The 105916-nt window shown below is 39.0% G+C and overlaps 2 protein-coding genes and 1 long non-coding RNA gene across 5 annotated transcripts; all 3 read right to left on the bottom strand.

Annotated features, from left to right (window-relative positions):
* Positions 1 to 623: 623 nt before the first annotated feature.
* On the bottom strand, positions 624 to 49134 carry jag2b (jagged canonical Notch ligand 2b). Of its 2 annotated transcripts, XM_082147063.1 has the most exons (26): positions 48916 to 49134; positions 48138 to 48458; positions 32782 to 32836; positions 25155 to 25412; positions 24164 to 24224; positions 20410 to 20540; positions 19766 to 19885; positions 18835 to 18948; positions 16932 to 17045; positions 14975 to 15088; positions 14595 to 14641; positions 14325 to 14501; positions 11807 to 11969; positions 11487 to 11651; positions 10696 to 10809; positions 10499 to 10612; positions 10254 to 10367; positions 9429 to 9545; positions 9228 to 9255; positions 8456 to 8541; positions 7983 to 8096; positions 7110 to 7225; positions 6737 to 6988; positions 5328 to 5459; positions 3631 to 3781; positions 624 to 2706 (listed from the first exon to the last, which is right to left on the bottom strand). In XM_082147063.1, the coding sequence occupies exons 1-26, from the start codon at positions 48982 to 48984 to the stop codon at positions 2189 to 2191; spliced, it is 3765 nt and encodes a 1254-aa protein (XP_082003189.1). In that variant the 5' UTR covers positions 48985 to 49134; the 3' UTR covers positions 624 to 2188. The 2 variants fall into 2 exon arrangements, with proteins under 2 accessions (XP_082003189.1, XP_082003190.1); XM_082147064.1 differs by lacking the exon at positions 14975 to 15088.
* A 7328-nt stretch (positions 49135 to 56462) lies between these two features.
* On the bottom strand, positions 56463 to 57864 carry LOC309481598. Its single transcript, XR_014200067.1, has 4 exons — positions 57798 to 57864; positions 57479 to 57518; positions 57182 to 57343; positions 56463 to 57100 (listed from the first exon to the last, which is right to left on the bottom strand). It is a non-coding gene; the product is annotated as an uncharacterized lncRNA (long non-coding RNA).
* A 4688-nt stretch (positions 57865 to 62552) lies between these two features.
* Positions 62553 to 97494, bottom strand: nudt14 (nudix (nucleoside diphosphate linked moiety X)-type motif 14). Of its 2 annotated transcripts, none has more exons than XM_082146561.1 (5): positions 97142 to 97484; positions 78912 to 78955; positions 74106 to 74170; positions 71222 to 71519; positions 62553 to 64950 (listed from the first exon to the last, which is right to left on the bottom strand). In XM_082146561.1, exons 1-5 carry the CDS (start codon positions 97220 to 97222, stop codon positions 64701 to 64703), a joined length of 738 nt encoding a protein of 245 aa, XP_082002687.1. In that variant the 5' UTR covers positions 97223 to 97484; the 3' UTR covers positions 62553 to 64700. The 2 variants fall into 2 exon arrangements, with proteins under 2 accessions (XP_082002687.1, XP_082002688.1); XM_082146562.1 differs by lacking the exon at positions 62553 to 64950 and adding an exon at positions 68834 to 70650 and having other exon boundaries at positions 97142 to 97494.
* Positions 97495 to 105916: the final 8422 nt, after the last annotated feature.

The raw sequence follows: 105916 nt of genomic DNA, 5'->3' as shown, positions 1-105916 counted from the left end.
TTTTCTTATGGTGTGACAATATTCACTCAAACATATTTGATGGTGTATGAAAGCATTGAATGATATAATTATTAATTATAAATTAGTTTATTTTCTTGAGGCCTAAAACATTTACTGGAACGTCATAGTTAAGGTTCCCAGCAGCACTGGTTTCATTTTCTTCTTTGGTGTTTCCTTATCTCACAAAGTACTATTTCCTAAACTTCCATGACCAAGTTCATAGACACCTAATCCCCAACACTATGGTTTTCTGAGTGATGTGAAACATAACTCCAGCCCTCCGTCCCATTAGAGCCAGTTGCTTATGGGACAAAACTATAACAAACTCACTGCATCATCATAAGCATCCTCATAAAACATTCACACCAGATGAAGCCACAAGAAATCCATCGTCCATTGGCCAGCCAGCAGTCAGCCGAGAACAGGAGAGGCATTACCATTGGCTGATTCCTGACAGTAGCATGAGTTCCAGTATCGATCCGGAGTTGTCCTCACCTCTGGCAAGGGAAGGGGGATTTTATTTTATTTTATTGGTAATACGATATGATGGAAAGACTTACCACAAACTCAGACGTGCGCCTTTAGTAGCCTACTAAACACCAGCAGACAGTGGTTCTCTTGAGCACATTGTTATAAAATGCTTTAATAAATAGTTTGATTTATTTCTAAGAACAAACATAAATTCCACTAAATGAACCAAATAACTTTTTTCAGAGCAATTCTTCTGTACAAAAAAAAAAATACATCTTAAAAAACAAAATAAAACAGAAAATCTGCTCCAGCTCCACCCCGTTTCCCTTCCATAACGGACATTGAGCTTAACTTGCTTAAATATAATTGTTTACTTGCATTTTAACCAATTCAGTGCAGTAAAAGTTTTAAATGTTTGTCATCTTCCCATAACCAAAAAACAAAAGTCTTATATTTAACATCACGATGAAAGAAATCAAATCATAGCCAGCCGTTTTCTCAAGTACAAAGGCTTTACAACATAATTGTTCCCTTCATGAAGTTTCGATCCAAACAAACAAAACGAAAAGAAAAAGCAGGAGAAAACATTTGGACATTATTTTGACATATCAGCATCTTTACAAGCAACAAGCAGCATGGACCAAACAGGCCTTGCCAAAAACCATGATTTTATGATCAGCAAGAGAGGAAAGGTGTGGAAAGGGAATAGGGGTCTTCAAAGAGGCGAACACGCGCCACAATACAGCACACGATCGTATAGGTGTCTACTGAAAACAAAAACCAACAACATAATAGGATGTTCTCTGATTATATTTCTGTTCTGACTGTGGGACGCTGTATACATCTTACAAAACCTGCCACATAAACTGGCATAAATAAAAGGAATGGTGTAAAAAAAACAAAAAAACAATAATAATCATAATATTTAAATCATAATTATAATAAAATAATAATAATAATAATAAAAAAGTGACTTAAGTTACTAAATTCAAATATACACAGCGACTCCTTTATTATATACACGTATGTACAGATCTCTTGTCTTTGTTTAAACAAATACCTTGATGGTGATATGGGAGCTGCTCTTAAGACCAGCCTCTCTGCTTTGTCGTGATCTATCGGGTCAGGAGACCCTAAAACGGAGGGGCTTGTCTGAAGGCACTTGCGACCGACTCAAAATACTGCAATCCGTTTTGTAAAGAGCGTTCAGCCAAGACGACAGAAAGGACAGAAAAACAAGGCCACTTTATAGGCACTGCAGCCCTCCTCACGGACGACGAGCTCGGTAAGGCAGGCGTGGAAGGAGAACAGATGAACGTTTGAAGGGGGATCCCCCGAAGCCAGCGTCCCCCCCCCCCCGCACGTGGTCTGCACCGAAATTGGGCCACTCGAAACAAAACCAAAAGCACAGCCATTTGTAAACAACAACATAAAAGTCTTTATATGGTTTCTCTCTCACGTTCCTTATGAGTTCCTCAGTCCTGCACCTATTCCAGCAGTTTTTTTTCCGAAAACAAAGCGAGGCTTCTCGCCGCCTTCTCATAAAGTAATATAATATGCTTCCTCTGTACATAAAAAAAAAAGGAAAGAAAGAAATTTGCCACTTTATCAGCCTCAAAACATCTCGAAGAAGTCGAAAATAAAAATAACACATGGGGAAAAACTGCAGTCTTTGTTTCTGAGATGGCCTTGGTCTCCTCGTCCTGCTCATCAGAGCTCATACGCAATGTTCTTTGTGCTCTTGGCCGACGGTGGCATTATTGACATTTTTACAGTTGTTATCCTTTGGGCTGAAGCCTGTCCAGTAGGGTGCTTTGAGGGAAGGGCCGCCACTGCCGCTGCTCTGCATGGTGCAGATCAGCCCGTTCTTGGTCCGCGCTTCAGGTTTAGAGTACTTTTGGATGGAACGCTTGCCCCCCTCCATCCCACACCACTCTTCCACCAGCTCCAGCTCTTCTTCCTCCTCTATCTCCTCCTCATCTTCCCCGCTGTTGCAGGTCCGATCCGGGGAGCCCATGAGCTTGGTGCGCTCATACTGGACGTCCCGGTTGTCTTTGTGCTGCTGCCGCGTCACCGGCCTCAGTGGCTCCCACTGGTTGTTGACGCTCTCCTCCACAGGCACACGCTCCCGCCTCTCACGCTCTTTTCGCCGCTTGCGGGTCCACCACACGCAGACAATGACACAGAAGACCCAGAGAACGCACAAGACAACGCACAGCACGGGCACCAGGTAGTCTGTGTGAAAAGAGAGTCAAGTCAGACATGACAATCTGGGATTCATGCCAAGAGGAAAAAAAAAAAAAATTTAACAAAAAGAAGAGATCTATGATAATAGATTATTAATAAATTATATTGGTTATTGACCGATTTATGTCAATTTATCGGCAATGGTTGATAGTGGAGATTTTGATTGGCCACTCATTCAACCAATTTTTTAAATTATTTAATTTATATAATATAATAATATGTCTAATAAAAATATCAATAAACACTAAAATAATTAATAATAATAATAATAATAATAATTGTTCATTCTTATTTTGTTTTAATTAAAGTAGTTAACTCATGTTAACAAATTAACCTTATTGTAAAATGTTACCATAATTTTTAAGATCAAAATCCACTTAAACATTAATGTTCTATTGAAAAAAATATATATATATTTTTTAATTAGACAAAATAGTACATGTTTTTAATTTTTTTTCATTTAGTCACTTTCATGTTATCAGCCAAAAGGTTAAACAGAAATAACTGTTATGGGCCAGAACTTTAAAAAACAGAACCAAATAAGAGGAAAACTATAAGGTTTGTAAAGTTGTTTCAATACCCTTAATTTACAAATACACATTGATATAATTTGTTTCAACCCATTTATAATTGCCTCAACCTAAAAAAAAAAAACTTTTCAGACATCATTAATTTTGTCCCATCATTCTCTTTAATGTATTGCTGAGGTGATGACTGTGGAGGAGTTGAATGACTGTCACACAGGTTTATGGCTTCCTGCCCACAACTGTTGGATCCTCTGAGCCTCTCAGTACCCTTTCCTCCTGTGACTCACAAAGACTGCACTAATTGATGGAGATGGGGAATTGACACTCGGTCGGCAGTTGAAGGCTGGCTTTAGCCTTGAGGCCAGTTGGCCCCTGTTCCACTCACCCACTGGCTGGGACATGACCGGCATCTCCACTTTGACCTCGATGACGGCAAGCATGACGGTGCTGTTGTGCCGCTTGGACAGCATGCTGACTATGGTACTAGCTGCCTCCTGGATCTGACTGTGATTAGGCTGCTCATCCTGCTGGAACGACTGCAGGAGAAATAATGGGGGTTATATGTGTATCCCAAACATGTAGATGAATGTGGACGCACAGATAAAAAAAAAAATTATAAAAAAAAAACCTACAAAGAATATGGAATTATTCACTAAAGTGTGAGGTTTTGGGGCTCTGCTGCGTTGCCACTTAAAATCCTATATATGTTGATCTTCTACATCCAATTTTATGTCTTGTAAACTTGGTTTGGTTTTCTGTGAAGTTTTCACCATTGTTGCTGAAAATTCCGCTGATTTGTCACCAAGAAAATGTTTTCAATATAGCAAACATAGATGAAGTTTTATCAGATTTAAGGAAAATTTCTCTTTTAATAGTGTTGAAAGCATCAGTTAGAATGTTAAACTATAATCCAACCAATAATATTTTGCAACACATGTATAATTTTCCAGAAAATTTAATTTGAGTTTTTTGTAAAACATGCTGCATATGGTCAGAGTTCATATAGTAAAAAATGTCTGTGAATGGATCAGACACTACTTTAGAAGAAATCTCTAGAAGAAAATTGAAAATAAGTAAAAAATCCAAGGAGTATAGAGTATACAACTAATAAAAAGCACACCGATCCATCACGTTTACGTCATTCAAGTATTGCGGTACAGAACCCCCCAAAAAAAAAAAAAAAAAGAGATTTGATATCAACTTATGACGATACGCTCAGCAAAATAACTAAAGTGAGAGCAGTCTTTATTAAAAAAAAGCAGTTGTCGACTCAATCATTTCAACTCCATTCTGTTGTCAACATGCAAAAACCTGCAGCTGTTCAAAGTTCCTGCCTACAGGTTCCATTTTAATGAGTCAGGACACTTAAAAACGGGCCTTCGGTTAGTGACTTGTTACAACACCGCAAGGATTTAGTGTAATCTGACAGAGTATAAAGGATGCATTTGTAGGTAACCACTATTTGTAAGTAACTTCCGTGAGGCAGAATGTTTCATTGAACGCAGGAAATGTGGCTTCAAATTACACAAAACTTGCCTGGCAGCACAAAGATATTCATTTTCATATCATTACTCAAGTATGTAGTTTTTGTTATCTCAAGAGATTATTTCAAGCTTACTTGGTTTTGCAAGCTTTTTTTTTTGGTCTAAAGACAATAGTGTAGATCCTAAGGCTAAGTGTAAGATGTGCTGGAGCCCGGTTCCAGTGCTCTCTGTGTGGGTGGAGGGAATACTGCAATGCAGTACGGCCCGCTGCTGGTCAGTCAACTGAATCTCATTACAATATAATGGGTTGGTTTGAAGAGGGGGCCGGTTGGTATTGCTCTGGGCATCCGGGCATTTCAAGGAACCGCACTCGACTGGGTGAGGAAATCAAATTTGCATCCATTAACAGAACTGTGCAACGAATATCCAGGACCCCTATGGTTTTGACTTTCTATTCCACTGATAATAGATATTAGGGGCCCACACAACACCGCTGTGTGAAGGGTATAGACGTGCAGAGGACTCATGAATATAAAATGTGTGAGTATAGAAAGCGCTCCCTGTGTGCACAAAAAGTGAGTCTTCAAAATGTACTTACGATGGCCACCTCTACTGCATCCTGGTTTTTGTAGGAGAGGTCACAAAGAACCAACAGCGTGTGATCTTTTGCCAGGCTCCGCGTGGCAGGCATATACCTCAGCTCTGAGCAGACATTCTCCACTGTCGTTCCCTAGAAGGTACACGGTGTATTTAGACCAATTCTGGATCATAATGTAATTATGTTAAGAGGACCAAAATACATCATTGACTTGTGAGAGAAAAAGGTATGACATAAAATTACCATTTTATGGACAAAGTGTCCTGGTAATACAATGTTTTTATTGGACATATATCATGGATTTTGTACAGATTACTGGGTCAAGTCAAGACAAGTCATCTTCATTTATATAGCGCTTTTAACAATGTAGATTGTTCCAAAGCGGCTTTGCAGTGATAATAGGAAATTAAAGTAACAGTGATTGTTTTGGATTTATAGCAGCTCTAGAATAATGTTATTGTCCAGCTAAAGTTAGTTTTGATTGATTCACTTCCATCATTAGTTATTAACTTAGGGGCCGCTATCATGACAGCGTTTTAACAGAAAACTCTTAAGTTCTTTCTGCGCAAACTTCAAAAACGTGAACCTGTAAGAACGCTGATGCACATGTGTATTACGAGTTCAGTCTATAGGTATGCGCGTTTGAATATGTGCGCAGGGGTGTAGTCCTTCCCTACAAACCAACCCTCAACAAACTACTTGTCTGGCCTTAAAATTTATAATACAGAATTTGTATTGCTTCCGCGTAGCCACGCAAACCGGAATTATCCCGACAACGCTTTATCTGTAGAGAGTTAAAGGGAGGGGAGGGAGGCCTTCACAGGGGAGAGACTAGTTTCTGGGAATACCAATGTACGAACTATATTACCACCATTGCTTTGTGGACATGGTACCCTAGTAATACCCTGTTTTCTGGATTTTTTTGACTTAGTTTTTGGAAGTAGAGTCTGACAATATTAAAGTACAATGTACTGCTATAGCTGATAGGTACCATGTTTTTCTTGACAAACACTACTGTTCAAAAGTTTAGGGGTTGGTAAGAATTGATGTTTTTGAAAGAAGTCTCTTATGTTCACCAAGGCTGCATTTATTTGATCAAAAATACAGTAAAAATGTTATATTTGGAAATTGTATTAATTTAAAACGACGTTTCTGTTGTATTAAATTTTGAAATGCTATTTATTCCTGTGATGGTAAAGTTGAACTTTCAGAACCAAATTTCAGTGTTGCATAATCCTTCAGACAATGGCACTAACCAAGTATTATTACCAAGTTTTCAGACGTTTTCATCAAATCTCATAGACAATGACAATGCCATGCAACTACCATCTGAAACCATCCCTCTGCCACGGTACCATCATAGGGCTTTTGCGTCAAACAAAAAACCAACTTGCTACGTGAATACTTACTGTGGGTAGTTTGTCCCTGTTGAATATAAGGGTGATGCGAGCACAGCTCTTGTCCAGATAGACTGAGTTGGGCTCACATTTGGTTTGGAGGGTTGGGGTGGCTTCAGGGCTTGAGCAAAACCCCCACTGGTGGCAAGGGGGAGAGAGGCATGTCAGGAAGTTGTGCTCCAGGCATTCACGACCTCCTGGACAGGAATGAAGCTCTCGCCCTGGCGTCCCTGGCAACAGGCAAGGCTGCCGGCCACAGACCACCTGAGAAAGAGGGTCATGAACACATTCATTCATTCATTTATTTATTCATTCATTCATTTATTCATTCATTCATAAAAATAAAAAGAGAAAAAAGAAAAATACTTGTTCTTCAGACACTTACCTTGGTGCACTCCACTTTGCCGTTGACACATTGACAAGTGTTGCATTCTTCCTCCCAGCGGCTGCCATGCGGAAACTGAAGTCCAGCATAGTGACACGTCTTCCCAATGCCAATAACTGCGCCACAACACAAACACAAATACAAACACCGTAAGACTGGGGCCAATTCTAATTTAGGAGCAGATCCCTTTCCTCTCTGGAATGATCCAAGTCACATGATGCCAGGTCAGTGCTCCAACGCAGACACCGCCCGCCTTTCATGTTGTTCACTCCTTAGGAACCATACTCCGCGTTAAGCTTTTTGTTAGCTTTTAGCTCATCTCCACTCTAGTGTACTAGTGTGGCAAATCAGCATCTTAGAATGATTTCTGAAAGATAGTGTGACACTGAAGACTGGAGTAATGGCTGCTGATAATTCAGCTTTGATTTGCTGGGATAAATTACATTTTAAAATAGAAAACCGTTATTTTAAATGGTAATTGTATTTCACAATTTTACTCTTTTACTGTATTTTAGATCAAATAAATGCAGCCTTGGTGAGCAAAAGAGACTTCTTTCAAAAAATATACAAATTCTTACCGACCCCAAACTTTTGAACAGTTGTATATATATTTAACATTTTCCACGAAAATTGACAAAAAATATTGACGACTCACTAGAGAGATTTTTGTCCAATTAAACGCTCTCTAGAGTGAGAATATTCCACCTGCCTCCAATTAACAAATATAAATCATGATCATGGAGCCTTTTTGAGCCTTTCAACATCAATGCAAAAGTCAATCGATTTCTTGGGGTCTTTAAGGTCCATTTCTCAGTATGGACAAGCTGAGAGATAAGAGATTGATTGTTTCAATGATTACAAAATAACTCTTACACTCTTGGCATTGAGGTCCGGTGCGACCGAGTGGGCAGACACATCGGAAGCCATTGATCTCATCCACACAGGTGGCACCGTAGGCGCAGGGTGATGACTGGCACTCATCAATGTCTGGTGAAGCAAAGAAAATATACATTCATCAAAACAGCTACTGACTTGGAAGATGTGGTTGGGAAAACTGCCATTTGAAGTCAATACACATTTATAAAGCACCAGGACCATGGCTGCACCTCAGAAAATGAGGCCGGGAAATGCATGGAATCTTTAAGGAGTATTTTCTATGTCAGAGCCATCAATAGACACAAGGAGAGGAATTTTTTTCCACTGGTTGAATAATTTATCTCCTCTGTCTGTCTGAGAGCCAGGGCTAACCTTTAACCCCAAAAGAGGTCAAAGGGCACTAGATGCTCGGTAATCCTCCAACACCCTCTTTCTATACATCCCCATTCTTTCCTCCGCGAGATACTCACTGATACGGCAGTCGGGGCCAGCGAATCCAGGGGCGCATTCACAGCGGAACCAGTTCACCCCGTCCACACAGATCCCTCCATTGTAGCTGCAAGGAGATGAGAGAACAATGAGGTTATTGGCTGAAAGAGACACCTTCACCCCAGTGATTGACATAATACTTCCAACATACATGCGTGGAAGGGGAAAGGCAGGAAAAACGGGGGAAGAGAAGACATGGACGAAGAGGGATGCGAGAGTGCCTCACTGCGTTTATCAATACTAGCACCTTTCAGATGCAAATCCCCCCAGTGGCTCCTTGCTGGGATCCCCACCCCCTACTCCCGCCCCAACTCCCAAATCCCTTGCTCCCAGGTCAGCGATGAAGAAAGGCAAGAGGACAGAGTGGACTGGGAGAAAAAGAGCCTGTCCATCCCCTCCTCCCCTCACCGCTGGGGGTGCTCTTTTAGGGCCATCGGCTCTATTGTGGTCCCCATTAAAACCAGCCCAGGGTCTCCTGAGATGTCGGATTTAGGGGTGATTTAGGGACATCTTCTCCCGTCTTTACAACCAGCGTCCTCCCTTGAACCCCCCCTCGGTGCATCCGCTCAGAGAATGGGGGTTAGCGGGGCAGGAACAACATGGTGGAATAGGGCAGAAAGCCATGTAAGAAGGGTTATTCCAAGCTGTCTATGTTGTACAGGGAAGGGGAGGGTCGGCACAAACAGGCGGCCCCAGGCAGCATAGAGTAAACAAGAGGGGGAAACAACTGCAGAGCCACATAGGTCTTCTTACCAGGGGTGAGGGTTGCAGTCGTTGATGTCTACAAGGAACCAGAAGAGAGGAAGAAAGAGTCAATGCGAATCATTTGGGCATTAATCGAATGTAATTTAACACTTTTGCTTGTGATGCTTTTGCTTTTGATTGTGATATTTGCTTTCACTGGTATGCAGACATGCACTGGCAGCTGAAATGTGAATGGGGGAATTCACTCACTCTGAGCGCAGGTGGGCCCCTCCCAGCCGTCTTTACAGATGCAGGTGAACGTGTCACCACCACCCACGCACGTTCCTCCGTTCAGGCAGGGGCTGGACGCGCAAGTGCTGTTCTTTGCTGAAGTAGAAAAACGAAATAGAAAGTTACAGGAAGTGAACCTTTCTTCAGACCTTTAGAGCTCAACCTAAGGTGCCCCAGGGGTCTATCGCCAATTTCTAGGGGTCTGCAGAAAAGATCAGAATATGTTTCTAAATTAATTAAATACTAATTTTCTGTATATCCATTTTTTTTTTTTATTAGATTTTTAGATTCTCAACTAAAATTACATTCTTAATTATAAATTATAAATAAATGCATTCATTCTGTTCAAATAAGCAACCAAGATACAATATAAAAACTAAAAATAAGAAAATTCGTAAACAAAAGCTCTTGTTACGAATGCAGGAAGTATTTGGGGACAAACATTTATTTATTTGGAGAAATATTTTGGATTCATTTCTGAATAGGCATTTTCAAAAAAAATATTGAAAACATTAAGCTCTAAACTAAATTAAGAGGTAAAAAAAAAAGACACATGGATGACCAATTATATAAATTAAATCAGCAACCACAATACAATATAACACACAGTTTATAAAGAGTGTTGCAGGATTGCAAAGTTGATTGAGAGTATTAAGAGAGACTGATTTGATTATATAATATGTGAAGGGAGTCTATGAATAGTTTAAGGCTATGAAAGGCATTTTTGGTTCAGAAAGTTGAGAAACCCTGCTGTGCATGAAGCGAGTATAAAAACTGCACTCTGATTCACAGAGGTGTCCTCACCTGTGTTGCATGTACTCCCTCCCCATCCAGAAAGGCAGGCGCAGCGGAAAGTGTCTACGTGGTCATAGCAGGTCCCTCCATTACTGCATGTGGTGGCATCACATTGACTTTCACCTAAAAAGAGACAAAATAACTCCAAATATTACCAGTCAGTTCAACAGTCACATTGTATAGCTTAACATATGCAGTTAAGCTATACAATAGGAAAAAAGTACTTTGACATAAAACAGGGAGATGTAACTTACGTGAATGACAGGTCTTTCCTTTCCAGCCATTGGCACATTCACAGTAGAAGTCGTTGACCAGGTCCACACAGTGGCCGCCATTCTTACAAGGGCTCCGACTGCACTCGTTCACATCTGAGTGCAGAAATGCAAGTACAAAAGGTAAGACTCTGAATGTAAAGGTCAAGATGAACAGGAAGATGAAGAAAGACACTCACTGAGGTTACAGAGGTCACCCTCCCAGCCATCCGAACAGAAACACTGGAAAGAGCTGATCCCGTCGATACAGGTGCCTCCGTTTCGACACGGGTTGCTCACACAGTCATTTATATCTGGGTAGTCGATATATTCATGAACATCAAGATTTTAGGATAAAATAAAATGGTGCTCAAAAGACTACACTAAACATCAGGAGTTCAAAATGTAATTTAAACATTGAAATAAAGCATTTTAGGGTTTAAACTAAATTAAATGAAACCTTATGATGTAAAATAAATAAGAAACATTTATGATTCTGATGATCTGATATTTATGATCTGATGATCATCATCCGGTTAGACAAACATCTTAAGAGCTGCTGTCATTACAGCAAATGGGTGACAAACCAAATACTAATACATTCTCAAATTAATGTACATTTTTCAGTTACATTTTCATTTAGATATGCTGATAATATAATTTGGAACAAACTAACGTTTTAAAATAAAAAAGTATTTTCACAAGTGATTTTTGATACTCACTATAAGTCTCACAATTGTCTCAATTTCTTTTTTAAGCATTTTTTTAATAACACTTAATTTTTGTATAATATTTATTATATTATTTATGACATTATATTAATACTTAATTGGCCCAGAAGTACCTATGACAAATTACTAATATGAGCTTAATTATATTACCCATCTGCCATCTACTATGTAAGGATAAACTAAATTGATGAAGTGAACATACGAGGAGGAATGGATTATGGTTCAAAAGTGAAAACGATGAAACTGTACGGATGACTCACTCTCGTGGCAGTAGGCTCCTGTAAAGCCGAGCTCACAGGTGCAGGTGAAGTTGCCGCCTGGCAGGCTGATACAACGGCCACGAGGACCACACACATTAGAGTTGATGTGTCTCACACCCACATCTGAGCTGTTACTCGCCACAGCAATCGTACAGCTGTCAATCACTGAGAATGAAAAAACAAAAAACAAGCGGGAATAAGATCACACTGAACACATGAACTATTGCGCACTATTTTTCAATTGATGATCAATATACACATGCAGATAGACATCTTTGGCAGTTGTATCTTGGTTAGCAGGAGAACAGGACGGGCAGTACCTTGGCAAGGAGTTGTCTTGCAGTGGTCCTTGCGGTTTTCACAGGTCTTGCCCTCATAGTCTTCAGGACAGGCACAGTAGAAGTCACCCGGCAGGCTGTAGCACGAAGCCTTATTCTCACAAGGGTTCGACTCACAGGGGTTTGAGTGAGACAGACTCTCCACCTTCAAACGAGATAGGGAGATTGAGTTAGTGAATGAGTTAGGCCTAAGCTTTTTAAGTCCAGTCCTCTTAAACTAGAGATAAACAGTCAGGTAAGCTATGGAAGGCTCCCATAAGCCTAAAGCTAGCAAGACAGCACCATTACAATCACACAAGAGACCAATCAAAACAAACTGTGCAGCTAAATTTAGACATCCTTCCGTTCTTACAGAGCATATTCAACTGGGACGAGGAACACTTTTGCACATCTAGTTCTCCTACCTCGACATGGCCTTGTTCTGGTAAATAGTCTCAGAAAGGAATCTTTCCCACAGAAACTCATAATACTTACTATATTCTATTGATATGTTCATATTTAATATAAACTGCACAAATGGATTTCCAAATATACCATGTAATTAATTAATATGAACTTAATTATACAATTACTAAAATAATCTTTACTATAAATAAAATAAACAATTACAACTTCACACTCATATAAATTGTTTTATAATTTGAAGTAATAATAATTGCTTTAATCATTTATAATTAAGCTAATAAGACAAAAAGTGGCTTTAGAAATGGCTTTTTTTTTTTTCATAAGTCTACCACTGGCCTACAGTCCACAGCAATCCATCATTTTGCAACGGAGTTTGTCAATCAGTCTGAGGTAGACTTGACACGTTCACATGTTCTGCGCTATTTGTTAACTACAGTCTAGGATGACATGCAGACGGACGTCTCTGCCCATTGCATCATGTCTCTTGCCATGAGTGCCACATTTTTAGAATGCTGTGTCAAATTCTCTATGGGCCAAGGGGCAAGATTAAATGCATTGTTTGTTTGTTTTAATGTTCTAAATTAATGTATTACAGTGTATAATATAATATAATATAATATACTATAATATACTATACTCAACTACAAACTGTTCCCATAATGTTTACTAATTAATGTATGTTTCTGCAGCTTTCCAAAACCTTCTCAATGTCCCCACCATTTTTTCTCAAAAAAGCCTTTCCTAGAGATGATCCTCAGGGGAATTTTAACAACCTTTCTTAAGTACACATCATGCCAGCCGCCATGTAAGGTGTTAGTTCAGACTATAATGCTGTTCTCCAAGTCTGCTGAATTTATTTTAGTAGGGATATACATTGTATATACTGGAAGCCGAAGGCCTGCACAGAGCCCTTTTTCACAGGCAGCGATGTAAGAGGAATGTCTGCAAACGAGACTATCAAACAGAGCTTCATAAAACTGCTAGAGCAAACAGATATAAGAGATAATCATCCATCTGTACTGGATCTGAAGAACAACCCAGTTGGACACGTTTCAAACAGTTGTATGTTGGCGGGCAAAATTGGTTGACACATAATAAAAAAAAGATATATATATGTAGGCGAATATCCCAAGCAAACAGGTCTCAGAACATTTTGGATAGTGGTTTGCGTATTTAACTACATATAAATGTAGTAAATCACAGCTTTATTGTAATGACTTTTAGTTCAGTTAAATGGATTTGATCCCATACTAAAACATGTCTGATTCTGTGTCAATACTGGACCAAGGCTTTATATGTAGCCTCATGTGCACCTGCATGGAAAACAGTCCCACCAGATCAAAACCTTTTCCTAGTATAGGCTTGCTTCTCCAACAGACTGCAGACGGTATGGTCTAATGTAAGCGCATGGCACGCTAGGCATGAATATAACGTAAAAATCAAGGCCTTCTCTTTCCCGGGCTGATTGTGGGCAGGCGGCCAGGAGGCCAAGAGAAGAGTTGCCTCATTCACTACAGCTTAATTTTAGTGTACAGGGTAAGATGAGACTGGCTCAGGACCAGCTTCCAGCAACTCTATGGAAGTCCGTCTTTAGCCTGCCACTAGACTAACACTGGCTCCAAAACAGCAATGATGGCCACATGAAAAAATACTCCCGCCCTCCACCCAAACCCTGCTCTAGTTACCCTGGCGCACCTGTGGCCAAATAGCAGGCTTGATCTGCCTTACACCAAGGCTTTAATAACACACATGCAATGGTGGGCAAAGTATGAATGGAGAAGTGACACCATCTGCATTACTAAATGTCATCAATTAATCAAGACCAAGCCCCACAATTTCCATTTACTGATCATTGAAAGAGATATGATGAAGATCTTATAAACCTACCCCAAACCTGACTAAAATTGTTCTCATTTCCTATCTTGCTAATCTACTATATGTAATATAAATAAAAAAAATGGCAAAATGGCCAAAAATCAGAGCACAAAACAAATATATCAGCATAAAATAAAATCCATCATGATGAAAAACACTGACAAAAAGCTTACTGTAAAAAACTCTTTAACACTATAAACAGTAATATAAAGATTCTTACCTCACAGAGCGTCCCTGCATAGTTTGAAGGGCATTCACAAACAAAGCTGTCCAGAATGACATGGCAGCGGCCACCGTTTTGACACGGACCACTGGCACATTTGTTTCTTGAGACTTCACAGTGCAAGCCCACAAAGCCTGAAGGGCACTGACAGTGGTAACCTCCACGAACCAGCTCCTGCACAGACACAAAAAGGACACTTAATAATGAATACAATTAACTGAGATGCTAAAGTAAACCAGGAATTGTTTTGAATCTTAAAGGTTATACCTTGCAAGTTGCTCCATTCTGGCACTGTCCGTGGCATCCATTGAGATCTAGAGTCATGGGCAAAGTAAATTAAGCAATTAATCAATGGCTAAATGGAGGAAATCAGGACAGCAGTTAGGAAAGGCTGAAGACATGCAATTAACTTGAATTAGATGAGCTCTGTAAGTGTGCTGAAGATGGAAATGTTAGTTCAATCAACACAACGTGAGGTAAAGCCAATGACCCAGCATGCAACAGTAGGTGAAGCCTAAGACAAAATATACAGTGTGCAGAACCCCAAAGGGCATCAAGTGTCCGAAGAGGAAAGCCTGGCCGCCACCATAGAGTACGTGTTCAAAGATTAGGGAAAGGACAGGAGAGGAGCATTAGGAGATACTGACTGATGTCACAGTTCTGTCCGGCCCATCCTTGAAAGCAGTCACAGTGATATCCACCAATCATGTTTTTGCAAGAGTGAGCATTTACACAAGGCTTCCCCATACACTCATTTGCATCTGAAAAATTGAGGGACAGAAATAGTTGGGAGATTTTTGTAGACAATTGGTAGATTGAAGAGGAGATGGGAAGTGTAGAGTAGCAAGAGAGAGGCAGAGAAATCTGAGATCTTATCGTGTAACCCCACCACCATTAAGCCCATTGAAAAGTCTGTTGGCTTGAAACTCTAACAGTCACAACGATGCCAGCCTACTTGACTTCCTGATCAATGACCATTACACAGCAAAAAAACAAAAAAACAAAAAACACAACACCTTTATTCAGTATATTTAGATTGTGTTCTATTAAAAATATCAAAACACTCTTAAAAAACACATTTTACTTGAAAAGCACAAATAGACATTATGACTTAAATTACCTTAATTATAGCATATATACAATATTTAAGAATGATATACTTATTTAAAAGTTCTCACACAAACAAAGCTGCATTTATTTGATCAAAAATACAGTAAAAGCAGTAATACTATATTATTACAATTTAAAATAACTTTTCTATTTTTACACTGCATTTTAATATTAAAATATAATTCATTCCTGTGATGGCGAAGCTGAATTTTCAGCATCATTACTCTAGTCTTCAGTGTCACATGATCCGTCAGAAATAAGTCTAATATGCTGATTTGCATTTCTTATTATCAATGTTGGAAAACTGTTGTTCTGCTCAATGTTTTTGTGGAAACCATATATTTTTTTATTCTTTGATACATAGAAAGTTCAAAAGAACAGCATTTATCTGAAAAAAATATATATATTTAACATTATACATTTCTTTTCTGTCACTTTTAATCAATTTAATGTGTCCTTGCTGAATAAAATTTATATTTTCTTTAAAAAAAATCTGACTGACCCCAGACCTTTAAAACATTCTATGAAAGCAATTCTAGGTATTTTCACCACTTTTACTCTTTACTCTAAAACACATACATACATTATATTATATTATATTATATTATATATATATATATATATATATATATATATATATATATATATATATATATATATATATATATATATATATATATACACACACACACACACGTATATATACATACATATTATACAATCAACCCTCCTTCTGCTCGTCTCTCCCCAATTAGCCTACAGCAGGTGACCAGCCGGTTCAAGGGGCTATGACTCTTTTGACTTTGCCATGAAAAAACTAGTGCTTATTAGGTGTTTAAATATTCATCAGGGGCCCCTAGTGAGGTACGCTCCACTCCCCTGCGCACCTGTCCTCTGAGAAACACGACTCCCCACTGTGCTCAGGCCTGGCTCTTGTGAGAGAAACCCAAGCTGGAGGCTAAGGTTCGAAGCGTAAGACGAGCAGACCAACTCCTGTTCCCACCCCACGCTTGTTTACAGGTCACAATCCACTTCCTTTCACATTCATCACTTCCCCTGACAAGAGCTGCACACTATTGTGAGCAGAAGGATGATGGAAAATCCTGTGGCGCCTGCGATATCGGCAATGGGCCATCTGATCTAGCCTTAGATCCAGGTCTAAGGCTGGCCCTCCTTGTAACATATGCATATATAGCTGTCTTACAAGCAACAAGGATCAGGTTGCCGCTATTACCAGTTTCTCATGTAGACTAATCAAATCACTTGTCTTGTTTTGCCTAAAAAACATGCAGGCTTGTATAAAGTGCATGCAATTTAGATCTGACACACCATATTCAACCATTCGGATGCAAAATGGATAGATTTTTAACGAATGGCAAATAAAAAAAAGAATAATATGGCGTGAGTGGAGGGTCCAATGAATAGTATATTAAAAACGTGCATGAATGCTATAGTTCAAAACACGCTTGCAATAAAGGGGGATCTCAATCTTACCGATTTTACAGGTCTTCCCAACCCACTGAGGAGGGCAGACACACTCAAAGCCATTTTCCAGGTCGATACATGTTCCGCCATGCGCACACGGGCTGGAGGCACATTCATCCATGTCTGCAACATCAACACAAAATCATGTTACATTCTGCAGATATGAAAAATTCTCAAATGAAACTGTGCTTTAAAAAAGCTTCTTAAGATCATACTGAGATATTATAGGATATGCATCACATAATATTATGGGATGTTTTCAGTTTTATCCATATAAACATTCAAAATGGGCAATTTTACACCCAGCATGGGTGTGTGGGTTATTCAATGGCCACTACACACACACACACACACACACACACACACACACACACACACACACACACACACACACACACACACACACACACACACACACGATCAGTGCTTCTGTGTCAATCTGTCTTAATTGTTAAAATATCGCAGCATTTTCACAGCAAAAACATTTATTTAAAAATTTAAAAATTCCAACAGCAAGCTAAAAACTATATTATGCACTCCAAAGTGAATATAATGTGAACAATGTTTATGATTCCTATGTCACCAAGGTGTAACTGTAGATCCTAATTCAACTGACGTACAGTCACATGAGTTTAAGTGTGTTTTACAATCGCTTCACACATACACAGTCATATTTTTCATATATTATTGTTTTTTAAGACTTATGTTGCTGTGCGTAATGTGAAGCTGTGTTTGCAGACTTTGCACTGATACTAGACATAATTATTTTGTTATTATTAATGTTATCTTCTGGTTTGCATCCATCAAATATTATATTATATTATATTATATTATATTATATTATATTATATTATATTATATTATATTATATTATATTATATTATATTATATTATAGTGATGGTAGAGTTGGAGAAAAGGCGGGAGAGAGTGTCAGTCCGTTCATCAGAGAGAGCTTTTCTTTATGCAAGACAGTAAAGCGATTATAGCTTGATATAATCCAGATCGCCAGATTAGCTGCTATTAGAGCCCAAATCATTACAGTTTTAATACGTGCACAAAAGGCACAAAGAACCGAGCAGCAGCTATTTGAAATTTGGAAGAAAATGGGAGGAAACAAAAACAAGAGAAATTCCTCCCTCCTTTCTTCTCCCTTTAGCCTTATACATATATTGTGGTGAATGGGGTGGAGCGGGGTGTGTAAAAGGGTCAGACAGGCAAGTGAAGAGGGAAAGGTGGGGGAAAAATCTTTATGGGTGAAATGGTGTGGTGTGGTGGGTGGTGTGGGGGGGTTGCCCAAATTCCAGCAGGGACCCTGCTGTTGCTATGACGATGGAAACACAGCCCCATATGTGCGATGGAGGAAACAGAGGAGGTAGAATGTGGAGGGAGTGATGAAGAGTGTGAGAAATACCAATAATTAAAACACTGGGCATCCTAGAAGTGAGAAACACATTTGCAACTGATCAAATTTGAGCTCTGTGGCGCTAAAAGAGGGATGCTTTGAGGAGCCGGAGGGGTGGAGAATGAAGGGAAGACCATGACACACTGCATTCACAATTTGTGAAGCCAAATGCTGGTTCAAAGTGAAGACAGATTATGCAAATCCCCCCCTGTCTCAGTGATGGGTATCACCAGGCTCTAATCCGGGACCAGTAAGAGCTCAAGCTCCGCTCGCCATGCAAAGGGACCCCGCTGTGCTGCCAAGATCCAGGACCGGCTTCCCCTGCCATATACCTGACACATCCCAGCATGACAAGCAGCCAAGCGGCACACTGGCCACAGCATCTGGACACATGTTGGGGAGGGGACGGGTGTCTGTGCTCTTGTCTAGGTCTATAACTAGGTCTCCAGACAGAACAGATCGGGCCATGGAGAAAGTCAGAGAGGAAAGTGCACGGAAGATTTACATACCTTTAGCACAAGTGGGTCCCTCCCAGCCTGGTGGACACTGGCATTCAAATCCAGTTGGGACTTCGTGACACGTGCCTCCGTTCGCACAGGGGTTGGATACACAAGCATGTTCGGCTGCAAAAACACAATGGTATGTGTCATTAATATAGACTGATATATCTCATATACGGCACACCAACTGGCACAGCTTCAATCATCCAGCCTTGGGTGAGAAATATTATCTATCCATTCATCTATTTATGCATCCACTTATACACCCATCCATCCATGCATCTATCTATGGATCCATCCATTCATTTATTTATCCATCCATCCATCCATCCATCCCTCTATTTACCAATCCATTAATTCATCCATCCATGTATTCCATTTATCCATACATTGATAAATGTATGGATACATACTGTACATACATACATACCTTCTTTTATGCATCTATTCATTCTTTTATCCATCCATCCATTCTTTTATCCATCCATCCACCCATCCATTCATCCCTTCTTTTACCCATCCACCTATCCATCCATACCTTCTTTTACCCATCCATCCATCCCTTCTTTTACCCATCCATCCATACTTTTATCCATCCAGAAAGCCCTTATTTTATTCATCCATCAATTCATCTATCCCTTATATCAATCAGTCCATTATTTTATCCATCCATCCAATCAACCCCTTTTTATCCATCCAGCCAGCCCTTCTTTTATTCATCCATCAATTCATCCATCCCTTCTATCAATCCATCCAACCCTTCTTTTATCCATCCATCCAATCAACCCCTTTTTATCCATTCAGCCATTCCTTCTTTTATCAATCCACCCACCCATCCATCCCTCATTTTATCAATCCATCCATCCACCCTCCCATCCCATCCATCCATCCAGCCAGCACTTTCATATACCAAATTCCCCATCCATCTGTAAAGACTTACCAATTTCACAGTTCTTGCCAGAGTATCCTTCAGGACAGGCACAGTTATATTCATCCGGTTCAGAGTTCATGCAAGTCCCGCCATTGACACAGGGATGGTGTGTGCCGCAGTAGTTCAGATCTTCAAGGACACATAAAAACAATGAACTAGGGTACTTCTTGAGACTATGGGGGAAGGAATACTAACAATGAATTCTGATTTTTTTTTAAGCCTGCTAACATTTGCTCTTTGAATGACTACAGTTGGCAAACTTTTGCTGGACTCCCAGCAGACCTTGTAAGGCGAGGCTATGCACATAAAAGCTGGTAAATAAATAAAGAGAACTGTAGGCACATCTCAGCTGCTTCTCATTCCTAACAACCTTCCAGGACGCACGCTGACCAACAGATCAGATATCCGAGCGCCACTCCAATCACAACCACAATATCGAAAGTGTGTGTTTGTGCGTGCATTGTCACATGATGCACAGCCTGTGCTGACATTGCAGCCAACAAACCAGCTCAGTGTAAGATGATGTAGTTCCAAATTCATTCTGATCTACTGCTGACCATTTTATGGGTCAATTCCAGGTTGACCTCAATTTCTCAAAACTAACTAGGCCAAATCATCAGCATCAGCGTGTGTGATGCATTTAGGACCCTTACCTTTATCGCACAGAAGGCCGCCCCAGTTCTTGTCGCAAGTGCACTGCCAGGGTCTAACACAGGTCCCGTGCAAGCAGCCAGGGTAAGGCAGACACTCATCACAGAACTGGCCCTGCCAGCCGTAGCTGCACCTGAAAACCACATAAGCGTGTTAACACTTATAACGCCACTGAGGTTGAAATATCTTAATGACAGACAAGAAACAAACATACAGATGCACATCACTGCCCTGACACCTAATCTTAGGATAAGGCGACATTCCGGGTGACAAAGGTTAAGAAAACTTTCACAACTGCGCACAGACGCGCACTCCCCCACCCCTCGGGCGGTTTGGTCGTAGCCTGGGGTACAGAGGGAAATGCTGCAGAGGGGTTAACAAATTATTGGTTTACAGCAACACTCCGCTATTCCAAGGCCTGTAGTGCACTCTCTTCGTCCCCACCACACCCCTCACCCAGCTGTCTTGTCATTTCTGAGCAGGCTATTTTAAGACAGCTCCCCTGCAGAAGAGGTATGGACTAACTCCAGCTGCCGAGTGGAGAGACGCTGTCTGCATATCTCAACCACAGAGCTAACGCTTACTAGCCTTACAAAGTAGTACTGTTGTGGTACCATGGTACAGTGATGGGTTCAGATGGAAACAAATAGGCCGCATCTGAATTTACCATGGGATTGACATAGTACTCCTAATAATACCAACAACAACATGTTTATCTATTAACATGTTAACATTTTCATGGTTAAATGCTGTAATAATTGAATCTAGGTTAAATGATAAATATACTGCAATTAAATGTGGTGATAATGCATTCATAAATAGAATTCAGGCCCACAATTGGGATCACATCAGCTTACAATAACAGGCAAATGTGCTCTTCGAAGAGGTACACACCTGGCACATTCTCTGCGTGGAGGCCTTGATCCAAATCCACTTATAACATCTCCAGTGAGGTCTCTGAAATAGCCCCCTAGATCTGTGCCCAAGGGGCAGGCCAGAGGCTGGATTACTTACACCAGAGCATACACAGCCTCGCACTGCCCAGTAACAACCTTAGTATTGTATGAAAGAGCATGTAGGCAGCAGAGTGTGTGGGGTGAGTGTGAACCCTGCCTGTGCACGGGGGCGTTCAGCTCTGCTGAGCACTGCCAAACATAAGCTTGCTAACTAACTCACTCCAAAGAGAAAGTTGCATTACATTTACTTTGTGTGTCAGGACATGTCCACTACAGCTATAAAAAAAATAAAAAAAATAAAATAAAAAAAACTCAAACTTAAATCATAAATGCATTTTTGTCTTTCGCATTTGATTTGCAGAAAGGGTTTGCAGTGCCTCCAAAATGTGTTTGGACAATTAAAGGGAGAGTTCACCCAAAAAATATTGATCGAAACCTATAGAGCGGTGCAGGGATGACATATTTTTGAAGGCCAATTCCATTGTCCTGAAGTCATTAGGGTTTTTGGTTAAATGCTTGTCTGTGGTGAGCACAAGCTCAATATATTCCCCCCTTTTATCCTACAATATAAAACACATCAGTAATACCCTCTTGTGATTTTTAAGCTTTTGCTTATCTTGTAAAATGCTAATAAGTGGCTAAATAGGACTACAACGGTTGGCAGGGACATTAAATGCCATCAGCCGAACAGGTAAACTCATCTACTCACTAGTCTGTTTTCACAGCCTCGTTGTGTTTTTAAATGCGCAATTGCAAACTAGTATAACTCAAACTTTCAGGGAAAATCTTTTTAAACAAAGACTGAAAGAGTTATCAGAAGCTTAGTGATGGTGACGTTAAAGTCATGCGACCGTGGTGTAGTTCTTTTTTTTTTCCTTTGTTCATTTTTTGGATGAACCATCCCTTTAATCACAAAACAAAACTTACTGGACGTAATGAAATGACACAATTTTAAGTGTGGCAAAAATGTGTGGCCCACTACTGCATCTACTGGTTAATTAAAATGTCTGTGGCAAACTTAGTCCTCTAGTCTCCACCTTCTTCCTTCCCAGGACTATCAAGCTAGTGACCGCAGGGAAGCGAGTCACCATATCCTGCAAGAACTCACAGAACTTCCCAAATATTCAAACTCTAAAATAACAAATTGGCCTCTGTTTCCTCGCCCGGTTCCAGAAGCTCTTTCGTCCAGGCCATCGAGAAGCTTGGTACATGATGTCCCAAAGCATGTTTTTGGCCCCCCATGTCCCTTGAGGCGCCACACTTGGCCTTTATGATGCCAGAGGCAGAAAATAGCCTTGTCCCTTTTAAACTGCTCAAGTCTAGTAGCAGGTAAAGGAGAGCAGCAGAATGAGGGCAGGTATACGTGCTTAGTAGTAGTGAGGACAGGAAAATTGAAGCGTGAGATGTTTTTAAATGAGAATGTCTGAATGATTTGTTGCCAAAAGATTCTAGTATGTCATCATCGTCTAGAGTGACTTCCTGGTTTAGACACCTCTGGATCTACTCATTCCCTGCCCTTAGACAGAGTGAGGTTGAAGGTGGAATGGACAAAAAAAAGGCTTTTCTCATGCCAAGGACTAAGAGCTTTTCCTGTGGCAAAGGAAGAGGGCAGAGCTAAGCTACAGGAAGAGAACTAAAGGAGAACATGATGTGGGACAGTGAGGTGGATTTCACGCTGAGTTCCACAGGAAGCGTCAGAGTTTCCTGTGACAGTAAGAGCAAAATACCACCATTTGACTTAATTATCATTTGATGATAACCTCCAAAACACAAGGAATCTGGGGACACTGATTTTGGTAACTTTCCAAAAAGTCCAATTGCCACTAGATTTTTATGGTTTATAAAAGTTCTTTCAGTTTGCCCACGAACAACTAAGGTGTTCTGACCCTTTTTAAGAGCGCTGCTAAGTGGTTGCTACAGTGTTCTGGGTGGCTTAAAGGTCCCAACTCAAAAGACCCCAATCTGAAGGTCCCTTGAAATGACTCAGGCGAAAGTTGTACATTAACAGATTAGTGTAACAGGTGTTACGTCAAAGAGTAAAGGGTTTTAAAACCCTTAAGGGTTAGTTCACCCAAAAATTACAATTCTGTCATCAATTACTCACTCTCATGTCATCTTAAACGGCTTTCTTTTATCTTCAAAAGACAAATATTTGTAATAAAACCCGAGAGATTTCTGCCCCTCCATTGAAAGTCCATGTAACATGTTAAAGAGAAGAGATGAACAGATTGAATTTGTTTACATACAAACACTGATCAACACATATACATAGAGGTCATCAAATATGGCAAACAGAAGCTCAACCGCACTTGTGTGACATGCGAAAACAAACCTCAATGGTTCTTGCGGAAGCTCAGATATGCTTGTTTGTTTTGTGTGAATGTACTTTCAATGGAGGAAACAACTCAGCTTCATTAATATCTTCATTCGTGTTTCAAAGATGAACGAAAGTATTATGGTTTTGAGGCAACATGGGCGAGAGTAAATTACAATTTTCCTTTTTGGGTGAACTATCCCGTAAAATATAAGCAAAAGTAATAGTGACTCCCTAAAGTATTTCAACCCATCAAATAATAATCGATCACAACTTTTAAACACACTTGAGAAAGTATAGCGTGATTAAAAAAAGCATATTAAACAACAACAGCTTGCACAAACAATGGCTTCACTGCACTAATTAATTAATGGTAAGGTAAACAAATGAAAAGACCTTATCAGCATGAGCACATATGGCCCTGCTGAAATTAAGGAGCCAGATTAGCCCGAGCAACCGAGCATGAAATGATGCTCAAACACTTACTTGCATTCTCCAGGCACCATACAGCCTCCGTGAATCAGATTACAACCCTGCTTGCAGATCGCTGAGAGAGGAGAGGGAGAGAGGGAGGGAGGGAGGAGAGTCAGTCTTGCTTGTTTGTGTTGCCTTACAAGTGCGACAAGATAAATTCATCACACAGAAGACAACTTTATGGCCTGAACACACACATACGTTTGCCCTTATCCACCCCCATTACAGCCACCTACTCGTACCCCATGCTCATTAGGACAGTGCCTGGTGATTTACTGCCTTTCTTTAGTGCAATATATACACACACACGCACTCACAGCTTTGGAACAGAGGTGTTTAGGTTGTCTGCAGTGGTGGGTTAAAGACATCAAAAACCCCAGCATCACCCAAATTAATTGAGCTAATGGAAAGTGTGACTCCAGGGCTGCAGAGGTGTTGTTTACAACACAATCTCACCTCCAGGCAAAGTCAAAGATCGCAGGGCTGTGAAAACACTGATAGCAGCAGGTCTCTTTACAGGGTTGTAAAGGGCCAGATTTAACAGGGTTCCTCTCTATATGCTTCAAGACACCAGTCAGTGCTAGTTCATCCTTTATCAAGGGCAATGTGGCTAATAATACTTGGCTACATATTGGGGATGCATGACATATTGTTACAGTTAAATTTTACCTTTATAAAAAAAAAAAGTGTTTTATATAGTGTATGTTGTGATGCCTATATTGCAGCTTTTAAAACAATTAAGTTTAGTGCAGTATTGTAATTGTTAACTAAAACTAATGGAATTGACAAAAGCACATTACAAAACTATAATTTTTTTTATTAAAATCTAAATTTTGATTATAAATAATATACTGTAATAGTGTAACATCATACTAAAATAACACTTTTATGTCTATTTTTTAAATCCAAAATAGTATAATAGAATTTTAATATTGGCCATTTATTGGTCATGATATTAAACTGAAATGCTAAGTACAAAATACAGATGGTCAACAGCACTAACCCGTCCGGCAGTCCACTCCCATCCAGCCATCTAGACATACAATATTTCCCGATGGATCGCAGCGGTAGTGGCCGAAGTAGTCGTCGCGGGGCCGGCACTGCTTGTTGCACTTACTCCCGTAGTAGTTCTCGTCACACCTGACCCGGAGTCGGTACTCGATGTGGGCCGTGGTGCCGGGGTGCCGGATGGACTGCCAGTGGTCGCCGGGATTCACCATGCTAGCGTGTGTGTGGCGTTCAATCAAATTCTCCTCACCAGCTAAAAAAAGAAAAGTAGAAACAGAGATCATGTGCTTTGTTAATAATCAGAATTAAAAACAATATTATACAGTAACACTGTTACTAGGGATTTACTTAAAGGCCTATATTAATAACTTATAAGGCCTATATTTTTTAGTCAGCTAATTTGTAATGTATTATATAATAATAAATAATATGTTTTATATAATAAATAATATAACAATATAATACTTATTAAATAATATTTCATGACCAAATTAAATTAAATAAAAATCTAATTTCTAAAATACAACTTATTCATTCCAATAATTCACATGGAATGGAAGATGGAGCTAAAACATATTCACACAACCAGTACAATGTGATAATGAACGGGCATGTAGATCAGCTGCAAGTCAACAGACAGGACAGACCCTGATTTAAAGCTATAAACTCGCTAGTGACTCAGACTATCCTGTCCCTGCCAACTTCCTGCCTCACAAATCCATTCAGACAAATCACTGCACAACAAAGACACTCACACATGAATGACACCATTGCAAAAACAAAGGGTTTTGAATTGGCTCTCAGTTAACAATCCCAAATCAAGTACTTTATTGGTGATTGTTACCGCTCATATTTATTCGAACACATCCCTTAACTCTAAGTGTTCTTTGTACCATGGACATGATAACTCAAAATGCGGCTTATGCGACGAGAGGTGTGATCAGACTTATGATTTTTAGTGAGCAGACAATAAAAATAGCCGAGTCATATCTAGGGACCAGAATTTTATATAAACTTAGGGTTGGACGAGTAACTACCAAGCAAACATCCAGAAAACTCTAGCAACACCATCAAAATCCCCTAAAAACCACTCTAAACACTGCAGCAACTGCATAAACACGCCTTAGCATCATGGCAGCGACTCGTTCATTTGTTCAATCGTTCACATTTCAAGTGAGTTTTAGTTAAAACCTAGTTCTTCTAATGAAAATGTTGATGTCTGGCCGGAGGGAGGGGAGTGAGTTTGACTGCTGTTACCAGGGAGATCTGGGCAAGAGCGGCAGGCAGAGAAAGCCACTGGTGTCCATAGCCGGCGACTTTCAGCTCTTAGCCCTGGCCGTCCTTGAAGGACCTGGATCCCACCCTAATCCTAATCAATCAATCACATCGTCCAGGTCCACCAGGACACGGACCCTCAATACGAATCCCTCCTCCTTGCGAGAGTGGTTAGCAGCACTCACATTAAGAGCTCCATTTTCCCAAGCTTTCCCAGCCTCTCTGCAAAGAAAGCAATCTTTATCGCAGTGGGATCGGAGACGGCAAACAATCACGGTGGAAACGGGGGGCCTGCGATTTCCTCTGTCCCGACGCGCTGAGCGCGTCCACGTCTTTCTCCTCTTGCAAACACACATACGGGGCGCACATACACATGCCTTCCTCTCCGTCCTCTGACAATGTCGACCGAATTAAGCAACAAAAACAGAAATAGCCCTGGCGCTTCCAGATAAAGAACAATGGAGCGAGCTTTTGCCGGCCCGTTCTGCCCAACGTCTAAACACTGGGCAGTCCAGAGCCCTTCCTGCAGAGTAAACACAATGCTACAGAACTTTTCCTGAGGCCTGTAGGGCCCTACGATGCACACGTACACATTACGAACAGTTCTGACAGATGTAACAGAATTATTTAAAGCATCTATGAAAAATGCATGTTGGCTAATTCCGTCAGTTCGACTAGAACAACGTCCCACCGTCCCTGGAAAGTCCTGAGATGACATGACGCATTGTGCAGGCTAAACTTTATTCACCCGAGCGAAAGAGTGAGAGACACATTTTTACCCTTGGGTTTCTGACAGACAGACGAGGAGGCGTTAGGACGTGTCCGGTTTAAGAAAAGAGGTGCGGCAGCTCTGAGTGTTCACACTGCATACTAAACGAGTAGTATCAAACGGCACTGGAGAGAGGAGGATGCACTGCCGCTTTTGTTGCCAAGCCTTGCGTGAGTACAGACTGCAGATAGTCACATCAGACAGACCTTGGCAGCGTTCTCTCTCTATGACAAGATCATTAATGTCTGGCACGCCTCTCTACTATGGGCTTGTGTGATAAATGAAGCCACTGTCTCAAACAGAGCCCTGCCAAGTCATTGAGTGTGCTCCAGATCATCAAAGAGAGCAGGTCAATCTCAAGTATTTCTAATCAATGGTCACTAGAGCTTACAGGTGTTCTGGTGAACACTTCTTTAACTCTGAAGCTAATTCCATAGTTAGCATTTACCCTAAATAAATAATTATATAATATTTTATAAAAATGTATTAAGATTCTGCTATCATCAAGTTTTTTGCACACATCACATGTCTCATATTTAATTTCAAACTCTTTACACTGCTGTTGTAAACAAGCACAATAACATCTGGAAAAAATTGTTCTGTAATGGAAATGATGGGACGGCTGTGAAAGCATATTGAAATGGTCTATGCATATTTCAATCTTTCTTTAGATTAGCTTTAAAAGTAATATTGCATATTTTATGATGGGTTTTATAGTTTAAGTTAAATTATGGCTCTGGTATAAGGGTAAAACGAAAAAAATCTATACTTAAAGCTGCAGTCCGTAACTTTTGGCGCTCTAGCGGTAAATAAACCAAACTGCATGCGTGTTGTGGAAGAACATTGTAGCCGGAGCTACTTTTCTCTGTTTATGTCTATGACGAGTCACGTAGGTACTGGGCTACTCCGCAGTGGTACGACCCGACCAGTCTAAAAAAATATAAAAGAATATAAACACTTATTATTGGTGTATCGTAGTGATTCAGGATAAGAAAAAACACGGTTTGGAAAATGTATATTCATGACGTACTCACTTATTATATACATTTTAAACGAATAAGGTTATAGACTGCAGCTTTAAAATTCAATTGAAAAGCAGGAAAAAAGTTAATTATGTAGGCAGTTTTTGTGAGACTACCAGGGTTGGGGAGTAACGGAATACATGTAACGGCGTTATGTAATCAGGATACAAAAATCCAGTAACTGTAATCCGTTACTAGGGGTGCACCGAAATTTCGGCCGCCGAAAATGTTTGGCCGAAAATGGCATTATCGGTTTCGGGCCGAAATAAAAAAAACAGCCGAAAACGTAAACCGAAAATGAATGTCACCCGCCCCTCCCATCCGTGCGCAAGCGCTTAGGTTTCACTCACGGTCGAGCTGTTACCACGCGTCTGCCTATCAAAGATTAAGCATGTCAGAGGGCTGTCACTTATTGCACAATCGATCGGACCAACCAACACAAGTTTCGAAAACGAAAATAGGGGATCGATTTTAACGGCCTTCTCTCGGAGCGCGTCCAGCTCGTCACGATACGCCCGCAGCGAACGCGCGTCACACAGCAACTGCAGGTTCTGACACACACACACACAGCCTATTTCTGCATAATATAGTGCATAATATATAGCCTTCAGTAATGTTTTTCATTGATGTTATGGCAGTCCACATTGCTGACTTGTGCGCGTCTCAAGCGCCCTCTTTACGTTCGTCCTAATGCCTGTTTTGTTGTCCGTGGATTTGCCTATATTTGGCGTTGAAAACGGATCAACGCCAAATATAGGCAATTTACTAACGATTCAATGAACACTTAAGTCTCAAAAATCGAACAGGATTTTTTTCACAAAAGTGACAGCCCTATACGAGAGGACACTAAAGTTGCAATATTTAACATTTGTTCTGCAAAAATCTCCAAAATTGTGGATTTTTTTTTGCACAACTTTTAAAAAACTATTTTATTTGACGGAACATAAAACTTGAAGAATAATATTATTTGGTATTATTATTTATATTTATTGTAAAAAATATTTTGTTTTGTTATGTAACTGTTAATAAAAGTTGTATTATTATATTGTGATTTTTCATTTCATATCCATTAAATTCAAGCAATTTAAATTTAAATATATATAGAGAGTATACGTTTTTAAAAGAAGCCATTTTCGGCTTCAGTTTCGGTTTTCGGCCAAATGCATCCTAAATTTTCGGTTTCATTTCGGTGCATCACTATCCGTTACAGTTACGTCAAAAAACGTAGTCATCAGATTATAGTTACATTTTGAAAAAAGGGGGAATACTTTCAGGATTACAATGGTTTCATTTAAAACTAAATAAATCAGTATTTTGGCATAATAACACTATATTAAGCGCTGCTTGATTATACAGTAGTTCCTGGTTCTGTTGCCAGTAATGACTCACGTGTGCCACGCGCTGGTGCATGTGCAAATAACAGCTTTCTACAATCTCCTCAGACGCAGATTGAATCACTGCTGCTAGTAGAAACGATGCTGCCTGCGGGTAAAATCGCTTTTAATTCATGGAAATTCCGCTGCTATTTTGTAGGAGAGTAGCTTTTTTAGTACCCAAAATGTCCTTTCTAATCTTTTCTCACGTAACGGGATGTTCGCTGTCTAGGTGACGTAGGGGAACTCCCACTGCCAACGCCCCAAGTTCAATCAGGCAAATTAAGAAAGATCACGGCTTTAGTCAACATGTAGGCCTATTTTAAAATAAACTAATATGTAGATTGTGTACAAATTTTAAATGTTCTGTTTTTATTTTTTAGTAAAAAATTTGTTAAAAATAAAACTAAATAATCTGTAATACCATACATTAGCCACTAGATGTCTGTATAGCCTTTACATAAATATATATTCAGGCCTGTGTGTATATTTTGCAAATATTGTACACTGGACCAAATTCTTAATAAATAAAAGTTTTTTTAAAGTATTTTTTAATAATATTTCTTCTTGCTTGACTTTATTTATATACGTGACCTTGAAGTAATCCAAAAGTAAGTTACATTACTTTCATATTATAGTACTTGGATTACGTTACTGAATACTTTTTTTATGAAGTAATTTGTAACTGTAACGGAATACATTTTCAAAGTAACCCTCTCAAGCCTGGAGACTACTATACAAAAAAAAAAATTCAAACACTACAACGTGCATATGCAATGCTTTTATCACTTGTTTCTGCTCCTTTTTTGCCTGCGTTTTGAACCGGAGACTCACTACTCTTTCAGAAGTTGCGTAATAGCGCCCCCTTCCATATCACAGTGAAAACACGGAAAGCCGGAAAATACCGTCCATGGCAGGGAAGGAGTTAAACAAAAACATGACCTGCACTCTGTCTCTTTAAAGTCACGCTCAACGTACTCCTGTCCTAGGGCACCAGCTGTGCGTAAGTTACAACTTAGCCTAGTTTTGACGTAAAAGGGCACTAAGACACAACTTACACACTACTAAATATTTTTGCAAGTACAGGGTTAGTTACAAACTAGCTAGTAGTTACTAAGCCTCTAGTGTGGACTTTACGTTCCAATTTAAGAAAGAACTTACGAACGGCTGGTGCAACCCTACCCTGATGGACAAACTCCATGGAGAAGAGGCTTACAAGATGCCTTGACTCATTGCAGTGAGTCAAACAAGTTTCCTCTGGACCATTGTTTCAGGCTGAAGTGCTTGCAAAGATGAAAATGAAAAACAGGACGTAATGACTTCAAGCAGAGGGAGAGGCGCGTGTTTGATTTTAGAGTTTTACAGACGCTGGGATATACAGTGATTCTACAGATCACATCCGCAGATCAAAGCCATGCCCCCCTATGTTTCTCCCATTTTACCAGCGTTCACCTTTCTTTCGCATACGTCGAATTCCTCCGCCTGACCCTTCCCTACCGACAATTCCTTAAGCCAGACAAAAGGCGGCGGGAGAAAACAGGATACAGCTGTGGAATTATGGTGCCCATGTTGATTCCCCAAGATCCATACATGTTAGAATTAGGGATGGGCATTTTCCAAAATTATTGTTTTAGAATATTTGGGCTCATAAAACATTTATTTTAATATTTATTTATGTAAATGAAGTTTGTCACATTTTTGTCAGCATTTCTGAACAAGCTTATGGTTATATTAAACAATGTGTGTAAACAAAAAAATATATACAGAACAAAAGCATGAAGCATGAAGCTGAAGCAGAGCGAACTGAAAAAACGCTAATAAAGCAGACTGACTCCTCAGTTTGATAACAAGGTCGGGTGCAGAGAAAACGCGTTCCGCCGACATTTTAGGGACACAGCTAGTGGTGTGCTAAGCAAAGTTTCTTACAGCGCTTTGTGTTTTCTGTTCTTAAACCGGTCTCCCTCGACGAAACTTGAAGTATATGCCTCGAGATAATTTTGCGATCAAATCATTTCTTCTTTTCGCCTCACTTGGGGGTACAGCTGCGATTACCTGCAGTCATGAATGAAGTGATGGACAGCTGTCTTTCCTCATTTGACTGGTGTTTGGATTTCATGTGATTTCATGGTGGTGATATTTGATAGCTCAGTTTCACCCGACAATGAATCATAAACATTTTGATCAAAGTAATTCCAAACTTTGCTCCGCCTAGAGGCAAACGACGACATTCTGTGATCAAATACAATCTACTTGTTAACAGGCTCCACAGCGCCAGCCAGTGCATTTAATTATAATTGTGAGTTTGAGTTCGCGTGCTTAGGATTTTACGACATTTGCGCCCAGCAAAGCAACATATGAAGCAAAATTCTAATCATATTTTTGTTTTTTGAATAGTATTACAGATCAAATATTTGACTATTCATGTACAACCCTGACTGGAAGCCCCGAAGAACAAGGCTTGGGGGGGATTACAACCCAAGATCTCACATTCAATTGAGATTATTATTCAAGCATGAAAACAAACACGTTGTTGCTGCAACTTATGTGTACGTGTATGACTCAATATCCTCAGGAGATTTCACTCAGCGGTAACAGTTAACAGAGGTCTTCAGGTGATCAGGTTCATCGGAAAATCTTAGTGGACTTGCGTGCACTACTAAAGCATGTGTGGACGATGCAAGATTGTGCTTGTTTGAGTCTTTAACTACACATTTGTGTGAGGTTCCCTGCTTTCGAAGCTCAGGTAATAGTTCTTGTGTAAGCAACACATCCCATCCATATATCTGTCAAAAATTATGAGCCTCTCCTTAGTGCGGTTAAGAATATCAAACTCAATGCATACCTCCAACCCCCTATATCAGTGCCTACATGCAAAATGGACAACTTTCACAAATAATGCACACCACGAAGTCCTTAAATAACCCCATTCGTGCCCTATAAAATCCTGACACGACCCAACGAATTCCCCCACGCTAACATTACAACACATCAGCGGGGTAGCTTTAACACTTTCATCTCACCATCAAGGATCAAGACTCAATCTCCACAAATGAAGTCATCCCTTACAGCGCCAAACTACAGACTAACAATGCTCTACGGCCATTATGAGCAACAAACCCAACCCAGAGAGGCTTCGGCAGCCTGCAGCAGTGAATCATATTGGGATTACAGAGGAATACTCACTGTTTTGAGTAGAGTTATCCCAGTCCCAGGCTTCCAGGATGAGTGTGTAGGATCGCTGAGGGAGAAAGAGAGAGAATATCATTATGGGATGAAATATTAAAATGCTATTGAAGAAGAAACAAGAAGAAACAACCAGAAACGAGTAGATTTTTACATTTTCTTAGTAAAATATCAGTGGTGCAAAAGTAGCTGCACTTATATATGGTAGGTATAGAAAGTATCTGATGCCACTATGCTGATAAAAAAAATATAGGAGATGAGCATACACAATGAAATATCCAATTTCAACTGATACTACAAGTCAGGGATTCACCAACTTTTTTGTCAGCCAAACCCTTTTGACCTAAAATATTTAGTTGAAGATTTTAACTTAATATTTTGAATTTAATAACACATTCACATTTGATTGCATTTATAATTATTTATTTCAATTGGATATTTTTATGATTAATGACTTATTGGCTTTTCAGCAACTCGCAAAGCCCCTGCAGGTCCCTCATGAGCCCCAGTTGGGGAAACTCTGCCATAGCTCTGCAATTGCCTGATAACCAATGGTACCGACATTTATTAAATATCTATGATGGGTGTTATGGACGGATACAAGTTTGTGTCTAAGTGTTTCCAATTGATGTAGTGCATTGTTATGTGGTTTATAGGGTATTTTAGGTGTTTGCTAAATGACCCAGGTCAAAAGATATGGGTCAGGTACCTTTTCCAAATATAAATGACCTGTTTTATATCCTCCAGGTGAAAATCAAAAAAGAAATAGCACAACTCTAAGCAAACAGAAAAATCGGAGTTAGTAGAAACAGTGCCAGATGATTTACATAGTTTTAATGCGCACTAGATTAAAAGCGTCTGCTAAATGTAAATGTAATACTGAGGGTTAGAGGTTTATTCAAATCTCTAACCACAAGTATGAGCAATAGAAACAGTGATGTTTGCCTTAGCAAGCAGTGCTAATAAAACAACATAGATACTAAAGCTCCATTACAGTCCTCTCTCATGACAGGAGGCAGCATTTATAAGAGTTGAGTTAGGTTACACATGAGATGGAGGGAGGGAGAGAGAGATTTTCAGCCACACCTTGGAGGTTCAAACTAAAATTGGAATATTCTTGATGCTTCTCTGATCTCTGAGAGTCCATCTACTAGAATGTCATCTATAGTCCCTTCCTGACCAGGCCATCATTTTCAGCTTTCATGAAATCAAAACAGGACACTGAAGAAACATTTGATGCGTTTCTTTCAGCGACAAGTTTATTTACACCTTGTTCTCATTCCTGATTCAAGATGACACCACTTTCAGCACTTTTATATCTTCACTGATTTTCTTAAAAAGGTATCTTTTCGTACTCCAATTCTCTAGGTCACAGCATTCGAAATACTGCAAACATAACACCGTGTCCTAACCAGACGCGGTGTGATGAGATTCCAGCGACCAATTTGCCTGTCCACACCAGATGCGACGAGACTACGGGATGCATCAAAATCAATCAAAACCCACAACCAATCAGAACACCGTGTGGGCGGGCTCTCGCGGCAGGTGCACAGCACCAGCTATTAATCTTGACGGCACTCGCAAGAACATGGATAAGTACATAATCAAATTCACAAATATTACACCATTTAAATATTATTAAAAATACATACAGGAGTTACTAAAACAATCTTTGTCAATAATACACTTGTTTGTTCACAGTTTGAAAGTTAATTTCAAGATCTGAGGTGAATAATCCATTGTTGTTTTTACGGCTACAAAGCTGGGAGCACTAAATGAAATTCAAAGTCACATTGCACGGTTTTAACATTAAATAAAGCACATAAACAGTCCCTGAGATTATCATTGCCACACTTTGTGTTTGTTGTACCAGCCTCGACATTGCAGAAAAATAGAAACCGTTTCTAAAATAGAATCGCCGCGGCTTGTTAGGACAACAGATTAACATGGAAAAGATACATTTTATCGTGCGTCGCGCCGTCGTGTGTAGTTAGGACACGGTGTAAGTCTCATGGTCATGCATAAAAACAAGAGATAAGGTGCTGGAGATCTGTTTTAAGAGATGAGCCAAAGGTTTAAAATGCCACTATGGTTCTCTATTGCTAATAAACTGAACGCTTGCGCGCCACGTGCATGAACAAAAACAACCTCAATGATGAGCAAAATACTATGCTGAAAGTGTTTTTGGTCAATTATATCATTTATATTGAAATGTTGGAAAATTATACAAAATGATGGAAAGAGTCATGTGCCAACCAATCTCCAGTCATAAACTTTTAGCAGTGTGAATACTGAAAAGTGTTATTCTCTTAAAGTTAGAACAAATACGCTATAGTTGTCATCCTTTATATGAACACTATTAGAATCAACCCAGTGTATTGAAATATTTCCTAACTAGTAATTCCCAGAATGCACTAAAAAGAGCGTGCATTGGCTGTTCATTGTATTCACTTCATTGACTTTTAACAGCTACAACAAAGATACACGTTCAAAACTACAAAGTTGTTGAAAAATACCAGCAAGGTTGAATTGATAGTCCAGTTATGTGCATACATGCTGGACGAAGCCAAGCAACTAGGGGATTAAACGACTGCAGATTTTTTAAGTTGACAATTATGTGATTAAAGTAGAGTCGACATCAACTTAGCTTAGAAACTGAAAAGTTCTTGCAAATATCAGCGATTTTATTGATAAATCACAGAACAGTTTGGACAAAACATTTCTGCGCTACTGAATGTTTCTGTGCACGCGTTCTGAACGTGTGCGAGCTACTGTGTGTGTTACAATGCAGCAGCACATTAGTTTAGAGCGGCCATTAACTTACGTGTACAATAAGCTGTTTAAAACGTGCATTCACCTGATACATTTTAAGCGTCCAGATGGTATAATAAAACATATCTTGAGGAGCGATCTCGGAGTATGCATTTATTTGTCATTTTAACTGTTGGAAACAAGAGCGTAAAAGTGGACTTCAAAGATTTATTATCCTGTTGCGCCCTCTATAGGCCATGATCAGCAACTAGTCGACATCAAGCTTAAAGCGTCATGGCTGAGCATTCAAGTCGACTAATCGACTAGTCTGTGCAACCCCTTACAAGCTACATCACAATATCTAGGTCTGTTAGTCCAACTTCACAAAAACCATGTCATTTTAAAAAGACTGACTGCTGCTTTAGTCCGACTGAAATCAGACTTTAAAATTGCACGGAAACACACAGAGCGATGCAAACTGCTAGATTTAGACACGCATCTCGTTCGTCTCCAGAGGTGGAGTGAGAGGGGCGGAGCCAGATGGTGTGGATGTGTGTGTTGGAGAGGTTGGGGGCTGTGGGCCGGTCTGGTGGATGCAGTCAGGGATTAGCAGCAGCACCAGGTCTGTCTGGATGGGCTGAAGTGGGTGGGCCACATAACCATGCAGACGTACAACAGATGCGTCTTAAAAAGATGGATTATTTGACATGAACGTGGATCATCCCACGACATGCTGCAGGGCTTCTGACCCCTCCTCCCATCCCCCAACACAGGGGGCGGCCAGCGTGAGAGAGCGTATTAGTGGGGTCTCGTGGTAGCAAGCATCTGCGTGGACACGAAATGCGCATGTTTGTGTGCGCACTCTTATCTGTAAATGTGGATTTGCTCCAAAGCTCCATCAGTAAATGAATATGCTGGATTGATCTGGTTGGCCACGCACATGCGGTCATGCGTACTACAGCATGGTATGCGCGTACCCAAGGAGAAAGGTCAGAATGTCAGGGTGTGTGTGCGCGTGTGTGTGAGAGAGAGACACGGTAACACGGGGACGGCCCTGTTCCCACACACTTGGTCTCTGATTAGCTGGATTATGTGACAGCTGCCCAAAGGGCTAGATGCGGATAAAGACTAGTGGGGGAGGTGACCAGTGAACAAAGACCTCCATCTAAAACCCATCACTGCAAGACACCATCAACCTGAGTCTCGTGACACTCCGAGAACATTCCTCTGGCCACACACACACACACCCTCCGACCCCTAGAAGTGGTCCAACACACAACGGTGGCACAAGCGCACCCAAACAAGCTCCCTTGGAGATGCATGTTGTCGTTTCACTACAAGTAATTCTTCCCTCCTTATCGTGGACTACTTTCACTGATAGTGAGGATATTTATAGCAGGCTGTGAACAAGCTAATGCAGAACGCCTGGCATGGACATACTTGGGCCGTTAGGCATCACAAGCAAACCTTTGGCCGATCGCATACTTGCAGTCTTGTTGGGACTTTAAGCCTGTAAACACCCTGAGTGTTTGTGTGTGTGTAAAGTAGGTGGGTGGCTAATGGCGTGGTGGTGGAGGGAGCCACAGGTGCAGGTTCCCACAGTCGGTGGATGGGGCAGTTTAAAGAGGGGCAGGGCTGAAATTAGAGGGGGCTGAAGTGAGAGAGGCTAAGAATGACCCTGGAGACCTTTCATCAGGCTTCTCATCAGCTTCAAAAGGCTCCCACGCCACAGTTTCAATTGGTAGCAGCACACACACAATCGGCTGCAGCGCTTCTCACACACACACAAGGTCCTACTGAGTGCAAGCCATATGATTTTTACATTAAAAAAATGTTACGTTTTAATCATCTGATGATCACATGACAAGATGATATCGGGATCTAGCTTAGAGGGTAAAGTGTTTTCCACCGGCAGTCACGAACAAGTGACGTCCAGCTGACAGAGTGCAAGGCGAGGCAGTCTGAGAGCTTTCACACGCCTTATCTAAAGTACCAAAGCCTTCAGTGCTGCTGAATATCCTGCAAAGAGAGTGAACGAAAGAAGAAAGAATTAGACAACTTAGTCTAGACTGTGGAGGAGATACTGAAAGAGTCCAAAAGAGATCAACACAGAAACCTTGAAAAATTTGGGTCTCTGTTCCTTTGTGACCTCAGTGAGATAACGAGTTCTTCATTTCCTCATCTGCTTTTGGAAGAGGAACTGCCAAGAGAGGCAAACTTCCCTTGTCTGACCTGGCAGGAAGATACAATCCCCACCCTCTCTGCCGAGTGCCGACTGACACGTTACTAGGTTCACAGCAGTTTAAAACCAAATATTTAACTTATGGATATCATTTTTTTTTTTTTTTTTTTTTTTAAATGTTTAATTTTTACTTATTTATTAGATTGCGATTAGCTGTAATTAGCATTAGCAAAACTGCAACTTTTGCTACATCCATTCACATTCAGCAGGACATCTTTAGCCACTGCTTTAGCCACTGTCCCATGTTTTTGTTTTTTTTGTGTCCGTTTTGTTTTTGTAATAGTCCAACTTTTAAAGCACATATAGAGATTCATACATCTTGTTCATTTGGGCTCCATCGAACGGTTTACTTGTCGTATTTGCGTTCAAAAACAGTTAGATGGAGCCCATTGATGATGTAATATATATTATGTAAATGCCCCGAGAAACGCAGAGATCAAGGTCAGATTAACTCGAAACTAACAACACAGGGTTATTTAACTGAACAAGTTACCCACAACTAGTCATTTTTTAAAACGTCAAGTTAAAACAATATATTTAATACGCTGTATTCAGCTACACGTTCGCAAACAAACAAAACCCTCCACCTAAAGTCTAAGCGGCAGTCGCAGCAGTTCCAGACTTTGATTGATTGTCCTCAAGGGACCCGCAGGTCATTTATTCATTCCACGGCAAACGACTGCAGCATATAATCTCCATTAATCTGGGATGTCAATCCCATCTTTTTAGCTGAACTGTTGACTGACACAGAGATTTGGGCCAAACTGAGGGTGGAGAGGCAGTGGATAATACTGACCACAACCTTCAATTACCACAAAATGTAAGACACAACCAAGCCAATTAAAGGCCACAAAAGGCTTCTTTTTTTTTTTTGGTATCATCAGGCTAACAAGAGGCGACTGTTTCCTGTCTGTTAGTTTTAGAGCAGAACGTGTCCTCAGGATTTTTTTGACGCAATAAGGAAATTCTCATTCCAGTTTGGAAAATGACTGATTGAATTAGCTAAACATAAATTCTAAATATTTAATCCGAAATGCATTTCATTTTCTAATCACAATATGGGCCATATGGCAATGATAGATCAATAATAAAAAATTAATTCACTGGTAACAGCTGATATTGTATATTAAATTGTGCATGTTCATTGCCCCTATTTTTACACTAAAATTGCCTTTGTCATCATCTAACGCTCACTAAAAAGTTAATATAAACACCATTAAATGTTGTGATGCCTAGATTAACTTGTAGCATTTAAATTATTGATTTAATTTTTGTTTTATTTGTAATTTATTTAGAGAAAACTTTTTCTAAGAAACTTCAGGTCCTTTTAATCAATTTCCTAGAATTGTAGGAAAGTATACAATTGAAGAAGCAGGCCACCTAAATAAGCATAAACTCTGAAACCAGTGTTAATCAGTGCAGACCCCAATGAGTATTGTATTGTGAGGTAGCTGGTGTTGGAAGCATAATGTTGGACATAAAACCTAAATTCAGCACATTAGAGCCCAAGAAAGCCCATCCTCTTTGGGAAGTACAGTGCAATTCCACAGTATAGATCAATTTATTAAGGTAGTGTCGATTCGAGTTCATCCCCAGGGTCCTGCAGCATAGATTTGATCACAAACGAGGGTACTTTGTTCTCACCAGCCCTCTAGAGCAGGCGATGAGCGATGCGATGGCTGTTACCCACCCCAGCATGACAAGGTCATGTTTGTGTCAACCAAGTCTAGACTTGGTCTGGGAGTGTAAGGGGGTGTAAGGGAGGTCCAGTCACCTCACAGGGTCCACATCACGCCCTCAACGGTGGGAAGTGGAAGTTGAAAAGCCAGCTCTGTAATCAATCACCCACAAGAGAAAGGTGTCCCCTACTCCATCACCAATACACAGGGGTCTCGGCCACACTGCCGATAGGGGGTGACCAGGTCGTTTCATTTGTGCTCTTTTTCCTCGCCCTCTCCTTGTCTGTCAACCTTTTATCGATCATGCATCCATCTTAAAATTCCAAACCCACACAAACCCATTTACTTGTTGCAAGTATCCAGCTTTTTCACAAGACCAGCCACAACAACTCTCTGAGGAAAACAACGTTGAGCTTGCAGTCTAATTAAACTAAAGGAAACAGCTCCTTGGATCTGGGTAATGACAGGAGAGCAGGGTGGGGAGGGGACGGGATCAAAGAAACTGGCTAGCAGAAATTGCTGGGGAAGAACCTGGAGGAACCTGTAGCTCAAGAGGGATTCTGGGTGGCTTTGATGGTCTCTCATTCCGAGAACAATGTGGAAAATATTTCCCATCCACCCTCGTCGGACAAAAAGCTGAAAAGGGATTTCTAGGTGGCTTTGTTGGTCCCTCTTCCAGAGACCAATGTGAAAGGTCTTTCTACCCATCCTCCCCAACATCCCAACCTTGTATAAGCAATCCCTGGCAATTCCAACCCAGAAATCCCTCTTCCACTGCAGCAGTGACCTCTCCACACAACAACGTCCATATGACACGACTTGTTTCGACTCAGTCAATTGTCATTTTCCGCCAGGCGTCCAGAGCACAAAAGCAGACAACAGCTTTGTTTAAGTGGTATTATGGCCCTGGGAGGACAGGAAGATGCAGCCCGACGTGCACTGTGGGCCCTGAAGCCAGTAAATGATATTCTGCGTTCGGTAACCTCCCCTCTTTCAGCAAACTCCCACACAGGGGTTGAGTTCCTACAGACACAATAATAAAACACCATCATCTACTACAATGCGTTTAGTTAACCTTGCATACCCATGAGATGCTGTCATCAATAAAGAGAGTTGGACAGTGAGTCTGAAAGGCAGGAGCATTAAGGGAGATGCAGATTTATGCTTGCATGGACTTGGCCAACGCAGTGGACTTGGCCAACGCAGGGCACGCTCTGGGTGAGTGTGTACACACACGACCCATTTAGCATTCCGCTGCTATGCCAACAAGATCATTAGCAATGACAATACAACAAACCCCTCCCCTCTGGGTGCTAATTAAGCAGAAAGGGACGGCAGAGGCCACGAACACACACACACACACACACACACACAGAGTTACAGTACAGTAACACAAGCAAAGGTTTGCATGGGTTATCACACTCATCCTGATAACAAGGTTTCCTACCAGATGTAGCTACTACATAAATGAGCAAATTATTCAAATTATTACATTATGAAATTTGTATATAAAATATTTATATGAAATATAAAATATAAGATCATATGCAAAAGTATTTTAAAAACATGTTACCTGTAAAGTACTAATTAAAAGAAGTGGTTGACATTACAGCTTAAATAAAAATTTAAGGAGATTCAGAGATTGTTTTGCACATCCTAGAAAAATGTAGATTAATAATAAGAAATTAAGAAATAATAAAGTAAATTAAAAATATAAAATTATAAATGAATCTATATTAGGGATGTGACGTGTTGCGGCTGAGCAGTGAACACCGGTAACACAGACTATCGCAGCAAACCTAATCTATATACTGTACAATATAAACAAATATTATAAATTAATATACTTCATATTAATGAATTAATACAATTTAAGCTCTACTTCCTAAATTATTCAGAGAAGTTCTTTTTTATAGTCTCCCTGGCTGAGCTAAAATCACTTAACCACAAAGATATGCATAACTGACTGTTTAAAATGTACAATTTGTCACACCTTGTAGTAGCTCCTGATAGGGATGTCCCGATCAAGTTTTTTTGTGCCTGCAAAGACATTGTAAACATCTGCTACAATAGTAGAGACAATAAACAGATTATGAACAATTATCAATGGTCAAGCTTGAACAAGCATGTGTGACCCCGCTAGAACAGACTTCACTGGTTCTCACACGTGACGCGTTTCGAGCACATTCAAGCTTCTTCTTTTCCTTTTAAAAGTTCCTTTTTAAACACACTTGAAGGTGCATTTTCCGCCATCTACTGCACGACACCTGTGTGACAGCTGACATAAAATAAAGGATCAGGCTTAGGATCACAGATACAGAACAGTTAAAAAAAATGCTTAATCAGCCCAATACCGATCTATGAGGTCAACTCAGGACATCCCTATTTTTCTAGTGTTATCTAAGAGCAAGCCAATCATTTAGACTAACCAGATAATATTCAAAACTTTGGATAAAAAGATTTAAGCAAGGAATTTCAATATACTCTTATAATGTACTTGTACAGTGTAAAAATATATATTTTAAGATGTGTAGTACAGTACAGTACACTACAGCATAGCATAGTATAGTTATACAAAAAAGGCAAGTTACATCAATCACCAATATGCACAGCAGTGACCATTCAAATCTTCTCAATTTCAGATTTGGTTTAACTGCAGCATTTGTAGAAACTGAGACTAGCATGGCTGCTTGGCAGCAACAGAAACAGGCTGTGAGGTTGGAAGCTGCCATATCCCAGTGGGCACAGCTCACAGATTTCCCAAAGACGCCGGCCTGGATCAATTCTCACAGCTCTCAGTCCTTCCAAAACGTGTATTACACAGTGGGCCCAGCCATACTAATCTAAAGCAAGCTTCCAAAAAATGAATCTAAACATCAACCACATCTGTGAAACTATTGCACCTGATAGCTGCTCTTACACTAGTGTTATGAGCCCAATATGGAATAACACTACACCATATCAAACTGCACATGGGCATCCACCCATTTGGCAAGCAGTCCCTCAGTTACTACAGTGAGGCGGCCATTTGACACCCTAGACTGCTAGCTCATCATCAAACCATCTGACAAGCCAGTTGTCTCTCTGTCTGTCTTGTCCAGTTACTGTACCTCCTATTACTCCATGGCAAGGCCATTGCTAAGTAGCTTCAGGTCTCAGTGAAAAGACCTAGTTGCTGTATAGCAAGCTAGTATGGCGCCGGTCTCTCCAGCGAGGTTACGGCCACATGAGCTCCCACTCCATTACAATCATTATCATTTTGAATAAGGTCAGGGGTCAAGCGGGAATTAAACTTGCTGTGTGGTAATGCACTTTAATCACTGCAGCACACCTGCTCGCAATTCATTAGCCCACTGGCTCTCTCAGGAAGGTGCGCATGCATTAGTCAGACACAATCGCACATGCACCACATCCACGTACACCAACATGGCTAAAACCATCAGGCTCTTCCTGAACAAATCCATACAGGCAGAAATAATAAACACACACTTCATGTAGTTGCAAGTCAATCACACTGTGAATTGTGAAACTGTGCTGAAGCAAAGGAGGAACCCAGTACAAGGGAGGTAGAGCATCATGGGTAGTTGAAAACAATTAGTTGAGCACCAGGAGCTAACAATAGAAACACACACAAGCTAGCTTCCAGTGTTATTGGAAAGGGACATCAGGGTTAAGCTCGCTAACTCCCACCTCTTCCAGCTGAAAGGACCCCATGTTTTCTATGACCCTTCTCAGGGGAGACAGAAAGTCCATTATAATTGCACTGCCTAATACAATCATGTCCACCACTGGTGGCTTGGTACATTCAACCTAATGGAAGCTCTTCTGTTGGGAACCTGTTTATCTTGCACTTCTTCATGAGGGCGACGCTCAAGATCTCAGCATAGACTAAAAGCAGCACCCACATGCTTTCTTGGGTACTCAGCTGAAGTACTGCAGAAAAGAAGAGTGCTTTTTCTTCAGCTCTCCCTCCCGAAGGCTTGTTCACACCAAGAACGATATGATAACCATGTCATCTCCCACCTTAAATGCTCAAGCTTTTTAAAGTTGTGTGGATTCTAATTTGCGGTCACTGTTTTATTAATGCATCAGCTGGAACCAAATCGTTCTAAATGCAATTCCAATTATGTAATTTCTCACCATTATTGAAACTTTTTTGTCATAGGTATCGGTATATATATCAACCTCAGTGTGAATGGGCCTTAACCCTCGTCAGAACCCAACCATTGTAGTCATGTTAACATGGTGTATTTCCAGTTCAACCATTTAATTCATTAATGGATTTAGCAACATTTTGGCAGAGGCACTTCTGCAATCTCTATTCCAAGTAGACTGTTTTTATGGTTTTTAAGAAGTCCATCGTGTAGGAGTGATGGAGTAGGAAGTGCCTGTATGCCTCACAAAGATGTTCTCTCTTTATATGCTTTATCACAAATTAAACGCCTGGTCAAAACTAGGCAGAAAAACTGTCTGTGTTCACAGACTGCAAAATATCCTAAGACAAACTCTTCCAAACAACGTTGTACCATAAAAGTCACCTCAGGCACATCGCCTCTTAATTGGTCCGGTCTCTCTGCTGCTAAAAATACCTCTACCATGACTGCTACATTCAACAGAGGGAAAATGCAGCCTTTCCCTTCATTTAATGGGAAGACATTGGTACAAAAAGCCCTGCTCTGCCCCAGGTCACAAGAAAGAAAATGTTTATTGTTGTGGCAGAACAAAAAGCTATTTCAGGGTCAGGAAGAGAGAGGGGAAGAGAGAGAGAGAGAAAGAGCATCTCACATCCAGCTAGAGATTCCTCATGATCTGAAACTTCCTGGTGAATCACCACAGCGGGTCTCCATGGAGAGAGAGGAATCAATACTGGCTCTTCCTGTAACATCACAACCACTGCAGATGACTGCGAATACTGCAGCCCGTTAAAACAATAGCTACTCAGCCTTGACCCATTTATTCGAGCTAGGGATGTGTCACAGCGGTCAACCAGTCATCCCATAACTGACTAGTCTTCTAGTGAGGGTTTATATGTTTTAGGTAACTGTTGTAGCATTTATTAATTAGATTAATGTTTTGTTTATTGTCCATGATAGCCATCATATTAACCAATGTTATTGTATAGAACCTTATTGTAAAGTGTTGTCATAGTTTTGATCTTTGTGATGCATTAATTAGCATGCTAATAGCTAACAAAATTCTCATAAAAGTTGGGTGTTTAAATTCAACCCTTTAAGGGGGACCACTACAACATCCAACAATCAGACAAATATCTTTGGCTACTGTATAGCTTTTTGTACTGTTTTTGTGTCCCACCACAAGCATTATGTTTAAGAAGCTATCAAGTTTAAAACACAATAGTAACTTCAGTCACACTCTTTCTAGCTGTTTTTGAACTTATTTCATGCAAATGCTCCCTAAAAAAAACATCCAACTGCATACATCTAATTTATACCGATCATTCCCTTCTTTATTTATTACTAATTTGGCACCGCTTTAACAATGCACTGCAGCATGTGAAAACACAACACCCACAACTTTACTGGCTTCTGGTCAACCCCAATAAAAGACAACAACAACAACAAAAGATGGACATTGCTTACTTGGACATTTTGAGGCCTTGGGGGAGCAGCGATCTATAATCAGTCCCAATCAGCAGCCACCTGCTCTAATGCTGAACTGGACAATTACTGCTTTTGTTGACCAGACACGCAGCCAGCTGTGACTGGCTAATTACACAGTCAATAGTGTAATCAGTTGTGAGGCTCTAGCACTTCTTTCCCAGGTGAGATGAGAACGAGTGGCTCCACTGAAAGATCAGTTAAGGGGGAAGGGAACTCGGAGGGCAATAGATAATTGTTTACTAAAGGCCCATGTAACAGTCTCCTAGCAACTGCCCAGCAAGCTCCCAATCAGGTATGGCTGACGCTGCCGTTTAGCCTTGAAGCGTAGTGGTCCTCCACTCTGACGGACGGATACAGCTGCCGTCTCTATCGTAGGTACCGTCTCTCACACTCTTGCGCTGTGGAGTTACACAGCCATTAAAATTGAAAAACAAATCTATGTTACACAACTGCAAGGGACTAGAACTGACAGGTGAGGATCTTACTAACCTACTAGATTAATCCCAATCTACATTAGAACAATCTTGATAAGGATTTCATTAATCTTGATAAGGATATGCAAGTGTTTCCTGCATCACCGCCACTGAATCTCCAACCACGCAGTAAAAGAAAGTATTTTACCCTTAGTTTGCAGTCAGAATTAAATGCAATATGGTAAAAAAAGCCAAGTACAACAACATAATGGCATCTAGTGCAGTCTGATTCAAACAACAAATTATTATTTTGAATGGGACCTTCTAATGAATCATTCAACAAGACTTTTCATTCTTTTTCACAAGAGTTTAAACTTAATTGTGATTTTATAATAATTTTAGATATTGTTATAAAAAAGATTTACACAAGAAATGCAATTTTAAGTTTACTTTAATTCGATATGAAGTAACAAATAGAATCAAAAACTTTTTATCAAATCAAATCGGGAAATCTGTATTGATACAGTATCTCAGACATCAGCAAACAAACAAGAAAAAAAAAAAAAGAAAAAAACACCACTAATAGAAAACCCCCCTAATAATTACACCGAAAGGTGGCGGACTCCATCTCCAAGACTCTGGATGAGGTGCTAGATACCTTGATACAATGCACCCTAGATAATGTTACACTGAGCACATCAAACAGATGTCCGGATGCAGAGGCATTCAGGAACACATTCCTCTAGCAATTTCATTAGCTTCCATGGGACACTAAGAAACTGCAAACACATGGCATTGGAAATTCAAACTCAATCACAGGCTTTCAGACGCGAGTCTAGAGCCAAAGATCATGTGATCAGAGTTATATAGGGACATATCTAGTTGAAATTTCAAGCCGGGTCAGAAGAGAAGCAGGTGCAGCATCAAAGCCGGCCCCAAAAGGGTCAGTTTGATAGCATGTTACACATTAACTTAAACGGTTGAGTGTTTGAGTATTGTTGTTGGGGGGGGGGGGACTGTAGCTTTCATGCCTACAGAGGAGCAGGTTTGCCATCAAGCACCGGTGAGTGTGGCTGCCGTCCAAAGTTGACAGACAATACTATGCAACATCTCTTTTTTTGTTATTTGCGGGTGTGACACTGAACTGCATAAAACATTGCAGCGATTTGCCACCTGATATCAGCATCAGTAATGTACCTGCGTGTCTGGAAAGACACTTGATAAGTTTTTCACATATTAAGACAAGGGAGACAACCAGTACACAATTACCCTTACAACTAATTTCTGTGGTAAGTTAACTATACTTTTCCACTAAAAATCCCACAGTTAGTGTTGCTTAACTACTATAAAAGTGTGATATTAGCCAACACCAAAAAAAAAAAAAAAAAAAAAAAGATTTAAATAAATAAATAAATATTATATATATATATATATATATATATATATATATATATATATATATATATATATATATAAAGAAGCTTCTAACACTGTTTAAAGGAGATTCCATATTCATGTGTTAGCGTTGTACAGTTGGGGCAGAGCAAGGGGCGTCTGGGAAGGTTGTAACATTGTCAGTTTAACCAAAGTCTAAATTGTCTCTGGTTTAACCTATTAAAATAATGGCGTTTGTTTTTACATAATTATGTAATTTCACGACTGAATTTGTGATCATTTATTATTAATAAACGTTTCAACTAAGTTAGCATTAACTGAAAATACAAAGTTTGAGACAAAATCAACGCGTCGGACGTTGAATGGTGTTACAACACTCACTCTTAACCCCCAACAATAAGTAACTATGGTATTTTAACGGAAACGTTTGTTACCGTGGTAAATTTTTGTAGTGGTAGCTGCTAAAGAGCGATTTAACAAAATCACGCAAACCAGTAACGACACTGTCGCTGCTGGTTTGTGCGTCATATTTGAATAACAAGTAGCCTACCTACACTGGAAGCTTTGGTAAAGATTACCATCAGTCGCAATGAAAAGCCAACTGAAACCAACGCACAAGCTGTGTCAGTTCTATAGTGAGCTGCCTACCAAGATCGTGATGCACGCGCCTATGATAACCAGAATTTATGTCTAGCCTATAGGCAGCTCACAATGTTTGAGACACAGCCAGATGTTCTCTCATGTTGTTTCAGAACTTATTGACTTTCTTCCGTTAGGCAGAATGACATAGGCTACTCAGTCACCATTAACTCACATTGAATCTTTTTTCCATTCAATGTAAGCGAATGGTGACTGTCTAACATCTCTTGCTCACGTAAGAAAAAAAAAGGCATACAAGGCTTAAAACAATCCGATGAGGGTGAGCACATAACAGAACGCTCTTTTAAGAGTGAGCGATCTATTTAGCCAAAGTAGTGTGAATGTGTGTTTCACCTTAAAGAAGCCAGTTTCAAGCACGCACAGCAAAGTGAATGTAGCCTAGGCTACTACAGATGAGCGTTCTTAATCATTGTAACAAATAGGCTAACCTTTTTTTTCTAAACAATAAAAATCGTTAAGACACAGCAACCATGATTTTTTTTAAAAAGAGACCCTGTCATCACCGTAACAATATAGGTGCACTCAACTTCCGAGCAGTGACAGCTCACCGCGGCGCATTATTATTAGTATAGCTCATGAAAAGACGCGCACTTACCGGCCAAGCAAAGTGAAAAGGGATGATGATCTTTCCCACCTCGCTCGTTTTGCTGGGGTTGTTCTTTGCAGTCTTTAAAGAAAATATATTTCCACCGAGAACGTCAGTAGATCCAGAGCCAAAGGTGCAGGGGCCAGTGGTGGTGACTTCAGACTGGTACTCCTTCAGACACACTTTAAAGTAAGTATCGCACTCGTCCCGGACGCAGCGCTGGTCTTGGGAGTTCCGCGTGCCGTCGCAACATTCCCCGTCCCACAACTCACCGTTTACATTTTCTACAGCAATCAGCTGCAGCTCAAAATAGCCAGAGGAATGGGACACCTAAAAATAACATTTGAATCAAAATAAATAAATAAACATAGGAGCCATAATGCTTTGTTGTTTATTAGCAAAATGCAGATCGTGCTTGCAAAACTGAGGGAATATTATTTGAGGGAATGTGTAGCGTGTGCTTGTGCATTCAAGTCTCCAGAGAATAAGTCTACAATTTTGCTAACCTGTTAGTGCGTATCAGAGAGCAATCTATATTTTTAAATACCCTCTAACTGATCCACCCTTCCTTTTATCGTTAATGACGGGGAATCGTGGTGCAAGTTAACATTTCTTACATCATGACATTTCCAATTGCATGAGCACATGTGGCTGCGTAATTCAAATATCGATTACATTGAGCAGAATTCATTGAAATCATCAGCCCACACCCATCAACTTTTGCCTGCTGATCACTGCTATAGCAATTAAATCGATCTGCAAGACTAGAAACAATCAGCGCTCTCACCTTCGTCCATATCGTTAACAGCAGGCACGCGATTGGGAGCCAATTCTTAATCCTGATACAATTCCACATGCCGCTGATTTATGCGTTATGAATACAAGATGGAAAACGGCCGTTGACCGGCGACAGGATCCTCCGTTCCTGACATGCAAAAATACACAAGCGTGGTGTGTTTGCGCGGTGATGGTCTAGGCTGATCTTTCTCCCTCGGTCTGATCACTTCACACAGCAAATGATATGTTTCACAGCTACCACACGCCTGAGGAGATCTCGCGTGATTGACAGCTGGCTGAACCAATCACAAAGCCTCCTGCTGATTCGCTTGGCCAACCGCCACTCGAGGGCGGAGCATTGCCAAAACTTACGCTGTCGATTCCCCTGTTTCACAACGAGCAATAAAACGCACATTCTTTTTTCCATCAATAATTTGGACATTTTTGTTATTCTTAAAATGCAGAATTTGAAATGCATTACTTGAATGCTTCCTAAATAAATTTAGTGACAATCACACCTCAAATGTAACAGAGTGCGAACACATGATACAAATGTATCCTATTTAACCATGGCTATTCGATTTAACTACTGTGCTATATTTGTACAATTAAATTGACGTGGTAGCTTTATTTTATATTTGCAAGATCATAGTCATTAACATTACTTGCACTTTATTTTATTATCGCTTTATTATTGTGTGTAGCCTATTGATTTGGCAATGTTATAAACCAAATAATCAAGCCAATAAAGTGCTTTAAAACTGAACTTAAATTCACAATTCAATTTAGTATGCGAAAACCACAAAACCACGTAGAGTAGTCGGATCCTCAGTAAAGCTGTATCTCCTCGCTGCAGTTTGATGCGTGCTCAGCCTGCTAGTGTGAGTTGACACGGGTGAGAGCGCCCTCTACTGTTCATGTGTGCTTTAACCTGAAAAGAGTGACTCCAAAAAGAGAGAAGACAAACGTTACAAAAAAAAACATTTTAATCTGAACATTAGAAAATCTAGTTTATAAGTGGGTAATCTAAAAGTCAAATTACCTTAAAGGCAGAGGTTATCAGTCCTCCTTGCTGGAAAGAAAGATTAAAAACCTTTTTAAACCAGCCTAAGCTGGTTTTAGAGGAGTTATAGACACTTTTCAGCTGGTTTAACCGGCAGAATACCAGCTTGGCCAGGCTGGTAGACCAGCCTGGTCCTGGATGGTACCCCTACACATATTTTATGTGTCTCCCCTATATATCACCACCCTGATTTATATAATCAGCTCATTAATAAAGGTTCCAAGACCTGAATTGTGTGTGTCAGATAAAGGAGATGTACAATTCAGCAGTGCTGAGGTCCTCCATCATTTCAATTATGCTATATCAGATCCTGATTTGTGTGTCTGCAGCCTATTAGATGCTTTTGTGAGTGTGCGGAGTAACACAGACAGACAGTGGGGCGAAAGGCTCAGGTTTCTTTACATTGCCATGACACAAGATACGCTGTAAATATATGTTTATTTAAGCAACAACCTCACTTGATATTTCACACGCTGTCAGGAGGAGGAGGAGGAGGAGGAGGAAGGTATGGCTGGGTAATAACAGTTTTGTGGTGGATATGGTGGGGGAAGGGGGAGTGTCAGACTGACGGACAGAGATGCTGGCGGTATGGTGGTGCTGGTAGGCGTGTTTTGGTGGCTCCCCTCATCCATATTTCATGACTTTGCCTTTGAGGCCTTGCACACAAACCTATAGTCAATGCATTGATTCCCTTTTATCTCAAATCATGGCCTTGACCCACTTTAATAGCGTTCATGATTGTTAGTTGCTCATTTCCTCCCAAAAAGCAGCTGCGACTGGTATATCGGAAAATAATGAATCCCTTGTTGCAGTTCTGACAAGACAAAACCATATGTTAAAGTGGCAGCATGATTCAGCCATGCAGGGGGAAAAACAGGGCATCAAATAGCAATGTTTGCTGACAGGTTATAAATCAATTGTGGGATCCTTTTGCTTTTTGAATTGCTGTGCTCAATTCTCATATTTGATGCATGACCTTATTACTGAAGCTTGTTTCCATAGTGATAGGCTTACAATTTAACTGTAAAGCAAGCACAGGAAATTAAATGTGATATAAGGAGATTTCCCAAAGGTGAGAAATTATTGATAGGAAAATCACAGATTTATGGCTGCTAGACGCTGCACATCTTACTGTTTTTCTTTTATTTTGATTTTTTTTGCGGAATTGATCTTCATAAAATATGATGGATGCCTACTCCGGCTACTAGTTTATTTCTGCCTTAGTTTGAGGTTAAACATCTTCTTATGTCTACACATAGTCATAAGATTATGCAAAAACAAGCACTGTCACAAGAGTGCATCAAAATAGCATGATTGTCAGATTATATTTTCATTAGGTCTGAAGAAGAAAAGAAAAACGTGTTTCTAATTTTTGTCATCCATACAACCGTTTTCCCATATAAAAGTGAAGTAACGCCGCTCAGCAATTGAATTATAATTGCTCGTTGAAAGGTTCTTCAATAGTTATGAGATCCAGTGAGTAATATATTTGCACTTTTGAATTTGATTGCATTTGTAAAGCAATATTATAGACACCCGAATATGTTAATATTTTAATTAAAATAAAAAAGATAAAGTTTATGCCACCAATGTTTGCTTTACATTTAAGCAAAAAAAGAAAAAAAGAAAAAAAAAGTACAGGTTATGGTACAGGTTTCCATTTTTGTGGGGGGGGGGAAAGATAAGTACAGGTTATGCTTCTATTTTTTGTTTTACCTTTGTTCATACCTGGCCGATTACCTGAGGCAACTCATTTTCACCCCAACATAATCCTTACAAAGCATGACTCATATATAATTTCATGCAAATCTTCCTAGCCATGACATTATCTATGTCATCAATGGAGTTGTGACAACCAGCATGAGGCTGGTCATTGAGTTTTCAGTTGAGTTTATTTTAGCCCATGTCCACAATAACAGACACTGTTGTCTAAATAACGTCCTAATTGAGCACAGATGGCCTTCAATAGGGCGTTACAGCGGAAAGGTAGAAAAAGGGGGGGGGGGGGGGGGGGGGCTGGGGGGGACAAGTCATATTTGGCTATTAACACATCTGAAAAAAACAACGTATCCTTCCATAACTTAAAGAAGCAAACAGAAGAATGAGGAAATGGCATTGGTTGTTCTCCGTGGAATCTCACTCTTCACGTTCCAGAAACGATTCTCCAACCAAAGCCTCATTCATGAAGACATGATAGACAACTCTGAAGTGTGACACCTTACATAATGAGAATGGCTCCTTGTAATAAAATCTTTAAATGTTTTAAAGTATTTTTCTCATTTTGTTATTGGTAAATAACATTCATCTTAGCATTTTTCTGAATTACAATGTTGGCTGAGAAATAAATCATATGCACTGAATTACAGCTTGTGTGTTCAAAAGTAAATTGTAAAATAATATCTATTTTCAGGGGTCACATCCCTGTCAAGCACTCTGTGACCTCTTGCATGGTAAAAGTGGTGTGCATATTTGCAGTGGTGCAGAACATGAGGGCATCCGACACCTGACAGAGCTGCAACTCCCAACACCCTGATCACTGATCCCTGCTTAGTCTTCTTATCTCTGAGGAAGCGTCGCTTCCTTCTGCCCTGTAACCTCAACACGAGCGAGGGATACGTCTTAGGATAGAGCTCATCTTTTCTGCCAGTGTTTGCTTGTGTACCGTGAAGACCTACTTCTTGGTGACTACTCCTGAAACAACAAAACAGTAGGCTACAGTAAGTGAAATATTGACTGTAAAAAAAAAAAAAAAAAAAAAAAAATTACATATTAGGCGGTGGGAATTTGATAGACTACTCAGTGCTCAAATTAAAATGAAGTTATAAACAAAAAGACTGCTTTAGAAATGTCTCATGATGATGGAACAAATAGGTTATCCAGAAAAACGGGTTGTCTTTAATGTTCAGAGAATGAGCGTGATAAGTTGCAGTAAGCTTCTTGTGTCTGCCCTTGAGAATGACCTGACACACCCCCGACTGATTCCCTCTTTTCGAGCAGGTGCAGGTTGCTCTGCTCAATAATCTTTACAATTAGACCTTATACAATGGGCCCAATCAACCTTGATACTCTGTGCCGGGGAAAGAGAGCTCCTGGATTCACTGCAGAATTCAAAGATCTAACTGGATAGATAGATAGATAGATAGATAGATAGATAGATAGATAGATAGATAGATAGATAGATAGATAGATAGATAGATAGATAGATAGATAGATAGATAGATAGATAGATAGATAGATAGATAGATAGATAGATAGAAAATAGAAATATATGCATAACCAAATATATAATCTGCATTACTCTATCTATCTATCTATCTATCTATCTATCTATCTATCTATCTATCTATCTATCTATCTATCTATCTATCTATCTATCTATCTATCTATCTATCTATCTATCTATCTATCTATCTATCTATCTATCTATCTATCTATCTATCTGTTAATCTGTTAATCTATCTATCTAATATATATCTACAGTATATAGAATATTGTTTATCAGTATATTGTGCATAATGTAGCTACACATTTGTTTGAAAACATGAGGATCAGCAGCAATTGTTGATAATTTATGTTAACAATATATAATTAGACCCCACTTGAGAATGTTGATGAGTTGTGCGTAATCAAGAGACTCTTCACCCTCGTTTCATGTGGGTCTCTGAAGAGGGCCGAGTGCAGGGACATGCCTATGCTATTTGTGTCATTAAAGACATAATACATCTGCGCAGAGGGTTGAGCGAGGATTCTTTTGTTGTCAAATTAATTCAAGGGGGACACGTATCTGTTTATTATCAACATCCTCCATTTGAATATCCCATTCTCAACCCATATTTACCACTTGCATTCATTTTCCTTTTCTATATAATATAATTTTGTATGTATTATATCATATCATTTTTATCTATATTTCAGCTGTGCTACAACAGAATTCCAAACAATATATTTCTGAGGTTGTTATGCTATTATTATCACATCTGGAACTTATGTCATGTCTCATCGTAATCATTTCAGGGTCATTTCAGTCTTGTACTAAAACGTAATATCAACCTCCACTTGAGAAGGGTATTTTTTCCATATGTGAAATGGTTATATTTGGGCTAGAAAAGACCAGGATGTCCGTCCTGTTCATGACATCACACACTGGCCTAGAGTGGCTCCTGAATCTCATGAGAGCTGAGAATATTGAACTCTACATGCTTTGGCTGCCCTAAAACAGCAGCGACATGCACTCATCCAGGATATCCTACAACAGAGTCGGAATGGTGACTCCCCTGTTTGCTTGTTTTTTATTCTGCTCCATTCCAAGCACCACATCCGTCCAATGGTTCAAAGAGGGTTCACTGGGTGTAAGAGTACACAGTGAAGCCTGTAGAATCAAAACTGCTCTCTTGACTATCTCCACAGAAAACATCAGAGAGAGAAAGAAGCAGATTTTGCAGGAGACAGCGCATCAGGGGAGTGTAGTCGGTGAAGCCTCATAAATATCTGCAATGTCTACAGATAAGCAGAGGACCTTGTGTTCTCACAGCTGGTACTCAGCCTCACTTTAAATCACCCTAAACACAGTGAAGAATGACCCCTTCATGAACTACAATGAACATGACTGTATCTGAGTTGTAAAATGATGAGACAATGAAAATGTTATGCATTAGAGGCTATAGCTATATACGTGTGTGTGTGTGTGTGTGTGTGTGTGTGTGTGTGTGTGTGTGTGTGTGTGTGTGTGTGTGTGTGTGTGTGTGTGTGTGTGTTTACATACAGTATAATTGCTGTAATAATATAACTTTGATATGTAATACTTTTTTAGTTAAAAATAATTTAATTTATTTTTAAAAATCCTATTAAACCTTAACAATCAGAATGGAAATAATGAGCATAAAAAAAAGAAAGAAAGAAACTTCTTTCAAGAATATATATATTTTTCACATTCTATATTTTGTACATATTACGTAAGATTTTTTTTTATATGTGAGATTTGTAATGATTTTGAAAGGCTGCATTTATTTGATCAAAAATATTAATAAATATTATTCGAATGTATAATAATATTAAAATATTATTATTATAAAAAAATTTTTTATAAAAAATTTAAAAATAATTTATATACCAGTAATAATACTAGGCTATATTTAATTTATTCCAAAGCTGGATTTTCAGCGTCATTACTCCTGTCTTCAGTGTCACAGGATCCTTCAGAAATATTTCTAATATTCTGATTTGGAAGAAACATTTCTTATTATTATCAATAAAACAGTGCTGCTTAATATTTTTGTGGCAACTGTGATACATTTTATTTAGGATTCTGAAATCGAATAATGAACATTTATTTGATAAATGTTTATTTGTTTTTAATGTACCGGTATATACAATTTATGTCTGGTGAGTGCACATTTAAGCATTTTTCGTAAGTATTCATAAATATATTTTTATGATGAAAAATAGATGCACCTAAATGGTAAAAAAAATTAAATTGCAGGAAACTAGTGTATTATGATTCCACCATCCATGAGATTCCTCTACAGGGATCTGCTTGAATTTTTCGTTCAGGGCCTGAAAAACCAAAAATACGACACCTGAAGACCAGTCATGTTTGGTGACCAGCATTTCCAAGCCAAAAGGCTCTCAGGACATGGAGTGGGCAGCCATATCCAGTTTCTCTGTCCCCCGTGTGCACACCATTTCTCATTAGCATACAGATGGACAGTGTGCTGGAATCATATAGTGTGTCGTCCTGCTCTTTGTTTGCCAGTCATAACTCCAGAGGTGGGCACAATGCTCCCTGCTCTTCAAAGGGCCGGTCACACCTGGGAGTGTTCTGAGAAAGGGAGTAGGCACCCATAGCCGGCTGCACAGATGGCCTCTCACGCTAAAGCACAATGGGCGAGCTGTAAGAGGTCCATGTGTCGGGTTACATATGAAAGTGCTCACAAAACTCTGGGCAAATTTGGGAGCTATGACGCGTAAGAGAAGCTCATTACTATTTCATCATCATAGTGACATAGTGGAAACATCATGTTGTGATGGGCTTGTGTGGTGCATTGTAGGGTTACACATTACCTGCAAACATTACTTTACACGAACTAATGCACTCTTTAAGGCTTTCTCAAAAATTAGGGTCAATGTCATATAAGACTGTTCATGATAAAACATTTTTTTTTTTTAAGTTCTTAGAAATACATTTCTTTGTAATCTAGTTGGCTTCATATGGTTTTAAAAAACGTTTATACCTTTTTTCAAGAAAAAAAGTCTGTATATATACAGTATATATAGTTGTCATGATAGATGAGGATAGATAGATGCTGCTGCTGTAGAGTAAATACAGGACCTTGCTACTGCCTATTTATACACAGATACACTTCAGTATGTAAGACATACTGCTGCTGCACAAATAGCATATATCAATTACCCATAGCAGATCTAAACAGGTGGAGCTGGGGAAGGTGGAGGGTTTTGACAAACTCTGAAAGCACACTGCAAACTGCTATGGTGAATGGTAAGAACTGTATGAAGACAGATTTTTTTTTTAAACGTTATGCCCCCCAAAAATATTAAAATACATTTTAATTCAGAAATTAAAAGCATGCTCATCATTGCATTTTTAATTTTAAAGTTAATAAATGTGCATTGCCCTTGACGTGATGTGAAAACTGAGTAAAAATGTGCTTGGAAAGTGCAGTAATTGATGTTCATGTTGATGACGAATACTACTACTGTTTATCCCTTTTATAGCTGAAGGTTAGCAGATGCTCTGAGAGGCAAACATACTGACAGGAAGACTTGCATCTCATTGAACAAAACCCTAAGGGGTGTTCCATGACCTGTTACCATCTCGTTCCCCGGCAACAAGTTCTTCAAGCAGCGCTGGTTGTACTATTGAATTTGTGAGAAATGCTGTAGGTGGATTGGAAGTCAAGTCACAATTCATAAATCCACCCCCTTCCAAGAAACTCTGCTTTCGGGTCTGCAATGATAACGTCTGCATGTCCTCCATTCAGGATATCACAGCATCCATTTCATTGCAATGCACCCCAAGGAACTTCACATATACAGTGAGGAGATAACACAAAATACACAAGCACGTCAGTGTGTGTGATCCATAGCCACAGGCAGTGGAAGAAGAAGCCCTCATCTGTAACACAAACCCACTTGATGATCATGCAACGCTCATGAAACTGGTGTAGCTTGAAAGAGAAAACAAATAATCACTTACAAGTCAGATTCAGTGCCCTTCCCTGAGGCTTTGGAAGCAGAGTGAAAGTGAAAGCAAGAATTACTGGACGCCAAGTCTAGTCTCAGCAGGACAATTTGGAAAAATGACTTCATAACAGCAAAGAAGTGACACAGATCCTTCCATTCCAAGGTGCCATGAAAACTGAAACAGATATATGATTATTAGTCCAGTTTTGATGCACAGATGCAAAAATACTCTGATGATTATATGGTTAGAGATACTAATTCTTTAGATACTGACAGATGGTAAGAGGTGCTATTACTATAAAAAGACTACCTGCAGATTTCATGCCGCAGGCTATGCTTGAGCGGATAGCCTAAGAAATAACAGGAAGGTGGGACAATCCCTTGACACCTCCAATCTCACTTTGTGTACTGTTTACAAGTATTTGGTTCTGGCAGCTCAGCTTGGCTTTACAGTCTCATCTATCCACATCATCTACACAGTCAGCCAACATTATTCAACCAGTCCTTTCATTTATCAGTCCTGACATTTTACGCAATTTATAAGCAAGAAAGGGAATGCTGAACTGTTGCCATAAAGTTCACATGTAAGTCGAAAATATATTTAAACAATTATTACAACGTTGCCTTACCAGGAGTGATGCAAACAATCACAAAAACACAGCCAATCAGAAGTGATCTCTGTTTGCGCGCTCTTTCGCACTCTCAACACGCTGCTGCTGAAGAACAGAAATTAAAGGGATAGTTCACCCAACATTTTTTATTCTGTCATCATTTACTAACCCTCAAGTTGTTCCAAACCTGTATACATTTCTTTCTTCTGCTGAACACAAAAGAATATATTATGAAGAATGTCGGTCACCAAAGAGGAGTATTTTTTCCCAAGTCAATAGGGCGTCAAATGTTACCCATATTCTTTAAAATATCTTCTTTTGTGTTCAGCAGAAGAAAGAAATTCATACAGGTTTGGAACAACTTGAGGGTGATTAAATGATGACAGAATTTTCATTTTTGAGCGAACTATCCCTTTAAAACTAAAAACGCATAGGCTACATTGTTTTATTCATTTTTGTTAAATATTTTCGTGAGATATTTGAGTGATGTTTTAGATTGATTTTAATAATCTTCCTTCTGTAACTAAGATTTTGTCATAAAAAATGCTATTCTAAAAGGTCCACAATTAATCAGCCTCTCCTCATGTATGTTTAATAAACTGACTTCGGTCCAATGAGATTTCAGTGTGGGCGGGGCTATGTAATGCAATAGCGTCATAATACATTGCTTTTTTTTTTTTTTTTTTTTATAATGATAGGATGTTAAAAAATAAACCTCTGGAATATACTCTCAATTTTCATATTCTATATGCTAAATGTTTTATTAATAGGTACAAGTTTTCAAATGGTAGGCTATCCCATCTCACTCTAAAATATGAATTAGACTCTCTTCTAAACTGCATTTGCTTTATAAAGAACAAAAACGAATTCTTGAATATTTTGATTTTTATTATCTTGAATTATGCTTTTGTTTTCTTTTTTATCTTTTCTTGTAACTTTTCATGAAATTGTAACATGCTGTTTATTTAAGAAAGAAAAAAGTTTGCTATTGAAGGTGAGGTTCATTTGAGGAGAGCAAAAGTGGTTACATGTGGCTCTTGCATTGGCAAGAAAATCACAAGTCAGAAGTGATAATGTATCAGAACTAAATCTGATAGCTCGATTCACACCAAATGTAAATAAAAAGTTTCAGTTTACGCACTTTCCCACAGTAAATGTTCCCATGGTGGTTTTTAAAGAGGATACATGTTTAACTTTGAAACATTAGGCAGCAAAAGATCACTTCAGCTCTGCAATAAGACTGTGGCTTGCATATAAGAACAATGCGGGCTAGCATTCTACCTTTAAAACCCAAAACAGAGAACAACAGGCCTTAATTACTCAGCCTCCTGCCTGGCGTGACAGAGCTCCGGAAGGATGTCTGAATATTCCCTACTGAAGCTCAACCCTGTCAAACCACACGGCAAATCAGTCCTGCCGTGTTGCTAGAAGCAAGATTGGCACATTAGAGAGAGCCAGTGGTTGACATCAAGATGGGGCAAGTTCACAGAAACATTCAACTGTGCCATTAATGCATTAAGCTTGTATTATCTACAGTGAATCTTATCAGCTGCGCTTGGTGTGTGGAGCAGGATAGGGGAGTGATGACAGATCAGGACTCCATGGAAATGGAAGTGCCCTTTCCTTGAGGGGAGGGAAAGATCGGAACCTGCATGAAATTTAGAAGCTGCCGCTCAACGTGAGCTGAAATGTTGACCTCTACTCCTCATCAAGAACATTGTGTTTTTACATTTTCTTCCACGTAGATGATTTATGAACAGTGAGGAATAACAATAAGTGTGAACAACTCCTTACAAGTCAACCCATATGTTAAAAGTGGAAGAACTGAAGGTTTTTGTTAGAAAATTCAATTGATTGCAATGGAAAACAAAACCCACACCTTCCTCGAAGCGAGAATCTTTTGAACAGCATGCCAATGCATCACCGAGCTTTCAGCAGATTTCCATTTACTGTTACTGAAAGCTCAGCAGTTTAACAGGTGGAGTCAAAATTGTATATGCAAATTGTGTGAAACCATAAAAGACAAAGAAATTGCCTCAAGATACCCGTTAGTAAAATTTGCTCACTCACAACACAGGATTTTATGAAAGCCAGTCTCTGCCTGTGAGATACACAGTAAAGTCACAAAGTTGCTTAAAGTGAGGTATAAAGTCACAATTATGGTGATAAACTTACTTAAAACTACACTGTGGCTACTGTAAAGTGATTTTCTGCAAATCAAACAGATGCTGGGCTTTTCGCAATGAGCAATTTCTAAAATATAGAGTAGACTGGTGTTAAAATGATGGGTTCACGCAAAAATGATTCGCATTTTAAAGAATGGTGGTAACCAAGCAGAAATAAAGTCATAGAGGTTTGGAATGATATAAAGGTGAGTAAATGATGACAGAATTGTAACATTTTTCACAATTGCTAAAACACTCAACTCCATTCTCACAACCAAATTCTCAAAGGCTGATTTGTCAAACAAATCAATCTTTCTTAAAAATTCTAAACAAGTTCAGGGAAATGCACATTTCATTTCATTTTTTTTGTGTGCAAAACTCTACACACATTTTGCACTGTGATGCACTTGTGTTGCAAAACAGTAAACACAAGTGGCAAAAGTTAAACACAACTACAACACAGTTGTCATCGGCTCAAAATTTTTCACACTTGTTTCTACAGTGAGCCTGCATTTTGCAGATGCACAGCTTTTTTGAGTGTATAATGTGCTTTTCATTTAGAGTTTTCTTTGACCTTGCATTATGAAAGTGCTGAATATATAGACATTCAATACTATACTTGCTGTATACTGTATCCAACATTATGTTTTCTGTAACCTCATGCTTTGGATACTGTGTTCTCAGTGTCTAATGAATGATCCGTACTGTTTATATATTGACTGATGCGTGTATGATCTGAAATCATTGTCTGATTTTGAGTACAGGAGAAATAGTTTTGAGCCAATTGTTTGATTTTGCGAATGTAGTTTGAAGGTTTAATTTTGTGTTTAATGTTGTGAGAAATGTGTCTTAGCAATTGTGAAAACCGATCCCTTTAAAACCACCTCGAGACACATTGAGCTGAAAACCACTGGAGATTGAGGGGATGATTTTTAGATAATTCAGGAACAAGATGTCTCGTTCAGACTCAGTGAATCATTCAGTTAATGATCACTTCAGTGAATGAAATGGAAACAAATGATTTTGTTCACCAGATTCTTTCACCAATGAAACAGCACTAATAGAAATGCACTAAATACAGACAACCATGATTACAGTAAGCTATTCTGTGAGTGACATTAGAAGGCTTACTGAGATAGTACTATTCAACTGGTCATATGATCTCAATATGACTGCCTCCATGATGTGACCCTCTCCATGTAAACTAAAACAGATTTTAGTAAGCATGCATAATAAAAAATGCATGCTTAGATTTTTTTTAAATGTCATTTTGGTGATCAAAGATTTTAAGGGATAAACTATTGACTACAGGGGGACTTTAAATATCACCAAATATATCAACACATATTATTGGGAGATAACCTTATTTTAATACGGATTTTATTTAATTAGTCTGTTATAAAGATCCTATTTGAATAACATTACAAACGATCAACATTTCATCTTTATTTTTTAGCCGTATAATAATCAGCAATTGCACTAAATTCCATATTTTTGCTCAGTTTTGGCCTTTGAATAAAATCCTCCTCCACTACGAGTTCCATATTCTCCGATATCACACTAATTAAGCCATAAACGCCTGATTTAATGATACTCAACAAAAAATACACACACACACACACACACACACATACTTTAAAATTGTGTTTTTTTTTTTATAGTTTCAAAAGGCTCAATAAATGGTTCCATTAAAAAAAAAAAATATTTATCTGACTATTATTTTATATGTCAGGCTTTACAGAGTTAATGATAAAAAAGACTGACTGCACCTGAAACAAAACTAAGGAAAAAGCTTCATGTAAATTTATCAGCAAGCTAATCCTGTTAGGGTGTGCTTTGAAAATAATCATCACGTCTCTAGAGCAGTGGCCGGTTCATTACATTAAATGCACAAGAAAAGGCAAAAAAAAAAAGTTTAATACAGCGGACAAATGAGCAATTGTTTTGTATTGATAATATATTCAGTCTGCGTACAGTGCACAAGCCCTTAGTGGGTCATCTGAACAAAGCCATCAGTAAATCAAGAAGCATAGAAAACACACTTAAGTGGCCTTGCCATGTCTTCTCTTCTCCCCTGCCTCACAGATCACACTCATTGTGTGTCTTGTTGTGAGGCGTGCGGTTGCTATAGCAAAGTCGTGGTAGTTGCACTTAGTTACTTAATGCTATTATTTGTGACCCCCTCACCCACCCACCTGTCCCTCCTCCACAATCCCTCGCCCCGGACATCCGTCAGTAAGGCTGTGTAATGATTACCAATGTGCCTAAAAAGAGCAGAGACGAAAACAAACATTACCTTGACAACTCAACTCCTCTCAAATCTCTACATAACGAAGAGCGCTCTGACCCCTAGAGAGCTCTGGATGAGAAGCTCTTGACAAATTGTCCCTCAGCTTGAATGAAAACATCAACGTCGTTTGACACATGAAAGCCAGATTGTAAACAAAAGGTGTGGTAACGTGAAAGGAGAGTAACATGAGGGCAAGTGGAGTGGATTTGGCCACTGTTTAAATGTATTATTTATCAGTCATTACAACACTTTACATCTGACTGAGGTTGATTTTGGACAGATACGGACTTGCATTGATAGATCAAAGTAGAGACTCCATGACCTAAGGCAGGAACCTTTTTATTCATTTAAACTGAATGCAGATCAATGTAATACAGAGTGCACATGCAATATTTCATTTTTGAAATATATATATATATTTTCAAATGTCAAAAGTTACGTATATATATATATTACATAATTGAAATATATATATATTCGTTCGAGGTGCCATTCATGAAAACAACCAGTAAACAAATTTTGTGAGATCCAAAAGAAACAACAAAAAAAAAAAAAAAGAAGAAAAAGATATATAAAGACATAAGAGCATCTCTCTTGAAATAGTCTGAAAATCAAGCATTAGTAACAGTGGCACGTGACAATAAATCAACAACTTATAAAAAATCAACAAAAACAAACAAAAAAACCCTATCCTGAGATAAACGTACAAAACACTTATTTTATAAGAAGAGATTAAGAAAATGAGGGGATGATATCTGAGGCATCGTGATAAGAAATAATGCTCCCAAAACAAATGCATAATTCTTAAATGTCTCATTTGCATACTTTAAAAGGAGCGCTCAAAGTTAAAAACACTGTCATTGTGGACCAAATCAATCCTGTTTGTCCTTTCCACAACACTCTTTTAGACTGATTATTTGAACATGGTAACTTGTGAATTAGCACATTGACCATATGTATTGATAAAGTTATAACACTCAATCACAACAGAATATAGACCAAGTACAGTGATAGGACAGAGGAAATGCTTTACAATAAGATCCAATCAGCTGATAATACTGAATTTATTTAACATGGAGGTGATAGTTGTCAAGACAAGAACAAAGAAAGCATTAACAAATGTTTGTGCACTTCAATATCCTTCACAAAATAATTAAGCCAACAAGATATAGGAAAAATGATTGATAGATCGATCAATTAAACTAGTGAATGCTTTGTGCTTAAGAGAATTTGAACTGAACTAAGAGCAAGAATCTGATTCAGAAAGCTTCAGCTCACCTTAAAACATTTGTAAGTGAAGTTACAAGCAGCCTCTCAAATCTTGGAGGTATCATGTAGAATATTGAGGATATATTGATTATATTCACGCATTTATAGTAATCACCCTATATATTCATACAGTAAACCGCAACAGTAATACAAATGATTTTCAAGTATAGTAATCCATGGACTTTAGAAAGCCAATACTTTTTGTTCCTGTGACTTTAGGAGGTACCAGTCTTCTGACACTATGGTGTTTGAAAATAATTTCTACTTTTTCAGCAGGCAAGCTCATGCACCCCTAATATATTCTATTCCATATGTTCTGAAAGAAGTCAGAACGTTGTTTCAGTTAAGATTATGATTATGGCAAAGCAGCTTTAAACCTGTAGTACTAGCACTGTACTCATACTTTAGGTTTTTGTAGTAGATATTTCATAAATTCTGTGCAAAAACTCACTTAGAATATCAACTTAATGTTAAGCGGCAATAAAAAACACCTCAGTATTTTTCAGCATTGTCACTAACCCTGAATTTCCCAAAGTCAGCTTTGGACCTGAGATATATGCAAGAGCGTAATTGTTTTTCTGTCAATGATTGTTTTCAAGAAGTGTCTCATTTGGGTAGCTGCCTGTGTTGTTTACATATAATTCACATTAATTATTGTGATTATTTACTTGCTTATTTATTTCTTAAAAATTTGTGTTGTTATTCTAAACAGCAAAATTGGAATATGGCTATATACTGTCCCCTTCTGACCACATTGTACAGCTTCAATTGCGAATGATCCAGGTCTGATGTTCTCTCTCTGATGGTATCAACACGGTCTTTCAGATCTGTCCCTCTCTAATAAGAGTGGAGAAGATCGCCATTACAAAGTCTTTAAGGGCTGTGGTGTGATATCAAATGGCTGGCTGAAATTCCTGACATGTTAAAAACAAAGCATTCGGTTACACAGAACAAACTCTCAATGAAACTCTTCAGTTCTAAGGTTAACCGATTGGGATGTGTCAGCTCCCATGGAAAGCTGATAGCACAAAAGTGCTGCTTCTGTTTGAAATAAGACAATAGCTAGAACCACGACGAACAGAGAAAAGTGTAAGAAATACCCGAAAAAAAAATTAACAGTTAGTGACCATTTTGATTACTACGTATAAAAATGTATGTAATGACTTGTATTTCAGAGGATGGCTTGGAACTGTTACGTTACACATTGGTGGAGATCTTATACTTCGGTGACATGTTGCTGTGGAACCAGATGAAGCTGAAAATGACACCCATTGTTTTCGGGATGCTCTCGTCAAAGGCGAAGGTCATGGCTTCGTGCAGGGGCACTTTGACCACCTCGATCAATTCGCCCTCTTGGGGTTTTCCTCCTCCCTCTCCGACGCAAATCTCATCGGACACCTCTGCGTAGAACATAGTCTGCTTCGATCCAGTCACTCCGACTCCTGACCTGTGGGGGAGGAAAGCACAAGGGACTCAAAAAGAGCAATCCGAGAACACTTCAGTTTTCCTTCACAAGGCAGCTATAAACTATGAATGCCTGATTTAAAGGGATAGTTCACTAAAAATTCAAATCCTGTCATCGTTTACACACCCTCAAGTTGTTCCAAGCCTGTATGAATTTCTTTCTTCTGCTGAACACAAAAGATGAATTTTGAAGAATATGGTTTACCAAACAGTTGATGGACCCCATTTCCTTCCATAGTATGAAAAAAAAAAAAATACTATGGAAGTCAGTGGGGTCCATCAACTGTTTGGTAAACCATATTCTTCAAAATATCTTCTTTTGTGTTCAGCAGAAGAAAGAAATTCATAAAGGGTTGGAACAACGTGAGGGTGAGGAAATTATGACAGAATTTAAAATTTTGGGTGAACTATCCCTTTAAGCTAAAGAAGCCACATGTTGACTAAATCAAAGCTAATGCTAAATGCTAATGCCCCATGTGTTGTGATTCCTCCTTGGTAACCCCATGTGTGTATTCTTTATTCTTCCACGGTATCCCTGTCTTTCCGTGGGCAGATTTGCTCTGCCCATGTCTCAGCGTCTGAAGTAGTTCCATCCCAGTCTAGGGCCCAGTCCCAAATGGCACACTTCATATGCACTTTCAGTCTTGTGGACTTACAATGGCTGCCGTGTGTTCGTTAAGTACGTGAGACCGTAGGGTGTCCCATTTGTCATTTTAGGCCTCAGAAGGGTGCTCGCGAGCGCCCCCTTTGCGGTCGATATGCACCCTCGATGCGCACTTTTGCCGAGCCCGCACTGATGCGAGCTCCGCAGAGGACTTCTTCCCGACAGTCAAAGCGGCATTAAGTCACGAAAGTGCGGACTCGTAGGAAGACCACGAGTGCTTAGGGTGCCATTTGGGACAGGGCCTAGAAGCCATTCCATACGTAGCACTTATTGTTCGATTTTATTCCTTATTTTAAGTGTGGACAAACAGCGTAGTAAATTAGCAATTTTTGCTAAAATAAAGGTTACATTCTGTACCAGTGTCGTCACATTTAACTCCTGATTTGAGATGATATTGAAAAACAGCTTTATAAATGGTCTTTCCACATTCAGATACCTGAATGCTTATTACCAACTTGAAAACTATTTGACCAGGGGTGTTACCAAGATGGCAGGCAAGTGAACTGGCTGCCATTAAAGTCACTTAATGAGCAAAAATTAATTATGCTACATGAAAAGAATTACCATCTATTCAATGACGATTCTGAAACCCATTAGGGATGTATGGATGAGGAGACATCCACCATTCAAGCAGCTCTTGTTGAAATTGCTATTGTACAATGAGGACTAGGCATGGGCAAAGGGGGTCTACTGCGAGGACCTGAAGGCATGAAGCAAGACCTCTCATACCTTAATAGACAGCAATCCGGTAAGCGCCACTGTGGCTGAGGCGTAACCTCACTTGAGACTCCGTCATGGAGACATCACCATGGAGATCTCCCTAACACCATGAGAGTATTACAGAGATGTGAAGCTTCCAAAAGCCCCTTCTTTTCTTAGTATTTTGTAGAAACAGAATTTTTTAAATGAGCTTATGAAATATGGAAGAAAATTACAAGGCCGTGATGCCTGCGTACCATCGAACTGATGGATGATGGCCCGAGGAGGTAAAAATGGAACAAGCCCCAGCAATCACTTTCTAGGATGAGTTTAAACTAACCACAATGAGTGCGTTGCAAAACATAACTCTACATCTGAGAGGACGGATTTCATGAGAATCTCCAGGACACTCTGTAACCAATGAAAAATGCTGACATCCACTCCTCAAAGAATGAAGACAAGATGTGACAAATTAACTATTCTGAAGCCCTCAGCATGGGGCATTTATGGGCCCAGAGGATATCGTTTGCTAATAGATCTTTGGACGATTCCAGTTTCATAATGGTTTCAACACAAAAGAGAGAATACAGTTCCTTCCTCTCTTTAGGAGAAAGTTTAGTAGGTAGTTAAGGCAATACAAATGTCATTTTAACTTTATTATGCTGATGGTCAAGAATGTTCATTTAGCAAATTGTAAATGCAGAGCAAATGTTCCTTCAGTACTGCAAAAAAAATAACTTGGTTTGAACTTTCTATTCATCAAAGATTCCTGAAAAAATATAAATTTCCACAAAAAACATTGTGCAGCACAACTGTTTTCAACAATGACAATAATAAGAAATGTGTGAAATCATCATATTAGAATGATTTATGAAGGATCATGTGACACTGAAGATTGGAGTAATGATGCTGAAAATTCATCTTTGCCATCACAGGAATAAATGACATTTAAAAAAACATATTAACAAAAGAAAATGGCTATTTTAAATTGCAATGAATCATTTCACAATATTAGTTTTCAAATAAATGCAGCCTTGGTTAGCATAAGAAACTTTAATAAGAAAATTTTATAGACCCCAAATGGTAGCGTAGATTTAAATTAATATAGGCCTATGCAAATAAGGATAAATATTGACCTATGTGCAGTGACATCAGAACAACGAGCTAAGACTACCATTCAATTTAAGACATGATTTCGTCTCAAATCAGCCACTGGTTTGATGATCTAAGAGGCCTGTCAGATTGAGCCTAGAAAGGTACTAAGAGAATCAAAAATGTTATCCAGTCAGGGTATATATATCAGGATAGAAAGTGACAATGAGGTTAAGAATTGTATTATAATGATAAACAAAATGTCAGAGGAGGACAAAAATTTTTATTTATTGAAAACAATCTCTGGTTAGTGCCGTGATCTAGAGGTTAATGTAAATGCATATATAGACATTGCGCATTTCCTCATCCACTTTCCCACATTTCTTGTTCCCTCTGGTTTCTAATTATGTGGAAAAAGAAAAAAAGTGTAACAATTCATTGTGTAACAAATTTTCACTGAGTAATCAAACAGAAGTAGGTCATCCACTCTCTGCATTCCTTCATGTCCCTAAATATGTCCATAAACGCAGCAGGTGCAGCAGGTGTTTATGATGGTGTGGTGCAGTCAGCAGGTGCGTCCAAACTGTGTCTGTGTGTTCATTTGAGAGGAGGATGCTTTGTGACTCCATGTGGTATTTGAGCAAATCAGAGATGGCCGTGGCACAGGTCACAAACAGCAACATGCAGATGTTACAGGCTCACACACGCAGGTGGTGTGACTCTGGCAGGTGCGAGGCGGCAGGGGTTTACGACAGTCTCCTCAATGAAGACTGATAAGAGCATAATGCAGCACTGTTTCATCTTTCTTTACAGATGAGATTGGGACACAATTAACCCCTGAATAGGTTAACCCCTGAGGTTCTTTCCTCTGGGGGTTTACCAGCCAATGATCAAGATGAAGGTTAAATATTAAATTGGGAAACAAGATAAAAATGTATGTCAGTCATGCCAAAGTGCATATTAGCAGACATGTATACAATTCCTCTCTCACACACTCTCTTATGCTCAACAGGCCCCGTTTACACCTGGTATTAAGATGCGTTTTGGTTGATTGGGTCACAAGTGGACGACGCTAAATAAAGGTGTAAATGGGGTCTAAAACGTTTTGAGTTTGTTCACTTGCGACTACCTCTGGCATTTCGACCGTATTGCTTTCATTGTGTAAACACTCGTGGTTGAATGCGTTCGAACAGCAACAAAAGAGCCTACTCTCTGCCTACTGTACTTACCTAATGCCTAAACATTATGGGAAGCGCGCTACACTGAAAAAAAATGATTCGTTGAAATTAATAAAAAAAATTATCGTAGGTGGTTGCATTCAATTGATTTTACCTACATTTAAACAAATGCATTAAGTTTAACTAAAATGTATTAAGTTCAACTTAATGCATTTGTTTAAATGTAGGTAAAATCATTGAATGCAACCACTTACGATAAAAAAACTGAATAATTTCAACGAATAATTTTTTTAAGTGTAGCCAGAAGGGATTTAAACTTTGTTTGCAGAAGACCCAAGTTTGGTTTGAAGACAAAAACATACCAAGCTCAATGTTCTCTCACCATTCCTGATTTCAAACACACACTCACAGCGTTCGGCGTGGTCTTGCGGCTGTCAGAGAAGAAATGATTCAACGAAAGCTGCTGCTCTCCGTGTTTTTTTCCCTGTCGTCTCCGGGCACGATCATATGTAAATTGCGTGAGCTTATTTTGGCCATTAGATCAAAAGATTTGAAAAAACCCATACATTTACCCCTCGACCCCTCGAAGAAATCAGGACAGAAGTGGTTAAAAGTGGACAAAAGAGACGGGTTAATACACCAGGTGTAAACGGGTATATGTCTGCTTCGTCTACGTGTGATCCGATCGACCGATCTTACTGCCAGGTGTCAATAGGGCCACATTGGCTGCATTTATCAGATAAAAAAAATACAATAAAAACAGTAATATTGTAAAATATTATAACAATTTAAAATAACTTTTCGTTTTTAATACATTTTAAAATGTAATTTATTCCTGTGATGACAAAGCTGAATATTCAGCAGCCATTACTTCAGTCTTTAGTGTCTCATGATCCCATCATTCTAATATGCTGAGAATAGGACGTTCAAAACAGCTGCATTCATTTGAAACAGAAATCTTCTGTAAAATTATAAATGTCTTTATTGTAAATTATTGTGTCCTTGCTGAATGAAAGTATTAATCTCTTTCATAAAAATCTTACTGATAGTAATAGTATTAACGTAGTATATACATACACATATACAGTATATATACACAGTGTATATATATATAATTAGGGGTGTATGGGTACACAGAAGTCACAGTTTGGTAAATACCTCAGGAAAAAGCAACAAATCCCCAATGCTGGGTTTCTTTTTATTTATTTTGAACAGGCAGTAGTGCAAATTACAGTTTGTTCCACCTTGTGGCATTTAGTCTCCCCTGAGGTAGTTGATACAGAACAGACTCCTTTAGTGTATTTAGCACTAAGCAGTAAACAGAATGCACTCTTGCATAAGCATCTCTTGTGTTATAGAAGTACAAAATAAATTGAATAAATAAAATAAAACTTGTGCAGAGATTAGTTTTTGCACTCCTGTAGTCTTTTTCTGCCTAGATCCGGTGATTGGTACACCTGGATTATGTCGTCTGCCCACTAACCCCCTCATTATAGCAGTGGAAACAACTTAAAATACTCCATCATTTATGGTAATACAGATGACCATAAACTGTAAACTGTAACTGTAAAGGGTCTGTTTTTATTTGTGTAGAACTCACAATAAAAACAAAACATTGTGCTTTTGTAAAATAAAGAAAAGAAATAGGATGCCGCTTTTTTCTGTCCCACTTTCCTTTCCGTTAAGTTAGTAGAGCGCATACGAAAAATGTATCGACATTCCGCGTATAGACTACTAGAAAGCTCTTGCGTGCCATCTGAACTCTTGTTTTGGGTTGGTGCATAGATCGCCTCTCCTTCTTCTGTTCTTTTTCCTGTTGTGGCAGTTAGCAAACAGCGTTGCATTACCGCACGTGCACCCTTCTGGATTGTAGTGTGGATGGCCCGTGACTGACTGTATTCGTCGTCAGACTGAATGCACACCGAACCGTGATGTCTGTACTGTAACGGTTCGGGGCGAATATATATATAGACAAATAAACATCGATAGGGTGATCAGGCTGACTGCAGAATGCTGTGATTGACCAATCAGAAGTATTCCAGAGAGACATCTAATAAAGAAAGTAAATAAGCCTGAATAAACCTCACGACTTGTTTCATTATCAGTGTATCACTTACGAGGCTGCTTGTGTTATTATTAGCCACTTTCACACTTGAAAGCTGCTAAATTTCCAGATTTACTTTCCCACATCCATTATTAGCACAAGCAGCAGCTTCATTGACATCACCAAAATTCTTTAGACTTAGACTTCCTTTATTATTCCCCGAGGGGAAATTAAGGTGTTACAGCAGCCAACAGAAAATCAAGACAACACGCATGACAAAAATAGACAATACAATCAATCAATCAATCATCTCAATAAGTATTTTAAACTCATTGACATCACCAAAATATTTTACATCTGATGCCATTTACAATAAATAACCTTTAACAATAAACCTATTGAAATTTAATGTGATGACATTTCTCATCACATTGTTGCTGCTAATAGAGTTTGATCTGCATCACATGGGCCTACAAGTAAATGCTTTGGAGTGATTGCTCTCTAACTTCATGTGTGAATTACGCGAACGAATTAGCCAGAATATCAGAAATGTTACTTATTTTAGATGGGTTCTCACCTGTATGACGTGATCTTTCTCAGTTTAGTGACTGGCACATCATATCCGCACTCTTCCAGCACTTCCTGCCTGGCAATCTCCTCTAGAGAAAGGTTGGGTTTGTCCACCAAGCCTGCGCAAAGCTCGTAGGTCACACCAGCCGAAGCTGGAGGTTGGTGGCTTGATGTCTCTTCGCTTGAGTCCCCTGCTTGGTTCTCTTCCGGGACTTTAGCTTCTGTTGGTGCGGGTTCGGCTGACTCTTCCTCCGCAGGCTGCAGGGGCTTAGGTTTGCTCCGCTCCCATTCGCTCATGTATACAGCTGTGGAGAAGTAAGACGTGTCACTCATCGTTCAAGAGTGCTTTTAAACACAAAGATAGACGAGGAAACATACGAGTACACAACCACTTTGATTGATGAGATCTCAAATATAGTGTTTTAGAGCATGTAGGCACAAGAATCTTAAACAAACAACATTGTATTCACATTGGTTTCATACGGTTTTGAAAACTTTAAGACAAGTTTAAATTTGATGACTAAATGTTTTTTTGGTGTAACTGTCACCTAATAATAATAATAATAACATAATATACTAAAATCATAAATGCATGGAATCATTATTTATTTATTAAAAACATTGAGTTTTGGCCGTTCATTTACACGACAACGGTGTTTTCGGGGCTGGTTTCAAACATGAACTTGTGAAAATGGTGACGTCATGCGCATGCATATTACATGTTAAGTCTATAGGCGTGTAATGTTTCTTTACAAAGTGACATCGCCAACTACTGGCCTGGCATAAATAATACAGCGTTTTTAATCGGTTTTGAGGATCCATGTGAACGGGGATCGTTTTGACAACATTGTTGTCTGTACACAAAAAAAAACACAAAGGAAAACGTTTCCGCTTTTAGTACATAATTGTCATGTAAAAGTGGCCTCAGACAACAACCTTAATTTGTCAAAAAAATTCAATTATATCTATGGAAATTATATGATATTTTAACAGTAATATTTTTTGACCTAGTAATAAGAGATGTTTGGCCAACCAGTTTATTTTAGTATCAATAATAAACTACTATCATATTTAAAATTAGATATTTTTTAGATATTTTCTATCAATTAACTTAACTTTTGTAAAAAAAAAAAAAATAATCTTGTAAATTCTAAATTCTATTTTATCAATTTACATTTTTTTTAATAGTTTTTTTTAATAGTTTAGTTTATTTAGTTTGTTCTTCAACAAATTAAACAAAATGAGAAGTTGCTTTTGTAACTAGCTGAAAGCTTAAGATTTTTATATTTTATTTTATTTCAGTTAATGTTTGTCTTATTTCAAGTAATTAACTTTTTATATGGTTTTAGTTTTACTTAACAACTGTGCCCAACTCATGGTTCACCTCACATGGGTTTGAACCTACAACCTTACAGATATCTTTACCCAGATCTTTAACTACTACGCCCTTCAGACGAATGTACTGTACATATGGGACTGACTGAGAGCTCAATTCAAGAACAGCCATCCTTGAGAAGACTTGTTCTTATGTTTCCCTGCACAAGGCCTGCCTTTTCATTTGAAGCATTGTTTGAAGACTACAGAAAAAAAACGAAAAAAAAAAAACTGTAGAAAGACGTCTCTCTTTCAATGCAAGGCTTTCCTTCCATTCTGAGAGGCAGGGCGCCGTCCCTGGCGAGCATGTATAGAACAATAGTGTAACAGTGTAGCGCAGGGCCAAAGCTTCATTGAGAGCACTGAAAAATGCTCTGTTTGCATGACCACCATCGACATGAAAAATGTCCCATTATGAGAACACTGCAATAGGTTTATATGTGGCTTAATCCTTTGTGTGCAACACATTTCAGAGAAATTACCTGATGGATGTGGGAAGGTTCTAAATGGTCTTAGAAGAAAAAAATCTTATTTTTTCCTAGTCTATCAGCCATGTTATTTTCATTTCATACATTTCTCTCTAACAGCAGTTATAAAATGGCACCTGATATCTGTTGCATATCAGATGTTTTTTTAAAAGGTTAACTTTTACAAAACATTTCTTCGTCTCTTTCAGGTAGAGATAACAGAGGGATCTGGGTGTAGTACAACACTGTAATGAGATAGTCTAAATTAAGTAGGCCTATGTGTGAGAGCATTTGCATGCAGTATGTCGAGGTGTTGTTCTGCTGTGAAATCATGCTACAAAATCAAAGTTTATTATTAAAGAACTGGTTTTAGAGAAGTTTTGAATGTATCTGGCCCACACAGGTGCCTAGGTTGTGTAGGATGAGGGGGACCTTAGGTTAGTAGGAGAGCTCAGATAGATGCAAAACAACAAGAAACATTAGTTTAGGTGTGACAAGCCTCACATAGATGCTTTACTCAAATTTTATGTTTTGGGGGGGCTCCAAGAATATATCTAACAGGGTTGAGCAACATTAAGAATTGAATTGAGAATGGTTTTCAAATTATAAATCAATTCCTGAATTCAATGAGGCAGAATTAAAATGAACTGAAATTCAAAGACTAACTGCAATGTGTACTTTAATGATAAAAATGTGATAAAGGTAAACCTAACCTTACCCATAAAATCAGAGGGAAATGATAGGTGAACAACACTGATGCAGAAGCACCTAATCCTTCTTGTAACCCTAAACTTCACATAAACTGTAAACTTGTCCCTCAAATCTGTTTGGTTAATTGGAATGTTGTTCCAGGATCAGGATTCTGAAAGGGAACTATTTCAGAATTTTGCACAACCCTGGTATCTACAGTAATTGAAAAATACCTTACAGCCTCCCAAAGATCTCATGGACGTAGAAAAATCAAACATTCGTTAAATTGGGGTGAAAAAAACAAGATCTAAAAATCAGTCAAAATCAAAGATTCAAGCATGGAAAACTGCAGGGCGTTACCTGGGCGGAACTGCTTGACCAGGATAAAACAGTGTGAGGTGGTGTTGAAAATCAGCACAGAGACACTGGAGAGAAGAAAGAAAAGGAAGAGGAATGAATTTAGAAGCCAAGCCAAGTCACTTGGAGAAGCGGTTCCACATGGAGCAGTACTCAACAATGGATATCTTCCCTTCTCGTTAATGCATCCAGTCCTGCAAGAGAAACAACAAACACGACTGATCCAAAAACTTGGGTAGGCTTAGAGTAGTGATAGAGTAAGTGAACATGAGCATGTGTGTGAAAGAGAGAGGCACATGGACACCCTTGCTCCATCAAGCCCCAACAAATCACCCAGGATTAACACCTTGGATGTGGTCTTGGCTTTTCACTTTATCTCGGTTTGAGACTGAACATAATGCCCTAAGAAGAAGAGAATAAATCCCTACGTCTTAAGGATCTCTGTATAATAGGATTTATCCACTGAAGCATACTGGGATAGCCAGGCCTCAGTAGACTAGCTAATAGCTCAGCGTGGCAGGAGGTCAGAGGACAGAGTGTCTCTGTACAGCACTTTCACACTTATACAAGCAACATCCTTCCCCAACTCTCCAACCAGGACAACACATACCTGACAAAAAAAAACTGACTCCGGAGATCCAAGCGAAAAATATTTAATTACCAAACACACCCAAGTATGTGTTTACATGTGCTGTTATAATCGAGCTACAGCGTTATTAACGTAGTTGAGCCACAGTCTTCATCTGCCTCATGCATAATCAAATATTTAATTATTAAACACAACTTGTGTGTCTTTTGGACCATGCACACAACATTGAGACCATTAACGCGTATATCATATTATCTAGATCTGTTTTTCACTTTTTCACATTTATGCGTAATTCATAAACACTTGGATTCCTACTGAAATGACTGGGAAATTCGTCAAACAACGATAAATGTGACCACACTTTCAGAGTGCAAGATTTGCCAATTTTTACAGATCAGCTCCTTATCTGCTATAATAATATGTTGTATTAACATGATTGTTTCGATGGAAAAGGAGAGCGAGACGGCTCTTTGAGTAGAGAAAGCGGATATGTCCGTAGAGGCAGGAAGCCCTGCCCAGCCTTTCCCATGGTGAATGCTTGCCAGATATTACCCACACAGCCTGAATGCAAACCTACACACACACACACACACACACACACACACACACACACACACACACACACACACACACACACACACACACACACACACACACACACACACACACACACACACACACACACACACACACTCCTGAACCTTACCTACCAGTATTTGTTCTCTACTCAAACAGTTTTTATAACATGGCCACACGCAAAATTAAACGGAGCACAATAGCAGTACCATTTTGGTTATCAAATTATATATATATTTTTTTTTTATTTTTTTTTTTTTATCGATTATGGATATTTAATTGTTCATGCTCATTTCCCATATTTTTTTTTTTAGATTTAAATTTTAGCTTTGTATTACATCTTTCAGTATGTAAAAACATGAATATTTTTTTGTGATGCATCAATTTCGGCAACTAGAAATATTCTGGCAAAATAGGAAAAAAAAGAAGAAAAAAAGAAAAACAAACCTGTTTCTATTTAGAGCATGTCAGCCGTGTGGACGCACTGCACTGACACCAAAAATGATGCTAGAGAAGCAATATGAAAAATTTGTTTGTTCTAATCTGTTGACGTAGTGTGAACAGTGCAACGCTTCTGGGTTCTACGTCAGAACGTCAGCTCATTATTGGCCAGCATCACACACGACACACATGACCAGCGTCGGCCAATAGTGAGCCGAAGTTCTGACGTAGAACCCAGAAGCGTTGCACTGTTTACACTACGTCAACAGCGTAGGAGAATGAAGTGGAAGAGAAGAGATTGTTGAATAAAGTAGTTATTTTAGCGTTTTTTGCGCACAATAAGTATTCTCGTCGCTTCATAATATTAAGGTTGAACCACTGTAGTTACATGGACTATTTTAACAATGTCTTTACTACCTTTCTGGGCCTTGAAAGTTGCAATGACGTTGCGGTCAATGGAGGGACAGAAAGCTCTCAGATTTCATCAAAAATATCTTCAGTTGTGTTCCGAAGATGAACGAAGTATTACGGGTTTGGAACGTCATGAGGGTGAGTAATTAATGACAGAATTAAAATTTTTGGGTGAACTAACCCTACAAGAGCGCCTTCTGCTTTTATACTCTGATCGATTCCATCAGGAGGAAGAAGCTTTTGAGGCACACACCTGATGTCAGTTAGGCTCCTCCTTTTTTCTTCACTGATGATGAGCTGTGGAGTACAGACTATCAGGAATGAAGAGTGCAGTCTGGGTCAACCCTTGAAAACTGCGGCTGACGGGTCAGCGCCCCAGCGAGCCGAGGCATGTCTGAATGACGTGCTCCTCGCTGCTTTACCTCTCCACCATGAAAGTACTGTCGAAGTCACGCAGGACGTGTCACACGCCATTAAGCCTGCTGTCCATTAGGGCTGTTTGGTTCTTGATACGGGATGCAATGCAACGGGAGCAGCAGGAAGAGAAAAAGAGGCCTGGTGCAGCATTATACTAATCACTCACATCACACACTGATGCAAATCCAAAACTGTAGATGAAAGATCAATATACACACTCATCAACACCCCTGAAAATCCTCACAAAAGGACAATGGCTACCAACTCCTTACCTCTCAAAGACCAGCAGAGATCACAAGAGACTGTAGCTGTGGCATTAATGACTTGAACAGATGCTCCTCTTAATGGCTTTACCTTTCAACTGCAGATCACATCATTCATCAATCCACTAAACAGTGCAACAAAACAACGTCACAGTCAAATGGTGATGTCAAATATTTTAACAAGTGCACATACACAACCGTTCAAAAGTTTGGGGTAACGTTAGGTAATTTTTTTTGTCTCTTATAAAGTCTCTTATCCTCACCAAGGCTGCATTTATTTAATAAAAAATACAGAAATACTGTAATATTGTATTACAATTTAAAATAACGTATTTATTTAAAATGTAGTTTATTCCTGTGAGGGCAAAGCTGAAAATTCAGCATCATTACTCCAGTCTTCAGTGTCACATGATCCTTGAGAAATCATTGTAATATGCTGATTTGCAGCTCAGGAAACAACATTTCTTATTATATCAATGTTGAAAACAGTTGTACTGCTTATTATTTTTGTGAAAACTTTAATGCATTTTTTTCAAGATTCCTACAAGAATAGAAAATTCAAAGGAACAGCATTAATTTAAAACAGAAACATAAATGTCTTTACTGTCACTTTTGATCAACTTAATGCATCCTTGCTAAACATAAGTGTTAATATCTTCAAAAGTTCTTACTGATCCCAAACTGTTGAATGATCGAGTATGTGAGTAACATGGAGTACAAAATAAGACCACATAAACACTCACATTCGAATAATTATTCACCTTTTACAATATGAAGCACCTTCTCATAATCAAGGAATTTACAACAGAACCTCATCATTTTCTGTGCTGTGTCTTGTCCAGAACAGGTTTGACACAAAGTGACAATCTTTTTAAAGTCAATTTGAGTTTTTATTCTTCCCGTTGTCGCTTGAATTGTGCTGGGTTGCCCCAACCACAGTGAAATAAGATTGGTCCAAAATCCAGATCCACATAGCTCCATGTTCTGATTGACTGTAATTTTCTCACCTTGCAGCACTTTGAATTTATTGAGATTAGAAAAACTACACGCCTGAATGAATGAAGGTTAGGATGAGGTGTTATAACCCCACAGAAACTTTTTGGTTTTGTGGACCATTTTTCTCACAGACATGGTCCAGACGCTCCTCATTGAAGAACAAAGGCCTTCTGAAGAAACCTAATATAGGAACATTTTGTAACTCTTGCTATATTATTAGCCAGAGAGTTTGTAACCACTGTTCCACCAGGTCTATTTGCTGAGAATGATTCAATATCCAGACAGCTCCACGAAAAATAAAAGTGTCCCGCAATATTGACACACGGTCCACAGAGGTTCTCAATCCTCACTGATAGCTTTAATGAACCCTGTATGAAAGGTCACCATGATCTCAGGGCAGCAGTTGACAACTGGAGAGGTACAAAGAGGCTGCTCTTAGGTGTGTAATGACCCAAAGACTGCTTTGGGTCGGTGAGAAGGGGTTGTGTGGAAAACAGAATGGAAGTTTAACTGCTTCTGCCTCTCTCTTGGACACTTCAAGCCTGGTCAAGGATCAGTAACTGCACTGAAGACAGGTGGAGGGCTGCAAAGTCTACCTGAAACTACTAAAAAGAGGACTGTGTATAAAAGTAAGAAAGAAAGGGACATATTTATCATGACAAAGCTCAATGGAGATGTGAGCGTGTAAAAGACAGAATTGAAGAGAGATCAAGATGTGCACACAAAGACTTTTGGGGCAGGGGAGAACTTCCTATTGTTGCACCGTGGTGAGACATTCCAGCTCCAAAAGCCTCTAATCCTCCCAGGTTTATAGTCGCCTTGAAGTATTATGTTCAATGATTTACACTCCACGCAACTCAATGCAAGGGACATCTCTCGAAGAATATCGTTAAACAGGTTAACAGGAAATCCAAATCTCCATTTCTCACTAAAGCACTAAAAGCTAAATGTATCAATTTAGAGGGCAGTCAGAACTCCAAAGAGAAAGAAATAGTCAAAAACAGAAACCAAATAAACCAAAATCAAATAATTCAGAGAGGGCTTACTTCACAGTGTTATTATTGTAAAAAAAATTAATAAAAAACAAAAAAAAGAGAAAGAAAGACACATACTCACCTATCATGGGTTTGCATAAAGTCCCAGGACTTCTTTGTTCCATTCTGTGAAAAAAACAATTAAAATATCATATAATTTCTAAAATAACAATTTAGGTAAATATGTAAAACAAAGATTTGAGACAGTCCAACAAATCTATTCATATTTTGAAAAAACATATAAAAATCCATGTCCAGAAATGACACGCACAGAAAGTGGTTCATGAGAAGAATATTTTTGATAATATTTATAATGTTAACTACTGAAAAAAATTTAATGCCGTAACTTCAGGTTCCTTAAGGAAAATTTGTTCTCCATGAGGAGAGGGATTGTCAAATTACATTTTAATTTCTCTGCTAAAATGTGTAAACCGGGCTTATTTGCTAATTTAACTCCTACTGTAGTTGCTAGGCAACCAGACATCCTATCAATCCCAAAATTATATAAAATGCAATTAGCCACAGATCCCAAGATATTAAGTTATAGCTGTTCAATAACAATAATTGCATATGGTGGATGTCTATAATAAAGAGAGTGTTCATATTCAATTTTATATGTATAATCAAATATACAGAGTTAAAAAGTTGCCATTTAATCTTAATTAAACTATTAAATGGCAACTTTGGGATTTAAGCGAGACAAGAATATTTGTGTATTCGAGTTGTCAGAACTACAGCAATAATGGGAGAGGGTGTGGAGCTCTTAAAAGGTTAGTAGTAACAGCCCAGGCTTATGTTTAGTGTACAGTGCATGTACAGTACTAAGTGTCTCACTCACCCTTTTATATAAAACACTAGCACTTTTGATCACTGCAATGCCTGAAGACAGGGATTCTGTCAGACATGAATCTCACAAGATCAGACATGCTTCTTGAAAAGGTTGGTGTCTGTCAAGATGATAGGGGATCGGCCCAGTGTGTATGCGCTTGTACTTGATGGAGCATCACCTCAGCATGCTTATTCTAGACACACTTGTGTAAAACGTATTGTCCTATCTTTATATCATGAGTTCAACTTGTAGTTTGGGATGGAAACTCAACACACAATGAACACTCAATTCAAGCAACTGAGCTGTATATCAAAGGCAATGTAATGGTATGCATTGCATAACAAAAGTATGTTCTCTGAAGATCTAATATCATATTTTTAAAAATAGAACAATTACAACTATATTCAGAATACGCTTATGTCCAAGACTTTGCACCCAATATTTGTCTCAACACATACCAGATCAAGATCATGTGTCATAATTGTGAACAAGTAGCCTACAGCCTTAATAATAATAATAAGGGTTTGGTAATTTTCTTTTCATGGGCGCTCTTTATGCTTACACCCACAGTAACTATTCATTCACCACAAAAGAGTGAATTAGTACATCACTCTGAACTTTTAAAAATAAGCATAGCTCAGCATAAGCAGTATCTTGCAGGGCTAAAGCTAAAGGAACACAATACCAGGCAGTATCATGATACATCTCATGTGGATTCATGTACATAAATAAATATTATTATACTTAAAATGATTATACAAAAAACAAAAACAAACAAAAAAACTGATTTTTGTTGTAATTTACTGACTTTCTTGCAAAATTCCATCTGTGGACTAGTTAGGCTAAACCCTCAAAGCCACTGTCACAGAAAACTTTTAAATGGGCGTTGACCATTTTTAATATGCTCCTTATTCAATATCTAAAATGCTATCCGCCTGGTTAGCAGATAAACTGGATGTATGTTTGCAAGCGCAAAGGCAGAAATAATCAAAGGCTTCATTACACCTGTCAATGAACAATGCACTATTTAAAAAAAATAAAGCACCTTTTTCCAGTTGAACAGCTTAAGTGTGACATACCTAATCATGGTTGCCGGTCTGATCTGTTAATAAGAAGCAAAGCTCCATTAATGGAAACAGTCATCGGTTAACCTGAGGCACCAGTGTAAAACGAGAGTGTGGAAAGTGAACCTGCATACCAAGCATGGTCAGTGGATCCGACGGGGTCATGTTTGCTTTGGGCAATGCCGCTTTTCGTGCTAATGACCTGTATCCTTTGGCTCCAAAATGTGGCTGTTTTGGAGGGAAGACTGAGAAAGCGGAACAAACTTCAGTCTCGTAGCTCTGTATGGTGTCAGAGTTGCTCCATTAATCCAAGAGCAACTAGTTAAATGCTTGAAAGGGTTTCTTGTAATCTTCATTACTCAAGCGTCAGCTGCTTTGCTACATGAAAGAAACGTCAATGTTTAGAAAATATCAAATCTTTTTGACTAATGGATTTTCATTTGTGATTACATTGAAGATTAAAATTTTGAATAATAATTTCAAAGTAATTCAGATTTGCTAATGAATCATTGGCCACATTCGCACAGCAGCAGAATACGGTTACGTTCTATAACCGAGCTCAAACCAGTAAATATTCAGGACTCACAACCGCATTCTCTGAAAACCCGTGTAGTGTGAATGGAACCGGACTGGATAACTTGTTGTCTGTCATGTCATAAGGTGAAAGAGAGCCGATCTGCGCTGCAAAAATGCGTGTCTCTACCATGTGTTGCTTTCAGTTATTTTATTTTTTTTATTTTTTTTGCTTTCTGTTCCTTGACATCTGAAGATTTTAGATAGTTACAGTTCTCCACCGGAGCTATTCCCATCAGTTTGGTGTTCTACGGGCAACTCAAATGCTCCAGATATAAAAACTCCTGATATTACTTTGGTCAGTCACTAAGGTTAATGGTAAAATAATACAGGCTTGACTCCTGTTGCACTGTAAAAAAAACACAAAAATATTCCAGCTGCCTTACATTTTTAAGTACAATCAACTTTTGTACTGTTTCAGTCATTTCAACTTAAATTACATTAAACGGACTTAAAAATGATTTGAATCTTGAATAACTTAAAAAAAAATGTAAGTAGAAAAAAATAGAAAATTGCTTAACTTATTTTGATGAGTTAAAGCAATGTAAAAACATGTTGTCATAACTTATTGATCATATCATTTTTTATAGTGTGAACGGCTATACAGAGAGTATTTGAGATGCTACTGTAAGTTGCTGTTTGAATGGGATATTTTGAGATATTCAATCGTAATAACTGACAATGTGAACCTAACCATTTAGACAGATCTATGAACTGGTTTGATTAGTTCATTGAAAAGAATCATCTCGAAAGAACGATATTATGTCCTGCAAGCCAGATATCTAGCCCATTAAATAGTTTGGAGCAGACTGTAACCAGCAAACTGTATATTCACAATTAAAATTTCTCTGAATTTTGATATTTTTATTATTTTTATTTACTGAAAACAAGACTTTTCAGCAAAGAAAAAAAGGGATACTGTTTTACTCAATATTAAAACTTTGGTCTTTTTGTACCTTTTACACTGCAGAAGAGATGCTGTTTACCTCACAAGAAGTGTTATGAAAATACCAGGGCCAGGAAAGAGGTGTGTGCCACATCCTTAATCATGTCACAGTGATCCAAACATTTTTGTGTAGGTGCAAAATTCTATAAAAAAATGTCCTGCAGTGATAGACAAGTGGGGATAAAAGTGCCTTTTCATGGCAAGTGTATACTTGAGTGCATACTTGTGGAGGCAAAAGTGGGTATGTTAATGTGTGGAGGGGGATGTAACATGCTCAGCTTTAGATTGTCAAACAAAAGTCTTTACGCTACTATCATCAGAGCGATTATTTTTTAGAGTTCATAGCGGGTTGATGCAAACTACAGTATCTAAAACAAAGAGACCCGCAGTTTTTTGAAAAGATTGAACATTTGCATTCCATGAACGCAAACACTTAGTCTTAGTCTGAACACCAGTATTAACCCAACCATCACTACAAGCGAGAGCACTGAAAGGGAGAGGCTATGCAAGTTTATGCGCTGCAAAGACAAGCCCACAAAGTGAAAGTGCTGCAAATTGAGCATAAGCTATTACAACATAGAAAAAGTTGTAGGAGCAAAGAGTAAGGGCTTTAAGATGAGGGATTTGTTCGACAGGAATTGAGGAATTGTTGCTCAACCAACAAGTATGCACATTCACGTACCATAGACACCAGGTCTATTGCATCTACGTAATCACTGCCAAGGAATCCTGAAAAAAAATGTGCAAAGATTTCAGTCTTTTTCTAATACTAACATTTAGTTTTGTTCACGCATTACCAAAACAGCATAGACTAAAAGATTGATTTTAGAATTTAAGAATCAATATCGGTTTGACAAAATGAAGATTAAAAACCATTTATTGATATTGTCAAACCAGCCCCAGTATCAGTTGCTAAGAACATTCTATAACATCATGTTATTGTGACTTACAGAGGACGTTTCTTACTACTATTAGCACATAAAAAGGCAGAAAAACTCCTCTAACAGGTTAACCTTAAACATAGTAGCCATGCAACCCTTGGTAAAGCAACCTGATTGATGTAGGTTGTGTAGATTTGTGTATAATAGGCTAGAAAATGTAAGATGACATCTGATACAGACTAAACGATAAAAGAAAAGTTTACCAATTCCAATACAAACGTCCACTTTTCTTTTTTTTTCTTTTTTTACTGAAGTCTAAGACTCTACAAAATCCATTCATGCCAGCACACTGTAGAAGTTATACTATAAATGGCCTTGTTTCCAAGAAAATGCATTTACTGTAAATATACAAAAATGCAATATTTTGTAATAATGACTGATTCATTTATTGTATTTCAAGCAGTGACTGCAAATGTTGCTTTCTGATGTTCTGCAAAGCATCTTATCTAAACTGACAAAGTGAACACAGAGATGTTGCTCTGCAGGTCTGAATCCTGTAGAACCACAGAAAGCCCTTAAAACTGTGCTACTGTTTTAAACTTATGATTTATGAACACATTAAAGGCAGTTGTATTTAAACCAACCACTTTAGATAATATACTGATAATTACATTTAAAAAAAAACATAAGATGATTCTTCACCAAGTCTCATTCATCTCTTATTACTGTGCACATGATCACACAGAACTTTCAACAGTAAAAACAAATGAATAAGCATTAACAAATGAGACCTTACTGTAAAAGTATTATTGAACAATTACAAAATTAACATTAACAATATATTTAATGGAACTAAAATCCAGGTAAATTAAGGGATAAGGATGTGTACAAACATGCATTCTTAGCTCACAATGTATGCTGTTAAACTCATAAGGTCAAATGACTGTACTAGTTGAATACATAACTGGAAGGTACAAGAAATTCAGGTTTAATGGAGGGCTATATGCTTCACTTGACAAGAAACATGTGGTACAGGTTTGGCAGCACCACTTGGTTTTCATGGTAAAGCATCTTGTAGTGTAAGTACATTATAACTTACAACGTTAAGTCAACATCTGTCTGGGTTCTGTACAGAATTTGAACAATCATCTGGTTCTAAGTGCCGAGCCATAAGCCATTGAAGTGATAGTTCACCTAATAAAGGACATTCTGTCATCACTTACTCACCCTTATGTTGTTCCAAACCTGTAAGACTTTCAGATGTTGAAAAAAGGCATACAAAAAAGACAATGGGGTCCAATGAGGTTGACCTTATTCAATCTTATTGACTTTCATTCCATGGACAAAAACTTCTACTTCTATATTTCTTCAAAATATCTTCTATGTTCCACAGAAGAAGGAAAGTCATTTGGAACAACATGAGGGTGAATAAATCATGACAACCTTAAAAATGACCTATAAAATTACTTAACAAGTGTTCACTAAAATTTTTATATGATCCATCATTCTGAAACAAACCAATTGAAGCCCTGGTTATATTGCCTCCAAAACCCCTGGTGAGGTCCTAGCTCCTTTTATTGTTTTGCCCCCTAAAGGACAATTCTGTGTGGCCGAGAGTCCCTGGCCTTGCACACAGATGGTAGGGGTCCCTCATTATCAGGGCCACTCTCTAGGTCAACAAGAAAAGCCTTTTGGGACCCTGGGAATCACAAGCGACATGGATTACAACACAGATTACAGGGAGTGGAAGGAGACACAAGACTTGAAATTATTGTGCCCCCTCCATCCTACTCGCAATAAAAGCGTATGAGTGAATAGGGACGGAGCGACAGGCCTTGTTCTTTTGCATGCTTAAAGTCTAATTATCATCAGCTTGCAGTATATAATGCTGTGACCCCGACAGCTGCTGAGAATTCAATTGCCGTCACGCTGCCATTTACAATCAAGGCCTTTAATTCGCACCATGTGCTGTTCAACTTCCTAAGATTTAAAGCCCTTATCACACATTATTCCCACCAGGCTATCATGTGCCAAGCCCTGCTGATATTCATAGTAAGAAAGATGCTGTCTGGAATCTGGATCTGGTAGGGTGTGTGTTAGTGTGAAATACAAGGGATAATGAGCAAAAGGATTCATTATTTTGAAATCACATGCTTGTTTACTGTACCTACCCATTAATTTTCTTCTAGTTTAAAAACCTTAACATCAGCCCAATTATGAATCTCAAAATGAGAGTTGTATTTTATGCAATTATGCACTGCCACCCCGCAAAGGGTACAAAGGTTAATTGAGTCCTCAACCATACTTCAGATCTCAAAGGTAAACAACAAGACGTCATTACACCGAAACAACCGATGTTACTGAACCAACCAACCACCTAAACAAAACACTTTCTGTGTAAACAACCAAACCCAACCCTCTGACACAGACACATGCTGATTCCCCTCAAAGCTCGCTGGGACGACCATAAATAAACACAAGTAAAAAAACACACACAAGTGACCAAACAAGAGATAAACGTTTTATGGAAGGTTTCTTTTCTGCAAGAGTTCTGTCAGCCTCTCAGATGCGACGATCATCTTAGTCCATAATCATTTTTACTTACATTTTGAAAGTGTAAGGGTAAGTGTAAGCTTTAACCTAATTGAAAAGGCTTTGTGTCGCTTCTTTTTTCTGCTCTTGCGCTTCAGAGCACAGGGGTAGGGATGAAAGAGATGGGAGAACAGAGGGAGCTCAACCTCTGTGTCTCCATCTGCTTTCTCCGCGCCCTCCACCCCTCATCGACCCTTCTCTCCTTCTGCCCCTCCATCCCACAGGTGTGAGCTTACCTCCCCAAATTACCCCCTTCGTGTACCCCCGCCCCCCTTCAAGCCCCATGCTGAGCTTAAGTAGTGCTCTTGCCTGTGAGCCTAGGGCTACAAGTTCTGCAGCCATCACAGCAAATTCCTACTAAAGATCCTTGATTACGCCGCCAATTGATGGAGGGTAAAACAAACTTGTAATCACAGGTTTTTATTAACTTTATCAAGCGCTGCAGTTTGGATTTGTGCATTGGAAACCTCATTTGGATTTGTTGCCAATGAAAAAGAAAACTCAAAATCTAGTTTAACACACGTACCACGTTCTAAATGTGCTTTGATTTCACTTAGGTTTGATATGGTTTATATGGTAAAACATATCAAATTTATCTTATTTCATTAGTGTTTTAAGTAATTAAAAGTAACAATTTTTTACTTAATTTAATTTCGAAATAATAAACATGCTTATCAAAAAAGACGTGAAATCAAGTCATTGTCTGTATGAATTGCATTTGAAAAAAGAGATTCAGAGGTATCATATACACCCTTGTAACTTTGCTTTCACTAGGGAAAAACAAGCATCAAAAAACAACTCTAACATGTAAAGAGAGACATCAGTGTACATTATATTCTTCACTATGCGAGTGATTTATGAACTTTTCAAAGAACCACACATCATTGTTCCTACGAACAATCCACAATCTCACAGGAAAATGATATACAGGACATAAATACAATGCCTTGAATGGCGGCTGAAAACCTCCTGCCACAAGATTAAAGCTATGCTATGCAGTGGGAAAATGTTCTTGGGTGCAGTTGCTTCCAGATTCTCACCATACAAAACCAACTTCAGTAAGAGAAAGGATGTCAATGGTGATATAGGGCCACACAGTCTTGGGAAAGTGACAGAGTCCTTTCATCAGCTGTGTTATGGGTTTGGAAACAGTCGATAAGTAGTAAGTTACACTGCGACACACTTACCACGCAATGCAAGATGACAGGCCAGCCTTGGGCGACAAAGAGTACTCGAGGCTCAAGAGCCTTTCTTTCTCTTTTCATCTCCTTTTGCTCTCATTGTTTTAGAGTGTCTCTGTAAAGCTGTCTAAAGAGAGGTGGTCTACATAGAGGATAGGGTTAACGGCTTTCATGGGAAGCGCACATCTCGATCTCACCTTTTTCGCGCTCATTGGGCTCTAATGCATTCATTACCTCTCTTGCGCACATCTGCCTCACGTAAATCCCATTTCCTGTCTATTGAGCGCGCCCAGTGGCCTGGTGCTGAGGCGATGGCCGCCACACGTTTCCCATGGCCTCCTCACCCTTCTGCTCACTCCAGCGTCCCTACCCCTATTGTTCCTCATCTGTTCTTCCCCACCCAGTGAACACTGTTGTCTGCCCACCAACCCCTGCTTTAATCCAACACCCCTCCTCTCCCCAATACACTCTCCTTTGATAACCCCCTTTCCTAGCCAAGACCCCTGCTGCTAAAGCAGTAGCCTGGCAGCTGGAGCAGTTGACCATGTTGGCTCAGCTGCTGGTTCTCGGGACCCGAGTGACTCTCGGCTCTGCATGAGAACAACACTGGGAACTGGCTCAAGCTAAATTTCATTATCCAACCACTCCACTAATTAATTAAGGAACTGTCCAATGGGAGAGCATTGGATAATTACTGTACCTGAGATACAAGAACCAGTCATATCAGATTTCATGTGTAAGGGACAGTGCACTGTAAAATAATTTGCACCAGTGTTGTAGGACTGCAGAGTTGGCTTTGTCTTGTCATGGGTCTTGATTCAGATGTACTTTTTTTTTGTCAATCCATTTGTGATTAACAGACCTTTGTCAGTGTAGCGACATGTTTAGTTTTAGACAGGAATGAAAACGAGGCTGTAAGGGATAGAAGTAGAGTGTGTTCAATGGACTGTACTGTTGTTTAACAACAAATTTATTGTTTGGGTGATAAAACATCTTCCCAAAAGACTTTTAGAAGTCAAAAACTCCATAAAACAATTTTCAAAGTTGTGAATTTTGAAAAACTAATTTCAGAGATTTTTCAAAGTTGGAAATTGTTTTTTGGGGGGGGGGTTGTATATTTTTGTCATTCTTTCACGTTAGGGGGATGACAAAAATATATTCCCCCCCAAAAATGGACATGCTCCATGTAGGCTAGTAACTTTAGCGGCTATGATTTTCGCGATATAGCAGTTCAGTACACTTGAAATCAAATCGCGATATAGACAAGTGTGTGAATATTAAACTGCAAAAAAGACTATTTAAATACGTATCCTACATGTTCTGTGCGAATGAATGGAGCAGACGATGCAGTTTCATTTACCTCACACAATCACACACACGCTGAAGCATGTGTGACGCTCGAGCCGTTGTTTGCCTATATGAGGACACATGCTACACCCCCTGCATGCATTGTGCATTCCTCCATCACATTTTCTAGAATCCTGGGGCCTCATTTTTAAAACGAGCGGTCTGCTGATAGACTCCTGCTTGTTTTTAAACACTCCTGTGCGTTGATCATTGTAACAATCACATACATATCCGATGAGCGTGTGAACACAATGGCCAATCAGATGTGTTTACGATTCAGCTCAACAGCACTCAAAGCGTCACAATTCAAAATTTCATTACCGACTTGGTACCGAAGCCGGTACTTTTTGACAACTCTAATCCACGCCAACAGTCATATTTATAAAAAAGGTCTTTGATGTGGAAAAGTAAAGCAGATTTAATTTAAGCTTTTATTCACATATAAACATTAATCAATGCACACATCAGTTATGGTAAACAGAAGCTCAAGCATGCTAGCTTGATGTACAAGAACCAAGCGGGAAGGAAGTCGACCGGAAGTTGAAGCCGGCCGCGTGCCACCATCTTGTAGCAGAACTTCACCTGCTGTTAGCATCCCATTGACTCCCATTCATTTTGGCGTCACTTTGACAGTGAATAACTTTACATCTGAGGCGTTTGAAGACTCCATTTGTCCATTATTTATTTCTAAAGAAACACGACAATGTATAAAAGGCTCCATTACCTTGTATCTTACGTTATGGCCCCGTAGAAGCAGTTTTTGTAAAAGTAGGCTAACGATTGCGTCATAACCACACGACTCTCTGTCGCACAGTAGAGAGATTACCGTATGGACGGGAGGAGAAGCTCGCGGTCAATCGGGGGGACGTGGAGGCAAAATTACAAAATAATTAATCAGAATACCTAGCAAAAGTTTCTCCTGCTCCTAGCTCATGGACAGCTCCTACTCACACTCTCCGTCTCTGCAAGATTCGGAAGGGAATGATTCAGATTTCTCTCGGCACAGCTACTAGAGGACAGACGGGTTGCTCACGTCACATCTACGTCGTCAAGCTCGGTTTGAGTCTGCGCGTCAGGAACGGAAGTCCTAAGAAATCGCTGAAAACGGGCTTCACTTGTCTCAATTGAGTTCCAATGAGATGACTCTGTCCACTTCTTATACTGTCTATGACAAGAACCAATGAGGTTCATTCGCGTTACGCGGCATGTTTGAACTTCCACAAGAACCTATGAGGTTTGTTCTCGTGCGTCAAGCAAGTACGGCTAAGCTTCTGTTTATGCTAGCTGATCCATGTTTATATGTGGGAAAAAATCTAAATTCAATTTGTTCATCATATAAAGTGATCGTGTCTCTTCACAAAATTTTGACTAAAACCACTCAATTCATATGGATTAGTTTTACGATCTCTTTATGAACTTTTTAAAGCATCAAATTGGTATTTGCGTAGACTGTCAACAGAGGGACGGAAATCTCTCAGATTTAATAAAAAAAATCTTAATTTGTGTTTTCCGAAGATGAACGAAGGTCTTATGGGTTTGAAACGAGTAAATGATGAAAAATTTGGCAGTGAACTAACCCTTTAACTATTAATCATACACTGCAAAGTGACAACTTACAAAATATTCAATTAATGTCCAACAATGAAAGGAGCACACAAAAAATGTATGACAAAGTCCAAAAACAGACAATAGTCATAATCATCCATGCCCTAAAACGTAAACAATTTCTTAGACAATTAATCGCCACTCCAATTTCATATTCGTGACAGCCCTAGTACTGACTAGGGGTTGGACGTCTTCAGATTTTTAAGTCAACATTTATGTGATGAAAGTCAAGTCATCGTCGACTAGTCGCTGATGACGTCCTTAATGAACAAATAAGCCTGAACCTCGAGCCGAGACTCAAACACGGGATGCCTTGTGTACAGCTATGGCATATGACACAGCGCCGCCCACAAGACTATTGCTTCTACATAACAGCTTATTTTTATCAGTTCTTTTTTCTTTGGGTCATTATATTTCTCACAGATTTCTGCTTGTTCTAAATCAGATACATATAAAGTAGCACAGTAAAGATCCCTATAATAGTAATTAGTATAGTAATTATATTAATAGTAAAGATCTATTGCGTGTGGATTAATTCTACCTGGCAGTGTCTCTACTAATAGTGAAGCTGTGGGTTTTAGTAAATAAGAAATATATGCAAGAACTTTTCAGTTTCTAAGCTATTTTATTGATAAATCACAAAACAGTGTTGATAATACATTTCTCTGCTACTGTATGTTTCCGTGTGCGCGCGTTCCGAACATGATGTGCGACCTACCGTCTGTATGCGTGTTACAATGCTTCAGTGCATTAATTTAGAACGGCGAATAACTTGCGTGTACAATAAGCTGTTTAAAACGTGCATTCACCTGATCAATTTTTGAGTATCCAGATGGTATAATCAAACATATCTTGAGGAGCGATCTTGGAGTAAGCATTTATTTGTCATTTTAACTGTTGGAAACAGAGCATAAAAGTGGACTTCAAAGATTTATTATTCTGTTGCGCCCTCTATAGGCTATGATCAGTGACTAGTCGACATCAAGCTTAAAGCGTCATGGCAGAGCATTTAAGTCAACTAGTCAACTAGTCTGTGCAACCCCTACTAATTGAAAAGGCATTATTTTTACCCAGCCTTACTAGACACCACATTGACTCATTGAATAATACCAAACCCTGGAGGTGAATCTACAAAAGGCTTGGTGCAAAGGTGAGATGGGTGGCAAAATCTGAAAATACAGGTGGTGGAATGGATTGGCAGCAACCGAGTACTGGTACATGGCACCAGGGCTGTGTGGGTGGCAAAGCGCCTGTGACTCAGTGATGCGGCTGGTGCTGAAAATTTCAACTTCCTTCAGAGAGGCAAAGGTTGTAGGTGTGGGTGCAGAGACTGCACTTATCTTCTGTTGCACCTGAAAAAGTGTCTGGATGTTTTCTGACCTGCACTTTAAAGCGTTCACTTGTAATGCATTTAAGACCTCCTATGATCATTCATAATGGAAAAGCAGGACAATTAAGGCCTAATTATTCTTTTCAACTAGCCTGAACAGGACTTCATATGCAACACTTTGTAATTATTAGCACAAATTATATCTATAAACTGACTGGCCTAAACATGTTTATTTTCTCTCTAATGGAACATATTCCTAACACAAAGCAAATCCACCACAGCACAATTTTAAAGCAGAATCCTGCCTTTTTACAACAAATACACTATACAAAATTATTTCATGATTTACTATTATTTTACTGCATATTATTTTGTCAAATCAACTTAGATCATTAATGATGTTCAGATAATATAATATTTTGAGTTTCTGTTGATTAAACCAATCACTTTTTTTGTATCAACTAAATGTTTTAGTTATCATAAACTAATAGTTAGTTTGTTTTAGTTTTGAGTGAACTCAAAATGTTAAAGCAACCACTCTGAGCTTCATTTGAACTTCCGCAAGAACCAATGAGGTTTGTTTTCATGCATCAAGCAGTTGAGCTTACAACCAGGTTACTTACTTAAGAAAAAAAATTAAACCAAGGATTCTTTTTTTACAGTGTAGATATGCTTAAAGGGATACTTCACCTCTGGAAAGATGAATGTGTATTTAAAATAGGTCATTTATGTAGAAGAAATGTGAAATTATTTTTGAATTTGGAGCTTTCTAGACTGAGAAAAGCCAGAAAATGTATTTGTAGCTTATGTGGAAGACAGACAACAACTCCCAGAATGCACTTGCTTCGCTGCCCTAGGAGGCCACTCCCAAGCCGCGCCTACCGGTTAGAGAGCGCAGTTGAAAACAACAAGGCTAGGCTACTAGTGAGACTCTGACGAGTTTTGCCGGGATTTCGAGATCGCCCAAAATGTCCAGGATTCGGCTTTTGCGTTCTACAGTCGCCATTAATTATGTTTACTGTGGCGAGCAGGACGAGGCTGAGGGCCGCGGGAGAACGGCGCGAGGCCAGTGGCGTGATTACTGAGACGCACCGGTCTCGTATCTCTCACGGAGGAGCGGGAATTTTCTTAGCAATGTTAAAACGCTCATCAACCGGTAACTTGTTTAGCGTTCATGTAAACACTACATTCCAGATTCACCAATTGGAATGAATTCAGTTAGATTGAAACAAAAGGTGTGCATGTAAACAATGAATGGCGACTGCAGAAACCAAAAGCCGAATCCCGGACATTTTGGACGATCTCGACGGCCGGACATGTCCGGGAAAAAGAGGATGGTAACCCCTAATACTCAGCTTTCTCCTACTACTCAGCTTTCTCCACAGATCAAGAGCCTGCTAGCTTAGCTTCCAAAGAAAGACGGCTGATACTATGTGTACATTCTGTGAGTGAGGTCCCACCCTCTATGGGCGGGTTGAGAACATGCGGGACAGCCCCTACTACTGGCTGTAGTCTTTAGCCTCTGGCCAAAAAATACTCCGATGACGCAAAAAGACGATTTTTGCGTCATCGGAGGATTTTTTCCAGACAAAAAATACATAAATCTCTCATCTCAGGGGGATATGAGGGTGGAAAGCACGGTAATGCGAAAATACTACAGGTTTTCTACTAATACAAAGCTTAATGCTAAATCCTGAAGTATCCCTTTAAGTGTTTAAATCAACACATAATTACTACACCGAGAATAAAAGCCTTAAAGGGATACTTCAGGATGTCCGGCCGTCCAAAATGTCCGCGTTTCGGCTTTTGCTTTCTGCAGTCGCCATTCATTATTTACATGCACACCTTTTGTTTCAATCTAACTGAATTCATTCCGATTGGTGAATCTGAATGTAGTGTTTACATGAACGCTAAACAAGTGCTCGGTTGATGTGCGTTTTAACATTGCTAAGAAAATTCCCGCTCCTCGGAGACCGATGCGTCTCAGTAATGACGCCACCGGCCTCGCGTCGTTCTCCCGTGCCCCTCAGCCTCGTCCTGCTTGCCACAGTAAACATGATGAATGGCGACTGTAGAACGCAAAAGCTGAAACGCGGACATTTTGAGCGATCTCGAAATCCCTGGCAAACTCGTCACGGAGACTCACTAGTAGCTAATCCTTGTTGTTTTCAACTGCGCTCTGTAACCGGTAGGCGTGGCTTGGGAGTGGCCTCCTAGGGCAGCGAAGCAAGTGCATTCTGGGAGTTGTTGTCTTTCATCCACATAAGCCAAAAATAAATTTTCTGGCTTTTCTCAGTCTAGAAAGCTCCAAATTCAAAAATGTCTTCACATTTCTTCTACATAAATGACCTATTTTAAATACACATTCATCTTTCCAGAGGTGAAGTATCCCTTTAATATGCAAAGGCAAACGAATGAGAGCCTGCCAAACATCACCAAATCGTTGTGGTATTCAGTAATTCCACCATAGAAATCATGCTAAAATGTCGTAACCATTTGTGCTGTTTCATGTTTAGGAACATCTTGTTTAGGAAGGGTATTACTGAAAACAGTGAAAATCTGGCCACCGTCTGAGTCACCAGTCTCGTTTATACAAAACCAGATTTATTTTTTATTTATTTTTTTCAGATGATGATATTTTGATGCGCTCTTAATGGTAAATATGTGCATTCCTAATGCCAGTAGTCTATGAGGGAGCATGGCATCCCTATAGCATTTAGTTGTAGGTGTAGTCCGAATAGTAGTCTGACCGACCACCATTTTAAAAACAAATAAGCCGCTGAGCGAGGCCTGAGCATTAATACGCAGCACTTTATATCCATACAACAAGATTTAGTTTGTGTGTGACCCAAAGTAAAACATGAAACATCTTGAAATCCCTTACCCTCACATTAAGGGACTTAATCTGGAAAGAAAGCACCATGCATTCCATCCATGCCCGCACAGAGCAGAGGATGTGGATGACTAAGACACCTCATGTGCAACCGTGTATGTGGACCCAGGGTCTGCTTGTCAAACTATAGTAGGAGGAAGTATTACCACACTCTGAAAAATGCAACACACAGCTTGAGGAGAACAATCAAAGAGGAAACACCCACAGGTGCCCCGCAAAAAAACAAACAAAAAGGATTTAATGCATACCAGTACAACAGAAGGAAAAATTACGTCAACTCAGGAAAACACTGGATGTGTTGACATATTTGGTACCACAGTTCCAAAGAAAAGGATTGGGATGCATGCCAAAAATCAGTCAGTATCAACAGGTTAAAAGATTAAATCATATATAGGCTATTCGAATATGATAGTAAGGTCTACAGTACAGATGTGTTGGCATGGGCCTTTAGCTACTACTCTACAGTTTCGTAGAAATAAGAAAAGGAAGGCAATGCCAAAACAACAGATTAAAAAAAAAAAAAAAAACATGGTTTAGGGCTCTGAGCAAAAAAGCCACTTAGAGTGTCTAAAAGATTATTAACATTAAATGCGTGCGTAAAATGACCTCGTAATGAAGTCTTGTTTTTTTCCTGTTTTTTTTCCCCCATGTAAGCTAATATTATAATGTATATTGCATTTGCTATCTCAGTAGTGAGTGTTGTTGAATGTATATCTACTAGCTAATGCATAACAAACTGGGGGGAAACACATGAATTATTAAACTAATAGCTGCAGTCTCCCGATTGGTAAATACTGTAGCATTCCATTAATGCTAAAATCAAGAATTAAAATCAACAGTTATATGTATAATACAAAACACCTGTTCACCACCCCACTTCAACGCACCCATAGAGGATTAGGCCTATGTTTTGCTAACAGCAATCTACTATATGTCTAGAACTAAACTAAAAAAATAAAACATCCTCTCACTTTCAACTGCTTTTTTCCCCAACAAATTTCTTAACATGTGTAAATGTGTATTCGAACATAAAGAGATTCAACCACTGAGACATAAACTAAACAAATTTCACAGACATTTAGCAAACAGAAATGGAATGAGTCCCTGAACAAAGAGGGAGTCAATATCAAAAGTAGCAGTCAGCATTTGGTGTGGCACCAGCTGCTTTAAGCACTACAGTGCATCTCATCCACACGGACTGCAGCAGATTTGCCAGTTCTTGTTGCGATATATAAACCCACTCTTCCACCAAGGCACTTGCAAGTTCTCAAACATGTCTGCGGGGCACATATGGTTACATGTTGTTTGCCATGCGAGGTTGATCAGCTGCCCTTCCTGTCTGCATCTTACATTATGGACATGGCAGTTTATTGCTCTGTTCACATCTGCAGTCCTCAGCAGGACTACTGCACGTTCACACAGGTGATCACGGACCATGGGAGGCTATCTCCTGGTGTTTTTCAGAGTCAGTAGAAAGGTTTCTTTAGTGTTAGTGTCTCTAAGTTATTGTAAATGTGACCTTAATTGTCTACCAGCAAACTTTTAGGCCTTTTCCACACTAACACATTTTCGTTTGAAAACGCATCTTTTTCTCTCCGTTTTGGCCTTCCGTCCACACTGAGACGCCGTTTTTGTCCTGTGAAAACTATGCTTTTTGAAAACGCTTTCCCAAGTGGTTAAATTTGAAAACGTCGTTTTCGCATTGTTGTGTGGACTGTGAAAAGGTATTTGAAAACGAAGAAGCATTTTTGTCATGTGACGCATATTGAACTGTTAGATATGCGTTTATACCGCTATTATGCGCTGTAACTTTCACACTGTTGCTAAAGATATGTTACTTTGTAAACTCATATTGCAGTCCTGCAAAAATTTACTCGCAATTGCTGTCCTGTGCCAAAACATGAGAGCAGTTGCGTTTTAGACCAAACATTTAAAGGCGAGTGAGTGAGTGCGACCCGGACACATAAGTGAATGGTGAGATATTTTGCTTAATAAAATAATCGTGACTGAAAAATAGCATGAGAACTTGATTATGTCTGTTCCATCTGTATCATCTACTGTAATTGAGCTTTTATGAGGGTTTTACGCATGCACAGTAAGGTGAATTGATCGTTTTCAGACGTTTCATTGAAGATGAGAAACTTTTGGGAAATGCTTGAAAACGCTAGTGTGAACGCAGTTTTCAAATATCCGGGTTAATGTAGATTAAGCCTTAGTTTTTAAGGACTGTTCCACATGTGCACGTGCAATAATTGTTAATTAGTATTTATGGTTAAGCATGAAAAACATTGTTTAAACCCCATTACAAAAAAGATTTGTAAAGCTAATTTTGGATTTTTAGTAAATTAAAGGATTGGGATATTTTAAAGAATTATCTTTAAAATACAGTATGCTAAAAAAAAAAGGATGTTTCTTTTTTGCTGAGTTTATATATCTTTTAGTGAGTCAGATGTCACTTAATTAATTTGCTTAAAAATAATTCGAGTCCTTATAATATTTAATATTTATAAAATCAAGAAGGCCTCCACTGAGGGTTGTCCTAACAATAGCATTTGCCCTGACTATATTCAAAACACATTATTGTTTATATATTTTTTTTTCTTCAAAATTGGTTATGACAGAGAGATAGATAACAGTATAACATTAATGATAATATAGCTTGTGTTCTAGCATGTTTCCATCATGTTCAGTGCAGGATCTCGTTTTATTCCTCAGTACGAACTGTACAACATTATGTGCATCAGGCTTTTAATAAAGCCTAAGGCAGCTGTGCTGCTTGTAATGTAAAGCATGTGCTCGAGGGAAAGTGGCTGCTTTCCTGTCTATAGCTTAATAGCGTCTTGCTAGTTAGCCTAAGATCGCAATACACGATATCAGCAACATTTGAAATGCGTCGTTTGTCATTCTGAATGCCGCTATGTATGTTATGCTGATTGTGAAATATTAGACGCAATGTTGGTCGATAAAAGCAATGACAGAATGAATGGGGGTTGGGCTGCTGACAGCAAAATGATGAGGTGTGACCGCATCACTGACAGATGATAACGTGCGATTAAACTATAGCAACTCACCTGGTTGTAATGCACCCTAAACGGTCTCAGATAGTTAGAGCTGGTGCACGGAACCACCTGAATATTATTGATCTGCTCCATGGCTTTGATATAGCTGCCCACGGGTACTTCTCACCACAGATGGTAGAGCCGCAGACTACGGGAGAATGAGGGGAAATGTCTACGGAAGCCTGTGAAGGGCAGAATTAAGAACGCTGTTTAGTCTTTGCGTTGTAGTAATGTTCTGTAGAGAGGATGACTATGCGGTGCAGAAAACTTCCTGTCAGCAATAGTTGCGGGTGGATAAGGTCATTCGTTCATTTATTTTTATTTTAAGGTTAAACAACGGACTCTGTCGCCTCAGCACGCCTACTCTTCGACCTTTGCCGGGCGCGCGCCTAGCGCGCGCATTCAGGTGTGTGCTTGGCTCGTGCTGGCATTACCTCACATAGCGCCAACTTCAGGGAGCGCGTGATTCGCTAAATAAACCGCCAAAAGTCTTTAAAGAATTTAAACCGCCAAAAGTATTGAACAATTTTCTGTAAATCTTTTCAGAAATGTGCACTGCCCAAATCCCTGAATGATTCATTTGACCCCCCACCTTCCTCAAAAGGACAAAAAGCTGCTTTGAAACAATCTACATTGTTAAAAGCGCTATATAAATGAAGATGAAGATGACAATTAAGGTATTTGTTGTGGAATTATCATAATTATTAAACAGGACAATTAAGGTATTTGTTGTGGAAAAAAATATTTATATTTTATTATGCGTGTGTATATACATTTCATGTAGTTTTCTCTTTCTTGATTCGTTTATTTTATTTATCTGCCAAATTAAAGGATCTTTTTTTTAACACAAAAATGGATAAAAAATGTGAAATAATTTTATTTCCGAGATGATAACTGGTCATCATCACACTCTCTTAATTAATCATGCGATGTAGTCAGGTCATGTGAATAATGTAGCATAGGCCTACTGTCTTTTCATTATTTTATAGCCTTCTTTTATACAGGCAGCAGTAGGCCACTTCCATTCCAAACATCCTTTTTCTTTTCCATCTAATGGCTATTTCGTTTGTTCAGTGACAGTTCTTATTTTCTGTCTATTACCCCCACAAACACTCCACTATGCTAAGTAAATCTTTCTGCTTATCTGATGGCCTTAAAACATCAGTGATCTACCAGTGAATGTCTAAACATGTGGTTTCAATGTAGTTGAAACAGAATGCAGCATTTGACATGGATGTCTTAAGAATCGCAGAGGTAAACTGTGTGTTTCATGATTGGTGCAGGTTTTTTTTTTTTATCTGACCGTATGCCTCTGCTTACATCTCATCAAAACCAGCTGACAGAGCTTATCCTCTCTTGAAACATCTTATAATTATTTATCTTCAATGGTTGAGTCCTAGTAAAAGGTGGTGTATTTGTGGTCCCAGTGCTGGAGTTTCAAAACTGTTTTGTGACTCTTGGGAGGACAGCTGAAGGCTCACAATAGTCCAATGTTTTTTTGTTTTTTTTAATGAACATAAATAAATTAAGGATAACTTTTCCATGCAATTAGTTTAGGTCGGTACAACAAGAATAAAACAAGTTTATTTAAACAAATAATGTGTTGCTGAAGCAACTTAATAAATTTAAGTTCCTGTTTCATAGCAACAGCGCATGTAAGTATTCTAAAGACAGTTTAGTTTATTATACAACTTGTATGAGCAAATAAGAAGATACTGGTTTCAGTACTGCCAATTAGAACCGTTTTTGTTCATCAACAGACACCATGTGTCCATCATGCCACCCACAGCCCAAGCACAAACGCCACTCTTCTGCACAAGAAACTCAAAAGCATAACATAAACTCTTTTAAATCTCTAATATAACTAAACATTAAGCACTAACAAGTCTTTCTCTTTACTGAAAAACACAAAATAACTGTTAATTTCAAAATGTACTCTCCTAATGCAGTCCCATGCAAAGCATGCTGGGAGCTACAGATCCACTGTCCACTTAGTTGTCAACAAAAATGATTCAAGTAGATTGAACCTAATCATATTAATTTGTGAGAACAAATTCAAAAATTAAGTTGCTTTAGCACATTTTAACAAAGTAATTTGAACAAGCAACAAAAAATATTTTTTGAGTGTAAAATTCAAGAGTCAGTAATGATAAGAAGTGTATAAAACTGTATTTTTAGAGATGATGTTTGTTAGTCACCATCTTTTTCACAACCACAGAAAGTGCCCATATGGTGAAAAAATTTTTTGTCTGCTCTAGATGTCTCTGATCACAGCTTTCACATATAGAGATGACATCATAGTCGGTTCATCATCGACAGGTGGAGAATATGTCTATTGATGGCTTGACATGATTTCAGAGACAGCAGAAGTGGAGCGAATTGCTAATTACACTGAGGAATTCACTAGGGACCTACAGTATATGATTGTCAGGTCAAGGTTACAGACATAAAGAGCACGAAATTGGCTTGCAGTTCCTGAATAATGTATACTATTTTTATATCCAACATTATTGTCTCATCCAAAGTATTTAGAATGAAATTGACATCAGATTTTTACTATTAGAACAGCTCTAGCTCTGTATCAATTAATTGTCATCAATCAGATGTATTTAAATGCAAATAATTGTATTTGCATTCTTCTTCAACCCATTTTTTCTGCAATATCCTTGGGCCTTTTTGTCTTATCCAGTAAGAAATCATACAAATATTGTAAACAAGAACACAAAAAACAAAGACCCAAATGTTTTATTTCTCATGTGGTTGGTTTCTCTGTATAACCACAGTGATTAATGTGATGACAATTCAATCCACAATATACTCCACACCCTGTTCTTTCAATCATATTTCTCATACCTCTAATCATAGTTCTCAGAACTCTCCCACACGAACGGATTCCGCCCCTTGGTTCCCCTTTCCCGCCCCTTCCAATCTTCTGAGTTTGACTGGAAAAATACAAGTTCTAATTTGATCTAAATTAGATCTTTTGATGAAGGCGGGGTGGAAGTCAGTCGATAAGGCATCATGGAAATTCAGCGTGTTCCTTATAGACCCCGGGGTGTGCACCTTTCCAAAGATCTTTAGACGCAATACTGTGCGGTACTGTGATTGTGGTTGCCTACAATAATACAATAATCAGTGCAATCACAAAAGCACCATACAGGCCCAGGCCAGGAGGTGTTGAGAGGAGCTGAGGACGTGTAACACCCAGGATGCCCCGACTTTAATGCTAAATTCGGGGAGAAAGGGTGATGTCACCCAAACTGCAATAGGGCACTCGGTTTCTGACATTCCGAGGGTCCCAATCTCTTCAAGCCAGTTTCCTCCTCAGAGGGCCAGAAGTCGCACCCTCCATACACTGGCAGGATGTAACACTTTTGCTGGCTGATTTACATCTAAATAAACATTGCCAGACCAAACAATGTGCGACTGGAATGGAAACGCAGCCCTTTTTTCTCCACCCGGCCAATTGATATGATCCGATTGAACATGGCTGCACTTTTTGATAAGCAGTACTAGAGGTTCACAGTCGTAACTTTCAGAGTTGAAAAAGGGGTTCACTGAGAGTTTAGGAGCCTTTTGTGGGGACACTTGATTTGAATATGTGAATACTGATATTAGTATTTCTTTATTACAAAAATATACATATATGTAAAATATTAAATACTTATTACTTTAGCTATTACAAAAGACATATATAATTTTTTTTTATATAATTAATCTCCATTTTTTAAACTAACAAAGGTCAATCAGTCAGTAATGTTATTGATATTAAGAAATACAAGCTATGAAAATAATGATAAACTGCGGTTCAGTAAGTGAGTCAGATGTTGATTCACTAACTGCTCGGATGAATCTAGTTCTGTAAAGGACTTGTCATACTGATTCAAACCGGTGACTTTTGCTGTTGAACTATTCATTAAGAGATCCGGCTCATAAGAGTCATTCGTTTGGGAGTAAGACTAGTGGCATTGTACAGTATGTTATTATGGATGAGTTTTTTTTTGTTTTTTTTGTAGCACACAATAAAAAATCGTTGTACCAAAAGAGATTAAACATCCACAGGACTTTGAAACTATTTATATGAGGCACTGTAAATATAGCCCTGTGTTCTGCGGCAGAGCTTTTGTGTGAACTGCCCTTGTTTTGAACTGTGCACAGTATCCAAATAAGTAGCCGAAGAAGTGAAAGTCTGAGAACACAAGATAACTCAAGATGAGACATGGCTCATTACACAGTCTATATCTTAAAGCTGAATGGAAAATGGATATCGGATCCCCCGGTCCTCCTTTCAGTCTGCATGAGGCCCCCTGCAAGAACCCCTGTATCTTATCAGACCATCTTTTTGGCTCGGGAGCCCCAACAGAGTGCTAATCCTGCATCCCTCTGCGCACCTCAGGGCGTCACTGTGGTTTGGACCGTCCCTTCACTCTGAATTACACTCTTTGGCATTGCAACACAAGCCAGGCCACTGCTGGCTCCAGAGAATACATGGTCATGGAGCCTCACACACTCCTTTTCATATTTCTAGCTTATTCTCTGTCTCCTTTAGTAGTCTAGGCACAGTAGGTTTATCAGCAAGGGGTCAAGCAGGGATTTGCTGTTGCCGGAGATGACAAAGGTCAGACTTCTGGGAATGCACTTAGCTGAGGTGCCTGCAACCCTTCTGTTAGCGTTCACAGGGTGTCGAGCCAGACACGACATCCTGAAGAGATTGCGGCCTTGAAGGGCAGTTGCATATGTGTCAATGACATTTTAGTGAGGACATGAGTGTCCACGATATAGAAAAGGATCTTTTCAAAACACATGGCAAGTTCTTAGAAATGTACTCTTGTATTCATGTTGGTTTCACATAGTTTTCACATAACTTTGATACCAGTCTAAACACGACAACGATGTACTAAAAACCGAAACGTTTTTGCTCTGTGTTTTTCACGTACATACAACAACGTTGTCAAAACGATGCAAAAAAACACTGTACCATGGTGCCAGGCCAGTAAAGAAAAACTATGTGCCTTTGGACTGAACACGTAATACGACAGTGGGAGTCCGCGTCTGTCGTGCCTCTGTCCTCATTGACTTAAAACAGATGCGTGCGGTGGGTTTAGTGGGGGGTAATTGAGAATGAATGGGGGAAAGTCACTTTAGAGGAGGCAATGGCTCCATCGCGCTTTGATATGATCGGTTATGATTGGGTATGATTGATTTGTGCGATAAATCCCGCATCTTATTTTTGTGAGCGTACTCATCGGCCTGAATGAAAACAAATGATGACCTGAATGATGACCTTTGAAATACAGAATATAATAAAATGTGAGGACTTTGTCTCCTCATTTTAAAACACCACCGCACACCACTGATACACACATATGTATATATATATATATATATATATATATATATATATACACTGTATATATATATATATATATATATATATATATATATATATATATATATATATATATATAATTGACACACACACATATGCAGGTGTGATGTGTGCGGCTTTGGGCGGGACAAGAATGGCCATTGCCTGTCACATCAAACGACACTTCGACCCTCCTCCCTTTCCAGGTAGGGCCTAAATTAAGGCAACCTGATCTGTGTGGAACTCGCCTCTCCTGAATAGTCCTTCAAAGCAGCAGGCCTCTCTTCCATCCAAGGCCTTTGTAATGGAAACCACCTCTGTTATTTTGCCTCTTGTATTTTCAGGCAGGGCTATTATTGTTCTTATGGCCCCGGATGTGTTACCCAGACAGAATTCCCGCGTCCCGCTCCTCATTTTGCGCAAGAATTATGACCGGCGTACTCAGACCAACAGTACCATTCATTCATATTACAGAGTCGCAAACAGAAATGAGATGGTGAAATAGGCAGTTTGTGATTTTGATGAGTTGGGAAAGGTGAAACTTAAGTGATAAAGAGGCGCCTGAGGAGGTATTTTTAGAAGTGGTCAAAAGTGGCAGTCATCTTTTGGGATTACAGGGCCACAGGCCTGACAAGCCGACAGAACCTTGATCTCTCTCTCACTCAATTTACTAAGGAACAGCTGACTACTCCCTCTCCTGCAGTGGGGACTATTTTAAATGCCTCGAAACTCAAATCCTATTGTTTTGATATGAGGCTTTACTCACACTCGAGCTCGGCCGCAGATGCAGGGCTCTGGGCCGAGCGTGTTTGCGAGATGGCTTGTGCCTCTCATCACCATGGGAATGCACGTTCCCTTGCTAATTACCTGCTTGAATTGGCCCACAGAAACACTGTTAATGACACAACCTGATCTCAAAAACCTGAGACGCTCTACAGAAGGTGCAGCCTGTATACGGAGTGAGAGGTTACAGAGGGCGTCTGTTGCAGTGGCGGGGGGCTGTAGTGAAGAGAAACAGTGTGACACACTAAACCAACTGTGCAAACGCAGTTTGGTCTCCAGTTCCATATAGTCCAGTCATTTTAAGCCAAAATGGGGGTCAACCTTGAACAAATTGCAACAGAAGCAAACTCAACTGATTTTGTATGTCCTGAGTAAGGAAAAAAAAGTCCAGAAGAATCCCATTAGGGGAAAGTTTCGAAAAAGACCCAAATATAACCAATTTACGCTACCCATGAGCATTAATACATACAGGCAGGAAGAAGTACTTTAGAAACCAGCCTTTATTAATTTTTGGGGCTGTGTCCGTGGGACTGTTTCTGGGGGACGAGTCTGAGGGAAGAACAGGAGACAATGGTAAGGAGAATGCAGAAGACAAAAGGTAAGTAAAATAAAAAGGGAATCCCCAGAAACAGTCCCACGGACCCAGCCCCAAACCCCATCTCTGCAATAATAATTAATAAAGGCTGGTTTAAAGTACTTCTTCCTGCCTCTGTATTAATGCTCATGGGTAGCCTAAATGGGTTCCATTCAGACCTCAACATTAAGTATTTTACTGTTATGTGTCAACAAGATTCAACAAGATATTTTCACCTAACCCAATGTTTAGATCTGTTGTTGTATTTATGAAAATTAGCACATACATAATTAGATTATGCACCGTTTGTCCATGTTAACAAAAATTTCAAAAAACAAAAAACTATATTTGGGTCTTTTTCGAAACTTTCCCCTAATGGGATTCTTCTGGACTTTTTCCCCCTTACTCAGGACATATTGAGGATACAAAATCAGTTGAGTTTGCTTCTGTTGCAATTTGTTCAACCTTTTTTCATAAAATGACTGGACTAATAGACCAGTATGTGCCCTGTGACCATGGTGCTGGTCATAGCTGTGGTGGATGAGGTTAAGTGGTGGTGGTGATGGGAGAGTTAGGCGTTATTGTGTACTGTATTAAAGTGAAGGAAAGAACTACAATCCCATTAAGCACTGCATGACAATTGAATTAAAAACAATGGCTGCGTCCGAAATCTTGAGTAGGTACTTATTTTGATTAAGTAATTACTTCACGACCACTAAAAAAGTACATTCTATATAGTATGAATGTGTGTATGTAATCTGGACGTTCTACATTCGCCATGCTGTCATTATCATGTGACCTAGCAGTGTCACTTCACACGTCATTCACAAATCCTCTCCCGTAGTCTCATGGGATAGTAAAGTGTCCATCAGATGCACACTTCAGAATCTCACCAGAAGAAGTAGGTCATCCGGGTACTTTTTGCCTTCTCTTTTATGAGTACTGTGAATTCGGATATACTTCTTTTGTCACATACTGTTTTTCACCTACTATTTAGAAAGCATGTAATTTCGGATGCAGCCATTGTAGAGTCCGACTCGATTCACAGTGCTTCATGGGAGAGGGTGTTGCCTGCAAAGCTCTTTTGGTGTGATTTGCTGACTGCCATTCTCTGATTGGTGGAATTTTCTGTACAGCATGATGGGTAACAGTTTTTCACTAGAAATTCTGCTGTTAAACAATTATTAAAAAAAATATGCTGAAATAATGTGAACAGATGGCTTCAACAAAAGTATATACCATGAATTGTCCTCAGAGCTCACAACAGGTCTGTCTTTAAAGGTAGGTTATGGTTAAATTTTTTTTTTTTTTTTACCTCCGGAACCCGTCTGTTGCAGTATGGCAGTGGACCCTCAGTTGCAGCTGGGTTCATTAACCACAGTCTAAGAACAATAATTAGTGCTTTTGTCACAGCAGTGGTGTGTTAATGACATGCTGGGCCATTGGCCTAGTCACTGCAGAACTGTATGCATGGAGCGGCACTGCTGCCCTAACTATCAACCGCACGTGATGTTGCATCAAGCTTGGCTAAATAAATAAATAAATAAAACATACAAGAGTTGATTAACAGCCCCTAGAGCCTGGTTACTATAGTCAGCCTTTTCCACAGCTTAATTAACATGCTTTATTGCTAGATCTCCTATGGTCTAGCCTTATACCAATATTGTTTATCAATGGACAATCATTGTCAAGTTTGGTAAAAGTTGTTGTATCCATTATTATTATTATTATTGGTTAATGTTAATTTCTAAATATACATTAACATTTCAAGTTGTATAAATGTACATTATAATGTAATATGAAAAGTACCTTAATTTATTTTATAAATAACAATGATAATACAATTAAATGTAATTTATAATTGATTATGCTGATTATTATTATTATTATTATTTGTTAATTTCTTAATATAATATTTTAACTTTTCAAGTTGTATAAATGAACATTATCTAATGTATTATTTAAAAACATTAAACATAATTATTTGTATAAATTAAATTAAACTGTTTTATAATAATAATTATTATTAATGTTAATTTGTACATATAATTTTTTTTTTTTA

Source organism: Leuciscus leuciscus (genome assembly GCF_965113295.1).
Source record: "Leuciscus leuciscus genome assembly, chromosome: 19".
Taxonomy (NCBI): domain Eukaryota; kingdom Metazoa; phylum Chordata; class Actinopteri; order Cypriniformes; family Leuciscidae; genus Leuciscus; species Leuciscus leuciscus.
The sequence above is the reverse complement of the archived record's forward strand: the minus strand, read 5'-3'. Positions and strand labels throughout refer to the sequence as shown.

Coding starts and splice junctions, on each gene's coding strand:
- jag2b (XM_082147063.1), bottom strand. CDS start 48,984: ATGTGGAATTGTATCAGGATTAAGAATTGGCTCCCAATCGCGTGCCTG. Junction 32,837..48,137: donor CTTTTCACTTTGCTTGGCCG/GTAAGTGCGCGT, acceptor TTTCTCCCTCAG/CGATCCTACACACTCATCCT. Junction 8,097..8,455: donor TGGCCCCGACTGCCGTATCA/GTGAGTATCTCG, acceptor TTGCTTCACCAG/ACATTGATGAGTGCCAGTCA.
- nudt14 (XM_082146561.1), bottom strand. CDS start 97,222: ATGGAGCAGATCAATAATATTCAGGTGGTTCCGTGCACCAGCTCTAAC. Junction 78,956..97,141: donor TTAGGGTGCATTACAACCAG/GTGAGTTGCTAT, acceptor TTTTTTTCACAG/AATGGAACAAAGAAGTCCTG. Junction 74,171..78,911: donor TTTATGCAAACCCATGATAG/GTGAGTATGTGT, acceptor TCTTCTCTCCAG/TGTCTCTGTGCTGATTTTCA.